We start from the raw sequence: 133,874 nt of genomic DNA on the forward strand, positions 1-133,874 counted from the left end.
ATTTGCAACATCTCTTATTTATACCCATCCAAGCTTCAGCCACCTTAGAACAGACATATTTGAAAATCATAGTACAGAACCAAAGGTATTTGTGAAATGAGAGCAAAGCCATCTCTTCTGGGGAAATCACAGGATATAGACAACCTCCCCTTCAAAAAAACCGAGTGCAGAGCACAAGACTAATAACGCCTAGCATACAGACAGGGGAGAACAAACCTCCAGGGGTAGGATAAAGAAAGTGACCTTAAGGCAGGGAAATAAATGAAAAAAGCACAGGCTCCTTGGGTTTTACTGTATTTACGCCCCCAGAGACAGGTGTTTTGGCAGCTCTTGGAGAAGATCTGCATGAGCTGGGTCCACGAGCTCACAGGTCACAGCAGCATTTCTCAGCCTCACTCACAGAATAAGGACAGCTCTATTCCTCCCACCACACACACCTTAAAGATCTGGCACCAAAGTAGCCTCCTTGCTTTTTCTGTCACAACTCAGAAGTTTAGAGTTCCCTGCACAGAGCTAACCTTCTCCATGATCTCCTGTGCCACTTTTGGAAGTAAATCCATGTGACAGAGCACGGAAGCACAGACACAGAAAGGCAAGTCTTTACTTCCCCTGTCCTCTGTCTTTCGGTCTGCCCTTCCCTCCATTTCCCATCCCTCCCGCCTTCTCTCCCTCTTTCCTTTCCTGTTTCTTTCCTTCCCTCCTTCCCTCCTTCCCTCTTTCTCTCCTTCCCTTTTTCCCTTCTTCCTCCCTCCCGTCCTTCCAATTTTCCTTCCTCCTACCTTTCCACCTTCCTTCCTTCTCTCCTTCCTTCAACAAATTACTTATGGAGAGCCTCACATGTGGCCAGGGACAATTTCTTTAATTTAGAAAATGAGACTTTACTACATTCAACTTAAAAGTAAAGAGCACCTGTCCCCAGGTAGATTGCTACAAATACATGGAAAGAGACAGAATCCAGTTTCAGTTGGATACTCTGCCCACCTACCTAAGGAAAAAGAAGAAAAATCCGGGGTCTTTTTTGTTGCCAGACAATCCTGGGTAAGACTCTGGGCATGAAGACAGCATGAGGGAAGCACATAAACAGCATCCTACTTCCAAGATGGGCAGCGCACCTGGAGTAGAGTTTTAAAAGTCCATTCCTATTTAGAGTCTAGAGAAAGATGAATTCTGCTTAAGGCCTTGCCCCCTTCCCGTCTCTCCCCATGTCAGTCTTGAGTGTGGTTCCTCCCTCTGGACCTGCAGCTCTTTTCAGGGGTGGGCCCTCTTCTCCTGCGTTATAGCTCCCCAAGGTCCTATACTGCCATGGAAGACACAAAGTACCCATTTGCATTATTGCGTTACCTTCATTACCTGCTCCACTTTATCTTGACTAGTCCACTCCACTCAGACACATCAGTGACTCTTTTCCTGCACAAAACACACATCCAGGGGCACCTGGGTGGCTCAGTCGGTTAAGCGTCCCACTCTTGGTTTCGGCTCAGGTCATGATCTCAGGGTCTTGAGATCGAGCCCTGCATCAGGCTCCGTGCCGAGTGTGGAGCCTGCTTGAGATTCGTTCTCTCTCCCTCTGTCCCTCTCCCAACTCACGTGTGGACCCTCATGCACGCTCTCTCTGTCTAAAATAAATAAACAAATCTTAAAACACACACACACACACATCCATTTTTGGTGCTCCATAATCTCCCCCCCAAAATTTTTCTTCACCCCCTTGACAGAGTATATTTGTTATTTTTGTATTCTTTAACTGGTCATTATAATTATACATAAATAAACCATATATAATACAAAACTAGAGGTAATTTTGGTTTTAGACTGATTGCCACTCAAAGTTTTGAATCTTTGTGTGTGGCCTCCTCTGCTTTGTTTCGTGTCCCAGGAGAGAAGCAAGCAGGCTCATCCAGCCATGAGGGGAGAAACCTGGGTTTGGATATCTAATTGGTGTCCTCAAGAAACCCATGAAAGTTTTCCAGTTATAGTTTTAGGGTTCAGGCAGGCCTTACACTGACACGCTGGGAAGCACTTTTAAGTCTGACTCAGAGCATGGAGCTACAAGCTGCATCCCTCTCCATGCGAGGGCCATATGCCCCAGCTTCTCCTGCCAGCACAGATTTGAAACACTGTCTGCTTGCTCTTACCCACATGAACGTTGGTAGTTATCAGCCCAGGTCTGTCTACCTTTTTCGCATTCTTTTCTCTCCTTCCTCTACCTCTCTCCTCAAATTTCTAGGCAAGAGCAAGATCATCCAACGCTCCCAGGAGAATCATGGCTTCCCTGAGGCCCCTCCACCTCTTGGCCTCTGGGTGCAGACACATTCAAACTCTGCCCCCTTCCCCTCTCTGAGAAGAGCTTCTTCCCAATCATGGGGTGATGCGATAGAATTTTGAAATCCTCTCTCCCCCAAAACCCGCTTGCACCAGGTTTATTCAGTGAGCTGGATTCTATGAGGGACTGTGAGCAGTGACTTTTTCTCTCCGCATCACTGCCTTCAGTTTTACTGATTAACGGCCTCTTTTCTAGCCATGCGTAACCTTCCAGGTAGAGCTTGTGGCTTTCCAGACAAGTGGGGAATTAAAATAGCATAATTTTCCATTAAAATAAAAGTTCCCTCCCACAGTAATCAAAACCATTATCTCCCAAATGATTTCGAGGTCTCTCTCCAGCTAGACCTGAGCACACCTCCGCACTCGGTTCCAGCGATGGGGAGGGATAGGGTGAGATCTCTTTTTCTCACCCTCTTTTCCCACTTGCTCGGCAGCTTCCAGCTTCTGGGAGGAGGCAGGAGGAGAAGGAAGTAGAAAGCACAGGGTCTTACTTAACTTGTGCTGGTACACCTGGCCAGTGTCCTCTGGTTGGCGTAATACTGACTGTGGTACGCAGAATGCCCTCCCCAAAGATGTCCACATCCTAATCTGTGAAACCTGTGAATATGTTACCTTCCATGGTAAAAAGGGACTTGGCAGATGTGATAAAGTTTAGAACTTCCAGATGGGAAGATGAAGCTGGACTATCCAGGCGAGCCCAGTGTAATCAAAGGGTCTTTATCAGAGGAAGGCAGGAGGGTCAGAGTCAGAGAAGATGTGCTGCCATTGCTGGCTGGGAGCGGGGAGCCAGGAACGAGGGCGGCATTGAAAAGCTGGCAAGGAAAGGAATTCTCCACCAGAGCTCCCAGAAGGAATGCAGGCCTGCCGACACCCTGATATTAGCCCAGTAAGACCCAGGTTGCACTTCTGACCCCCGGAACTGTGAGATCAGAAATGTGTTGTTTTAAACTATTAAGTATTTGGTAATCTATTACAGCAGCAATAGGACACTAATAGGCTGATGTGTGGGACTCTTTGTGGGATTTCTTTGTGGGGTTACTTCTCAACCAGGGTCAGTTTTTGACAGGCCCCTCCCACGGGACATTTGATAATGTCTGGAGATATTTTAGACATCACACCTGGGGGGCATGCCAATAGCATCTGGGGAGTAGAGGCCAGAGATGTCAAGTGTCCTACAATGCGCAGGACAGGCTCTTACAACAAAAAAGTATCAGGTCCAAAATGTCAGTAGTGTCAAGGATGAAAACCCTGATCTAAAGCAAGCAATGAACTCTTTGGCCTCTTGTCATCTCTCTCCTGTCCAACAGACAGCATCTCTCCCACTTCCAAGAGGGTCCTTTCAATATAGCTCGAGCCTGATTCACTTCTAGGGGAAAGCATTACCCTTCTTTGCTCCACCAAACCCTGGCAGTCAGGCAGCACTTACACTGCCCACCAGTTCTCTCTGCTCTGCCATTAGCAGCAACAGTAGGCAGCCTTTTCCCTTCTGGTTTCACCAGGCAGGAGTCAAGCATCAATCTCTAGATTGCTATTGCCTTCTAAAACTGGGGCAGTGGTTCTCTACCAGGGGTAATTTGCCCCCCCCCCCACCCCGGGAGCGTCTAGCCCTATCTGGAGATATTTTTGGTTGCCACAATTGTGGGAGGTGGGGAGATGCTACTAGCATCTAGTGGGTGGAGGCCAGGAATGATGCTGAACATCCTACAATGTACAGAATAGCCTTCCACAGCAAAGATTTATCCCCGCAACAGGTCAAGAGCACTGAGGTTGAAAAGTCCAGCTCCAGGAAGTCCAGGGAAGGCTCTCTGAAGAATGCTCTTGCTGTCTGCTCTGATGAGCAACAAGGGCAGGTGGATGAGTAAGATGTTGGTCTCCCTTTCTGCCAAGTGTCTTGATTCTACCAATAATGCCCTGGGACCTCCCAACTCCACTTATCTTTGTTGGGGAAGGGGAGGACAGCATTCTAGAGAGACAGAGAGGAAAGAAGCATGATCTCCTCTTACACAAATTCCTTTTGAAGGATTCTCTTTTATGTAAGCCAGAGACAGAAGATGATTAAAGATTCTGTCTCTAGATTACATGCTCACTTATCACCAACTGTATTCCACTTGGAGGGTTTAGCCAACACTTTAAGGCCCTCATTTAATATCCCATTACGCACCATCGGAAAGATGTTTAGGCATGTTAGGGCTTCGAGATTTCCCTGGCAATTCTTCAGGGAAGCATTGCAGGCAAGCATTTTCATTAAATAATGAAATAATGCCTTTCATTTTCTGAATGTGTCTTTCACACAAATTTGAGGCACTGGAGTAGAGACACTCTAATATCATCTGTATAAGAGCAAGGGTATATACAAACAAAAGAAGAGTGAACAGGGAGTTCAGTGGGGTCTGTGAGCTTCATCCATTCATTCATTCAAATATTCTGCTCAAATGTTGATTTCCTGTTGAAAGCTTCTCTCGACAAAGTGTTTAAATAACGCACCACCTCCCTTTGCCCATTTTCTCCGTCTGATCACCCTACTTTCTTTTTATTGTGAGGTAATTCCATGCCATAGAATTCATCCTTTTAAGTATAAAATTCATTGGGCTTTAGTATATTTACAAGAGTTATGCAACAATCACCACTGTCTAATTCTGGAACACTTTCACCACCCCAAAAGGAAATCCTGTTTCTTTCACTTATTCCCAATTTCTCCCTCCCTAATTCCTGTCAACCACAAGTCTATTTTCTGTTTCTATGATTTGGCCTATCCTGGAAATTTTGTATAAGTGGAATCATGCCATATGTGGCCTTTTATGTCTGGTTTCTTTCACTTAGCATAAATATTTTCAAGGTTTATCCCAGCTGTAGTATATATCAGTGCTTCATTCCTTTTCATGGCTAAATAGTATTCCATTAAAAGGATAAACCACATTTTTAATCCATTTGTCAGATATTTGGGTGTTTCCCCTTTTTGGCTCTCATGAATAATGCTGCTGTGAACATTCATGTTTAAGTTATTGCATGGACATATGCTTTCAATTGTCTTCTCCTACCTAGCAGTAGAACTGCCGAATCATATAGTACCTCTGTTTAACTTTTTGAGGAACAGCTGAACTGTTTTTTACAGTGGCTACAAAATTTTACCTTCACACCAACAACGTATAAGCGTTCCAATTTATCCAAACCTTGTCAATAATTTTAATTGTCTTTAGTTTTGTCATCCTAGTGAGTATGACGTGGTATCTCATTGTATTTTGATTTGCATTTCCCTAATGACTAATGGTGCTGAGTGCTTTTTTCATGAGCTTATTGGCCACTTGTGTATCTTCTTTAGAAAAAACCGTCTATTCAAATCCTTTGCCCGCTTTTTAAATTGGGTTGTGTTTTTATTGTTGAGTTGTAACATTTCTTTCTGGATACTTAACTCTTATCAGATATAGGATTTGCAAATATTTTCTCCCGTTATGTGACTTGTCTATTCACTTTCTTGACAGTACCTGTTGAAGCACAAGAGTTTTTTTAATTTTGACAAAGTCTAATTTCTCCAGTTTTCATTGTTTATGCTTTAAGTGTCATATCTGGGAGCCACTGCAGATCCAAGGGCACAAAGATTTATACTTCTGTTTACTTCTATGAGTTTAATAGCTTCAAGTCTTAAATTTCAGTCTTTGATCCATTTTGAGTTCATCTTTGTATATGGTATGAGGTAGAAGTCTAACTTTATTCTTTGGCATGTAGATATTCAGCTGTAGGTGTTCGGTTTTGAAAGGACTATTCTTCCCCCATTAAATAGTCTTGGCACCCTTGAAAATCAATTCTTTACTTTTTTATGGTAGTTATCATCTGAAATATCATGTTTACTTGTTTATTTTCTGGCCTTCCCAAACTCTCTCAATCCCCTTCCCCTCTTCTCCTTCTCCTTGCCCCCCAAGCAAAACTAAACTATAAGATTCATGAAGACAGAAATTTGTCTGTTTACTATTTATCTCCAGTGTCCCGGACATAGTAGGTACTTACGTATTTGTCCAATGAATAGGATTACAGTTTTGTTTAGAAACAATGGTCACTGTATGTATCTCTACCTCCTAAGGGCAGGAACTCATTTAAGTTGGGAAAAAAAGGTGAGCACTGGGCCTAAGTGAGCTTTCATCACCATTTCCTGGATTGGGTAAGAAGAGCCTAATTAGGCGGGTAACTACCCATTAGTAAAGAGAGAGCCTGCAGAGAAGTTAATAGAAATCCAAAGGCAAGAGTAAAGGGACCACCCAAGATGCATTATCTGGTATTCCACATTACCTGGTATTCTGGTAATGAGCTCAACAGGTGAGTGGCCTTAGGCAATTCTCTTCCCTGCTTAAGGCCTGCATTCTCTCATCCCCAACACCAGCTCCTGAGTCACCTGTAGTATTGGTATTCTAGTATTCTCATGTTCCAGAGTCTTTAAAAACAGGCTCTGTGCTCTGTGGTCAACTAAAGTTAGTCTATTTAAGGAATGTAGTTTTTATTTACAACTTATCTTTCAAAAATAAATATTAACAAAGAAGATGCTTTATTAATAGACAATATGAGTTTCCTCAAGAAAACTGTCTGGCCATGACCATAACTTTGACCCTGAGTATAAAGATTCAGAGGTCTCTCTAAAAGTGGGTGGGTAAAACTCAGCCAACTGCCCAAAATAGAAAAGGGTTTCAAAGGTTTTCTAGAGGTTTTTTTAAATAAAAAAGAAAGACCATGCCTGCCCACTAGTGGAAAAAATAAGTAATTGCCCTATTTTCCAAGAAGGATTGCCAGGTTCCACCTTATGGTGAAAACTCAGCTAAGCTTTAGAGCCACCACATAACTGCCCACACATGACACGCATTGAAGAGGTCCCTGAAAACTCCAGGGTCTAAAGAAGCCAGGGACGTGAAAATCTATGGGTGAACATAGAAGAGGTAAGAAAAACAAACCAAGTGCCAGGAGCATAATCAAACTTTATTTTTCGGAACTATGATGATGACCATACCACACAATGCATGCACATATGATATTGACTAGTGTAACTTAAATTCAAAATTGGGGAAAAAAAACAGATAAAATAGAAATATTTTACTTTTAACCTTTCCTTTCACAACTTGTTAACTTCTGTTTTGGAACAAGAAATCTGCAACTTTTTCTTTAGCCTGTCATTGTTAAATCTTGTACCAAGTTCAGTGTGAACGCAGAATTCATCCTTGACCGGTAGTCTTGACTAGGAGTGATACTTAGTCTTACTTTAATAACTGAAAAGAGCTATTCACAAACATAGGCATTTCCAAAGATTTTTAACAATCTTTGCCCAATTGTGCAGATTGTTGCAGGAGTTTGGTGTTCTGGTGTCCCTGTGCTAAATGTCCAGTCCTGTATCTCACTGCGGATCACCTTCCACACTGTAGGTATGAAGAGATAAAAGAGCACTGGGCAGGGGGAGGTCGTCTTCACAGAGCTGGAATCAATAAGCTACTTGGCATGCCGTCAGCTTTCAGTCTAACAGAATTTCTATCACGGGGTTCAGACCATCAGTTACAGTTCTAGAACTAATTCTAGCACAGAAAAGAGGACCAAATAACACTATGCCAGATAACTTTCTCCATAATGTTTTATAACTACAAGTGGATGCTTTGCAGGGCATTCAGAGTGCTTGCCAATTATGGGATAACAATCTTTGCTGCTTACCATAAGCAGAGATTTTTTTTTCTCCCTCAGTGATGAGGCATGAGCTCATTTCAACAGTTCAACACCTCTCCTTAGCTTTGGCGTTGGTTGAGCCTCCCAACCTATGTGCAGTGAGAAGACCGCTGTGTTAGGTGTCCAAATCACTCAACAGTGCCTGTGACACTCCATGGCCCAAGCCCCAGGTGAGATCCAGCTTACAGGTAGTGAGGTCTGTGTCCGTGATGGGTTCCATTGATAACTTCTAGCAGAAAGCAATTCCTGCTGAATAACACAAATGAGTAGAGGTAAAGTTGTGTCCTTGCATGACTTGCCACACGGAACTTAAGTTTTACTGCAAGTCCAATATTAGCACCATCTATCCCAGGAACATCATCTATATTAAATTGTTTGAAAGTTTCCTCTGTTACAAAAATGAATTTCTTAATTACTTCCCAGTGTTATGCCTGTCATGGGCACACTGTCTAAAATATTTTCAGTCGTATAAAAATTCTCAAACCCAGTGAATAGAGCTAATTATTACATCTAAGTATTACTAAATATGTACCCTCATCAGCTGCAAAAGCAAATGTCACAATGTTTAAGACTTTTTTCACACAACTTTTCTTTTTAATTTCCTAACCATATTTCTAGTACATTAAACAACAGTGTTTCTGATTACACTTACATTCGCACATACTTATATCTTTTCAGGACCCATGATTTCCATCACATTCAGTAGACACTCTTTTACAACTTGCTATCTGTGAAGAATGTCATGTCCTGGGCAGATTTTTCACTTAAATATATAAATACTTATTTTATTAATAACCAAAACAAATCTTGACTCTTCTGTTCTCTTTGCAGCTCATTGGATTTGATCACATCTTTTCCACATCCCTGGTCTTTGTACTTATGGTGGTTTGCTTCATAATGGCATCATAATGGCTGTTCTCGTACATTTCATCCTTTGCCAAATAAGCACATAGGAATGGTCTTCAGTTTACAAAGCGTAAACCTATGACTCTCTACATCTATGTTCTTCTTCCTCCTTTTCATAGAGATATGAGAAATATTTGCTTTTCTAACACTATACAGTAGAAGTGACTCTCACAAGGCAAAAACTGTTCTTGCAAAATATTGTAAGTGTTCTCTGTAATTCAACCTTTGGATCTGATCTCCCTCTACCTGATGGAAGGACATGTTCTCAGTCTTGTCTAGGAAGTCATTCAGTCACTTCCACAGCCATGGTGAGTGGCAGGGTTCCTGTTGTCCCAGAATTGGCCTTAGAGCCCACACCATAAACCATGCGGGTAAGTACCCCTCGCCCACAGTGGTTCTCAACCCTCCCCTGCTCCCACTGGCATTGCAATGGGGAGCTTTGGAGATGCCAATGCTTAGCTTTTCTCCAGAACAATTACTTGGAATCTCTGAGGAGGGGACATGGGTATGGATGTTTTTTAAAGCCCCGCAGTGTTAATTCAGGCAATTCTGGTATATACACAAGGTTGAGAAGCACAGATCTAAAGCAGGCAGCCAAGAATGGGGCTAGATACTGACCTGCAAAGCTTAGCAAGAGGTGGCAATACCAGCCCTACTGTAACCAGTGGCAGCCCGCCATCTACGCCTAGACTTATCAAACTAGGAGGGAGGAGTGACTGGTGCTGCCACAGAGCCCTCTAGAACTCCCACGTGCTCCTCACGCAACAGCCAGTACATGATGCCTGGCCCCCCAGAGGCACACATGGCCAGATGGTGTCAGGACAGCAGTAGCAGCCACAAGAGGATGCATTTCCCTCAGCAGCCAGTAAATTAAAAGAGATAAAATAAACCTGCCACCTCTCCCACAGCAGCATCCTGGAAGAAGAAGAGAAAGAGACAGGTGTCCCAGACCCATCTGGTCCCCCTCCAATCCAAGCAGATGGGGTCTCAGCTCAAACTGTGCTTGGGTCAAAGGGAGATGGTAAAGGTTTAACCCACACATGAAGCCAAACTGGATCGAATATTAATAACCAAAAAAGACTAGAAAAGATGAAACATGCCCAAGATGTCACTGTGGGATGGGAAAGGGAGAGTGGGCAGCACAGAGCTGGACACTATGATTGAAGGAAAGAATCTTGGTCAAGTTCATCCTGCTCCATGAGTTCACACGGCTTTATAACCCAACTATATTTTAGTGAATGTCTCATTCATGCCAGGCTGAAACACTGTGAGTACAAGATTTTCTCAGGATTTCTCCTTCCTGTCCTCCAGGGGGTGACATCCATGTTCAGTGGGCACGGAGGGAGGTGGGGAGTGGGGAGCCTCTGTCCTTGCATTGGTTTCATCTGAACCCAAGCTTGCAAAGCCTCCTGGCTACGACCACCACACCCCTTTGGAATCCATTAACCCCCTCAGCAAATTTCCAAAGCCTTTGTGTGAACACAAGGAAGATGGAGCGGCTGTCTCAAGTGTGCCTGGTGAGACTCAGGAGCAATCCTGCAGCCCCACTCTGCCTTTGCCACCCCATGCAGCCCCGTGGTGTGCCCCATACGAGGCAGGATGTGGGGTCCTCTTCATGGAGATACTCACATACTCCAGCTCGTCCCTGCGCTTCTCATCCCTCCCCACCTGGGAAAGCATCCTAGTCTGCATGGCAGTGCTTGGGAGAGAAGTGAGAGGAAAAGCTTCCCCTAATCACATATTCTTCCAAATCTGATGTATCCTATACCTGCACCAAAGTTTTTGAACCCAATAGCCAAGAATGTGAAACCTTTGGTGTTTGGTTCCCCCATGAGAGTTTCCCTAGAATAAAGGAGACTCCATTCTAGGAGTCTAGAATGATCATGGATTAAAAAATGAATTGGCCCCACACCCCCATTAATATGGCACCTGCTCACCAGCCCCCCACTGCTCTTGCCTATTAAGACCAGAGAAAAATGTGAAAGAACACCAACAGAAGATGATACCAGAACAGCGGAAATCAATTATGTGCAAGAAATTCAGGGAGATATTATTTATCACAGACATATAAGTGGAAACAAAATACACAAAAAGATGAGTTTGCTGCATGGGAATTTGTGAAAGCTGCTGATAAATACTACTATTTTTTTAAAAGATTTATTTATTTTAGGGGCGCCTGGGTGGCTCAGTCATTAAGCGTCTGCCTTCGGCTCAGGTCATGCTCCCAGGGTCCTGGGATCGAGCCCCGCATCGGGCTCCCTGCTCAGCGGGAAGCCTGCTTCTCCCTCTGCCACTCCCCCTGCTTGTGTTCCCTCTCTAGCTGTGTCTCTCTGTGTCAAATAAATAAATAAATAAATAAATAAATAAATAAATAAATAAGTGTCTTTAAAGATTTTTTTATTTTAAAGCATGAGAGAGAGAGAGAGAGAGAGAGAGAGAATGAGTGGGGAAGGGGCAGAGGGAGAGGGAGAGAATCTCAAGCAGCCCCGATAAGCATGGAGGCCAACACAGGGCTCAATCTACAACCCTGAGATCATGACCTGAGCAGAAATCAAGAGTCCAACACTTAACCAACTGAGCCACCCAGGCGCCCCAATACTACTCTCTATCAGTAGAAGTAACAGAAGTTGATTCTTACTGGATATGTAGAACTTGTCAAGGAGTCTTTTTGTTTCCTGTTCCTGGTTATTGTGAGTAAAGCTGCTACAAACATTCTTATACAAGTCTTTGTGTTTACATGAGCTTTAATTTCTTTAAACAATGTCTTCATAATTTTGCAATATATTGCTTTTTCTGGTGCTATTTTTACACAAATATAATTTAATAATAAAAAGCAATTTTATAACAAAAATAAATCCCTGACTTTGATTTGAAACAAAATTAATTTGGGGGTGGAGAAACGTATTTTCACCATCTCTGTACTTTTATTATATAAGTTACAGCCGGGCAGGGGTGTCAGGGTGGCTAAGTCAGTTAAGTGCCCTACTCTTGACTTCTGCTCAGGTCCTGATCCTCAGGGTTGTGAGATCGAGCCCCGTGTTGGACTCTGCACTCAGTGGGGAATCTGCTTGTGATTCTCTGTCTCCCTCTCCCTCTGCCCCCCTCCCACCCCTGCTCATGTTCTCTCTCTCTCTCTCCCTCTCTCTAAAAGAAATGATTTTTTTTTTTTAAGTTATAACAGGGCCATCACACTGGCAGGAAGCCTCATGGTCAGGAAGACGCTAGGAGTTATTGGACACTGTGACAAACTGAAAAGTGCACACATACCTTGTTTTAAATGCGCAGCCACTATTCCACTTCAACCAATTCACCATGCAGCCCCCAAATTGCCCAATCTTCTAATTTTTCAAGGGCAGATTTTTTTTGTGCATATACACAATCTCCTAAATTTAAATGTTGACCAATAAGAAGTATTAAGCACTGGTGGGCTAATGCTATCCAGGATTAGGCTGTACAAGATAAAACACAACACAAGCCAGATTTGGCCTAAGACTCATTAGTCTCTAGCTCAGATTTTGGTTCTCAATCTGGCTATGAGCAATGAACTTTTAGCTTTTTAAAAATACAACTTGCCTGGGCCCTATCTCAGATCCGGAATGAGTCCTGGACATCTGCATATTGTTTGAAATGCTAGAGTTCATTGTGTTTCACAGTCAGTGTGAAGAAATAGGGAATTAAATTTCAAGTTAACAGTGTTTGGTCACATGTCCAACTTCAGCACTGTATTTAGAACACCCTGTGGCTTTCCCAGGCTAATTCTACCCGTTTCAGAGTTCAAACACTGATGTGCACATCAGTAAAGTATAATAATGAAACTGTCACCGGCAGTTTTTCTCATCTCTAATTAACCCAAATGGCATCAAGTTTTGGCTCTTCTGTGTTTGGGGGCAGTATAATAGCTGACCTTTGTGGAGGAAACTTGATTCTAAGTAAAAATGTTCATATACGAGTTGATAGGAATTTCTTATTCATAAACACGCTCACCATAGGATAAAAACATCTCCACAAATAAGGGAGAAAAGAAAAGAAGCAGGAGAAGGCAGATCAAAGGAGTTGTTGCATTTTTACAGACAATTTAGCAGGTAACAGGTCTTGTGAGATGAGTACGAAGTCATGGGGACAGTTAAGATTCCTAACCTGGGACTCTTGCCTGTCAGGTGAATATGGGCTTAAAGTAAATAAGGTAGAAAGATGCTGTGATAGGAACCTCTCTCAATTTTTTTCCAATGAGCTCCTGCAAGCCTGAGGCAAATGGGTGTTTATGAAAAATGGAGACAGCCAGTAACAAGACCCTTTCATCATTTGCATTTCAAGCCTCTGATTTTAGTCACGTGGCAAGCAAATGAAGAAAAGTTGGAAATAACCATTAACTAAGGGAAAAATTACAGTAACATTGAGTGAGGGTCTGAAGGTTGCAGGGCAGGTATCAGTTCTTGGCATGGAAACCTGAAAGTCAGGGCCAAAGAGAATGGCCACTGTGAGCACAGATGCCACGGATAGAGACACATCCAGGTTTAAAATCGTCCTCACCTTGGTGGCCTCCGGAATAGAGTGCATCACTGGCATTGTTGGGAATGGCTTCATCATGGCCATCCACGGGGCCGAGTGGGACAGAGGCAAAAGACTCCCTGTCAGTGACTGCATTCTGCTGATGCTCAGCTTTTCCAGGCTCTTGCTGCAGATCTGGATGATGCTGGAGAATACTTACAGTCTACTGTTCCGGGTCACTTATAACCAAAACACAGTGTTTATCCTCTTCAAAGTCGTCATCATGTTTCTGAACTATTTCAACCTCTGGCTTGCTGCCTGGCTCAACATCTTATATTGTCTTAGAGTTGCAAACTTTGCTCACCCTTTGTTCTTCTTGATGAAGAGGAAAATCACAGGGCTGCTGCCTTGGCTTCTGGGACTGTCACTGTTCATCTCCTTATGCTTCAGCTTTCCCTTCTCTACAAATATCCTCAATGTGTATGTAAATAATTCCATTCCCATCCCCTGCTCCAACACCACGGAGAAGTACTTCTCTGAGACCACCTGGTTCTTCTCTATAACCTGGGGATCTTCATTCCTCTGATCATGTTCATCCTTTCAGCCACCCTGCTGATCATCTCTCTCAAGAGACACACCCTCCACATGGAGAGCAATGCCCCTGGCTCCAGCATGGAGGCTCACATGGGGGCCATCAAAGTTACCAGCCGCTTTCTCGTTCTCTACATTTTCAATGCAGTTGCTCTATTTATTTCCATGTCCAACATCCTCGACGTCAACAGTTCCTGGAATATTGTGTGCAAAATCGTCATGGCTGCTTACCCGGCTGGCCACTCAGTGCTACTGATCTTGGGGAACCCTGGGCTGAGAAGAGCCTGGAAGAGGTTTCAGCACCCTGTTCATCTTCACCTGTAAGAGCAGACTCCGTGACTGGAACCCAGAGAACCACCGGACCTGGTTCAACCAGTTCTGCCTTTCCCCATCTAGACCTTTCTCCTCACCCATCTTTTCAGCCCTAATCTTGCTCTGATACTTCTCCTCAGGTAACTGGGCCCTTTCATGAATGGGATGCTGAATTTTTAATGTGAGTTCTAAGCAAAAGTAGTTAAGCAACTCTAAGATGGATCTGTGAAAGTTTCTCCATCTATGCTCATTCATCTCCTGCCCTGAGCCCTCCCTACGTCCTCCTCCCCTGAACCTGAAGGAGAGGATGGCCAGACATCTCTGTTTGCCTGGGATGATCTCAGTTTGTGCCTGTGGTCACTGAGCACCCTTTAATTCTCAAGGATATCTTGGTCTGGATGAAAAATTACATGGTCACCCTACTTAAGACACTCTCCTAACCCACAGGAGGGCTAGTGATGAGCATAGAGGGCAGTCCAAGAGGTAGAAGGGAACCTGGAATACCCACAGGGAAACAGGGATTCTGGAAAGAAAGGCTGGCCGGAAGTACCAAGTGCCACAGAGGTTTCAAGAATGGAGGCCGCATACACTATTAGTGGCGTGACAGGTGGCATTCAGAATGCAGAAGTTTCCAGAGAAGGTGAGGAAAACAGGAGTTTGTAAAGACCAATAATTTCAGGACATTGTCTGAAAAGAAACATGAAGTACAGGGTGGCAGGTGGGATGAGTGGGTGGTCAACTGAATGCTTCATTTTTCCAAATGGTGGGAGAATGAAGGGAAAAGAGAGGACGGAGGGCTAGAGCGGTGTGCGCGGCCACACAGAGAAAACAGGCGGAGTCCAGAGTAGAGGGGCAGCTATTTTGCTGTGCTCCTGAGTCTGTGGCAATGCAAATGTGTCTGCCTCTGGCGTTGTCAATTCTAGGTCTCCTTGAGGCGACCGGAGCTGCACAGGCAGGTGACCAGGGAGGGGCTGTTTGAAAAGAAGGAAAACGTCACACTCTACGGTCACTCTTCAGAATGACGGCATCCGCGCTGCCTCAAAGGGCTGTGCACAAAATAAGACACCCCACTCCTAGATATCTTGGAACCAGAAAGTTAGGAATTTAGGATTTTCTTGTATTTGGTGTTTTTAAAATCAGAATTACTGAGGAAAATGTGAAAAGAAGGCTTCTGATCATACCAAGGCTCCCAAATGAAAATGTAAGATCAGTAGCAAAGACTAAATGCCGAGCGTCTGGGCTCTCAAGCACATTTTTCCGAGACAGTCCCTTATATCTGTGAACAGTAAAAAAAATCACACACACACACACACACACACACACACACACACACACGTACATCTCTTTAAAATTCCAACAGCATGGGATTTATTCAACTAGAAGGGAAAAGATTCATGAAAATGCACATTTTTCATATTTTCCTAACTGACATTTATTTCTGTAACTATTTAATGCTGGTTTGGTTGTTATGATAAAACAAATCAGATTCTGAAGTGTCATTCCAGCTCCTAAAGAATAGAGAAATATACTTCTTTCCCAATAATACATGCATACCTATCCCTGAAAAACAGAGAAAAACAGAAAATTGATTTAGAGCCACCAGGTGATTAATATGAACAATGCCAAGATAACAAACTATATAATCCCTCCCCATGCTTATTATGAAGAACTATTGTGTCATTGGTTGCAAAAGACAAAAGCAGCAGAGAGCTAACAAGAGCTTCAAGGATGGTGGGGTCAGTACTGTAGTTGTCCTACCTTCAACCAGATAAAGCTCCCTCCAGTTCTCCCTCCCTCCCTCCCTCCCTGCTTGCTTGCTTGCTTGCTTCCTTCCTTCTTTTCTTTTTCTTTCTTTCTGTACAACCCACTAAATTTCCATAATGGGCCAAAACACCCTATCTTCAAATTGGTTGGCTTTAAACAGAAATCAGAAGTCCTGGGAAGCCTGGCTCAGTTGGTTAAGCATCTGCCTTCAGCTCAGGTCATGATCCCAGGGTGCTGGCACTGAGCCCCACATGGGGCTCCCTACTCAGCGGGGAGTCTGCTTCTCCCTCTCCCCCTGACCCTCCTCCCCCTGCTCATGCTCTCTGTCTCTCTCAGAGGGAGAAGCAGACTCCCCTCTGAGCAGGGAGCCCGATGCGGGACTCGATCCTGAGACTTCAGGATCATGACCTGAGCCAAAGGCAGTCGCTTAACCAACTGAGCCACCCAGGTGCCCCAATAAAATCTTTAAAAAGAAAAAGAAAAGAAATCAGAAGTCCTAAAGGATCTGCTTTGCAAGCTCTACATGACAGCCCTGTGCCCTGAGAGAGGTTTGAAAGCTATGGTGTAAAGAGTCCCTTTACCCACAAAGTTACTTTGGATATTCATCCGCCATGTGGAGCAGCAGGGAGACTTTGGTTGTCACGGGACTCCCATGTGGAAGGCCCAGTACCGGGTGGGGTGTCACAAACCTGGCAGAGTCCAGAAGGAAGACTAGAGTAGCAGCCAAAGCCAATCTAAGAGCTGAGATTTGAGAGGCACGGAATTGTCCCACAATCCTTCACGACCTTTGCCTTCTAAGGCCTCAGCGTCTGCTAATTCCACTGTGGTTCCTGCTTTTCTGGGAGTGGACTCCACAGGAATTCTCTTGTATTTTTCTCTCACACATTCTTTACTTTGGGCTGCTAGGGCAGAAACTTCTACTGAACAAGGAAAAAGGAACTACACATTCAATCAAGCAATGTCTTGAGTTGGGGGAGGACAGCAGAAACCAAGAGGAGAAATCTGGAGCAATCATGGCAGAACGGGAAGGGAGGGATGCTGAAAGTCCCATTCGACTCCTGTTTCCCTCTTCCCTCTGGACAGAGTGGACTCCTTAGAAGAGAGGCGGGAGGAATGGAAATTCCTTACACGCTCAGAAAGGTTGGTTTGTGGGAGAAGGAGGAAGGATAAACAAACTGGGGCGCCAGTCCTTAGTGCTGGAAGGCTGAGGGAGCTCTCAGGACCCCTTCGTTAGACTGGGGACAGGTTGCCTCAGATAGCAGAGATGACAGTCAGAGGAAAATGCTCATCTCCATGGCCTTTGAGGAGAGGTAACATGTTATGTGGTTAGAAACTTCTATTGGTAGAAGCAGGACAGAAGCATTTTAGAGCCTGGAACTTGGCCCAGGGCAGGCCGGGGCAGAAAAGAGCAGGGGGCAGCACAAGAGGTGTGGGGTGGACAGCCGGAGCAGAAGCATCGGGAAAGGGAAGGGGTGAAGGTGCTGAGTGCTTGGCCAGGCTCAGCTGGGAGAAGCACTCTCCTTACGGCTCCTGCCTGGCCCTTGGGGGTGATCCCTGCAAGAACAGAAGGTCTTCCAAGAGCTTTCCAGAGGGACATTTCTGGGCGGGGCCCTTCACTGTTCAGTGCACTGTACTGCGCAGGTGCTCTGTGTCTCTGAAGCTACCTATCAACCAGCCTCACTGAGGGGGAGATGGATTTTTTGTGAAGTTTCTTGCTTGTCTCTCATTTGGTTTTCCTTATTTTTTTTTTTAGCAAAGTGTCTTATAAATGTTCTGTCCTCGCTCAGTTGTGTCAGGAGAAAATAAGAGAAAGGTGATTTTGGAAACAGTTGAAAAGAAAAAGAATCAACAATTCCCTGGGTTGGGTTGGGTCGGGTTGGGTTCAGCTGTGGGAGCAGCCGTGAAGGCGATCCAAGGAAAGAATTCCAAGGTGGACCATTCCTGGGAAAATCTTGCCTTAGGACAGCTGCCCCCTCCCCTCCCGCCATGCAGTTCCTGGAGTCACAGTGACTTCAGTTTGGGTCTGGGCTCTGCTACTTTCTGGTGTTTGATGCAGGCATGTTATTGCACCTTTCTGAACCTCAGTGTCTATATCTGTCAAATGGGAATAATGATAATAATACCTCCCTCCTAGGGTTATCTATCTAACCCTAAGAAATGAGTGAGATAAAACACAGCATAAGCTTTCAACAAATAGTAGCTGTTACTATTCTAAAGGGAAGGAATGCAAGGCTGAGAGGCCAGGAGTCTAGAATGAGGATACTTAGAGCAGGCCAGATGTGAAAAGGCCCAGATTGGGCGGGAGGCGCACAGAGGGCTTAGGCTGTCCCACAGACTTCAGGGGCAAAACGTGGCGCAATCCACAGCAGCTCATCATCCCGAGCAGGGCGGACAGGGCGGTGCCCTGAAATATTTGGCTCCCGCACACCCTCCTGGCAACATCAGAAAGACATCTAGTATCCCAGGGTTTAACCCCCTGGCAATTTTGAACGTAGCAGGGCACTAGGTCAGGGCTCAGCAAACTTTCTGTCGAGGGCCCACACACAATAAATATTTTAAGCTCTTGGGCCACAGGCAGTCCTGGCCACAAGTCCTCAACCCTTCTGTTGTAGCACATGTAAACGAACAAGTGTGCCGCCCTCTAATAAAACTTTATTTACAGACACTGAAATGTCAATTTCATATTTTTCACACATCATGAAATATCTTTTGATTTTTTTTCAACCATGTAAACATGCAAAAAGCCTTCTTAGCATGTGGGCTCTACAAAAACAGGCGGTGAGTGTGATTTGACCCCCAAGCCACAGTTTGCCATCCCTGTACTTGGTACTTTCTCCAACACAAGGAGGCACCAAAACCCACCACAGATCCCCAGGTACCTTCACTGTAAACCAGACATTCATCACGGCAATTTTGCCATGTTTTGAATACAGCAACTTTCCGAATATTTCTGCCACTTTCAATTCCTCCAGCTTTGGTCCACCCTTGGTGATCCCTAAACCACAGTCTTTTAGTTCTTTGTGAGAAACAATGAGTGCTGTAGTCCCTCTCTCCTACCACTGCCATGCTGTTAAGGACAGACACAGGGCCTCAGAGGAGTTTCTATCTAAAGCTTTAAAAGATATCACCCTGAAGCTGTTCAGCTGGTAACAAGGAGTAAAAATCATTAAAGAGGTTCCTGTAGGGTCCTCGGGACCATTTCTAGCTCTAAAATGATCACACTCCTCCAGATGCCGGTGTGAGACCGGACACCAGGCTGTGGGGCCCAGTGTGGTTCTGACCCAGCAGGGCGATGCTGACATCTTTCTGTCCTTTTTGGCTGGTTTATTAGACGATGATGAGAAATGTCTAGAGTCAGTGTAGTGCCTTCTAGGGAAGAACCTAGACTTTGATGTCATAAATCTAGATTAGAGTCTCCACTCTAGGTGATCTTTGGAAAATCACCAACCCTGTTTTGGCCTCAGTTTCCCCACCTGGAAAACAAAAATGATCATAATATCCACTTCACAGGGTTGTTTTGAGGTTCAAAGGAAACAATATATACGTGCATAATAAACTACAAGCCACCATTAAGAAGGTGAGTGCTTTTATTCATTCAACGAGAGTGTATTGAGAGGGCTGCTCACTGAACGAGATACTGAGCATTCAAAGGTTAACACAACTAAACTGTCAATCTCCAAGGGCTCAGAGGCTGGGAAAGAACAACTCATTTAATGACAAGGTGGGAAATACTTAGGTCCATGTACTGTGGGGGTAGGGATGTACCTCAAACTGCAAATGTTCACAGTTCAAATTCCTCTCAAAAAAAAAAAAAAATTTAAACAGGAGCGCCTGGGTGGTTCAGTCAGTTGAGTGGTTGCCAACTCTTGATTTCAGTTCAGGTCTTGATCTCAGGGTCGTGAGCTCAATAAAATAAAACTGTTGAGGCCCCTGGGTGGTGCAGTCAGTTAAGCCTCCGACTCTTGGTTTTGGCTCAGGTCATGATCTCAGGGTCTTAAGACTGAGCCCTGTATCAGGCTCCACTCTTAGCTCAGAGTCTACTGGGGTTTCTCTCTCCCTCTCTCTCTGCCCCTCCCTGCTCTCTCTCTCTCAAATAAATAAATAAATCTTAAAAAAATTAAATCCTGATCTTCCTGCTTTATTTCCTTTTGGGATAGAAAAAGGGGAACTCAGGGCAGAATTCTTCTCTCTGAGTCTCACTGGACCAGTTAGGAAAGATCAGGGCCGAGAGAAGAATGTTTCACTGAGCATCATTAGAAATCCTTACCATGGCCAGAGGATGCAAAAGAGAAAAGGGTCCCAATACATCCAGTCCTCCCTAACGGAAGCTGCTGTTCGCATCTCCTGCCTAGAGCCCTCACAGACTGCAGATAAATCTGTGGTTTATTCAAACCAGATGCTGGATAATAAATTACGGCTAGTGGCCCTGAGGGCAGCTAGGACCAAGAGTGACAGAAATGCTTAGCAGGGAGGGGGTGGCAATTTGATTCTCCGAAGACCGGAGACCTCATAGGACCCTAGTCGGGTTTCCTGTTCATCTCACTTCTCGGTGGAATAGGACCTGACATTCACATTCTATTCATGAATGCACAAAGCAAAATGTGCTTGCCTTTGGATTCAGAGGCCCAGAAAACTGCCTCGAAAACCTCAGTCTAGCCACTTGGAGATTGTGGGTGTGTCTACACCAGCCCCCGTAGTCACCCTCCACTTCCTCCTAGCCTGGGAACAGTGGCAAATCTGCCTGGAGGACTCGCCAGGGACAGGGAAGAGGAGCTGGATTTGGTGTCCTTTGCTGAGGCTGGAAATAGGAGGAAACACTTCACTCCTCTCTCCACCCCCTCACTCCCCACCAGCTACCCCCCCAACTGCCTGCCCTCACAGTGCATGGATCCCAGATTCCCCACCCAACCTGAGCAGGTCGTGACAGGTGGTGGCATCCGGAAGTAGAAATGGGGGAAGCATGTATTTTCTCTGCACTCATGGAGTGTTGGAGATAGCAACAGGAGTAGATTATGTCAAAGGTAAGCTCTGGCCATAAAGTGATTGAGGTACAAGAAAGGAAAGGCCATATGACTTTTCGGGTCTCTGTGGCTGACATGTGTCTGAGCAGACAGGGCAATGCTCCAGTGAATCAGTGCCTACCCAATTTTGGTGAGTAAACCCCAGAGTCCCAACTGCAAACGCAAGAGACTATACAGCCTGGGATCTCTCCACTCGGCCGGATGCAGCCTCCTGGCAAAAACAAACAAACCAACAAACAAACAAAAAAAACCCATCCACAATCATACTGGATCTTTCTATTCCCCAAAACCCTTAGCCAAAGACTCCATTCACAGTGCAGCATAGCCAATGCCAAATGGACTCATTTGCAAGTAGGGTTAAGATTACTTGCTCTGGAGTATGTAAGTGTGCTATATGTTTATGTTTTATATTTATATTTTTGACTAATATTTGTTCAGCTTTATGTGAAATTTATTTTAATATAAGAAAATACATAATATTACAAAAATTAAATACTGCAAGGGATTGCTTTAGAACTAACCAAATTATTAAATGATAAAATGCCTTTGCCTTTGCAGTTTACCTTTTCATGAATTACTTATCTAATTAATTTCTGAATCTGTATTCTAACACCTAAAAGTACTAATGCGATTACATTGTTGGCACTGAATAATTGTACGTGATGTCGTTTTGGCTTTGGTTTTGTTTGGTTTGCAAAGGCTGGGTAACTGAAGAATATGTCTGGCAAGTTCTGATCTGAAGAGGTCATCCTAAAACATCCGACTCTATGGCCTGAGTCTCCATACTCTCGGGTCCTCCATGGCCTGGGGCAACAGCTGACTACCACCTGTTTAAAAACTCTCCACCCCTGGCTTCTGTATCTATTCAGCTGCCTGGTCTTCATCTTGCTTCCTTATCTATTGAGTACCCTTTAAACAAAGAACTCACGGTTTGTACACTCCATCTGTTGCCACTGCTAAGGTGACCAACCACTGAAGTTTTAAAACCCAAAATCCCACATCTCATAAAACCCACAGTCTTGGGCAAACCAGAGCAGTTGGTCACCCGAGCACCACCCAAAAGACTGAAGCTATATTCAGATTTCAAGTATTACCTTTCAAAGACGGCTATGATATGCGTTCCAGTCTCTTTCCTTTAGAAGCAGACATGCACAGACTTGAACTTCACACACAAACGTACACATGCATGCGCACATACTACCTGCTCAAAATCCTTCAATGGCTTCCATTACCTATAGACCTTCAGATGGGCATGCAAAGCCCTCCGTACTGCGTCTCAGACCTACCTTTCCTAACAGATTCTGATGCTCTACTATATTCACTGTACTGAATATAATCATTTAAAAAGTCCGATGGTTTGGATTTGGGTTTCTTTTTTTTTAATTATGAAAAATTTCAAACATACAGAAAAGTAGAGAAATAGAACAGTGATCCCTTATGTATCTTAACCTCAGCAACTATCAGCTTTCTGCCAGTATTGTCTATGGAAGGCTTTTGAGTAGGGTTATTATATGATTCAAATATTTCTAGGAGCTTTAGCCTAGATTTTTTGAGTTTTAAATTGGGAAGTTACAGCAACTTTGTGTCATTTCCCCTAAATTCCATGGCCATTCTGTGGTTTGAGTCCCTTCAAATTGGTATACATGTATTTGTTCTCTGAACTTTCTTTTTATTAAAAAAAAATTTTTTTTTAATTTATTTGTCAGAGAGAGAGAGAGCACAAGCAGGGGGGAAGAGCAGGCAGAGGGAGAAGCAGGCTTCTCGCCGAGCAGGGACCCTGATGTGGGGCTTGGTCACAGGACCCCAGGATCATGACCTGAGCCGAAGGCAGACACTTAACTGACTGAGCCACCCAGGTGTCACGTTCTCTGAACTTTCTAATTCTACTTTGCCCTTTCCACAGTGCTTAGGTAGGTCCCACTGTATTTAGCTTAAGTTCCTCTAGAAATGGTTCTGCTCACTCTTCCTGACTCATCTGTCTCTTTGGCCATTTTTTAAAGTAATCTCTATGCCCAATGTGGGGCTCAAACTCAGGACCCCGAGATGAAGAGTGGCACGCTCTACGCAACTGAGCCAGGTGCCCTTCTTTGGCCATGTGTAACATGTGATTTGCAACACAGACCATACAACTGTTTTGCCTTCTTTCCTGATAAAGCGGTTGAGCAACCCTACGTTACTCTTCAAAAAGTCTTCATTTTAAGGAGTTCTACGTTAATCATAAACTACCTGTTTCTGTTTTAATACCAAGAAAATCAAAAAGAAAAGTCCTAAGATCTCTTTATCCATTTTTCTCCCCCAAACCAGGTTTTAATCACTTTCCAAATCTCTTGCCCAACTTCCCTAAAGAAAGCCTAGGGCTGTCTCTGAAGTCTCAGTCCTCCTCACCCAGGGTGTGTCGGCAAACCAGTTCTCCGGGAAAGAGTGTGGGGGAGGGGGAGGGGGGAGGGGGAGAGAGAGAGAGGGCCTGATGTGTGGAGTGTTCTGATTTTCTTTTTTTTTTAAACACTGTATTTATTTATTTGACAGAGAGACACAGAGAGAGAGGGAACACAAGCAGGGGGAGCGGGAGAGGGAGAAGCAGGCTTCCCACTGAACAGGGAGCCCAATGCGGGGCTCGATCCCAGGACCCTGGGACCACGACCTGAGCTGAAGGCAGACGCTTAACAACTGAGCCACCCAGGCGCCCCCTGATTTTAATTGTATAAATACTCCCACCCTGATGGAATTTGAACTACCACCATGATGTCACTGAATGGGAAGTTGGGAAGAGATGCACACCATCCATGCTCTCTATCCGGTAGGAGCCGACTCTGGCACACCACTCCCTCTCCTCTCAGGCAAAATAACAAAAAGGCTGAACACATACCAATGCTATAGCCGCGCGGTCTAGATTTCAACATGGTACTAGCTCTGTGACCTTGGGCAAGTTGCTTAATTCCTCTGAGGCTCAATTTCCTCACTTTTACAATAGGGGTAATAAATACCTCTGTCTCGTGGGTTTTGCTGTAATGTGCACGACTCTTACAATGGTTCCTGACATCCTGTAGGCACTCTAGTATTTCCTGTTATTACCTGGGACTGACGATCAAATGGTGCCGTGTGGAGTTATTGCCACAAGATGGCATCCTCCTCACTGCTGTAGCGTGATCCCTTTTTACAGAAGTATTTGCAATTCAACATTCAACAAGTCACTGACTGGATCAGATGAATTAACTAACAAGACTTTTCCCCTCTCTTATCTCCTGGCTTAAGCTTCATATTTTCCTTTGAAAAGTCCATTAGGAACCCAGCTATTGACCCTTGTGTGCAGCCACCTCTAAAGCTCGATGCAGAAGCAATTTTCAGTCAAGAGTGTCTAATCTTATTTAGTAATTGCAGGAATCAAAACAAAAGCCACAGTTGTCCTTGTTACAGAAGGGGTCAACTCCCTGATCTTTGCTCTCCTCATCTCTCTCCTCTCACTCAAAGGAAGGCAATATGGCTTCAGATGTGACATCCATTATCATCACATTGTTTCCTGCCCAATCACTTTGAAAGTGGACATGAATCAGTCTAACAATAGTTCAGTTCTATAAATATTTACTGAGCTACTGGATATGTGAGATACTGTGCTAGGTAATAAGAATATAAAGGTAAATAAGAATCACAGAAGGAAAGAATTTGCCTATCGACAAATCTGGATCTTTCCAGAAATAAAATATTAATTTTTTATGAACTCAACAACTTAGTTTAAAACTTATATAGAAGAATAAAGGTCCTTGAATAACGAATCTCTGTCAGATATTAAGGCATACTGCTAAGTTATTGTTAAACTAATATAACAGAAAGATGAGCATAAAATATACTCATTTATACATGGGAACTTAAGATATGATAAAAAGTGAACCATATGTAAGTGGGATTATTTATTAAGAAGTACTGGTGGGGCGCCTGGCTGGCTCTAGTCAGTGGAGCGTGCATTCTTGATCTCGGGGTTGTGGGTTTGAGCCCTATGCTGGGTGTAGAGATCACTTAAAAAAATAAAATCTTTAAAAAAATAAAAATAAATATAATAAAAAGTACTGGGAATGAGGCTCACTGTTTGGAGAAAAATAAAGTTGGATCCCTTCCTCTTACTTTATACAAAGGAAAATCCAAATGGATAAAAGATCCAAATGTGAAAGGTAAGATTATAAAGTTAATAGAAGAAAATATGGAATAATTTTGTCACTACAGGATAGAGAATAGCTTATTAAACAAGATCCCAGAAGCTCAAAAATTGATTGGATTTCCCTTCAGCGAAAGGTAGGGATGACAGTCAGGCAGAAGGCATTTACAACATCCAAAAGCCACAGGAGACCACTAACGAGAGTGTACAAGGAAAACTGGCGTACACACCCGCACACACATAAATACAAACAGGCAGAGAGAACTCAAGTGGCCAACAGATAGAAGAGGAGTTCATTCCCACTTGTAGCCAGAAATATGTAAATTAAAACAACAATAAGAGGAGCGCCTGGGTGGCTCAGTCCATTAAGTGTTCAACTCTTAATTTCGGCTGATCTCAGAGTCATGAGATTGAGCCCCACGTCGGGCTCCACGCTGGACATGGAGTCTGCTTGAGGATTCTCTCTCTCCCTCTCCCCCTAGCCCTACCTTCCCCCACCCCTGCACACATGTGCTCCCCCCCAAAAAAAAAACCCATAAGATATGATTTCATTTTCATCAGAATAGCCAAAAATTGCCAAGTGTTGGCAAGGATGTGAAGAAAGGAAAACCCTGGTGTTGCTGGCAAGGGTGGGAAATTGTACTACCATTCTGGAGACCGTTCTGTCAGTATTGGTGAAATAAAATATGCATATACGCTTTGACTTAGAGATCCACTTGCTCCTGGGGACATCCCCAAGAGAAACTCTAGCACGGGTTCTTGAGGAGACATAGATAAGGTGTTCCTTGCAGCTCTGTTTGTAGAGGTAGCGAGTTGAAGGCAGCCCAAACAAGGAGAATGGGTCAGTAAGGCGTGGCGGATGCTCAAGGCTGAACAGCATGCAGCAGTCAGATGCAGTGCACTAGAAGTACAAACAGCACTGCGGGTATTTCCAAGAGAAAATAGAAGAAGCAGAACAACAACAACAACAAAAGAAGCAAAACAAGATCCATAGCCTGTATCTGGGAGGGTGCAGGACACAGTAGTTCAGAGCAAGGCTGCTGGAGCCACACCACTTGGGTTCAAATCCTGGTCCTGCTGCTTACTGGCTCTGTCGCCTCTGGCAAGTCCCTTAACCTCTCTGTTTAATCAGTGTCTTCATTTGAAAAACGGGAGATCATAATAGCAAGTACTCTATGTGCTTGTGAGGATTAGCTGAGTTAATACAAGCACTTAAACAATGCCTGTCAGCTCATGCTCCCTCAGTGTTACTGTTGCTATTATTATCCATAATAATATGAGAGAGGGATCAAGAGTGGAAAAGAAAAATAAAATTTAAAAAACTACAGCGAGGGGCTCCTGGGTGGTTCAGTCAGCTAAGTGGCGGCCTCTTGGTTTTAGCTCAGGTCATGATCTCACAGTCGTGGGATTGAGCCCCGCATTGGGCTCTGCACTCAGTGTGGAGTCTGCTTCAGATTCTCCCTCCCTCTTTCTCCCTCCAGTTCGTACTCTCACTCTCTCTCAAATAAATAAATAAAATCTTAAAAAAAAAAAAACTAGGGTAGAAACTTATGTGTATGATAATAGTGAGCTATGTATTGAAGGGAATGTTTAATTCAACTCTCTCTGTACCCGAGGTTAAAACACACACACACACACACACACACATCCCTCCCTCCCTGCACCGGCTTACAATACAGTGGAAGACACTGAAAATGTCAATCGACTATGATAAGGGCCACGGTAAGAGAATGCATGGGGCAGCAGAGGAACCCAGAAGAGAGACAGGTTAGCCTGCAGCTTCACAAAGGGATTCTGCAGGATAGGAGTGTTGGGAGGCAGGATGATTAAGAGTTTAAGATTTGGGACTTGATGGGATCCCTGGGTGGCTCAGTCGGTTAAGCATCTGCCTTCGGCTCAGGCCATGATCCCAGGGTCCTGGGATCCAGCGCTGCACCAGGCTCTCTGCTTAGCAAGGAGCCAGCTTCTACCTCTGTCTGCCCCTCCCCCTGCTTGTGCATTCTCTCTCTCTCTCTCTCCCTCTGAAAAAAAAATAAAAAAAATCATAAAATTAAACTTAAAAAAAAAAAAGATTTGGGACCTGAGGAGTGCCTGCGTGGCTCAGTCAATTAAGTGTCCGACTCTTGATTTCAGCTCAGGACATGACCCCAGGGACATGATCTCAGGATGATAATCTCGAAGTTGTGAGATTGAGCCCCTCATTGGGCTTCGTGCTCAGTGGGGACTCTGCTCAAGATTCTCTCTCTCCCCCTGCCCCCCCAGCTCCCCCCACGCTCTCTCTCTCTCTAACTCTCAAAATAAATAAATAAATAAATATTTTTTAAAAAAGAAAAAAGATTTGGGACCTGAGTTAGGATCACAGTTGTGCCTTTTACTATTCTGTGTGATTTTTGGCAAGTTACATTCCCAGAGTAATTATCCCTAGAAAACACCCAGGCCCTAAGAATATATTACTAGAACTCAAAGACCCCAGCAAAACCTCTCCATAATCTCAGCTATGACTAAACCTCTCTCAAGTAGTTCATATCTCTTTAAGAACAATTCCCAATCATGTCCATGCCAGTCATGTACAAGTTAATCTAAAGGCCTGAAAATGCATCGGCTCACTGATTTGTTTAGGGTACGTTGTAGAGCAAGCTGTCGTCTTTTTTGTAATTCTCAGCAAAGGAAGGGTGCTAAAGGGCGGGGGGGGGATCACCTCAGATCTTGGAAGCAGAAGGGGGTGATGACGAGGCTGGACTTTAAAATCAGGAGGAGGTAGGGATGCCTGGGTGGCTCAGCTGGTTAAGCCGTTAAGCTTCACACTGGGTTTTGGCTCAGGTCATTATCTCAGGGTCTGTGTTCAACCGGACGCCTACTTCTCTCATTCTCCCCCCTCACCCTCTTCCCCTCCCCCTGCTCGCTCTCTCTCTCAAATAAATAAATAAATAAATCTTTAAAAAAGTCGGGAGTTGGTAATTACCAGTCAGAGCCAGAGGGTCTTTTGAGCGGCCATCAGCCCACAAGCTATCATTGGCAAGTGCAGCGGCGGCATTGAAAGGAAATCCAGCAGGCATACACTGAATCAGTAGCTACAATGTCATTTTGCCCTGAGAAGGTGGTTCTTGGTCCAAGAAAGGGGCTTGGTCACTGGAGAGTTTACAAATCCCAATTGCAAAACACTTGCGAGGTTTGTTCATTTTTCTCACAGAAGAAACACAAAAATAAAAATACTTGAGTGGCCTGAAATTTGCTTGGGGAATGACCTTGGAAGCAAGAAGAAAAAGGACATCACAGACATTCCTTTAGGCACAACTCCCATGGACAGAGCTGAACAACATGTTCTCCAGCAGCTTGAAACCAAAATCAGGTAAGGGAGAACAGACACACCTCATTCTTTGAAACTGAGAACAATCCCCAGCCCAGGAAGTGGCCACCAAAGTTTAGCATCAAGGTCACAGAGGCGACTCCAGACCACACAAATTCACTTACCACCTCCACCACTTACCGGCCTTATGATCTTGTGCAAATTTCTGAATCGCTCCATGCCCCCAGTTTCCCCATCAATAGAATGGGAACAAACGTGACAATAGTATGTACCCGAACAGACACTAGGGAATGCAGGTTCCATTTCTTTTTTTTTTTTTTTAAGATTTTTATTTATTTGAGAGCGAGAGATGGAGAGAGAGCACAGAGGGAGAGTAAGAGGAAGATGCAGACTCCCCGCTGGGCAGAGAGCCCGACGTGGGGCTCAGTCCCAGGACCCAGGGATCATGACCTGAGCAGAAGGCAGACACTTAACCCATGAGCCACCCAGGCGCCCCAACAGGTTCAGTTTCTTAAAAAGTTAAACTTACCATTAGGCCCTGAAATTGCACCACAGCTATTTACTCAAGAGAAATGAAAACACATGCCCATACCAAGACTTGTCTGCAAATATTCATAGCAGTATCGGTCATAATGGCCAACAATTGGCAATACCCCAAACGCCCATCAACTGGTGAATGGATAAACAAAATGTGGTACTAGTACATCCATACATGAAATACTATCCAGTAATAAAAAGTAGAACGATATATGCTACAACATGGATGACCTCAAAAACATACAAAGTAAAAGCCAGATGCAAAAAAAAAACTATACATTATACGATTCCATTTACATGACATTTTCAGAAAAGGCAAATCTGTGTGGAGACAGAAAGCAGATCAGTGGTTTCCTGGGACTAGGGGTGGGAGTGGCATTAACTGCAAACTGGTCAAAGGGAACTGTTTGAGGTGATGGAAATATTCCAAGACAGTATCACCAAGACCGTATCATCACGGTGATGGTTGCACAACTCTATATATTTAATAAAAATCATTGAATGGTACACTTATAATGGGTGAATTTTATATACATAAATTATACCTCAACAAAGCTGCTAAAAAACAGCACCTACCTTGTAGGGTTGTTACAATGATAAAATGAGTTAATTTTTTTAAAAGATTTATTTATTTATTTTAGAAAGAGAGAGAGAGCATGAGCAAGAGGGGCCAAGGGAAAGGGAGAGAGAATTTCAAGCGGACTCTGGGCTGAGCGCGGAGTCTGAAGCAGGGCTTGATCTCATGACCCTGAGAACACAACCCTGAGATCGTGACCCTGAGATCATGACCTGAGCCAAAACCAAGAATCAAACACTTAACCAACTGTGCCATCCAGGTGCCCCTAAATGAGTTATTTTTCATAAAGCACAGTATCTGACATCTAGTAAGCAATGTGTGCTCTACATGTTTTAGCTAAATAATAAAAATCATTATTTGTGGCTATGTAATTCATCACATGAGTCAATTACTGACAGTTCTTACATGATTTCCTACAGCACAGGAGGCGCAACATCTGAGTACTTGAGCAATGGAATTACTGCTCTTCTATAAAACATGTTTTAAAAATCAGGGGGCACCTGGGTGGCTCAGTTGGTTAAGCATCTGCCTTTGGTTCAGGTCATGATCCCAGTATCCTGGGATTAAGCCCCGAGGGGTGCTCCCTGCTCAGCGGGGAATCTGCTTCTCCCTGGCCCTCTGCCCCTCCCCCCACTTGTTCTCACTCACTCTCTCCCTCAAATAAATAAATAATCTTTAAAAAAAATTAAAAGCATACTAAACTTGAGGTCACTCAAGTAGAGACTTTGAAACTTGTCACATGACCCGGCCTCTACCTGCCACCTTCCCAGGCCACTGCCTTCTTTGCCCAAAAGAACTTCTCTCAGTTCCTCGAGACTCTGAACCACAGCGCTGTCTTTCAAAGCTGCTGCTGGCTCTGCATACAAATCTACCTTCACTCCCTTTCCATGGTGTAACTCCTACCTAACCCCTACCTACCTTTCAAGTCTTCATTTAGGGTCACCTTTTCTAGGAAGCTTGTTGATTCTTTCTTGTTGCCCCAACGCCCCCCATCCCAACACACACACACACACACACACTTTATATTGAACCAACTTTATGCCTTTTGATTCCCACATCAAAAGATAAATGGTGCTTGTATCCATCCCCAGGCACTCAGAACAGTACGTGCGACATATGAAGCCTTCAAGAAACACTAGTGCAATGATTTTTAGCCAGGGCTGATTTTGATCCTGCAGACAACATCACCTCAAAAAGTCCTCTCATGCCAATTTTCAGTCACTCCCCACTCCCACTCCCAGCCTCTGGAGAAATCACTGATCCGCTTTCTGTTTTCTCTGAATATGTCATACAAATGGAATTGTATAATATGGAGTTCTTTGCATCTGTTTTCTTTCACTTAGCATATTTTATTGTCACAACTAGGGATGGGGGTACTCCTGGCAGCTAGTGGGTAGAGACCAGGGAGCTGCTAAACATCCTATAAGGTACAGGACAACCCCCACAAGAATGATCCACTCCAATGTGTCAACAGTGCTGAGGCTGACAGCTCCTATACCTGTGGAATGAAAAGTGTAAGGTAATGAACAAACGGATCATGTTCTTAGGCCTGAAATTAAGGATTGCTCCCACTGCCCTTTCAGATTCTCAAAAAAGTCACGAAAAATGCAATATCCCTTTCTCTCCATAATGTGAAGTTTGTTTCTCCAATATTATTTCAAAGAACTCCCCAGGATGAAGAACTATCAGAATCATTATTATACAGACCAGTGTGGTACTCTACACAGATCCCCCTTCAGACATGACTTGGAGTGTACCAAGCAGACAGCCCTCAGCTGAAGAGTCACCTCAGCCAAGCTCAGCCCACCTTCCCAGGACAGCCCACATCCTGCGACTGACTTGTGAGGGGCTGTAGAGGCCGGGCCAGCTCACCCAGGTTTGGCCGCTGTGTGAAGCCATCCCAGCTTCACAATTCCTCGTGGGGTTGGCTGAGAATCAAGCATGAAGCCCAATGCCTCCCTCCACCCCATGCAGTGTCCTTCCTTCCCTCCCCTTCTCGCCCCTCCCTTTCCACGGTGGCAGCCATAACATCAATCCCCAATAAATAAATAAGTAAATAAATCCTCCTCTCTGATCTCCAGGAGACTGCGTCCCAACTGTGACACCAAGAAAAATGGCTCTGGCTTCCAAAATGGATTTTGAAACATGAAGGTTTTTAATGTATAAAAAAATATACCAACTAATATATAGTGACAGAAAGATTAGTGCAGGCTCATCTCTAGTGACAGAAAGCCCCTCAGTGGTTGTTTGGGAACAGAGGGCAGGGATTGCCAAGGGTCTCAAGGTGATTTGCAGCTCTGTTTCCTATCTTGATCATGGTGATGGTTGTACGGGTGCATGTGTATGTCAAAACTTATTAAAAAAAACTTATTAAAGGGACACTTCAAATATGTGCAGTTTATTGTATGTCAGTTATAATTCAACAAAGCTCTTCCATAAAAAAGAGAAGAAAAAAGATATTGTCAAGGCCTTAAAGAGAGTCTAAGAAATTAGAAAAAAAAGTGTATAATCCCTAATAGAATTATTTTCATTTCCTTTAGTTTTCATCCATTTGCGTATGTGTTTTGGAAGGGTATAATGACAGCACATATTAGCTGTTCTCAGCTGTGACGTTGTCACACTGGTATGAACTGATGAACTGTGAACTGTGAGATGTTCCAACTAAATTTGTTATCACTTATATTTCAAGTATCCAGTTTGCCAAGGTTGATTTCTTCTAATAGAGCATAACGTTTCCAAGATTAGAACCATAATAATGTCAACCTCACTCTCTTGCATTTTGGCATGATTTATTCAGGGACAAAGCTAGCACACAGAATTTCACACACCCCTTGGTAAATCCTTAGGAAAATGTCAGGCCTTGAGAACCGAGATGTAAATACTCTGTTGCATCTTGGCAAATATTGTACCTTAAAACTGTGTCACACGTGCTGCTACGTGGCCTTCATAACTGACATTTTCCTTAAAGCAAAGTAAAATATACAAATGGCAATAAATCAGACACATAAGTCTCTTTGCAATCCCCTCCCTGTCCTGCCAATACAAGTTCCCAAAGGCATCTTCCCTCCTTCCTTCCTTTTTCTTCCCTCCTGCCTGCCTTTATCCTTTCTTCCTGCCTGTCTTTCTTTCTGGGTAGATAAGACACTCACACAGGTCGCAAATCAAAGGGTTAAATGTTACATCCAACAAAAATTTTGTCTTGCCCTGCCCCAGTCCCCCAGCTTCCCTCCTCAAAAGCAACCAGTTTTACCAGTATTTTTGTCTCTCCATCCAGGAATATCAACATGTACATATATGTATACGTACACCACACACTTAGAAAGCATCGCAACCCTTAAAAAAAAGACAGTGAATGATATACACTGTTTGGCATCTTGCTTTTCACTTATTAATACATAGGATATCATGCAATATTTAATATTTAAAGAGCTTCCAAATTCTTTTTAAAGTTGAAAAGTATTATAAATCGTGGTATATTGAATTAGTTCCACATTGATGAACATTTAGGTAGTTTCCAATCTTTTGCTATTATAAACAATGTCGTAATAAATAACCCTATAGGACATCATATTGCATGGAGGCAAACATGTTTATAATATAAATCCTTAAAAACAGAATTGCTAGGTCAAAGGGTGTGTGTATTTGCAAACAGAAAGATATTGCTAGACTGCCCTCCTTAGAGGTCGTACCGACAGTTTACACTCCCACCAGTTGCATAAGACAATGATTTTCCACAAATCCCTGCCAACACCCTGAGTCATCAAACTTTTTGATCTCTGCCAACTTGATAAATAAAAACATATCATAGTGTAATCCTGACTCACAATTTTTATAAGTATATACAAGCACAATCTTTTATGTCCCATATGTCCATTTCTGCGTATGTTCTGTTCATATCATTGGCCCATTTCTCCCCGGGGTTTCTGTTCTTTTACTTTATTTTGTAGCTCTTTCTACACTAGGATAATTAGCATTTTGACTGTGAAATGAACCCAAATATTTTTCCCAGTTATTTTTTGACCCACTGGAGTTTACCAAACAAATTTTTTAAATTTTGTGTAATTGAATGTATAAATCTTTTAAAGTTTCTGCATTTAGTACCACAGCTAACAAAGAGGTCTCTACGCCCAGATTCTTTTTAAAGATTTTATATTTTTAAGAGAGTGACAGAGAGAGCACAAGCAGGGTGAGGGGCAGAGGCAGAGGGAGAGGGACAAGAAAACTCCCCGCTGAGCAGGGTGCCTGATGCTGGGGCTCCATCCCAAGACCCAGAGATCATGACCTGCACTGGAATCAGATGCTTAATCGACTGAGCCACCGAGGCGCCCCATCTACTCCCAGATTTTTTTTTTAAAGGTTTTTCCATAAATTCCTCAGGTACTTTAGTGGTTTCTTTCTTTAACATAAAATATTCGATCAGGCTAGACATGTTCCTTGGGTAAGGTGTGATGTATGGGTCCAGCTACATTTTGTTTAAACCTCCCAGTTGTCCCAAAACCATTTATCGGACAGTCCATCTTTTACTTATTTGGAAAGGCAGTTTATTTGAAGCATTTGTGGTTTCAAATACTTAACTCCAAATTATATGACCAAAGCTCTAGCGACGTTTCAAATGTAGACAATATCACTGACCATGAAAGATAAGGATTTGGTTTACATATCCCACTCCTTCTCCACCCCCTCCTAAACTTGATAATCACATCATATTTAGTTCCTTTATTAGTTACTTTTGCTACTGTAAATAACTGGCTTACACCACGATTTCTTGTTCCAACAACTCTAGTCAGTACCTAGACTCCTCTCAGCATGTGTAAAGAAGTGTAAATATTTTTGGTTGTTCCCACTCAGTATTATCCACAGAGCCCAATATAAAAATAATAATAATAATAATAGTATATGGAGGTAGGATGTAGAGACTCAGATCAATGTTTTACCATTCTATGATTCTTAAAATAAATATCCATCAGTCCATATGTATAAATGAATGACTGAATGAATAGATACATACATAAATACATAAATGGAACAATTCTTTCAGAATTTCAATTAATAAATGTAGAAGAAACAAGGGAAATAGAAAATCACCATTAGAACAACACAGTAATAATTGCTGCAGGAAAATCTACCGATGAATGATAAAACTGGAAGGTGAAAGTTTAAGGAGGAACAAAAGATTTCATAGCTTCAAAGTATCTCCCCCAAAATATGGGTGGTTTTAACATACAGCCACAAATTCTTTGATGTCCTTCCCTCTAAGAGATGGGTTTAATCTACTCAACCAGTACCCCCACCTCCAAACTAGGCTGTACCTAATGACTCCCTTCCAAAGAATAGAGTACGGAAAGGGGGAAACAGTGATTTTTACAGTAGAGAAACCTGACAGTTTTCTCCACCTTACCCAAGTGGTCAAGGTTAACATCATGGGTAATAAGTGATGTTGGTATCAGGAACCCCCTGACACAATTCAAGGAGAAGGGCACTTCACCTCTGTGGTATACTTCCATAAAATCCGAATCCCAGCCTAGACACGAAAAAACATCAAACCCAAATTGAGGGGCATTCTACAAAATACATGACCAATACTTTTCAAAAGTGTCAAGGTCAAGAAACACAAGAAAAAGTCAAGAAACTTTCATAGATAGGAGGAGACTAAAGAGGATAACTAAATGCTAGGTGGTAGCCTGGAATGAATCCTGGAACAGAAAAAGGACAATCACGGAAAAACTGATGAAATCTGAATGAAGCCCATCTTCTAGATAATAGCAATGTACCAATGTTAATTTCTTAGTTTTGATCATTATGCCATGGTTATGTAAGGTGTCCACATTAGGGAAAGCTGGATGAGGGGTATGTAGAAACTCTCTACTATCTTTACAACTCTTCTGTAAATCTAAAATCATTCCTAAATATTAAAGTTTTTAAAAATAAGTGATGATTTACTTTTAAAATACAGTATTATTATGGGGCTAAATTTGCTCTTGGATACTTTTAAATTAACATTACTGGAGAAATGTGTAATTTTTCAGTTTCAGTAATTGCAAAGCAATTGGTTCTATTTGCAAGTGGGTTAAAATAGCATCCTTGTTTCATTTTCTATGTTCTACTCTATATAAATGTTTATAGTCTTTGTGTTCTGATGGCTTAAGGTTGTTTTTCTAATGAATACAAATGAGAAGTGGAATCTTTATTGTTATGTTTTCCAATTCACAAAATTAGTAACATTAAGAATAATTTTAATAAAATTAAATAGAACTTTAAAAAATTATTTCCTTGCAGTAAATATAATCCCAATGTAAGACAATATGACATATTCACAAATAGAAATAGGACACACCATTCCCCATTATCCCTGATTATCGTGGCAAGGAGGCCTCCTTCTCTCCTGCACTCACTCTCAGAATATGTGCTGATTGTCAAATATGTTCCAGCTAAGCTCTGAGAAGTACAAAAAATGTATAATTTGGGCACTTCTTACTCTGCCCCCATCTCAGAAAGTTCCTGCAATTGCCAAGTCACGCTAATAACTAACATGTATCAGTTACACATTCACACATTGCATTCTCACAAGGCTATACGAGGTCGGGGTTATCATCACGTATGTCCCCATTTTTAAGAGGGATGACTAAGAAACGGTGTTTCAGAGAGGTCGGGTGGCCTGCCAAAGGAGCACAGCCAAGTGAGAGGCACTGCACGCATCTCAACCACCCGCTTGGGCCCCAGACTCCCGCGCAGGGCAGGGCGGTGAGCAGGACAGGCGCGGGCGGGGGGAGCTGGGGGCGGAGCAGCCACGCCCTCCCCAGGGGGCCCCGCCCCAACCGCTCTTTGGCCAGACTTGGCCCCGGGCGGTTTTCCTCGCGCGGCTGCGCGGCGGAGGCGGGGGGCGGTCTTCCGGGGCAGGCCGGGAATCGGGGCGGGGTCGCCGAGTCCCGGGGCGGGGCAATGCGCGCTGCTGCAGCGTAGGACCCTCGCCGCGCAGCATGGGACCCCTGCCGCGCACCCTGGAGCTCTTCTACGATGTGCTGTCCCCCTACTCCTGGTTGGGCTTCGAGGTGACTCCGGGAGCTCCCTTGGCTGGGGCTTGGAGGGCAAGGGCAGAGGGAAGGGGGGAGCGGGACGCGGGGACCGTGGTCTCGTGAAATTCCTGGCGCCGCCCGATGGGGTTTAGCAAGCCAGGGGTGAAAGTCACTTTGTGTCTCTAAACGGGATACGGTCGCTGGCCAGGTCGAGCCTTTATATCCTAAGGCAGTGCTTTCCTACAACGGTTTGGAATAAGAGGGGTAACTCCTAAGAATCAAGGAGAAATCCACGGCACAGCCACCTCTTAGCCCTCCGATGTTAGTTTTTTTTTGGGGGGGGGGAGTGCAGAACAGGATGGAGGCTGTCCACTGAGCAAAGATCCTGGGATCTATTTCTTGGGATGGAGCAAGGTTCATGGGATCGATTTCTGGGAGTGCAGAGTTTTGCCATTTAAAACCAGATAGTTTAGGGTGTCCGCATAACCCCTACTCTTCTGCACTCAGAGCCTCTGGCTAGTCAGTTGCCAAAGAACACCCCTCCCTCTCCCTCAGCCATTTAAACTCTGTCCATCTTACACACAGGCTCCCCATCTCCACCTCTGCTCCTGCAGGTCCTGTGCCGGTATAAGAACATCTGGAACATCAACCTGCAGTTGCGCCCCAGCCTCATCGGGGGGATCATGAAAGACAGTGGTGTGAAGGCAGCAGCATTTGGGACAGGGATTTGAGGGAGGGTGGCTTTCAAAGGTCCACGGGGGGCTGCCCTCAAATGGGTCTTTACATTGGCACCAGCAGCTAGTAATTGGCACTCTGCTGAAAACCCGGGTAGGGGTTCCCACCCCAAGCCTCAGACCCTTAGGTAGTCTCTCTCTCACCAGTGTGCCCAAATTTGCACTTGCAGGAAACCAGCCACCAGCTCTGCTTCCCCGCAAAGCCCAATATATGAGAAATGATATTAGACTCCTGGGACAGCACGTCCAGATTCCCGTGCAGTTCCCCAAGGATTTCTTCTCTGTGATCCTTGAAAAAGGTAAAGAGTGAGATACAGATGGTGAATCCAGTGGAAGGCAGCAGAGTTGCAAATTGTAGTGCCAGGAAGTAGGGGCTGGCAACTACATGAAATGAAACAAAGCTTGGGGAAACACAGGTCAGCGTTAAATGAGCAGAAGCTTGCGGGGACCTAAGGGGAAGAAGAGCAGTGCAAACGGGCTATGAGAAATCTGGGTGGAAGGCTGAGGGCAGTCGAGTTCTGGGGATGTCAGAAGCAGGAAAGAGCCGGTCCTCCATGGGTAACAAGCTAGAAGAGCCCTGTCGCTGAGTATCTCTGCCCCACAGGAAGTTTATCAGCCATGAGATTCCTCACCGCTGTGAGCATGGAGCACCCAGAGATGCTGGAGAAAGTGTCCAGGGAACTATGGATGCGTGTCTGGTCACGGGTGAGGGCAGAGCTCTGGGAACCTACTTGGGAGACCCTGGACGATATGCTGACCCTCCCTTAGAACCTGGTTTCCAGAGGCCTGGTCCTGCCTTCCCCTGTTGTTCATGGGCCTACTGTCCCCCCATCTCACCCCTCACCGCCCCCTTCCTGCAGAATGTTCTTTTCTTCTCAGGATGAAGACATCTCGGAGCCCCAGAGCATCCTGGCCGTGAGTGTCCTGGCTCTGTCCCCACCCCTCTCATAGCAAAGCTGACAACAGCTGGCGTTTAGGGGCAAAGAGCACACAGTTTTCATATTGGGTGGAAGGGGCCATGGTTATTTGGGGAGAAAGGATATCTGTGTTTGAGGAGCCAAATTAATGAAAGTTTGGAACTCAGAGGACTCCCAAAAGAATATCTCATGGTTGAAAGGGGAAGTGCAAAATTCTACATGGGTAGGTTTTATTTCATGAAAGAAGTCAGTAGGAGAGAGATGTTACATGTTGGCACTCCCAGATGGGGAGGGATGAAGTATTGGCCCCAAACACTCCAATACCAGACCTCACCAATATATCCAGAGTAGAAAAGCAGGAGATTTTACAGACAGGCTTTAAAAAGAAAAATCCCACAGAAGCCTGAGTGGCAACACATGGAAATAGCTCAAAACATTGAAATGTGTGCCAGCCATACACGGGAGTATAAAAAGTAAGTTTTTCTTTGGGATTAAATCAGGAAATTAAAAATGATATTTTCCCTTCAGTTTACAAAAGATAGTTGAGGCATATTCAAATTTAATACATAAAACAGCAAATCACAAAGAACTCCTGCAAAGTATATGCACAGACTTGTCTTTCCACTTACTAACAATCATTTTCCATACCATTATAAACTCTTTGGAAGTATCATTCTTAGTTTCTACACAGCATTCCATTCAGTGGGCCTACTTTTGTTTACTTAACTGCTCCCCTGTTGTTGAACATTTGGTATGGGCACAATTCTCTCATGCAGCCAAGTCAAAGACCGTGTCACATCGGAATGCACCTCATAACTTCCTGTTTCCCCCTCCAGGTTGAGGAGGTCGGGTTGCAGTGGTTCTCAACCTTGGCTGTATATTTTAGTCACCTGGAGCACCTGGGCACTGCCTACCAAAAATTCTGATGTAATTGTTCTAGCGGATGACCTATGAGTGGTATTTTTTAAAAGCTCCCTCGGGATATTCTAGTATGCAGCCAAACTGAGAACCACTAATCCTAAATGATATCAACAAACCCCAAATTGAAACGTTTATTCTTGTTAAGCCCTGCAAGTGGCTATATCCCTGTGCCCTGCTCCAAAGTCCTCAGCAAATGCCATGAGAATTATAGCCCACCCTTTGCTTCAAAAGGAATTCTGAGAAGTAGAAAGGCAAGAGCCCAGACTTAATGTCAGGGGACTTGGATTCTAGCGTGGGCTCTGCCACTAACAAGTTCTTTAATGTCAACCAAGTCATGTACTGCCTCTGGACAGCAGTCCCCTCACTAGTTAATAAAGAGGCTGGGGAGCTGGTTTCTAAGATGCCCTCTGGCTTTCAATTTCTGCACCTTGTTCTTTCCACCAGTCACAAGATTTTAAAGGGGCAAAAAAGAAAAACAGCCCCTCATAGCAAAATAGACCTCTATTTGTGGGTGGGTAAAGGCCTTACCAGGAAAATGGGAGCAGAAAATAAAGACCAGAGTTACCTGAGATCCCTACCCCGCTAATGCAAACACAGTTGTGTTCCCTACCACATCCCCTCAGGCTGCAGAGAAAGCTGGCATGTCTACAGAACAAGCCCAGGGACTCCTGGAAAAGGTCTCAACACCAAACGTGAAGAACAAGCTCAAGGAGACCACCGAGGCAGCCTGCAAATATGGGGTGAGCAACTCTTGATGTGGGTCCCCAACCCCAGTGCTGAAGACTGAGGCTGGGCATCTGCTGGGTCCCCATGCTCCTGTTCTAAAAGTTGTTCCCAACATGAGTCCTCTCAAGCTGTCCCAGACAACCTTCATCCTCTCCCTTCCTGTCTCAGAGTCCAAGGAAAGGAAGGGAGGGAGGTAGATGGTAAGGGGAAAGTCAGAGCATCTGAGAATCAGAAACAGAAAACTCCTTGGAGCTGTGGAACCTCTCAGCTGCTTTGCTTGTATGACCTCAGACCAGTAATGACTCTTCCATCCCAGCCACAATGAACACCTCCTCCGTCGCCTTACTCCCTGCACTGTAACTGCTTACTCCAGGCTTTTGGGCTGCCGATCACCGTGGCCCATCTGGATGGCCAAACCCACATGCTGTTTGGCTCTGATCGGATGGAGTTGCTGGCACACCTGCTGGGTAAGTTCTGGTTCATGGTGAGCTGCCCTTGACCCCAGCCCTACCCCCATTTATCTGTTGACCAGAAGGACAGATCCAGAGCAAAAAAAAATATTCTATGCATTTCCAACAATGAAGCCTCATACACATTAGTTCTCAGGGCTGAATGGGGAGAGGCCACCTTCACCCCCATAGAAGAAAAGGAAGCCAAGCAGAGCTCTTCCTAGAAAACCCCTGGGGGTTTGTGGGGCCAGCCTCTGACTTTGATTTTCTCCATCTAGGAGAGAAGTGGATGGGCCCTGTGCCTCCAGCCATAAATGCCAGACTTTAAGGCTGGCCAGGGGAAGCAAAACTATTGGGATGAAAAAGGAGACCCTCTTTTTTTTTTTTATTGTTATGTTAATGAAAAAGCAGATCTTCTGCTTCCCCGTCTTCCACTGTGTGACACTAGGACTCTGATTTCTCTGATAGAGGTTCCTCTGTGGCCCTGGGGGATGCTGTGGAGGGGGCAGCGTGGTACCCCAAACTCTGCTTTCCCTCAGAATAAACTTAATGCCATCAGGCATGATATTTCTGGGTCTTTGTCCTCCCTGGTGTTGTGTGTTCTTCCTGCAGTCACCCCCTGTCCACTCGAGGTGTTTGCGAACAGCTCTTTCCATACTGCGAGCCCCACTGCCCACCTCAGGGCAGCTTATGTGGAAGGAGAGGAAACAGTCCCTCTTCAGGGATGGAAAACTAAGCCAGATGGATTTTGCAGCTAACCAGTTTGGCAGTTACTATCTTCTGACCAGCCACGGTGCCTGAAACGGGGCTGGGATCAGAGAGAGCCAGAACTTGGCTGAGCTTCTGCCCAGATATTTGAACCAGCTCCAGCTACACTGACTAGCAGAACCAGGGCAAGGTGGTAGCACAGGGCGACAGGCTGGGGTTGCCATGGCCTAGGAAATTGCTCACCCACAAAGCAGATCCTGAGAAAATCCTGGGGTCTCTCTCCCTGGCCTAGTATAACCCCTGTTCCTTCCCACACAGACCTACAGCTTTCCCACTCCCTCCACTATTTATCCAAAGGCCCTGCTCTGTATGTGCCACCTGTACGACAATCCGAACACCTTGTGTTTCAGTAGTCTTTGGACTTCTTTGAGAATACTTTTTATTCAGAAGCTGAAACCACACTTGGACATCTGCTGGGAAGCAGGTATGTGTCCTTCGATGGCTCAATGGCCCCAGAGGCATTAAGAGGGGATTCCTTGCCCCCGCCCTCTGGCTCTTTCTGATCTCAGAGCTCATTTTCCCGTTTTATCCCCCATCACTGGCTGTTTTCCTCTTCTCCCCTCTTCCGTTATTCCAGCATACTCCAGGATTTCCAGTCATCCTTACTAGGCTTATCTGCTAACTAACACCAGAAGTACATTTCCAAATACACACTCGCACTCCCTCTTTCAAAGATTTCATGACATGTACAGCTAATATAAATTTAAACTATGGGAAAATGTCCAGTAGTAAGAAACATAAGAGCAAATTAAAATGTTACTGCTCATATATTCAAGTTATATATTCAAGCATATAGAAGTTCTCATATACGCTGAGAGCATGGTGGTAGAGATAAAGCTTTATGAATAAACATGCTTGTCCCAGTACGATTTGTGATATCAAGTAACTTATAAATATCTAACAATAGGAGGATGTTTGAATAAGTTATGGTACATCCAGGATGTAATGTTTCATAGCCATCAAAAATTATATGTTTTTTTAAAGATGTATTTATTTGTGAGAGAGAGAGCACACCAGCACAAGTGGGAAGGGCAGAGGGAGAGGCAAAGAAAGAATCCCAAGCAGACTCCTCACAGAGTGGGGAGCCCACCAGGGGGCTCGATCTCATGACCCTGAGATCATGACCCAAGCCGAAAACCAAGGGTCAGGCACTCAACCGACTGCACCACCCAAAATTCTGTTTGTAAAGAATTTCAACATTGGGAATTTGTAGAATATAATATTAGTTGGAAAAAAGATGAAACTATATAGTATCTCAATTATGTCTTGATGTATAAAAACACATTACAGAGGACATTGATATATTAATCCTGGAATAAAATATGCCTAAGTGTTTCCATTTCACTTGTATACTTTTTGAAATGATCATTTATTCTGACAAACAAGAAATAGATAATTTTTAAATTAAAAAAAATAATTTGTAGATTCACATTTGGGCACAACTGTGCATCCTTCCCATTGTTTTGAAACGTTATCGGCTGCTTAACTTAATCCTAAATCTTACCTCAGGCTAATGTGGCATCTTTTATTGTAGATGCACATTTCCCAGCTCTGCCCAGTCTTCCTTCAAAGAATCGAGCATCCTGTTTTCCTAATCTGCTAGCAAGTTTAATCTCTGGAGGAATGAGACAATTTCTAGGCTAAACCTTACAAACATGATCTAGATTATAGTGTCTGAACTTCTGCCAAGTAGAATCCAATAGTCAGGGTTCTCCAAAGAAACAATAGGATATTTATAGGTATATATGAAAAGAGATCCATTATCAGGGATTGGCTCACATGGTTATGGAGGCTGAGAAGTCCCACAATCTGCCATCTGCAAGCTGGAGGCCCAGGAAAGTGGGCTGGTGGGGTAGTTCCAATCCAGAATCCAAAGGCCTGAGAACCAGGAGCACCTGTGTCTGAGGGCAGTAGAACATGGATGTCTCGGTTCAAGCAGAGAAAGCAAGTTTGCCCTTCCTTTGCTTTTTTGTTCCATTCAGGCCCTCGATAGATTGGTTGATACCTCCCGCACACACACACTAGTGAGGGCCACCTTCTCCTCCTCAGTCTCCCATTCAAATTATAGTCTCTTCTGGGAACACCCTCACAGACACACCCAGAAATGTTTTGTCAGCTCTCTGAGTGTCCTTTAGCTCAGTCAAGTTGACACATGAAATTAATGTGTCTCAATTAACAATGAGAAAGGGGGAAGCCCCCAAATGCAGCTGTATTTTTAAAATGAACACTTTTTTCCTAACCCAAAGAGTTTCATACTTATTAGTTTCTTCCCCCCTTCCCCTTCCACTCAACAGTTGGAGTGCAATATAAAATTTGCAGTTATGTCAGTACTCAGAATTCAACACTGACCCACTTTCTTGCATTGCAATTCAAATTCTAAGCTTACCAAATAAGATGCTTCTAAAACAAACTTCTTAGGTAAAATTTCTAGAATTATATTTTTTTACAGACAATAATTAACAACAAAAAGTATCACATGCATGTGGTAAAACAAGGGAAAAAACCAGCAGGGTATCAAGTGAAAAGTGAAGAGTCTCCCCTTTGTCATTCCCATTCCTACTCTCTGGGTTTTTTTTGTGTGCAACCAGAAATGTCCATATGTTTTAACACACGAATATCAGACATGATTCAGAGGGATTCAATCTACCCTTCATCCACTTTCCCCAGTGGTAACATCTTGTGCAGTTACAGCCCAATGACCCAACCAGGAAATTGACATTGATGCACTCCATCAAGCCTTGTTCAAATTCCACCACTTTTTCATGCACTCACTTGTGTGTCTGGTTTTAGTTCTGTATAGTTTTATGGTGTGTGTGACCACCACCACAGTCAAGATACAAAATACCCCTAGCATAAGAGGTCCTTATGTTCCTATTTCATAGCTTGGCCACCTTCTGTCCTCCCCACTTCCCTAAACCCTGGCAATGACTAATCAGTTCTTCATGTAGTTTTCTCATTTCAAGAGCGCCATATTAATGGCATCAGATTGGTTTATTTGACTCAGCAAATTCCCTTGAGATCCTTGCAAGGTACTGTGTGTCTCAGTGGTTTGTCCTTTTTATTGCTGAGTAGTAGTCCATGGTATGGATGTGCCAGAGTTTAACCTGTTGAAGGACATTTAGGTTGTTTCCAGTTTGGGGCTATTACAAATAAACCTGCTATGAATATTCTTTTTTTTTTTTCCCCCCCAGTAAGTACCTGTTAAACAGGCATTTATGTCAGGGATCATCTGAAGGAACACAGTACTTTAATGTGGACAGGGCCTTTGTGATCACATGTTAATAAGCATTCTTATTTCATAAATAGTAAAAAAAACTGCTAATCCAAGAAGATGAAGAACTGTCTCAAGGTCTCACAGCAATGTTGTTGAATTAAGTCTAAGCCCCAGAATGGTCTTCAAATACAAGAAAATGACATAGTATAATATTATAATAAAAACAAAACTACCAAAATACAATGGGCAGCAAAATACCTAAACAACATACATAAGAAGTGATTAAATGATTAAAAAAAGGAAAAGAGATACATAATTAATCCCTCAGAGAGACTTCTAGTTTTAGCTCTGACATGTAAAGAGCTTAGAGTTGTCATTCCCATCCTTAGGAAAACAAAAAACTGAACAAACCAAAATCATTGACTTTTCTTGAGCTCCTAGAATTCACAGGGCAAACTGTCACCCTGAAATCTGGAGAGACAAGACAAATACAGAGAATCTTAGCCAAATACACAGAATCACAACCAGCCATCTGCTATATGGAACAGAAGCCACTGGAGTCATAAACTGGTAAAAACACTCAAATGATAATTTCGACAAATTGCTGGAGGCTGAATATGGACTAGCTTGGGTAAGAAACACAGTCTTAGGAGGGGTTCCTAACACTTTTGTGGGTTTTCCCTCCAAGAATCCCACTAGGTTTTCTTGGTGAAAAACCAAAAAAAATCTCCTCATAGCTCTGAAAAGAAGAGGAGAAGATTAAGAATTGCAAAGTATGCCCAGAACGTTCTTTACAATAAAGGCCTACTCTTCAGGGAAAAAGATTTTACCAGAGCCTTTTCTGAAGTGGGGAAAGGGAACTTCCCTGACCCTAGCCACTTCTAGTCTTCCTATCTCGTCTATGGGGGGAAAAAGTTAAGAAAGACTTGGGAAGGTCACAGGCCCACTAAAGCACTGAGACTTAATCATCAGATTACAGGGGGCTTCTACTCCCCCGTACCTTACCACTACACCAACAAGGCTCTGGTGTAACAACAATGGAGTCTACTAAAAGATGCAGACTCTATCTAAGGAGTTTTTAGAAAAGCCCAAAGACAACAGGGGAGACAAGAAGAATACCAGAGCAAGTCTGAAGCTTCTGACACCCACAGCTAACATTAAACATAGCCCAACTCCTTGTTAAATGGACATAAGACCTTACATAAAGGGCCTATTCACCTCAGCTCCTACTACCCAATGCATCATACCTAACTTCCAACAAACAAATACAAGATGTGTTAAGAGGCAAGAAAAATCAGTCTGAAGTGATAAAGCAAGTATCAGAACCACCCAGATTTTGGAATTAACAAAGAATTTAAAGTAACTCTGATTAATATATTAGGTGCTCTCATGAAAAAAGTAAACAACATGTTAAGACAGATGGATAACATAAATAGATTTTTTTTGTTTAGAAGCTTTAAAAAAAATCCAGAGGAAATGCTATAAATCAAAAACACTGTAACAGAATGCCTTTCATGGGCTCATCAATAGATGGGACACAGCCAAGGCCAGAGTCCCTGAGCTTGAAGATAGGTTAACAGAAACTTCCCAAACTGAAAATCAAAGAGAAAAAAAAAAAAAAAAAAAGCACAGAACTGCAGGAGAATCTCAAAATGGACCAGAACATCTAAGAACTGTGGGAAATTGAGGCAGAGACAGATAAAAAGTAAAATAGGATACATTCATTTTGGAATACAGAAGGAAAAGAGAGGAAGAAACAAAAGAAATATCTGAAGCAATAATGGCCAAGAATTTTCCAAAATTAATGAGATTCCAAACCACAGATCTAGGAAGCTCAGAAAACACCAACCAAGAAACTATACCTAGGCATGTCATACTCAAACTGTAGAAAACCAAAGACAGAGATAATCTTGAATAAAGCTGGGGATGGGGAGTAAGTTGAGGGGATATGGGGAAAACCTTACCTAAACAGGAATAAGGATGGGAATTATAGCAGACTTCTTGTCATAAACAATGCAGGCAAGAAGACAGGAGGGTAAAATATCTAAAGTGTTATTGAAAGAAAAACCTCACCAACCCAGAATTCTATATCCCAGTGAAATTATCCTTCAAAAGTGAAGAAAAAATTAAGGGTTTCTCAGGCAATGAAAAATTGAGGGAATTCATCTCTAGCAGATCTGTCCTGAAAGAAATATTAAAAGAAGTTCTTTAGGAAGAGGGAAAATGATACAGATCAGAAACTTGGATCTACAGAAAGGAAGCATCAGAAAAGGAATATATGAAAGTAAAAGAGAATCTTTTGTTTTCTTATTCTTGGCATAAAAAGTAACTTCTTCAAATAATAACAATAGCAACGTACTGGGTGATTACAGCATATGACAGCAATGTTATAAAGATGGGAGGGAAGAATTGGGATGATTCTGTCAAAAGGTATCTGCACCATACATGAAGCAGAATAGTGTTTTTGAAGGTGGACTCAGTTAAAACATTTATTGCAAACTAAGGTAATCACCGGAAAAATTACATAGTCCCCTAGAAAATATAGTATTAAGAAATGACTTAGATAAAAGCTAATTACATAAAAACTCAAAGTAAAAATGCTACCATTGGAAAAATTTAACTAAAATCCTAAGACCATTAATGATAACACACAAATAATTATTGGTTGATGAATGTGGTCGGTATTGTTCTGAGCAATTTACATGTACTATTTCACCTATTTTTTTAAAAATCATCCTATTTTCAAATGAAGAAACTGAGGCATAGAGATCAAATTACTTGCTCAGTGATGCACAGTAAAGTGGCAGAGCTGAATTTATTCCCAGGCAGTGGACAGCAGTGGGTGAGGAAGAACCATACATCAGTAAATACTATCTTTATTAGCCAAAATTAATCAATGGTCTAATCATATGGATTAATCTTGAATGTAGTTTCTAATTCACATTAAAATTCACTAATAATACTATCATATGTTCCACAGACTTAAGTTCTATTATACCTAAAAAAACTCATATACCAATGATTAAACTGCAAACACATACTGCGGTTTAAAAAAAAAAAAGATGTGTTAATAGATGTGTCTATGAGGTACATGCAGTAAAATTTTACTACTGTTGTACTTCTTAAAAAATCAAAATAGAAATAGATTAGAATTTTACGATGTATACAGCAAAAGACAACATTTCAGTGTTTGTCTTTAGCAATGATGTATATTTAGCAATGAATGGTTATATGAAGCCACTACCTTTATCCAATTTTCTAGCTCTAGATAACTTTTCTTGAGATCTCCTTTTTAGTTCTTGGACTGGAATACAGGCCAGTGCTTTCTCCTGGAGAGCAAGGTTCTCATAGACCAGCACATGCTGAATGTTGGACCGGAGAACTTTTAGAATGACTGAATCAGTAGTAACCATTGGAGCAGATGGTTGATTTGATGACTGTCCTTCACTGTTCTCTGCATGCTGGATTAACCCACTAGGATTTGAAGACTGTGTTAGAGGAAGCTGGGTACTGGATGCAGGTTGCTGAGCTAATTCTACTCTGTAACTCTTATTTGATCCATACAATCTGCTACTTCTCTCTATGGCAATCAGGTCACGAATTTTTTGCAGCTGCTCCACTGAAGCTTTTTTAGGAAAGATAAGATGTGTTTCTCCCTCTTCAAAGTCCATTTCAAATAAACATTCAACGGCTCCCCTGACAGGTAAGAGTCTAGGAGAAAAAGCTGCGTTTCCAATCTGGAGAGACCTATATTTTTCATCATTAGGGTTTCTGAGGATGTTGTCCACATAGGTGAGCAACAGCTTGGAGGCCTCCAGAAAGGTCTCCGGGGTGTTCTGGCACAGCTCGGCCACGGCCGGGGACGCGGATCCCGACGCGCTGCCCAGCGCCGCTGCCGCCATGCTTGAGCTCCCGCGGCCGTCGCCGCCCCTAAGCGCGCCGCGTCCCGCACTCGCTATGAATATTCTCGTACAGGTCTTTGTGTGCACAGAGATTTTCATTTTGGGGGGTAAATGTCCAGGAATACAATTGCTGGGTCATATAGTAAGTGCATGTTTAGTTGTACAAGGAACTGCTACATTTTTCCTGAGTGGCCAAACCATCTTAACCTTCCCACCAGAAATGCTTGAGTGATCCAGTTTCTCTGCATCCTCACCAGCATTTGGTGTTATTACTCTTTTTTAATTTTAGCCATTCTGATAGGTGTGTAAGTGCTCTCTCGTTGTGATTTTAATTTGCATTTTCCTAAGGACTAATGAACATCTTTTTGTGTGCTTCTTTGCCATCTGTACATCCTCTTCAGTGAAATATCTGTTCACACCTTTTGACTGGATTTCCTAACTGGATTGTTTTTGAAATGTCCATATTGTCCTTAATAGTTTGTTTATAAGTAGGCTCCACACCCAGTGTGGAGCCCAACGCGGAGCTCAAATTCACGACCCTGAGATCAAGACTTGAGCCTGATCAAGAGTCAGATGCTTAACCAACTGAGCCATCCAGGCACCCCTTTTTAATTTTTTTTAAGTAGGCTCCATGCCCAATGTGGGGCCCAAACCCAATGACCCTGAGATCAAGAAACGTATGCTCTACTGACTGAGTCAGCCAGGCATCCCTTTAACAGCATATTTTAAAAGAATGTACAAACACATTTTGAGACAACGGGGGAAAATAACATGGACTGGATATTGGGTCATACTAAGGGTTTAGTATTAATTTCATTAAGTATGATAATGGCAGGGTGGCTGGGCACAGATAAGTTCTCGTCTGCCAGAACTGCATTCTGAAACATTTAGGATAGAAGTGACATGCTGCCTTTAAAAAGTAGGGGAGATGGAAAGAGTAGATGAAACATAATTGTTGAAGCTGAGTGATGGGTACACAGAGAGTTCATTATACTATCCTTTCCTCTTTCTTTTATGTGTGTTGGGATATTTCCATAATAAAACTGTCTTGAAAATATACGGACGGTGCAGTCAGTACAGCATACAGCTCTTGATCTCAGGGTCCTGAGTTTTAGCCCCGCGCTGGGCACAGAGTTTACTTTAAAAAAAAAAAAAAAAAAGAAAAGGAAAAGGAAATGTACTGAGATTTCAGTTCTGTGATGTTACACATTCTCACCATGTCCCCACAATACTGTGCACACAAGGTCAGCCTCAGCCTCAGGGACTTGCAACCTGTGTACTCACACAGGCCCTCATGACTGGTTTGATGCTCTGCCTGGTCTTGAAATTCTTAATTTCAATTAAGGGGCCCTGTATTTTCATTTTGCACCAGCAAACTATGTACCATAGCTGCTCCTGTAAGCACATAATACGTGCTGAGTAAATGCTTATCAAATAAATGGACCAAAAAAAAAGAGCAGAACGTGAGAGAGAGAAGGGAAAAAGAGATGGGGATGGCAAAGGAGAAGGAGATAACTAGGTCAAAGGGGAGATGCAGGAAGTCTCAAAGTAGAAAAGCTGAATGGGGATTGTAGGAAGGGATGCTGCTGGGGAGGTGTACAGAGAAAGTAGGAGTCCAGCTGGAAGATGAACCTGGGGCTCACTATTCATCATTCTCCTCAGAGGAATCACAGTCCCTTCATTTGACTACGATTCCCAGGTATAAGCAAAAGTGAAAGCAGAAAGAAGTAGCCACTTGGACCCCAGGGAAAGACGGGATTGGTCGCTAGGATGCCCACTGGGCCACTGTTCCTCACTCATCCCAGACCTTAACACCACAGAGTTCCTTCAATGTCTTCACAGGGGCTGGGGAAAACGGAAACCCTTGGCCTGGATCAGACCAACTCCCTCTTCTGCCAAGCCCATGTTCAAGGGTATGACTGGCTCTAGCTGATGCCAGGCCAAAAAAGACTGGAAAAGGTAGGGAGGCAATTGAGTGAGGATCAAGGGATCAAAAGATCATGAATCATTAAATCAGCAAATTCTTACTAATTACCAATCAATGACGTAAGTATTATCTACCCCATGCATAATGAGACAGATGTAGAAGGAGTGTAAACAAACCCCACCCATATCCATGATGCATTGCGGTCCCCACCCTTGTCCGCGCCGGGGAGCCCAGCAGCACTTTGTTCCTTGTCACTTTGTACCCTGTCTTACAAGTAGTTATGTACACATCTTTCCTCTTACTAACAGCTCTTTAAGAGTGAGATTCCTATTAGATCTACTGAATACACCGTGGAGCATCCTGTGTAGCAAGTGAAGAGTAAAAGTTTATTGAATCCAAGTCATAATTCACTGTTGATCAGGGTGTGGGCAAACAGATATTCCTGCAATGTGAGCAGGAGAGTGAATTTTTACACTCCTTTGAGAGCAAATGGCAATCTCTACAAAAACTTCACTTTCAGGAATTTTTCTGATTTATGCATATGAATAAAAACATGTATAGAAATGTAGGAATTGCAAAATCATGGGAACAAACGAAATGGTTTTTAGTTGGATAACCAAATGGTTATCAGTGGTTATCATTAAATAAATAAATTGTTGTTCCATAAAATAGAAACCATCCTCAAGAGTATAATAGATGGAAAGAAACCAAAACAATAGTTGCCTATGGGGTTGACAGGGAGGGGGCATGAGGGAACTTTCTGGATGATAGTAATGCTTCATATCTTGATTGGAGTTTGAGTTACACAAGTGTTAAGTCTTTATCAAAACTTATGGAGTGGTCCACTGAAAATCCGTGCATTTCACTGTAGACAATTTTTATTTTAAAAGAAAAAGTTAACTAATATTTAACTCCATTTACTTTCATGCATGCGGAAAGATGAAATAGGTTACAGAAGGTCACACAGCAAGTAAGTGGTAGGAAGGAGATTTGAAACCTGGTCTTCACATCTCTTAAAATATGTGCTTAACCACAACCACTCTGTTTTCTCTTATTTAGGGACATACTCATGTGGAACTCCTCTGCCGCTATCGGCAGACATCTCATAAACACAATGCTTTTTTTGGCCCTGGGCAACAACCACACTCAACTTCTCAAATTCCAGAATCACTTTTTGTGGCCTGGTGCTGAATAGCTGAGCTGGAGGGACAACCTATACCTCATATTCACTCGGTGCATTCCCAGTGAGCTTTGTGCAGTATTACAACTAGCTGATGAGAGTGAGAATGTGTATTTATTCTTATGTACTTGAGAATTCACCATTTATGGGAAGCATTTCCATCCCAGAAATATCAATGATGCTGATATACTTCATATTAAATCATTTATCCACCTTCCCTACACATGTGAAAGAGCTGTGGGTAAGGCAACGAACACAAAGAGAAACACTCTCAACTGAGTTCAAAGGGCAAGATTCTGAGTCTGATTCTAACTAAACAAATTGTGTACTTTCTCTGAGCTGGTTTCCTCCTCCGTAACATGAAAATGATAATCAGACTTAGCCACACGATTGTCAAGGATCAAAGGAGATTGGGCCAATTTGTTTCTACACACACACAAACATACACACATATTCTTACCTACATTCTTTTTTTAAAAAGTCACCTGCACATTGGGCTTAGTCTAGAGCTATTCAAGTAAAAGTCTTACCTTTTGTAATCAGTCTTAATTAGCTCATAAAAGATAAACATCCTGATACAGGGCCTGCAATCCTAATTTCCCATTCTTGCCTTACATAGTGATAATTTTATTTAATCTTCTGATAATCTCTTTTGCTGCCTTTGCTCTCTGATGGTCAGCATTTTAAGATGCCAAACAGTGGGGAAATAACATCTAACCACTCCTCCAGGAGAGACCCCAGAGTTATGATTTTAGAATGTCATAGGTGTTTTATTAAATTATCATTATTAAATCAGCCAAAAAGAGTGTTTAGAGTCAGATGACATAGTGTTTAAGAGCCAGGTTTCTTGACTGGAACTACAGGTTCAAATCTCAGCCCCACCCTTGATTAGCTATACATTTTCCTCAAGTTTCTGATCTCACCTGTAAAATGAACATAATAACAGCAACTACCTCTTATTACATTTTAAATTACTTAATTTGTATAAAGCATTTAGCACAGTGAGCAGTACACAAAACACTCCATACATGTTGGCTACAAGTATAAAGCAGACTCAGATTCAGAAACACAAAATCACAAGAATATGGAGGCGTAGAGAAGTGCACGGTGGTAGACATCAACTACCCTTCACAGGAAGTCTGCCGATTATCTCTGCTTCCCCCCCCCCCCCAACCTCCCACTTCCCTCCCTTCACTATCCCCTCCCAAAATGAGGTGGGCATAGTGGGCCCGCCTAGGGCAGTAATCCAACCCCTAACATGGTGGTTTGTAGAGGCAGGCAAGTAGAAAGCAGAATGACCAATAGTATCTTTAGCATCTATATTTTGCTAAGGATACTAAGTTGAAGAAAAAGGAAAGTAAAACCTTGGGGAAGAAGTTTGGCCATATGTATTCAAGGAAACAAAATCTTTCTTTCACGTTGCTTGTCTCGATGACATTTCTTGGAATTTAATGGGAGGAAATAATCCAAAAAGAAGGTAAAACTACACGTAAGAAGAGTTTCATTTAGCATCATTTTTAAAAAGGCTTTATGGAAGCATAATTCACCCTTATAAAGTGTAAAATTCAGTGGGTCTTTTATAGCATATTCAGAGTTGTGCAAGCATCACTACTATTTTTTTTTTAAGATTTATTTATTTTGGGGATGGGCAGAGAGAGGGAGAAAGAGAATCCCAAGCAGGCTACACACAGAGCCCCACAAGGGGCTCCATCCCATAACCCCAAGATCATGACCTGAGCTGAAACAAGAATCAGATGCTTCTGGGCGCCTGGGTGGCTCAGTTGGTTAAGCGACTGCCTTCGGCTCAGGTCATGATCCTGGAGTCACGGGATCGAGTCCCACATCGGGCTCCCTGCTCGGCAGGGAGTCTGCTTCTCCCTCTGACCCTCTTCCCTCTTGTGCTCTCTATCTCTCATTCTCTCTCTCTCAAATAAATAAATAAAATCTTAAAAAAAAAAAAAAGAATTGGATGCTTCACTGATTGAACTACCCAGATGCCCCACATCACTACTAATTTTTAAAAAAGAAATCCATTAGCAGTTACTCCCCATTTCTTCCCTCTCTCCAGCCTCTGGCAACCACTAATCTACTTTCCGTCTCTTGAAACATTTGAGGACAAAAAAAAAAAAAAAAAATTGAATAAAATAAACTCAATGCTACCAAGTAACATAACATAAAGGCATGTTAAATTATGGTAATCCATTCAATAAAATATTATGTGGCTATTAAAAATTACCACAACAAAGACTGTATCAAAAGATCAATTATATATGATACAATGTTTAAATTTTTTTAAAAATACAAAATGGTGAGTACTCCGATTTCTTTTTTTTTAAATGTAGATTTTTTTTTTTAAGATTTTTTATTTATTTACTTGACACACAGAGAGAGACAGCTAGAGAGGGAACACAAGCAGGGGGGTGGGAGAGGGAGAAGCAGGCTCCTGGCTGAGCAGGGAGCCCGATGTGGGGCTCGATCCCAGGACCCTGGGACCATGACCTGAGCCAAAGGCAGATGCTTAACGACTGAGCCACCCAGGCAACCCGTGAGTCCTCTGATTTCAACCAGAGATCATTTCAACCAGTGTGTGAACAGACTAGAGGAAATGTGTAGAAATTTTAAATGGCCATGTTAGGATAAGGAGATTGTGGATGATTTTTTTTCTTTGCAAGATTTTATATTTAACAAGTGGAATTTTTAGGGGCACCTGGGTGGCTCAGTGGGTTAAACAGCCAACTTTTGATTTCAGCTCAGGTCATGATCTCATGGTCTTAAGATTAAGTCCCTGCATCGGGCTCCATGCTCAGCAGGGAGTCTGCTTAAAGATTCTCGCTCCCTCTGCCTGCCCCCTCAAATAAAGAGTAAAAGTATAAAAATGGAATTTTTAGAAAATCTATTTAAAATTATCGTGATAGAGAATATATTAAAGGCACAGCCAGCCAGCAGTCCAACCTTCCTGACTTGGAACTGGTTCTTAACTAGCAAGTCTTTCTAGTGTAGGCTCCTTCTGGCAACCAAGAGCCTTTATGCTACAAAGATCTCATTCTCCAGGGGCGCCTGAGTGGCTCAGTTGTTAAGCATCAGCCGAGCAGGGAGCCCGTCGTGGGGCTCGATCCCAAGACCCTGAGATCAAGAGTTGCCTGCTCTATCAGCTGAACCAGCCAGGTGCCCCAGATGCAAATCCTTCTGACCCCAGTTATACTTTCCTTATATGCGATAAACAGTATGGAAATTCATGTAAACAAAACAACAACCAGCTCTCCCCCTACTCTCCATTCCCACTTCGTATAGAGACACAGCTCATTTGGACTACCACAGCCTTCCTGTTACATCTCCTCCCCCTCCTCTATCTGGTCAGAGAATCATCATTGACATTCCACCACTATACACACCTGCATTCCACTCCAGGCACCCCATCCTTCTTCCCCTCCCTCCCTTCCTCTCTCCTCTCCCACTCTGTCTCTCTCACACATACACACACACTCCACACATCCTCTGATGCAGCAGCCCTGGCTGTGCCCCACGACTGTCCTTGGGATTATATTTGTGCCCCATTATCTCCTACTCCCCTTGGTTTGTCCAATGGTAACACTCTGAAGGCCTGGAACCCAGCCTTGTAGCCTTCTCTGTGTCTCAAGAGTAAAGTATGCCTCCATCCTCTACACCTCCCAACACCTGCCTCACCTAGACTTATTACCAGGATTCCCCTTAAAGAAGTGGTCATAGGGGCGCCTGGGTGGCTGGGTTGGTTAAGCATCTGCCCTGGGCTCAGGTCATGATCCCAGGATCGAACCCCACATCCGGCTCAGTGGGGAATCTGCTTCTCCCTCTCCCTAGGCCTGCTGCTCCCCCTGCTTGTGCTCTCTCTGTGTCAAATAAATAAATAAACTCTTAAAGAAAAAAAAAAGAGTGGTCATAGGGGCACCTGGGTGGCTCAGTCAAGTGTCTGCCTTTGGCTCTGGTCATGATCCCAGGGTTCTGGGATCAAGCCCCATGTGGGGCTCCCTGCTCAGTAGGGAGCCTGCTTTTCCTGCCCCTCCCCCCTGCTCATGCTCTCTCTCAAATAAATAAATAAAAACTTAAAAAGAAAAAGAAAAATAAGAGCGGGTCCTGGATCTCCAGTGTGTGGTGAGGCCAGGCAAGATGGTAGCCTTCTAATGAGAGCATTCAGCTATGTTTAGTGAGCATCTACCTTGTGTCAGGAACCATGTCAACTGCAGGGATTCAGAATTTATTGAAACTAATCACTCACTTTGAAAAGCTCATGGTGGGGCGCCTGGGTGGCTCAGATGGTTAAGCGTCTGCCTTCCGCTCAGGTCATGATCCCGGGGTCCTGGGATCGAGTCCCGCATCGGGCTCCCTGCTCCTTGGGAGCCTGCTTCTCCCTCTGCTTCTCTCTCTCTCTCTCTCTCCCTGTCTCTCATGAATAAATAAAATCTTTAAAAAAATCAAATAAATGAAAAGCTCATGGTGGAAAAAAGGTATGTAAATAGAAAATTACTATAGAAACACCTAAAGTCTTGAACAGGGGTAGGAAGGAATGCTGTGGATACACTGTGGAGACAGCCTCCAGAGCAGGCATCACCTTGGACGTGACTTTGAAGAATAAGAGTTAACTGGGCCAAGAACCATACACCAAAACGTTTTACAGGTCTGCAAAAAACAAGTTCAAAGAAATGGTACTTTGGCAGCTGAAGCACGACCCGCCATTCCATGCCACAGCAAATCCTGCAAAGCACTATGTGATCTAGAGATTAAATAAACCGTGGCCTCTGCTCCAAGCATAAAATATATTACCTAAACAGAAGACAAACTACTCAGAAAACAGTACGCATTGAGAAGAGAAGAGGAAACTGAATATAACTCTGGTCCTAAGTACAAAGATCACTGGGGTGGGGCGGGGGCGCAGGAGCACTCTCATTAAGGCACTGTAGGGGGTGGGTGGTGTAAAAACCAAAAAAAATCAAGGTGGGGCAATAGCACCACTCGGTAAGCAGAAAGGGGAGGAGGAAGCCTGCGCAGGAACTGAGGGATTGGAACAGACAAGTGGGTGGAGCCACTGGGCTCCACCCGCCCACCTTCCGCTCCCCTACAACCTACTTTCTGCCGAGTCGGTCCAGACAGGTGAGAGAGGAATTCCTAACACCGGTGAGAAGGGCAGGAGGGCCATGGGATTGGGGTTAGGGTTCAAGCAGGGGGTCTGGTCCCTACCTAGAGTCTGTGGCTTCTTGCTATGCAGAGTTCAGGGAACAACTAATGGGCTGGTTTTGGGGCGCTGCTGCCTAGGCGTGGCAGCCGTGTTGGAGAGGGAAAAGAAGGCTTCCCCCCACCAGCTTCCTAGCCCTTGCGGTGACTACAGACAGAAAACTTGAAATCTGAGCTTACTGAGTTAAGGCCGGTAGAGGATGGGATACCCTGGCAGACAGGGAGAGATCAGGAGTTATCTGGGCCTCTGTCCATTGCCCTAGGCCTTGTAAGATTCTCACATAGTTGTGTCCCTTTGTTGCATGCATGGGCACTTTCTCCCCCCAACCAGAGCATGGGCTGAGTGGAGGAAATGGAAAGATGGGGTTTTCCTCCCCAGCTTCCCTCCCCAACAGGGCCTAACTGGGGAGATGGGGGCAGGTAGGGTGGAGGTCCAATGCAGAGCAATTATAGAGAAAAGCCAGGGCCTGCCTCATCACCTGGATTCCACAGATGCTGGTGAGCACGGAGGCCCCAGGAAGGGCCAGCCAAGACTGAGTCTTGGATGGTGTAGAAAGATAGAGCTGGAAGAGAGACTGCAGAAAAGAAGGAAGAAGGAGGGAAGGCAGGGCCATGACACAGTAAGTCGCATGAAGGCTCCTGGACTTTTATTTCCTGGCTACTCCACACATACTGATATCTTGGGACGGCACTGTGATCATAGAGAAAATTACAAAGCTGAATGGAACTCTGAAGATCATATATTTGAGCCATTTGATTCGAGACTGAAGAACCTAAAACCTAAAGGTGTCTAATATGGCTACTTTGGAATCTGACCCAGACGGGACGCCAATTGCTGGTTTAGACACACCTGTGTGTCTTTTTGCAGGAGCCTGGGGAGGGGCCATGGTGCCAACCCAGTTGTGGGGGAGACTGGAGAAGCCGCTTCTCTTCCTGTGCTGCACCTCCTTCCTCCTGGGGCTGGCTTTACTGGGCATACGGCCGGACATCGCCCCTGTTGCTTATTTCTTTCTCGCCTTGGGTGGCTTCTTTTTGTTTGTTTGCCTCCTGGCCTGTTCTCTGGAATGGGGGTTCCGATCAATGCAGACGGAGAGCCCAGGGGCCTCAGGCAATGCACGGTGAGTCAAGGGGTGGACAGAATTCTAGGAATATACGATGGACCCTTTTGCCCTGTGTCCCTCTAGTCTCTCAGACATACAGCTCTGCTTTCCTGTTACTGGTATCTTTGAGGTGGTGGGTGGGGTCAGGGGTGGGTGGGTCTTTTGCCAATAGATGACAGTAAAGGGAAAAAGGACTCCTTTCAGGAGGCCACCAGTAACCTTATTTCTTCTCCCTCAGTGACAATGAAGCCTTTGAGGTGCCAACCTACGAAGAGGCTGTGGTGTTGGAATCACAATGCCGCCCCCAGCTGTTGGATCAGCCACCCCCCTACAGCAGTGTTGTAATCCCCCCAGAACTTGAGGAAGGACAGCCTAGCAATCCAGACGGCCCCAATAGAGCCCGATTAGAAAGGCGAGTGGGCTCAGAGGGGTCTATGACCCCACAAAACTCCGGAAGAGATCCAGTCAGCCTTCGGCTTCGGGGATCCCGGGTCATGTCCACTGCTCCTGATCTGCAGAGCTTGGGGGTGCCCCCCAAATTGGAGCCTCTTACTCCACCTCCTGCCTATGATGTCAGCTTTGGTCAACCTGATGATGATGTTTTCTCTGAAAACAACGGGACGCCCCCCTAAAAGACTTTACCACGATATAGCATCTCTGCACCAGACCCATTCATGCATTTGACCAACAGTTCCCCGTGCCTGCTGTGTCAGGAACTGTGTTTCTGCATGGGGAACTGAACACAGAGGGGAGTCAGGCTATGGTAAGCCTTTTCCAGCTGAGATGTATGTGGCACAATTTGAGTCTTCAGGTAACATTCAGTAACCTACCCCATAGCCGGTATTTCCAGAGTTAGATGGAGGGTGAGAGGAGTGATCCAGAGAATCTGGAGAAGGAAGAAAAGAAACATCTGAGTGACAGCTATGTTGTTTCTGTTCTGGGTGTTTCTGTCTACCGGCTCAGTTAGGCTTCCCAGCCATGTGAGATGTTACTACCCTCCTTTGAAAAACGAGGATTCCAAGGGACAGTGAAGTTTGAGAATTTGCACAGGGGCACACTCCTAGTAAACAGCATAAAAATGATTTTAACTGTACTCTTCTGATCCCAAATCCTATTGTATTTTCAATTACAAGGTCCTCCACAAAATCTCTCAATCTCTATCTTGGACAACTGCTGGACAGAGGTGGGAGACTTCCTATAGACAGAATGGTGGAATGGTTGTGTCTGCAGACAGTGTGGGCTGAGTGTGCCCAAGAGTGTGCCCAGCCTCCTGGATAAGCAAAACTAATCAAAGCTGCGACAGCCCGTGCTCCAGGTAGGGAGCAGTTTCTGCCCAGGGGCTGAAGAGCAGTCTCTAGTGCTTCCTAGCGGGAAGTAGTGGAGTAAACTGCCCCAGGGGGAGGGGCTTCCGATTTTGAGACGGGTGGATGAGGGCCAAGAAAGGATAAAACAGGAGCTTGGCGAGGGGTGGCGGAGTAGCTAAGGCTCCCTCTTGAATCACCTATGAAGCGCTGGAGCCACCCGCACGGTGTCTAACCGTTAAGCCTCACCCCTGCGCTCTGACCACAGGGTTTTACCCCAGTCCCCTGGTCCGGCTTCCTCGGATCCCAACAGAACACCGGATTTTCTGGAATCGTGCTGTGGCTGTGACGCAGGTTTTAGCCACTGGGAGCGGCCCAACCATCGATGACCCACCCTCCTCAGGGGTGTGCCCCCCACTTAGGCATTCATCCACTGTGCGGTATCTAACGCCTCCCAGTGCTCTCCATCTCATCCTTACCCTGGCCCCAATAGTTCAATAAAGTCAAAAGTCCGGCCAAACCGGTCTTCGTAGAGTGCTTCCAATAGGCGGGTGAGGCAGGGTGGGAGGTGCCGGAGAGCGAGCCGTGATTTCCGCGGGAACCAACGACCAATCGGATTCCCGCGTAGGACGAAGCGGCTCCACGCTTCCCCCCGCCCCTTCCCTTTCCGCCAAGCGCGCTCTCTCACCCCATTGGACGGCACATCCAGCGCGAGGGCTCTGTGCCTGCGCGCGCACCGGGGACGGCAGGGGCGGGGCAGGCCTCGCGTAGGGGTGGAGCTAGGAGGAGTAGCGCGCAGGCGCGTCGTGCGCTGGCGGACGGGGTAGGGATGCAGAGGGCGGGAGGGCTTTCGGTTTGTTTGGATTGTGGGCGGTTCGCGCACAGCCCGGGAAAAGCGGTAAATGGCGGCGCCGAGCGCGGGCTCTCGGCCTGCCCTGCAGCGAAAGGCGCCAATGGCCGCTGACAGAGGGCGCAGGTAAGTGAAAGGGGGTCGCAGAGGTCCTTCGTGAGGCCCAGGGAGGGGAATGCGGGTCATGGCCCTGGCGTCCCCAGCCCTCGGAGTCCCTGGAAGCAGCCGTGACCGCCCTTGCAGCCAAGGGTGGGAGGCCGGGCTGAGCCCCCGAGGGGCGCGCGTGCGGCGGCCTCCTGTCGGCCTTGTTCCTCGCGAGCCGACCGCCCCAGTTTGCTTTGTCCAACCCAAGGGGGCTCTGAACAGAAGGAGCTCTCCAGTCCTGCCAGATCTCGGCTTCTCTTAAAGATTCTCCATCCTTTCCTTCCCCTTATTCTTTTATGAGGAACTTTACTTTGTCCCCTTAATAAAACGGACGAGACTTGCAAACCCCGAGATACTGCCTGATGTGCATTTGACTTGGATTGGCTATATCACGACACGCATTGCTTTGGGTGTAATGATCAGGTTTTCAAAGCAGTCGACACAGGCTTTGGGGTTTGAGTACTTTGAAAGGACAAGGTGGTTCCGAGACTCCGAGTGTGTCTCCGTCTCTGCCCCAGTTATATGACTTCATGGCAAGCATCACCCAGGGTAACATCTTAATGCCTCGTGGTCTAGACCCAGAAGGTCAATTTAGGACTTTGGAGCCAGAACCCGCAGAAAGACAGAATCAAGACTTAAGAATTCCCTTTGTGTCCTTTTCTCCTCTCCTTCCTCCCCTTCCAGCTGGTCCTGAAGTTCTAGGTGATCATGGTTATTTTGGGAAAAGTTCCTATTTGAGATTTTCACCCTAAAGTGGAATACAGGAAGGAGCAGGTGTGGAGAATGGATAATGCCTCAGATGAAACCTAATGAGTTACTGACTGAAAATTTAAGTCTAGAACTTGAAAGAGTCAAGAACCAGGAGTGAATTAGTAAATCGTGTGTATGGATGAGATTAAATAGGGAGAGGCTCTTTGAGGGGCTGCCTAATGGAATGTCAACGTTTTAGGGCAGGTTAAGGATCTTGTAAAGGAAAGGAACATTGTAGGCAGAGAGAGGAACTGGAGAGAATAGTAGGGAAACGAAGGGAGGAGAAAGTTTTAAGGAGAAAACGCTACTGATAAATTAAGAGAAGAAACTTGAGTAAACCTGCCCCACCAATGATACGTAGCCAGCATTCAGCTGTGATGTCTTGCTGTTGGTCTAATAACATTTTTACCAGTTTCCTGTATGCCATCATTGTTACTGCTTTGGTGTTTTCTAAGGTGATTCTTAAATGGGTTTTTTGATTTCTCTAGTTGTATTGTAGCAGGTTTCTACTGAAAGTTTGGGGTCACAGGAGTATTTCTAGAGAACAGAAACCTGAAGTTAAAATGGAGTTTCAGACATCACTGTCCCAAATCCCAAATTTAACCCTGGTTGGCTGCTTCAAGCCTTGGGAATGTTTTACAGCTTTCTTTGCCTCAGGGTCCCACATGCCATCTTCTTGGATCTCTTTCAGCAATTTCAGGACTCTGCCTTTCACTCCTCTATAAACCTGTAACCTAGAGTTAAGCCAAGTACATCCTATAAATGCATGGTATTAAGATGCCCATTACCCCCCTACACACACACACACATTTTAACATCTTTGAAATCAGTATGCATTTTTAAATAGTCTTTTTTTTTAAAAAAGATTTTATTTATTTATTTGACAGAGACACAGCAAGAGAGGGAACACAAGCAGGAGGAGCGGGAGAGGGAGAAGCAGGCTTCCCACTGAGCGGGGGAGCCTGATGCGGGGCTCGATCCCAGGACCCCCTGATCATGACCTGAGCCACCCAGGCACCCCTGTAGTTTTTAAGTTATAAACTGAAGCTGTTACCTCATCCCTTTCTCACTGCCATCAGGCCCTTATTGTTGTCATGTTTTTGGAAACTGACTAAGCTGTGGAGCTCTGCATTTATATAAACTAGGCACAGAGATGATATTTGCTGGACATGGGATTTTTAAAATTCATAAACAGAAGCTGATCTCTTTGCAAACCAATAACAAAACCAAAGAATCCTTGAAATAAAGACATGCCTAATAAATTACCAAAACAATTTAGCCTTTATGCTTTAACTCTTTCAAGTGATCTCAAGTTATGTTGATTGTGTTTGTCATTTATCTACTCTTTCTGTCATACTTGCTACTTACTCAGTTCTTAATTTTTACAGGATTCTGATTATTTCTAGTGTCATTTTGTCATAGGAACTAAAGTTTTGAAGACCACAGGTATAATTGGTAGAAGTGGGCTAGAGAGTAATGTGTGTGTGTCGGCCTGTCTCATTTTTTCCTATTAAAGCCAGCCATTGGCTTGAGCTTTTGCCATTGTATCAAATTATTTTCTTCCTCACCCAGGATCATCTTAACTCATATTATTTTTAGCAGCCTAGATAAATAATGTGAAAGGTTTTCTGGAATAATCTCTTAATTGAAATTGGTCTGTCAGAGGAGTATTCCTTCCTTCGTGTCTATTATTTTTGTCAAGGTAGGTACTTCCCTCCCCTGGACAGACTATTTGTCTCAGAAGATGGTCTCGGTGGAATGTACGCCATAAAAAATTATACATTATTTCCTTATGATTAGTGTGTTACTGCTTAATACTACTTTGATTTTAACCAGCTATGCCTAATATTGGTTCTTGTAAGTCCCATTCTTTTTGTTCTTCCTGCTCACACCTCTTCCACTCCACTCTTCTGTGCCAAATCTTGTACTTGACAGCTTTTCCCTCTCTGCCTTTTATCTGTAGGATATTGGGAATGTGTGGCATGCATCCCGACCATCAGGAAGCACTGAAAAAGAACCGAGTGGTGCTAGCCAAACAACTGTTGCTGAGTGAACTGTTAGAGCACCTCCTGGAGAAGGACATCATCACCTTGGAAATGAGAGAGCACATTCAGGTATTGGGAAGCAAAAGAGAAACGCCAAGTCAGTACATTGGTCATAGGAGTAGGAACAGAACATGATGAGGTTCTACATGTAGAACCTTACTAAGGAAATGAAAATGCCCTTCTACCCTAAAGCCCTTAACAGAAAACATACATAATTTAAGAATAATAGGAAAGACTTCCCCCAATCATATATTTTTCCTATAAAAGGATTCTTGAGATAACTAGAAGGTCATCTGGTGAAACAGAATTAGAGCTGAATAAGTAAATATGATTTCATGTTGTATTCTTTTATCTTAGGCCAAAGTGGGCAGTTTCAGCCAAAATGTGGAACTTCTCAACTTGCTGCCCAAGAGGGGTCCCCAGGCTTTTGATGCCTTCTGTGTGGCCCTGAGGGAAACCAAGCAGGGTCACCTGGAGGATCTGTTGCTCACAACCCTCTCTGGTCTTCCGCATGCACTCCCACCGGTATGGAGCCCTAGACATGTGGTGTGTTGAGAAGGGTTAGTTTGGTGGGAAAGGAATTTTTGAGATAGGGTGGGGGAGACTAGATTATGGTTTTGTTCACACTGGACCATCTCCCTAAGGCCTGGCGTGGTGGGTCCTGATTTCTTACAGTTGAGCTGTGACTACGACTTGAGTCTCCCCTTCCCGATGTGTGAGTCCTGTCCCCCTCACAAGCAGCTCCGCCTGTCTCCAGGTGAGAATTGATGGGATAACACATCCCACAGATTGACTTTTTCTTGATTGGCATCTGACTTTGCCCTAGCACAATACCTGTTTTCATTCATACTGGGAACAGTCTCCTTGGTGAATTTGTTAGGGACTAGCCGGAGAGTTTAGATGGGGTATTGATTGGGCCTGCTTCCCTTCCGTCACAGATGATTTTTTTATGGCAGTTAGTCCTTAGAGCAACTGGTACAGGTAGGAAATTCCTCCACATGACTGGCCTGGCTCCTTAAAGCTGTTATTTTAGGATGAGAAGAGACTACATTGTAGGCCACTAGCCTGCTGACTTGAGTAGCCTAGTGATTAGAACAAGGCTTTTATCAGATATCCCATCCAGTCATTCAGTGGGGTTAAGCACTACTCTGTGTGGGCTAAGTGCAGAGGATCCAGTGGTGAGCAAAAGCAGACAGGGTCTCTGGCCTCATGGATCTTCTAATATAGCGGAGTGAGCAAAACCATTAATTATTAAAACCGCAGTTCAGCAGGGTGCCTTAGGTTATAATGAAGTACTGGGATTGACACATAGATTGTACACTAGTTTTTGGGCTCTCTCTGCCATAGATATTGTGGAACACTCCCTAGACAACGGAGATGGTCCTCCATGCCTTCAGGTGAAGCCTTGCACTCCCGAGTTTTATCAAACACACCACCAGCTGGTGAGTCCTACAGAATGCAAGAGGAAAAGTTGGGAAATGAGACACCCTTCCTGGGCACCTGAATTTAGTTCACATATATATCTCCTTGTTTTGTTGGTCAGAAAGTCAGTACTGATTGGCTATCTTCTCTGGGCGTTTCTCTATATAGACGGTGGGGTGAGCAAGAATATGATGGCTTTGTTTTCTTTGATGTCTCGTTCAGTTGGGGAAACAGTTTCTGTCCATAAGAAGCTCTAATTGGCTCCCCCTCCCCGCCAGGCCTATCGGTTGCGGTCTCGGCCTCGTGGCTTGGCACTGGTGCTGAGCAATGTGCACTTCACTGGAGAGAAAGACCTGGAATTTCGCTCTGGAGGGGATGTGGACCACAGCACTCTGGTCACCCTCTTCAAGCTCTTGGGCTACAAAGTCCATGTTCTACTTGACCAGACTGCACAGGTACATCTAATGTGTACAGGGGAGAGCTGGGCAACACTGGGGCCAGGCACCTCCTCTGCTCTTCTGCCCACTGGATAGGTTACTTTCTCCTCCTTACCTTTTTACTCATCCTGTTCTATGTCTCACCTTGCAATCTAGTTAAAAAAAAAAAAAAGGGACAACCAGCTGCTTCACTGTTAACTTCTCAGGGTCAGTGTGCTCTCCTTGAGTAATACCAGTCCCAGGTCGGGTTGTTACTCTTAGATATTCAGAGACTTGATTCCCAGTCACTCAGGATGTGAGGAGCCTCTGAGATTCAGCCAGCCAATCAGGAAAGATATCTATAAGCCAGGGCGACCCAGGACATTTACGTCTTGATTTGATATTGTTGCTTACAAGTCCAGTTATTGTTCAAAAGATTACTTTGGCAGATGACATTCTTGCAAATGGAAGTTTGCTAGAACCGTCTGTGGCAGCTTAATGAGTTAACATGGGGAAATTCCTTCCTCTTACCAGCTCTGTGACCACAAGAAAGATCTTAGGGGCGATTACTTCTAGGCTAGATTCCTGCAACTCAGAAGCATTTTCATTATCTATTATTATTCCCTGTTAACCCCAATTACTGAGCTATACTGCTGACTTAGTTACCTTTAGGTATTTCTGTGTTGAAATTGATAATAGCCTATTGGTAAGTAGGTACTGATTCTTTTTTTTTTTCCCATTTCCATCCCTTTCCTCTTTTTTTTTAAAGTTTTAATTTTAATTCCAGTTAACAAACAGTGTTAAAACAGTTTCATGTATACAATATGGTAATTCAACACTTCTGTATGTTACTCTGTACTCACCTTGACAAGTGCACTCCTTAATCCCCATCACCTATTTCCCCCATCCCCGGGAATCATTTTGATTCCAGAATAATAGCACTTTCTTAAACTTGCCTTTGGGAATGTCAGTGGTAAAATCAAAGTTTCTAGGAAATTCCCTTTGATTTGTTAAGGTAGGGAATCTGTTTTGTCCTCAGCATTGTCTGTGGTCTTTATTTTTGTATCTTAGCTATCTTCTGTGAGAATGATTGTGTAAGAGCATGTGACTCTTGATCTTGGGGTTGTGAGTTCAAGCCCCACGCTGGACGGAGAGCTTACTTTAAAAATTAATTAATTTTGAGCACTTTATAATGGTGGGGGACTATGTTTTCTATATAAATTTTTTTTTAATGTGATTCTGAAATTCAAAGGACATCAGTTAGATGAGGAGTCTTGACATCAGCAAAAATGGGAGTACTTCCCCTTATATTCTGAAGGACCAAGCAGGAGTAGACAGTGTCTTCTACAGTAGTTAAAAGAAAGAAACAGGGGCGCCTGGGTGGCTCAGTTGGTTAAGCGGCTGCCTTCGGCTCAGGTCATGATCCCAGGGTCCTGGGATCGAGCCCCGCATCGGGCTCCCTGCTCGGTGGGGGGCCTGCTTCTCCCTCTCCCACTCCCCCTGCTTGTGTTCCCTCTCTCACTGTGTCTCTCTCTGTCAAATGAATAAATAAAATCTTTAAAAAAAGAAAGAAACAGTCCCCTGGGTAGATCTGGTCGGAAGGGTAAATGGACGGTGTGAGACTTGAGCTGGCCTTGAAAGAAGCCACTAAGCACAGAGGAGTGGTGAAGGGGTCCTAGACAGGGAGAGTAGCTGAGAGAGGGGAAATGTGTGTGTGATGTTACGGGCATTAGGGTAAACCAATTGCGTAGGGCAAAGGAGCGCCAAAAATAAGATTGGAGATAAAGGGATCAGAATGCCAGGGCCTTGAACTTCCTTGTTTTAGAAAACCATTAGTAATTTTTTTTTTAACAGAAAGGTGATAAATTCACAGTGATGATTCAAAGCACCATTGAAAAGAATGAAGTAAGAGACCAGTGGCAGGGAATCCAGTTTGGAGTTGATATAATGCCAATACCAGATATTGGGAGCCTGGACAGAATAGTGGACCAAGAGGGAAAGAATATTTGTAGAAAATAACATAATGGCATGATTGTACTATCGGGTGGTTGAATGACTGCAAATGGAAGAAGGTCGAAAAATTAAGTAAGGAATTGAGGGTCTCCGAGAAGTCAGGGCCAAAAATGTAAATTTGGGCATTACCTGTGTAGGAGAAATACTTTAAGGGATGAGAGTATGCAATCTTTGAGGAGAGTAGAGTAACAAAAGCAGAAGGCAAGGACTGGACCTTGGAATAGAACCCTCCCTGTGTAGCCTTGTCCTCAGCTCTGGACCTTGGAATAGAACCCTCCCTGTGTAGCCTTGTCCTCAGCTCTGGAGAGTCAGAAATGTGAGGAGGATGTTGCAAAGCCAGGTTTCCAGCTGTGGCCTATCGACTTCTCCAATACAGTTAAAACCAGAGTTCTAGAGGGGAGGGGGGTGGGGGATGGGTTAGCCTGGTGATGGGTATTAAGAAGGGCACGTTCTGCGTGGAGCACGGGGGTTATGCACAAACAATGAATCGTGGAACACTACCTGAAAAACTAATGATGTAATGTATGGTGATTAACATAACAATAAAAATTTTAAAAAAATCCCAAGTAGTTAGTTACAATGGGTATGATAATTTGGTTCTTTGGGCATCTGCACAGAGTACTTTCTTCCTGGTAGGACTTCTCCGGAGACTCAACTCTTTAATCATATGATTATTTGATGACCAAAGAGAACCAAAAAAATTAAGATCCTTTTTCCCCCCATTATACCTTTTGACTTTAGAAATAATTGCATTTAAAAATTTGAAGTAGTACAGTCTTAGATAACCCTCTTCACTTGACGGTGCTGGACAGTACACCAGTGGTATTCTCACTGCTTATGTAGGTTTTCAGTTTTTCTCTTTGTCATCAAAGTCTTCTGTCACTGTGCCTCCCTCCTGAGGTTATTAGTTCTAGAATTACAATTTATCATATATTAGGAAAGGAGATACATTTTAAAGTGGCAAATTTCCTTTTACCATGTGGTATTGATTTTTAACTTGCATCTGGGACACAGACTGCCTTGAAAATGTAAGGATGCTCTATGGGTCATCCCTGGAAAATGCAGCTAGCCATAAAATTTTGCATATCATCTCAGAGGGTTTATAGTTTATTCCCTTGTGTCCCCCAACCTCCAGCCAAAAACCCAGGCAAGAGTTAAAAACCGTGCTATTTTTAGAAGTACTGTAATTTTATCAGAAATAAATCTAGAGATCCTATTTGAAGCTATCTACTTTTGGAAAAATTTCCCCCAAATGAATTAACGCCCAGTTATCAGTTTAGTACTATTAAATTTGATTACTGAGTGTGTGTGTTCTTACTTTGGGCTTTGTTGTCCTCTATTTACTGACCTAAGAGTCTCACTTAAGTTCAAAATGCTCATGAGTAGATGCCAAATATACATTTTTATTGCCTTCTTCCAGCAAAATTAACATCAACTACTCTGGATTAAAATTCTATTAAAGGGGCGCCTGGGTGGCTCAGTTGGTTAAGCGTTTGCCTTCAGCTCAGGTCATGATCCCAGGGTTTTCAGGCTTCCCCCCATGATCCCTCAGGTCCATTGAGCTTCCTGCTCAGCAGCAAGTCTGCTTTTTCTCTCCCTCTGCTCCTCTGTGTCCCCACCCCCCCACTCCCCGCTCTTTCTCTCTCTCGAATAAATAAGTAAAATCTTAAAAAAAAATTCTATTATGGCCAACTCCAGAAGAACATTCATACTTCTGTATTCTTTTGAGATTATATATTCTTGAACTAAATGAGTTCTGGATATCTTTTTATTACCTTAAGATATCCAATATTATGATTGGCTTCTCTTTGCCCAGAAAGCGTACATACTTTTCAGTAAAGCCAGTTTCTTCATTTCCAGTTCAGTTACAGACTTTCAAGTCTTCTATATAATTTTCTCAGTTATCTGCAAACAGAAGTATTCCAAACAAATAAACCAGTAGTTCTCAAATTTAGCGTGTCGGAATCACCTGGAGAGCTTATTAAAACATAGTTTGCTGGGACCCAAAACTTTGCATTTCTTGCAAGTTTCCAGAACCGCTGCAGTGTATTACACAAGTGTGCTTTTTATTGGGAGCTGCACCTGGTAACTGTTAAGTAAAGCTCTGCTATAACTGTCCTGCCTGGTTTGCTATCGTTACACTCATTAGAGTTCACTAAAATTCATAGTAAAATGAACTTATTTTCTTTCTTCTGGTCTCAAATAGGAGAGACCACTCAGACTTCTTGGGTTGTAGAGGAAGACGTAGGTTTAATAGTTTGTATCAGATTATTTACTATTTTGTATAACCTTCCATTGGATGGGCCAAATGCTTAAGGTAGAGTGATACTCGTGTATGGCAACCTGGTGCACCATAGAGAAGATCCTTAAGTTGGATTACAAGATTGGCCAGTAGTAGGTTTCTTTGAAAAAATAACATTGCTACTCCTTGTTAGATATGCACATTATCATAATGGCAGAACTTTGCAGTATGTGCCAGACATCGTTATAAATCCTTTCTCTGTAGTATTTCATTTAATCTTTATGAAGTTGGAGAAAATTTACTCTTAATTATCTTCTTACAAAACGAGTATTAGAGCTTTGAAGGGCCTAATAACTGGTTCCAGTTTGTGAACCCAGGGGTCAAACCTAGGTCTGTCTGATCCTGTAGCCCATGTATGTAGCCATGGCCCTGTGCAGAGTTCTCCAGACAGTGTGCTCTTCCGTGAATGGAGCATTTTATGCAGATACCATCATGTCTCTGGGAACTTAAAATCTCAGACCGAAAACAGCATGAAAGTACTATTATTCTCTATTATCATGATTCCATTTGCCCTTTGTCAGAACGGTTTATTTCCTTATGGCTGGAAAGGTATTTTACTCATTCATAGCTCAGTTGGTGGTCCCCTTTGTGCCATTTATATGCTCTAGAAAAAAGGATCGGGTTGATGATTGAGGAGTGGATAAAGTTAACTAGCTCATGAACTAGCTTTATTAGTAACTTGGTTTAGTCCAGGTGTTCTTAACAGAGTGAGTCTGGATTTTGTGAAATTATATTCAGAATTCTGTGTCTGAAGTCATGCATTTTTCTGATGAGTCTGTAGCTTTTTTGGCCTCTCCTAGGGTCTCTGACTTCTCATTGACCACAGTAATATACAGAAAACATTTTTTCTTGTAATGGCTTAGGGTTTCAGACACCAAAGAAAGATTTATGTTGGTGCAGACTGCAGTGAACAACACTAAAAGGTGTTTTTTCTCTAGGAAATGCAAGAGAAACTTCAGAATTTTGCCCAGTTACCTGCCCACCGTGTCACTGACTCCTGTATCGTGGCGCTTCTCTCTCACGGTGTGGAGGGAGGCATCTATGGTGTGGATGGCAGACTGCTTCAGGTGTGTGTCGTCTTGTGGCTGACAGCTCTTCACGCTAGGCCCCCTCCCCTCCTGCTGGCCCGTCTCTCCAGTAACGGCTGCTGTGGTACATGTAGGCCTCACGAAGGCCTACGGTCTACTTAACCTCCCTCCTCTTTTCTTTCTTTCTGGCAGCTTCAAGAGGTTTTTCGGCTCTTTGACAACGCCAGCTGCCCAAACCTTCAGAACAAGCCGAAAATGTTCTTCATCCAGGCCTGCCGTGGAGGTGAGTGCCCTGGCCGATCAGCACCTGGGTGGTGGCTCCTGGGCAGCCTCCCACCAGCTCTCACTTTCCTGTTTGCTCCTCTCAGGTGCTATTGGATCCCTTGGGCACCTCCTTCTGTTCACTGCTGCCACGGCCTCTCTTGCTCTGTAAGTGTCTCCCGATGCATGGGGTGTGCTGGGGCTTGGGCAGCCCAAGGCTCTCAGGTTGGACAGCTCTGCACCACCACACCCTCCTCTCAGGACTCCTTACGGGTGCCTTCGCCTTCTCTCCCGAGAACTCTCACTTCTGTGCTCTTAACTCCGGTGTGCTTGTCTTTGTCACTCAGTGCAGTTAAGGAGCTTCTGTCTGTCTCTTCTTCCTCTCTCCCTTCGTACCCTTCCTCTTTTCCTTTCTCCATCCCTCTTCCCCTCTTCTCTTTTCATCTGCCCCCTTCTCGGCTTCTCCGTGTACCGTGCAGGCCAGCAGTGCAGAAGCCTCAAGCCAGGCTCTGGCTCTCACTCATCCTTGAGCTGCTTCCGCCTTCTTTCTCGAATGCAGTCTCTTACCCTCTAAGAGCCAGGATGCCAAGACTAGGCTCCAAGACATGCGGGCGCACTTCTTCTCCCAGAGGGAAGCAGTAATAATTAAAAGCTCTAACCACTGACTATTTATATCAAGTTAGAGAAGTTACTTGATGTCCCTCCACCTTAATTTCCTCCATATAAAATGTAGGTGGCGATCAGACGTACTTCATAAGGTGGTTGTGATAATTGAATGGAATAATACATACGAAGAGCTTGCTTATTAGCACCGTAGGCTCATAGTCAATCCACAGAAAAGGCCAGCCGTGACTGTTACACTATGGTCAGTGCCCTCAAGGGGCTTATAGTTTGGTTTAAAGTCACTTTGTCCTAACATTCAAATAATGTCTTTTCCTCTCGTGTGTTCAACAAATGTAAATGGTTAACATTGTTGATATCTTCCTAATATCACCAAAGGATATAATTTATTAAGGTCCTACAACATGACTAGGATACTATCACAAAAGCAAAAGAAAATGTGTGGTCTCTCAAACTGCTGCTATCTAAAAAAAAGGGGAAAAGAAAATGTCTCTTGAAAGAGCCTACCAATTACTAGAAAGGTAAAGCAAGTATACATGAAGTAGCTTGAGAATAATTCAGAGGCCTCAAGCAAGGGGGAAATTAATGAGATACAAGCCATACATATGAAGGAGTAAGCAGTAGGGAATAGATTGTTTTAAGCTGGCTTAGTTTGAAGACATGTAGTAAGTATTTTAATGTGGTAAGGCTTAATTTGGACCCAGAAGGATAAAATCTACATAGGTATGGAGTAGTAAATGTAGGGCCTTTCAGAGGAAATGGGTACAAGATGACACACACACCAGGACTAAAGGACACCCCCTTCCCTCCCCCAGAATGTTGTGCTGGGCCAGAAGTCCGCCGGGAGCCGACTTAAAGGCGTGGCATCTAGGTGTGTAGTAACATAAGGCTGGCTACAGGCAGTACATCCGTCCATCCAGCTAACCTTTAGTCAGACAGATTTTGGACTTCAGCAGATAATAGTGTGGAGCTGTTGGAGCTCAAAAAATTAATGTGATGGATTCTTTTCCAGGACGATGACCAGGCTGGGGAGCTGCAGCGAGGAAAGAGTATGTGAGGACAGGAGCTTAGTGTTTATTCACCAGCTGGATGTCCAGGCCCAGGGCACTGCCTGATACATGGTAGCACTTAATAAATATTGAATGAAGGGATGAAAATTAATCTCCTCAAAAACTGTAGCAGTCATACAGAAAACAGATGGGATATTGTGTTACTGGAAGAAGCAATAACACTTATTGATTAATAGATCTGAGACATGAAGGCAAGAAAGAAGTTTCCTTTTCCTTGAGGGACACATTTAGCTTGGCCTATTTCCTTCAGGAGGTATTACTGGCAAAATAAAATGAAATAAAGACATTTATGATCATTTTCTCTTCCTATGTTCAGAGATATATATACAGTATCAGATCTGGATAGGAGAAATTGCTCTTTTCTGGGGTAATCTGAATCTTCTCTCTTAAAATTAAATCCTTCCAGAGATGACCTTTGAAGATTTGAGCTCACCTGTCCTCTGTTGTACTTCGTTAATATAACTGATGTCTGTAAAATTACTCTCCCTTCCCCAGTTGCCTGGAGTGTGAGCTCCATAAGGGCAGGAATCTTTACATCCCTAAGGCTTAATGTGAAATAGTGCCTGGCACATGGCAGTTGCTCAGTAACTTTTTTGGGGATCAGTGAATTTTGGTCATTTCCCCATAGTTCTTCGAGCTTCACTTGCCTTTTGGGCTCTCTCGAGTGTTGCATGGAGCAGGAATACTGTAAAAGACTTTGCTCTCTTATCTGTGGTTTGTTGGGCTGTGTGCCCTCCCTGTCTCTTTTTCCTACTGACCGCATCCCCACCCACCTCCAAAATAAAACTGCAACATCCGGATAAAAATATATCTGGGCATAGGTAAGGCCTGGGTCAGGAGGTTGGACATGTAGTCAGGGTATGTTGAAAACTGCTAAAATTGATTAATGATGTTCTTTTTCAATCATATAGAAGAAAAGTCAAATTATCCCAATTTTTACATTTTTCCTTTTACAAATTTCTCTTAAAACTTCGATGGCTGCCACAATTTGGCTTATGAAATTAATAAGGAGTAAATAACTTAAAAATACCAGAGACTTAGAAACTGATCCCATTTAGGGTTTTTTAAATTTTTTTATTGATACATAGATTTGAGGTGATTTTTACATAGCATGCATGTAGTAATCATTGGGTTATTAACTTGGTTTTCTTATTTATATACAAAACTGAATTGTCAGTATTTAATTGTGTATTGTCATAAAAAGCACTGTGACTTCCAGGTCTATTGCTAATTGAACAAATAAATTATGGACATAGGATTTTTAGTTCTGTTTACAAGGAGTGTTTGATCAGCACTTTCCATCTTGCGCAGAGTGGATGAAGCTCAGACCTCATGTATGTGCAGATGACTGAGCATGGCGCCGGGCCTCTGGGTGTCTCCCTGATAATGGCTGCGTGCTGGGCAGGAATGGGAGTAATGATTTTTTTTTCCTTTAATTCGTCAGCCAGAGATTTGGAGGCAGCAGCTGGAAATGGCTCTTCCCAGTCAGGTGGCAGGGAACTCCGGCTTGCCTGTGGCAGGCCCAAGAGCCACGGGAGGAAATAACATCTCTGTCCATTCTGTCTGCCTTTGCTACAGATGAAACGGACCGTGGGGTGGACCAGCAAGATGGAAAGAACCACACCGGATCCTCTGAGTGTGAGGAGAGTGACGCCAGCAGGGAGGAGTTGCTGAAGACCCGACTGCCCACGCGCTCAGACATGATCTGTGGCTATGCCTGCCTCAGAGGTATTCGGAGCTCCCAGAGGGAAGTCAGACGTGGAGACGCGCACCTTCCCTCCCCCCCCCCCCCCCCCGGGGTCTCTGAAGGGGGAGGGTACAGGGTGCCGTAGAAGTCGAGTTTGGGTCGTCCAGCCGTGTGAGCTGTGCCGTGACCTTCACACTGTGGGAGACTCCGTCCTTCTTGCAGGCACTGCTGCCATGCGGAACACCAAACGGGGTTCCTGGTACATTGAGGCCCTCACCCAGGTGTTCTCTGAGAGGGCTTGTGACATGCACGTGGCTGACATGCTCGTGAAGGTCAGTCGCCTCCTTCGGGCTCCGTCTGCTTGGGTTCCGCCCTCCTCCACCCTGGCCCTGGCTGTCATCATCTCTCCAGCCTGCCTCTTGCGCCCAGAGGCTCAGCCTGGGGACCGTGGGTTTCTGTCTTTGCAGGTGAACGCGCTCATCAAGGAGCGTGAGGGCTACGCCCCTGGCACGGAGTTCCACCGCTGTAAGGAGATGTCTGAGTACTGCAGTACCCTGTGCCGCCACCTCTACCTGTTCCCGGGCCACCCTCCCACGTGACGCCGTCCCCGTGGCCCTGCCGCGTGGAGGCCTGATGGGGCCTCTCCTCTTCCGGCACACGGTTTCTCTTCCCCCTCCGGGATTGGGAACCTTGGGGCTTGTGGAGCACGCCTGTACCCTCCGCCTGGGCGTGCCGGGCCACAGGCCAGTCCCTCCTGTGGCGGCTCCCTCCCTGCAGAGCTGGCTCTGGCCAGACAGGCTGCGACAGCAGAGCAGCCTGGCCCATGATGTTGTGAACACAGCATCTTTATGGGGAGAGGGCATGCGGGTTTCCCTGCCGCTTGTGTTTGCTTCCTGGCCCGAGGGCTTTGGTAGACAGCACTTTGGTAATTGCTTTTATTATGTTAGCTAAGACATTTCAGAGACCATCTCCTGTCTTTTTTTTTCTTTCATATTCCAACCCCATTCATCCCAGACTGAGAGTTTGGAAGGTGTCCTGATTCAACGTAGACGTTTTCCATTTTGCCTCGAAAGGGCCAACAGGACTGGCGGCACACCGCTGCCGTGGGTGTGGTCGGGACCACAAGGCCACCCAGTGGAAGGCCAGGTTCTCCGCTCCGCAGTTGGCTCCTTTGGGCTCGAGGAAACCAGCCTCTCAGAGGTTACAGCTTGGATACCTTATCCCTGGAACTCGTTGATCCTTGCCCAGGGAAGTTCCAGAGTTTTCTTAATCAGTTACTCTCTCGCTCTTTGGTTACTGAGAGGAACCTCGGGAGAGAGTGTTAGCAGAGGCAGATAAGAGTGGTATGCTTCCTCATACGCTGTAACCTGTCACCTTATCTTTTGCTTCCTCTGAAATGTCCTTTTCCAAAAAAAAAAAAAAAACATCCTAGTAGTTATCTCCCTACTTCCTGTTTCTCCCCTTTCACCTTCATCTCATCCTGGTTACTGCTGCCACCAAATCTGTCTAAAATACTACTTAATTGGATCATTCGGCTGCTCACGGATATCAGGTAGTAGCTTGTTCCTGCTTTCTGTTTCAGTATTAAATCCCCTTTTGATTTTATATGGCCTGTTTTCCCTTCTCCCAGGTCTCCATCTGAGGCTGTCACTGTATGTGCTGTATCCCCCTGAAGCCTTCTGTGTCTGTGCCATACATTGTGCTTTTCCTGTTCTTCAGGGACTTCTCTTGTTCTTCCATTCTTGCCCCCGCCAATCTAATCTCTGTATGACAGATTTTGGTTTTGGGTTTTTAAATACAAATCTGATCATGTCACTCCCCTGCTAAGATTTCTGTTACACCTGAAGTGGTGTGCAAACTCCTAACTTACCTTCCCCTTGAACCTCATTAAAGACTGATCTCCCTCTAAGTGATTGCCCTGGTGCCATCCTCAGTTTCTCAAACATTCTGAGCTCTTTCCTGCCCTGGACCATCGCAGATACTCTCCTGGGGTCTACTGAGCTCCATTCCTCACAACTTTTAGCTTAAATGCCACCTTGTGGAGGCCTTCCTAGGCCATTCTATCTCTAAATAATCTTCCATGTTTCTTTATTACTACGTCCTGTTTGATTTCTTCATTGCACTTAGCATGATTTATAATCACGTATTTGCTGGCTTCACTTGTTCATTTCTGTTTCCCCTACTAGGGTGTAAGCTCCTTGAGGATAGAAACCTTGTCTCTGTCTCTTTTGTTCACCACTATATACCCAGTGCCTGGCACATGGTAGGTCTTCAGTAAATGTTTTTGGGTGAAGGAAGGAAGAAAGCAACCCTAGCTAGAATCCTACTTCTGGACAAAATTTCCCTTAAACAATATACGCAGTTTAGTATTTATACTCTAGGTTTTTCTGTGTGTTTTGTTCTATCCACTGATAACTACTAGCTCATGAAGACAGATGTCGTGTGTCAGACAACGTCGTCTGCATCTCCCATGGTCCCTGGCACAGTGCTTAGCCTGTAGTAGTTCAGGTGCTCAATAAATACTTTTTCTGTGAGCTGGGGGGTTTGGAGACTTGTTGCTGAGTCCTGCCCTTGGGTCAGTATCATATGGAAGTATTTAGGTGATAGAACCTTTCCATTTCCCACTGCCAGGATTTTATATTGCCTTCAGGTGCCAAATAAATGCTCATATTTATTGCTGATGTGTGCCTGACATCTCTTTTTCCACACACAATCTTGCGAAGCTCACATATTCTCACTTGCTTGGCCCCTTACAGCATTCCTCACCACCTCCCAAGGTGTACCCAGAGCTGAACACCCTTCCCTTGCTGCCATAATCTTTGTTACATATAAAGGTGGGGGCCCATCTCAGCTGTCATGGCCACAGGCAACTACCCAAAATAGAGCTGGCATACTGGGATTTCTCAAATCAGAGGAGATCTAAGAGTCATTAGCAAGCAGTGTTGGTTCTGGATTATGTAAATGAGGGGATGGAGGCTGGAGAAAGAGATTGGGCTGGAATTGGAGGATGGTGAGGATTATAGAATCTACATGGTCCCAAGTTGGTTTTAAGGTTTTCTAGAGTGGCCATGGACTGTAAGAGAACTCGGAGCAGCGTGAAAGAGGTCTAAGCAGTGGGCTCTGTAGGTTGAGAAATTCTTGGGGTGCAGCATATCCAAAGTGTGTGCCTGGAGAGGCAAGTGTGCAAGCGCACGTGGACCAAGGAGGCTTAACAAGAGATGGGAAATTCTGTAGGAACAACTTGGCAGGAAGCATCGGTGGGACCTGGGGGAAAGTGGTTGGGAGATACGGAGGAGGAGGAAGATCAAAAAGATTAAGTTGAGCTGAAGCATATCAGCAAGTGGAGGGAGGAGAATTGGCTGAAGAACACAGGGAAGGCATGAAAAGCCTGCTGATGCTGCTTGGCTACGCCGCAGGAGAAAGCAGGGACCGTCCTCAGGGGAGGAAGAGATGCAAAGTCTCGGAAGAGGTTAAGATATTACTGGAGCCATGGGAGTAAGCAAAGTGCCCATTTCCAGCATAGGCAAGCTTTCTGGAGGTGTGGTATGTTTGAGAATTACAGAGCGAGGCACTGGTTTCTGACCCGGATTGTGTGACCTTCCCACCCCGCCCTTGAATGAGAGTATCAGGTTGAATTTCATAGCTCTCTTCCCTTCCCCCCCGCTACCTCTGCCAGGGATTCTCTGCTAAAATTATCCCCCTCCCTGAGCTGGGGGCTGCCCTTCTCTGCTGCCCTCCTACCTCCTGCTTCCTGTAAGAGGGAAGAGGAAACATGGGCCAAGAGAGCAGAGCCGTGATTTGAGGGGCAGGCAGGGCAGGCGTCTGGTCTGGTCGGAGGAGGAACGCAGTAATGATGGCCACAGCCCAGGGAGCACTTGCACCTTCCCAGTCAGCCCTCCCTGTGCGCCCACGAGCTAGTCATTTTCCTCGTTTTTTTTTTTTTTTTTTTCAGAAGGGGGAAAAGAGGCTCAAAGACTTCAAATACACAAAAAGGGAAGAAATGTAGCTTTAAGGCCATGAACTCTAGAATTAAATACATTTTGAATGCTGGCTAAGCCTCTTGAGATACTGGAGACCTTGGCTAACGTACCTAACCTCATGGAACCTCAGTTTCCCTTAGCTAAGAAGGAGGAAAGTTGTTTCTCCCTTAAAGGGTCCCCATGAGGATTAAATATGCGTGGTAAACAGATGACGCAGTGTTAGCAGGTGTTAGCAGCTTACAAAAGCTTGAGAATCGTTAACTTGGGCACGATGAGCTTCAGTTCGGTACCAAGCATTCATACTCCGTGCTTAACACTGGTTAAGTGTTTTGCATGCATTCTTTTATTACCATAACCCCCTAAGTTACTGCCTTTCTGTAGAAACTGAGGTCAGGATGTGAAACAAAATGTTAGCTTGAGTGTGTGCTCTTCGCTGACAGTATTGCTTCTGGGACTTCCTAGCGTGAAATTTTTTTTTCCCTCGCTTTTTTGGGAAAAAAGGATTTTCCCACTGAACTGGGAGAATGAGCCTGAGACCAAAGGCTATTCCATCTTTGTGCCGGTTAGGTAGAGAATAGGCAAAAGTGTATCATCTTTGAAAAACCAGAAGGGAGAGAGACCTGTCCAGGTCTATCAGGAAGGCCTTCTGTAAGCCTTGGAAGGGACCAGGGGTTTGTCAAGACCTGGGGGGCAGGGTCCAATGGGGAGTAGAGGAGAAATGACTACCAGTGAGTACATCCAGAGAGAAAGTGTGGGGTGAAGGGGGTCACAGTTGCCTAGGTGAAACTAGAAAGTAGGTCGTCGTGGGATCGGTGCTAGGCTGGATGTGCAGAGGGAAAGTGACGGCCGGAAGCCCTTAAAAGAGAGTGTGATGGTGTGTCGTCCAGTGGGCTGGGGGGCCAGATTTGAAGAGGTCTGAAAACAAGGGTGTAACCCAGAAAGTTCATGCTTAAATTGATGGGATGCCAAGGGGCTGGCTTGTTCACACCCACCTATACTTCAACACACACTTTTCCCTGCACATGTGTGCTGTATGGTTGTTTTTGACAACCTTCCTTCAAATAGCAATTCCAGAAGCCTATAGGTTTTACTTTTTATTATCATGGACCTCAAGAAAATCTACTGAAAACCTCAGAAGAGTACCTACCTTACGCAGTATACATACCTTATAGAATGCATGCATGCTTACAAATTTGTTTCCAGATTTTGGAGCTTTTCACAGAACTCCCCAGAAACCCATCTTCCAAATAAGACCCTAAGCCCGGTACCTATGGGTTGTTGGGTGGGGGGGTAGTCATAGTTTACAGTTTATTTTCTTGTTCTCTTGAAGGATGGTAGCCCATGAGATTTTAACTATTTCTGATGTCAAACTCAGAATAATGCTTGCTCTCTAGCACTAGCGGCTGTATATTTCCTTGACCCTCGCAATTTTAGAATCTGGTTTTTAGAATTTCAACTGGCATTTCTACTTGGTTTGGTGGAATGAGGATTTTTTTCCCAGTCCCACTTATCTCTGTCTTCAAATCTTGGAATCCGTAACCAGGTCCTGATTTTCTAAGGAATAGTAAAGAAATAGTAACTGTGTTCTCGGGATTAGTGAGCCCCTGTAGAAACTAGCTACCTTCGGGAGAGCCATACTCCACAAACAGGTGACAGTCTTTCTGTTTCCAAAGCCCCCCAAAGAATCTACTTTCACTTTGGCACTGTACTCTCCTTATTAAGAAAATATTCCTTTCATCTTATACCTAATCCTTAGAGCCCTTATGTTCTGCCTACAGAGAAGGTGAATGTCACAGCCTTTGGTCTCTCAAACCATCATATATTTTTAATCATTGCTGGTGGATTATAGGCCTTCAAGCTATAGGATTTATGTTAGAAAACGTGCTTTTATTTAAAAAAAAAAAAGATTCATCTAATCTCTATACCCAATATGGGGCCCGAATTTATAACCCCGAGATCAGGAGTCAGATGCTCCATCAGATGAGCCAGCCTGGTGCCCCAGACAACCTGCTTTTAATGGCATCCATCTCACCTGCTTTGGACAGTTTCGATTAGCTGAGATCAAGATTAATTATAGACCAGATGATTGGTGTCCCTATTCTGCCGCCTCTGAACTTGGAATATCCTGGGGCAGACCCTACTTGGCGACAGATTCTAAACTACACATTGGCTCATGTTTGTCACTTTTCTTCTAAGGTGAAGAGTTCACAGAGGAAGGAATGTCCTAGGAAAATCAGTTAAAAACAACAACAAAAAAAAAACACTGACACCAGATAGAGTGGTTCAGCCTTGGCCAAAAGTTATTTATTGCTCTGAAAGGGAAGAATAGCGGAGGACTTCCCCGTCGTCTCATGTTTGTGGGGCTCAGGCTGAGATATATTTATTCCCTCCCCCCACCCCTGGCCTCCCCCGTACCCCTGGCCCACTTCCCCTTCTCCCCTGTTATCTAACCTGCCCTGATAGACCGAGGCCGGTGCTCCACAGCCTAAATAGAAGCTCAGTCCCTCCCCGAGAGTCCAGGATTCTGGTGTGATTGACATATCTGTCTGGGAAGTGGGAGAAAGGCCGGAACCCAAGGCTCTTACCCCTGCTTCCCACACCCAGTGGGTAATAAGGGTGGGGTCAAAGGGATGACACCTAAGCATTATCAGCAGCCTCTGGCAGATAAAAATAGCAGAGCTGGAGGAGAAAACTGAAAATCAGATGGGTCGGGAAAGCTGGTCCAACAGATGAGGACTCGATCTTGGGAAGATATCGAGCTGGGAGCAACCCAACAGGAAAAGATGGCAGAGAGGCACCAGTTACTCTCTCCGGTGAGTTACCCTCCGGTGTTCCCAGACCTTAGAGTCAGTCTGTCCAGCGCCCACCCTTCACCTCTCCACGTCTGATGAGGGGCCAGGACACTTGGGTGCAGGTCCGGCACTCCCTGGGAGCACACAGGTTGGAGAGCCTGCTGAGCCTCTTTCCATCCTGGTCTGAGCGATATTTATAGAAGGCCCAGTGGCTTGGGGCTGGAAGTCTTCTTATGACTATGGAGGGGGACGGTGCTGCTGGCCCTGCTGAGGGAATTCCCTGTGGGGCTGTCCCTCAGGTTCTTCTCTCAACCCCTCCCCCGCACTGCTCTCACACCTGCTTCGACCCCAAGCAGATCAGATGTGGCGGGGGGGGGGGGGGGGGTATCATGTGACAGAGAGATGGCTATAAATAGCTGGGGGTGGGCATGCTGCCCCAGACGCCTTGGGGACAGGCAAGAGGACAGACTTAAGGAGCTGTACTGGGGGGAGGACGGGGGCAAGCAGGCCAAGGCCTGGCCCAGGGAGGGGCATGGAGCCAGCTGGGTCCCTGCGGCGTGGGGGTGAACAAAGCTGGTGGGGTAGTGCTCCCCAGTACCAGTATATGCCCTTTGAACACTGCACCAGCTACGGACTGCCCTCTGAGAATGGGGCCCTTCAGCACAGGCTCCGGAGGGATGCAGGCCCCCGGGCCAACACCCGCCCCACGCAGGTAAAGTCCTAAGTTGGGGGGGGGATGGACTCAAGGAGATAGTTGTGTGATGGATTGGGGGAAGTTAGGAATTAGGTGAAAAGAGGAAGAAGTATTAACCTTTTAACCTAAAAAAGTACATGGTAATGTGTTCAAAATATGAAAATACTTCAAAGGGCTGAGCTCAGCTAAGCATGCACTTACAGAGAGACCCATGCAGTTTTATATAACCCTGACTAAGAGGACACCGAATCCTCGGGGGGCATGGTACAGCGACACATGCTTGACTAGCTCGTGCTTACATAACCTGCATGGAGTGATTTGTGTGGGAGCTCACACCTCTGTGTGTGCACGCTGTCTCTTACACCCTCACCCCTGCGCAGACCCCACCAGATCTCTCCCTCCTGACCCTCGGTGGAACACACAAAAAGAAACACTTGTGCAGAAAGCAGAAGAAAGGTGCTGGGATAAGTAGAGCAAACTAAATTGCCTATGAGTGATCAAAGATACACCGGGGTCCAAATGAGCAGAAGAAATGCAATCAGACTTTTAGGGGTGAAGGTTGATCAAGTAAGAACCTATTAAGTGGTGGGCCCCAGGGAAGGTAGAGGTGTACGCTCCCAGCAACAGGGGATTGGGAGCTCTTTGGGGGCGTCCAGGGATAACCCCCCTCAGGAGTGGGAAGTGGTGAGTTGCAGACATCTAGGAAGGGGAAATGGGGGGCACAACCAAGGGAAAACTGCTGAGGTTGTCATGGATAGACGTGGAGGTGAGGGTCAGTGAGGAAATGTGATTGAGGAGTGTCACAGGATGGATCCTGTCAGCACCGGGAAGCCAGACTTTAAAAAGTGTTTTAGCTAAAGACGGGTCCGGGAGTGATAGGGTGGGGGATCTAGACAGGGTGGGGGATCTAGACAGGGTGGGGGACTGAGGGGTGGCAGCATTGCGGGTCAAGAGTCTATAGGGTTCACACCTCAGTCCTAGTCGGTCCCCAACACGAGGCAAACCTGGGGATCCAGTAGGGGGTGGGGACAGTCGGCGGAGGCTGGGATGGTGAGCGGGAGGAGTCGGGGGGCGCTTCCTAGGGAAGCTGGAGCCTGCCCTGGCCTTGCAACAAGGGATGAGATTGGACAGAAAGACCCCTGCCCATGGCCCGGGACGAGGGGGCTCCTCTCACCCGTGTTCACCAACCTAGCCGGGTGGGGAGAGTGGAAACAAGTAAAAGGCACTTTCTGGTGAGACAGTGAGGAGACCAGGCCGACTAACACGGGGCTCTGTGTTGGAAAGGAATGGTAAGTTAACTTCAGAAGTAGAGTTGGCCTGAAAGCAAAGAAGAGGGGTTTGGACTTGTTTTTCTCTGTTTAATTTTTATTACGGAAAATGTCAAACTTAAAAATAGACCTGTGTAATGAATCCCCAAGCACCCCTTACCCACCTTCAACAATCATCAGTACTTTGTCGACATTGTTCCAGCTGTTCCTTCCCATGCCCAGCCTCCCCCCTCCATACACCGGTGTTTTTGTTCATGAATCCCAGACACAGCCTCCCCTTCAGGCTTGGGTTCCCCGCCCCCCCGCCCCCCGCCGCCCTATGCTGATGCCCGGCTTAGCCCTCTTTTGGCTCTTTTAGGGGTTTCCCAGCCAGGGGTTGGTTTGGAGTCCCCCCCTCCCTTACCTCCACCTGCCTGGGGCCAGAGGCAGCTGAGATGGCAGGTGGAGGGAGGTGCCCTAAGCTGCATGGGTAGTGTCTGCTCTCGGGGGCCAGGTGGGGCAGGGAGGGACACACTGTCTCCCTCAGTCACTAACCTCACCCCAGAAGATGAAACAACCGTGAGCCGGGCAGTTAGTGTGCGCCTATCCAGAACTGGGGCGTAAACTCTGCTGCTCGTATTGTGAAATCAGATCTGTCCTACCCAGGCTCTCCCAGAACCAGCAACACGGCCTGGCCTGACCCTGGCCCCGGACGACGGAGCCAGTGCAGTGGGGGGAGGGCAGATGGAAAGCAGTGAGAGCCCTTGTTCCCCCTGCCCCCTACACCCTCGAGTGCTCTGCACATCCTGAGGGCAGAGGGCTACCAGATGGGAGGGGTGCCGCTCTGCCCTCTCCACACTCTGTGAGCGCCTAGTGACCCTGCTCTGGGAATTCCCTTACCGGGACTGGCTCCTGTTTGTACACGGGCACAGGGAGACGAGGGGGATGGGCTTTCTCTGAGCTTGACAGAGCATCTGAGGGGCCTCAAGAAAGGCCAGACGCAGCAAGACGGAGAAACCAAGAGTCACCTGCTCGTCTGTCCTCACGGGTCCAACGTCAGGATTCCTAGGAAGGAGGCCAGTGCGGAGAAGGGGGCGGCTGGGGTAGTAGAGGCGGAAGCTGAAGCACCGTAAGCTGAGCCACATACAAAACGCCTATTTGACACTAATGTCCAGTCTTAGCAGAGTTCCTGTGTCTCTACTTCAGACTTTAAAAAGCTGTTTTCCATGTGGGTCTATGTGCTTCCCTCTTGTCTATTCCTTTTACCTCCAGCAGAACAAGACGTTTCCCATTCTCTCTGTGTCCAGATTTATGGCCATTACAAACAGCAGTTCTCAGACAAGGAGCAGGACCCAGGGATGCCCAAGAAGACGGGCTCCAGTGAGAGCGTGGACAGCAAGGCTGAGGAACACTATTCTAAATGTCAAGGTGATGGGGCCCCAGGGCTAAAGGCATCTGGAACGGAAGGAGGTGCATGGTCTAGGAGAATAACTGGGATGTGCCCGCCCTCACCCTCCCCACATCCACACGGAAGTCCTCCTCCAAGCAATAAGGAAAGGCATCTCTCCGTCTGCTCCCACTTTGCCTTGTTCCCGACTCTCCCCCCCCCCCCCCCCCCCAGGAAGCAAGAGTTTTAGAAGGCATTCAAGTATCCCATGGGGAATTGGACTGGGGCGCCTTCTGAAGGGGCGGGGCAGCAGCCAACAGAGAGGCGAAAAGAAGCTCCGTGAATGAGCCATAGAGCAAGACCCCCCCACCCCCCACCCCCCGCACGCCTCTGCTCCAGTCCTCAGTCGGAGCTCAGAGTAGTGACGGGATAGCTGTCCTTCTTTGCCCTTCCCTCTTCCCAGGCTGTGTGCACCGCCTGGGACATGTGGTGAGAAGAAAATTAGGAGAAGACTGGATCTTTCTGGTGCTCCTGGGACTGCTTATGGCTCTGGTTAGCTGGAGCATGGATTATGTCAGTGCCAAAAGCCTCCAGGGTAGGTTTACCGTGGCCCTTCACCCTCCGCCTCTCCCTGCACGGTGGCTGTTTCTCGAGTTCCTACCTAGGACAAGTTGGGTGTGTTTTGGGAGGGGGGTGTTGCCCAGAGGAGATCTGGCCCAGGACAAGACCAGACCTGGACCAGAGCCGTTTCTCCTGCCCCTTCACCTGCTACCAAGCCAAGCTGACGGTGCCCCTCTAATCGGGTGACCAACTCATCCCCCATTTTCCCAGGACTATTCTGGTTTGAGCACTGACCACCCTGAGTCCCAGGCACCCCTCAGTTCTGGGCAGACTGGCACAGCCTCTAACAATGTGCCTGCTCAAGTGGGCTTGGCAGCTTTGCCGCGGACCCCACCTCCTACAAGAGGTGGGAACTTGAACAGGTCACGTCACCGCTCACAACTCAGGGTCCCCCATGCGCAATGAGAACAGTACCATCTCATGAGGTCAAACGGGATTGCCAGAGCGTAAGGACGCTCATGGCACACCGGTGTGCTGCAGCCATGGTGGAGCGGTGACATCCTTGTCACCCTGGGACTGAGCCCAGGCCCATGTCTCTGCAGCCTACAAGTGGACCTATTACCAGATGCAGCCCAACCTGCCTTTGCAGTACCTGGTCTGGGTCACCTTCCCACTAACTCTCATCCTCTTCAGTGCCCTCTTCTGCCACCTCATCTCTCCCCAGGCTGTTGGTGAGAATTGCCCCCTCTCCTCCCCGTGTCATGTGGTCAGCACAATCTCACTGGCCTGCAGACCTTTCCAATCCACTTCCTCCCTCTCCCAGCCCTCCTGACGGCCCTTTCCCCTGCTCTGCCATCATCCCCCCACCACTGCCTCTCCCCCCACCCACCCCCATGGCCATGTCCACTGTCTGGACGTTCATCTCCCTTTGAACCTCTAGCTGGAAGTTGCACATGATCATTCTTTGACCGTTGTAGGCTCTGGAATCCCTGAAATGAAAACAATACTCCGTGGGGTCATCCTGAAGGAATATCTCACCCTCAAGGCCTTTGTGGCCAAGGTTGTGGCCCTGACTGCGGGGCTGGGCAGTGGCATTCCTGTAGGGAAGGAGGTAGGTCCACCGATCCTCCAGCAGAGGGCAGCACTGAGCCCAGAGGGAGCTCTCTGAGCAGACGTGGGCGCCGGCTCGCGGGGTGAGCCGGTGCCAGGGGGCAGGAGAGAGGGGAAATCAATACTCAGGAAGGTCCTAGTCCTGAGGCAGAATGACAGACGCATCTGAGCTGGTAGGGACTTAGAGCAGTCTCCTAGCCTGGGCACTGTGGACATTTTGGGCTGGATAATTCTTGGTTCCGAGGGGCTGTCCCTGTGCATTGTGGGAGGTTTAGCAGCACCCCTGACCTCTACTCCCTAGATGTCAGTAGTGCCCCCCCAGTTTTGATAATCAGAATATCTCCAGACACTGGCAAATGTCCCCGGCGCGGGGCGGCGTGGAGAATCTCCCCCAGTTGAGGACCACTACCATGGAGACACTCCAGACCAATTTCCTTATTTTAATATGCGGAAGCCAAGACCCAGAAAGAGGCTGTGCTGCTTCCAAGGTTCCGCTCCTGTGCGTTCTTGCGTCCCTGCAGTAGGGATCCACATGGCAGCCAGAGTCGGCTTTTCAAAATGCAGTCAGTACTGGCTGACATCTGCTTCGGAACTACTGATGGCTTCCCAGTCTTAAAATAAAATCCCAGCTTCTTCCCGGGGCCGGGGAGACCTGCTGATCTGGCTTCTCTCGGTCTGGTCTCCGGTCCTCCCAAGCTGCCCCTCGGGCACTGTGTTTGGGTGACAAGCTCTTCCCACCCCTCAACCACACAAGCTGTTCCTGTCCCAGGGCTCCTGCACTTGCTGTTCCCTCAGCCCGGAACATTCTTCCTTCTGACATGCACGTGGCTCACAACCTCATTTCGGTGGCGACACTAGTCAGTTGTGACGCCAGCGCGCCTCCTTTAGGCCCCCATCGCACCCTTGTCTGTCCTGCCCCCTCCCCCATCTTCTCCCCCCCCCCCCCCCCGGGGGGGGGGGGCGTCGCTGAACCGCTGGTCCACCCCCTCCCTTCCTCTCGGGCTGCAGTTCCTGAGGGCACACCCTCTGTGTTGCTCACTGCTGTATGTCGGGCCCTAGCTCAGTGCCCAGAGCCATCAGGCTTGTCCACGGAATGCCACACAGCCTCCCATCTGGGCCCCGGCCCCTGACCCGTCCCCTCCTTCTTTCTCCCAGGGCCCCTTTGTCCACATCGCCAGCATTTGTGCCGCTGTCCTCAGCAGGTTTATGTCGATGTTTTGTGGGGTCTATGAGGTAAGGTTGAGGAAGTAAGATGAGGGAGGGGCTGTGTGTGTTCAGGGCATCGGGAGGGCTGTCTTGGCGCTGGGCTGGCCGTGATGCTGACGTGGGGCACTGCGCTAACCCACGCTCCCTTATCCTCCACACACATCCCCGACCCGCCTACCCCAGCCACACACTGCCGCCACCGTCCAGGACGCCCCTCCCTCCTTGACCCGCGCCCCTGCTCCGGGCCTGCACCCTGGCCAGTTCCTCTGCTGCCCGCCTGCCTACCCCTGTCCCGTTGTCTTCCTAGCCCCGACCCCACCCCTCGTGAGCACTGCTGCCTGCCGCAGCCCTCTACCCTCCTCGTCCTGCGTGCTTCTCTGTTGCAGACCGTGTCTGGGCAGCTTGATCTCCTGGTGTCGGCCTGCGCGGTGGGCGTGGGATGCTGCTTTGCAGCCCCTGTCGGAGGCAAGTCCCACCTCCTCCCTACCCCGGTTCCCCGAGCACGACTTGGAAGGGGGTTGGAGTGGCTGCCTAGGCTTTGGGGTGGACAGGATGCTCGCCAAAGGGACTAGTGGGTGGGCATTGAAGGAGTGAGCCGGATCACAGCCCCTGGTTTGCAGGTGTGCATACTTTTCTACCAGAGGGCTGTGTGTTTCTTTGCGGCTGGTGGCTGTTTTATGCAGGCTTTATTGGTACTGTTTGTCTGAAGTCCTTTTGTTTCTCTTGCCACTGACACTTCTTGCCCGGGGCGTCCCCATCTCCAGCCCCTCTCTGATGATCACTTAGTGGCTGACATGCCTTCCACATATTTATCTTTTATTTCATTTTCTATGTTTGGCCTTGCGCTATGAGGTCACTTCCTGTTTGCAAACTAACTGAGTGTCTCGGCCTGGGAATCACTGGGGGAGAGGGGGCCACTCTGATTCCCTGTGACTTAAGCCTCTCCTTCTGCCTTATTCCCCACCCTTGCTTGTTCTCCGTTCCTCTCTGCCCCTGCCATCTGTCTGTCTGTCTGTCTGTCTGTCCCCTAGTAGCAGCCATACTATTACACTGACATGCTGACGGTGGGCTGCGCGGTAGGAGTCGGCTGCTGCTTTGGGACGCCACTTGGAGGCAAGTGATTGACCCCCTCCTACATCAGTCCACTGCCCAGGCTGGCTCCCCGGCCGGGTTTTGTCAGCATCCCCAAGTGCGATGTTACCTGTTAAAACGAAAGTATGACAAGAATAGCAAACTTTTACTGAGCATTTACTATGTGCAAGTGATGTTCTAAGCATCTCTCTACATTCATTCGGGCTAAAAGCCATATGAGACCCATGGTGCGGAGGAGAGGGAGGAGAGAACTGATTACAGAGAGGGCAAGGGACTCGAGCGAGTGGAAGAGCCAGGAATGAAAACGCAGGCAGCCTCCCCGTTCCCCTCCTTGTCTTAAAGAAAGCCTGTCGGTATTGTTGGACATGTTTGCCCTCCACTTACCACTACATCTTCTACCAGGAGACTCTCGGTAGTTTGTTCTCCAAGGGAAAACTTCCATTTGTGCATGTTACCAGGACACAGGGGTGTAGGTGGGCCTTACTTGGACTCATGGTCAGCCTTCACGAGGGCTGTGGATGGGAGTTAGAGCCCCGTAGCTTCCTGACAGTGACTTAAACCTGAGGTTAGCTCTTTCTGCACGTGGAAGGCAAAGGGTGGATTGTCAGACTGTTACCTTTGTCTTGGAACACTGACGAATGGGTCGGGGCGGAGAAAGCAGTTGTACCTGTTTATTTACAACTCAGTGTGAGCTGTAACGGGATTAACACGGCAGGGGGGTGGATTACATGGATCATTCACTGGTGATAAAAAGGACATCACGTTGACAGCTGGGGAAACAAAATTGCAGGTAATGCTTCTTAAACACACCTGCTGTGAGAGGTACCTTTTTGATTATGAGAATGTCATCAGTGCCTTCATAGGGTGTTCAGGTAACTAATATGACTTGGCTCAGGAATGACGTAGGGATAAGCGTTCAGAGTGAATGGAAGTGCATCCTGCTCACTTGTCCTGATGTGGCGTCAGCGCACACAGCTCAAGGAGATCCTATCAGCTAGCATCCCATCTGCACTTCTGGCCTCAGTTCTTGTCGTTGAAGTCACTAGTCCCCACAAGTGAGGGGTGTGTTTGAGTTTCCATACACGTTAGACGTTACACGCTTACATTTATACCCACTTTCACCTTTACTTACTCTTTTCACCTTACAAATCCAGAAGATTGAAAAAACATTTTTAGACAGGAAGACTTTTTAAATTTTTGTTTTTAATCAGCCAGATTCTTTTAAAATGAAGAGAATCTGTATTTTTTTTTGTATAAAATTGGAATTTCTAGGATGAACAAGGAAGGTTTCTCTTGGTCCAGTGTAGAACATAGAAAAGATAAGAGATTTATAGATAAAACATGCCTCTTGATGCAAGAAAAGGTTCAGGACTGAAAAATTGAGGTGTTATTTTCAGGATGTTTATATTGAGTGCAAGTAATAAATGTCCTGGCCGGTAGCTTTATGTGATTGTTTTTCTTTTTCTTTTTTTTTTTTTTATGATCATAGAATAATCCTGAAAGAAAAAAATTAGTAAGGCAATTTATTCACTATATAGCCAACTCTTAATTCCTTACACTGATAAAAGAAATCTGCTTCAACATTCTGCTAAAATGACAAACATCCTTTTGCTTCCATCACCTGCCCTCTGGATGCTATGCTGGATCTTGTGCTCCCCGGCACTCGCAGCCGAAAGGGTGGCCGGGCAGACAAACCCATCCTCACAGCCCGGCTCAAAGAAGTGTCTCCAGGGCATCTTGAGCAAAGTGCAAGGAAGACTGTGAGGACCGGGGGCTCTAATCGCAGCAGATGAGAGAATTGCTAGAGGATGCAGGGGAACTGGGATGAGTCTGCACAGGGAAGTGGGGCTGCATCGTGAAGGTCCTCAGCGGCCATGCACAAGAATGTAGATTCTGTTCTCCAGGCTAGACTTTGTCCAAACGTGTTTTGCAGAGCATAGTTCTCCATGGTGTTAATAGATGTAACATGTGAAAAGGGTCTCAAGGTCAAAAAGTCAGAAAGTGCTATGTAAAACAGATAGTTTTTTTAAACTGGAAAAGTTATCAGAATGTTGGATATGCTGGCAGGCATTGTGAATATGCAAACTGTGGCTCAAATACAGCCTTTCCCACAGAATCCCTTTTGCAAGGAACTTCTCACGAGACTCATAGTGTATCATAGATGGACTTTGGGAAATGCTGTCATGGGTGAAGGGGAGCCATGGAAGAATTCTGACCGAGAAAGTGGCGTGACAAGCTGTGCTCGCTCATCCAATCCCTTTGGCAAATGTGTGCGGAATAAAACTGGCCTGTGGATTAACAGGATTCATCTGAGATTAACAACAAGACTATTGTCGTAGCCCTGATGCTAGATGATGAGAGATGGAACTGGATGGAGGCAGAGGAGAGAGAGAGAGAAGAGGCAATAGGAAGTCCAACTGACAGGACCTGGAGGTTGATCTTATGCAAGGTTATAGAGGATGAGAGAGGACGAGGAATTGGGGTCAGCTCCCAAAGTTTATTTCAAAGAACACTGGATGGCCAGCTGTGCTAGTAAGCAAGACAAGGAATATAGGAAGTGACACAGGTCTGGAGGAGTTGATCAATTTTACTTTATTTTTTTAAAAAAAGATTTATTTATTTTGGAGAAAGAGAGAGTGGGAGAGTAAGAGAGAGAGAGGGTGAAGGGGAAGAGAGAGATTCTCTTCAAGCAGCACTCCCTGCTGAGTGCTGAGCTCCATCCCTCCACCCGTGAGATCATGACCCGAGCTGAAACCAAGAGTCAAGAGTCGGACGCTTAACCGACTGAGCCACCCAGGCACCCCCACTTTTACTTTAGATATGCTGAGTTTGAAGTTCCTGTGGCATGTCCAAGTGATACCGAATAGGTCGCTGGATCGGTGAGTCTGAAGTTCAGGAACTGAGCTGAAAACATCGCTTTGCTGCCCAGTAGCATGGAGGTGGCAGTTGAAGCCATGGGCATAAATGGAATTGAGAGAGTGTGTCTGGGTAGCGAGAGCAGGTCACCAAGGACAAGGCCCTGGCCTGGGCAGAGGCAAAGGAGCCCGAGCGGGGGAACAGAGAATATCCAGGGTGGCAGGAAAGAGCCATACTGCAGAACATCAGAGACCAGAGAGTTTCCAAAAGCTGTTTGTGTTTGTAAGGCTTTGTTTGCGTTTAGCAGCACATTTTCTGGTTGGCTCAGACTAATATTAAAATCAGTTCTCATTCCTGAGGATACAGTGACAGACCGCTAGGGAAAGCATCCCAGAACCACCTTGTAGGAAAGAAAACCTAGCCTAGGGTTTCAAAAATTGGTTGTAAAATATTCCTAAGTTGGATAGCTTACACCCCAACAAATCAGAGCTGACTTTGGTTTTGTTACTAGTCAGGAAAAGGGGAGAGACTTGCCTCCCCGATGCCCCCTGCGCCCCCTGCGTCCCCACTGTGTCAAATCGCCCTTTTAGCCCAAGGACGCAGCTGCCTCACCTGATGTGTTTTGAGGAGCAGGGGCAGAAGGGGCGGCTGGTAGCTCTCTCTGCCCCTTATTCGCCGGCCCTTGGTCCGTTTTCGGAAATTTCACCCGTTCTGTTCCCTTGTGTTCTCTTTCCTTCTCGTCCACCCCTCTCCCGTTCATCCACGGAACAGACACTGGGCCCCGATGAGGTGCCAGGCATGGTATTAGGTGGTGGGTTGAGGACCCCCCCCCCCCCCCCACCCCCCCCCCCGCCGCTCCTCTCTGTATCTCGTTGGACCACATCCCTAGCCTGCAAACAGTTGCCAGCATGAGCAACTGTATGGTTTGGAGCCGGAGGTTCCAGGACACCGTTACTTCCCACTACTGCGTCCCTCGTGATTCGGGTCTCAGCAAAAGCACCTCAGGCCCGCAGGGCGGGAGTGTGGGGCGGAGCCTCTGGCTTTTGCCTGCACCTGACCACCTCCGCGCCCCCGCAGGAGTGCTGTTCAGCATCGAGGTCACCTCTACCTACTTCGCTGTGCGGAACTACTGGCGAGGATTCTTCGCGGCCACGTTCAGCGCCTTTGTTTTCCGCGTGCTGGCCGTGTGGAACAAGGATGCGGGTAACGCGGCAGCGGGGGGTGGAGGCTGGAACGGGGGCGTGCAGGGAAGCTCCTTGGGGCAGTTTAGAAAAGGAATGGATGGCGTTATTTGGAAAGAGGGCCCAAGGCCCAAGGATATAGGGCAAAGATCTAGGTCATGGCGTAGGAGGGCAGTATTCAAGCATAAACACTGGGAACTCAGTGGAAGAAGAGCCAGCGGCCCAGGAGGGAGGAAGGAGCTGACCCGCGGCTGATGGCTTTGGCTTCCCCCCGGGTTTCTGTGGCGCTCCCACCATGATGCCTGGCCCTTCCACCCCACAGTCACCATCACTGCTCTCTTCAGAACCAATTTCCGAATGGATTTCCCCTTTGACCTGCAGGAGCTCCCAGCCTTCGCCATCATCGGGTCAGTGGGGTCGACTGCTCGGGGGCAGGGTGCGGCTTCGGCGGAAGGGGCCCCAGCTGGAAGAAGGTGGGGCCGACGTTGTTAAGTGTGAATCGCTGCAGGCAGGAGGGCGGAAAGGGAGGGCGGCCGCCTGCTGTTCGTCCCGCCGCGGGCAGGGCCGGGAGGAGGGTTCCATGGCTGTACAACTCCCGCCCTCAGGATTTGCTGTGGCTTCCTGGGAGCGGTATTTGTGTACCTGCATCGCCAAGTCATGCTCGGTGTCCGAAAGAACAAGGCCCTCAGCCGGTTTCTGGCGAAGCAGTGAGTCACTGCCCTTCTGTGTCCCACCCAGTTCCTTTCTGCTCTCTCCACGAGCCCCTCCCTTTTAATCTTTGTCAAAAGCGGTCCCTGCCTTTAGATGGCTTGCGGTGAAATACCCGGATACTCCGTAGGGAGCGAGCGGCGGGGTCCGCCGCTCAAAGGTTGCGCGTTGGTGGCAAGAACGTTCTGTGTTTAAAGAGCTGAGGCTGCAGCGCGCTGCCGGGGCCCGGCTCCCAGCTCAGTGTGGCGTCCACGGGGCTAACTTGCGGGCTTCCCGTCTGTTTCTTTTTCAGCCGCCTGCTGTATCCCGGAATAGTCACCTTTGTCATCGCCTCATTCACCTTTCCGCCAGGAATGGGTCAATTCATGGCTGGAGAGGTCAGCTCCAAGGAGTCTGGGGGGCGGTCGGGTCACTGAGCACATGACAGGGACTCAGCCAGGGCTGGGCCACAGCACAGACAGCCTTCAGGCGTCCGAGCGCTTTTGTCCGCGGGTAGAACCTCTCCCCGAGAGAAGAGCAGGAGAGCCCCTTGAACAATGAGACTGGTGGGGCAGTTCTGTACAAAGCCCTAGTACCCGACGTCCTTGGAGACGGGCGCCTTTTGCTTCGTCCTCTCACAGCTGATGCCTCGTGAAGCCATCAGTACCCTGTTTGACAACAACACGTGGGTAAAGCATGTGGGTGACCCTGAAAGCCTGGGCCAGTCGGCTGTGTGGATCCACCCACAGGTCAACGTGGTCATCATCATCTTCCTCTTCTTCATCATGAAGGTACTCCTCTTGCACTCCTGACCTCTTAAGCTTCTGTCCGTTTTCAACCTGGAACACACAGTTTGCATAGAGTAGGAGAGGGTACAACTCCATCGGGGCTTTGTCCAACCTAAAGAGAAATAGCTGTGAAACCATAGCCTAGGTAAGTTGCTCACCTACAGGAGTGAGCCAATATCTGGGTTAATTGCTTCCTTCATGTCAACTTAGCAGTGTTGCCATAATTACCATAAGCCTGCTAAAGGTTCCACTCACTAAATGATTAAGACATCACAGCAGCCTAGTAAACGAGGAGGAGATAGGGTTGAGCAATATAGATAACTGTGTAAATGCCTGACTTAAATTAATCAAATCTGCCCCACATATTAGATAATTAGGTACTTCATTCTCCTGTATCCAATTATCCATCTTTAGGTGATTTGCATATCCATTTTCCCCCCACCTAGTGGGTAATCTCTTTTCTAGAACTGCCAAAGAGATTAAATATTTAACTCAATTTTATTAGTGACTGTAATTTTTTAAGGCTTTATTTATTTAAAGAGAGAAAGCACATGTGCATGAGCTCAGGGAGGGGGAGAGGGAGAAGGAGAGAGAGAATCTTAAGCAGACTCCCTGCCGAGCATGGAGCCTGACATGGGGCTTGATGCCATGACCCTGAGATCATGACCTGAGGCAAAATCTAGAATCAGACGTTTAACCGCCTGAGCCACCCAGGCGCCCCGATAAGTAATTTTTTTTTTAAAGATTTTACTTATTTATTTGACAGAGAGAGATACAGCGAGAGAGGGAACACAAGCAGGGGGAGTGGGAGAGGGAGAAGCAGGCCTCCCGCCGAGCAAGGAGCCTGATGTGGGGCTTGATCCCAGGACCCCAGGATCATGACCTGAGCCGAAGGCAGACGCCTAACCACTGAGCCACCCAGGCGCCCCACCCTATAAATAATTTTTATACATGTTATTATTCCCTCTTTTGGTGGTGAGGCCATGAGGATTTTGCCACTCTCAAGTCATTTTCTCCTCATTTCAATTAGGAGGCCAAAGCTGGCCTCTTCCATGTCTGTCCATGGAGGACCACGTCTTCATCGGCTTCTCAGTCAGTGCTTTTATACAAAGACATTTTTGTTTCTACCACCCCCAGTTGGGACATCTATTACAATTGCTGCTTCCCCCCCTCCTTTTTTTTTCTTTTTCAGTGATTGCCTTGTTACGAATGGTATGCCTTGCCTGAATGATCCAACATTTTCCTCTGTATATTAGGGTTCTCATTCAAAAGTCTGTCCACACTGAACTTTCGTGCTTTTGAATACCTTGCTATTCACTCACTCATGATACATTTTGTGAATCTATATTTTCCCAGGATATGAGTCATTAAGTTATATTTACAATATGATAGCTGTTATGGGTTCATTTATTCCATAAATGTTATTACACACCTACCGCGTGCCAAATATATAATATTTGATTGTTGAACTTTGGCAAATTTCATGCTTATGGTTGAAAAAGATGTCTTTGTTTTTGGCTGTTCCTTTACTGTACTTGTCAAGGATCCTGTGATTAAAGACACCAGGTGCTTGACACACCAGGTTCCAACTCTGACTTTCCTTCTCAGGATTTGCTCTGGGTTTCTAGAAGCTGGATCTCTGCATGTTCTTTCCCATTCCACTCTGTGTGTGTTCAGTGGGTCGGCACCTTCCATATTTTGTATGCCTACTTTATTAATTAGGTCTTTTTTATGTCTTCCTTCAAAAGATTTGATATTTTCATCATAAATAAGTTCTCAGTACCTTGTTAGGGAATTGACTTTTGGACTTTCAATACAGAGTTCCTCTTCTCTAACTTATAAATCCCAGCTTCCTGTAAGTAACCAAGTCCAAGCTTTGATAGCATCTCAGAATTTATACTTTTAAAATGTCAAGCTCTTGCCAAGTTTTATAGAAACAAAATACCGTGTATTTTTCAACACTTCCCCTACACCTCACCTCACCTCACCTCCCCAGATTCCCAAGTATATAGCTGGATTTGACTTCACAGATTAAAGTTTACCCTGAGAAGCCTGCTTGGATTATATTAGCAGAACTCAACTGTATGTTGCTATTATTAATTTCTCACTGAATCACATCCTTGATAATGTTTACATCATAAGCATAACAGGGGAAGAAACTCACATATTTCCTGGGCTGTATTTCAAGCCCCACAGTTTGCATCAGGCCTATGCCATTCCATAATATTTATAAATGTAACACCACTCGTTGCTATAAATCCATGATATTGCCCGATTATCACTGCCTCCAGCATTTTCACTTTTCTGTTATTGGGCACATACGCATCCATCCCTTTATTTATTCTTAAGTGTAGGTAATAGGCTACATAGCCAAATTAGAATATGAAAGTGACTAGAACTATTTTTCCAAGTCTGGTTTGAAATTTAGCCTGTGTGGGCTTCTAGCGGTATCCACACAGGCAGATAAGGTTCTCAGCTATTATGAAGGGAACTTCCATCTTCCTCAATCTTAAGACATGGAAAGTATCATCATGTTGTAAATCAGCAGCTGCTCAATGGGTATGAATAAAATTACAACTTCTCAGTTTCGCTTTTTAATACTAATGTTATTATCTAGTATCACTGATCAGCATAGCCTGAAGGCTCTGTGGAATTCTCCATAACGCTCCTTCTGTCAAGGGTCTAAATGAAGTGGAATCTGTCATGATGGGTCTGTAGTTTCCCAGTTCTCTAGAATTGGGTGTTGAAATTCTTGGGAGTTATTTGTGTTCTACATTATTTACATTGCTTCTGGATATTTCCTTTTGTGTGCTAATAGCTCAAAAAGTTGGCTAACCTCGTATCATTCTTTGTCCTTAGGAGTTGATCACTTCAGTGCCCTCTGGTCCTCATCTGTTCTTCCACATATCTTGGGGGATAATCCAAAATTCATCCTCTGAAATCAGACCTATCAGCCACCTATAATCTGTATTACTGGAGCTTTCAGATTAACCCGAGCCTACAAAATCCATTATGGCTTTCATGTGCTTATTCCAAAGAGATGGTACAGAATAGTTCAAAGGGTCTCCAATTGTTATGTCACAATCATTCGCAAAAGTTAAGTAAGTTACAAGTGCCCAGAACTTCGTGTCCACGTAGACTGACGTGGTGTCTAGTTATCTGCAGTTTCAACAAATTACCCAACAAGCATTTCTGTTGGGTGTTTCAGCAAATAGTAGCTCTGAGAAACCTTTTCTCTGTTGTATGGACACTATTTGACCAGGCTCTCTTCTTTCTTTCCTCCTCCCTCCTTCCCTCCGCAGTGACCTACCTACATCCTACCTGCGTCGTTGAGCACCACTCCAGGGCTGAGAGCAGGCAGAGAAAACAAGACACACAGTTGCCCTATACTCAAGGCTTTCTCAGTCTATGTTCTCTTCATATGTACATTTGACTTTGCAGTTCTTAGCTGTTTTACATGGTCATATTCTGACATGAAGGAAGTATACATTTTGTCTCGTCTCAGAGCTTCTGGGATGAAGCCTTTGTCATGGCCTCTTGACATCAGCCCTGGCTCAAGGGAATCTTTCTAAGGTTCAGAATAGTAAAAAATGTATTTCTCATTTGCTTACAATGCACTTGGTACAGATTTTCAATTATAAATATTTTGATTTGTTCTGATTTAGCTGCTACCATCTTTCACCACATGAGTTTGAGATCCTTTTGTAAGATTGGCTTACTTATTTTGCAAGTGACACATAAACCTGTTTCTAAATTTACTTGTTGTGTCTCATATTTTCATTTCTTTTACAGATATTTCAAAAGTTCAACCAATAGTTTCTCCACTCTATTTCTCAGTTCTTCCACACTCTTTGCCATAGAATGTACATGTTGCTTTTGCTAAAATTGTCCTGGTTTCTGTTGGAATACTACCTGACACAGTTGGCCTTTGAGATCTTTTCTGTTACACTGGCTAGCTTTCTCAATGTGCCCTTCCAGTATGGCTAGGATAGATCTGATCTTTTGAACCTCTGTTTAATGTGATTTGATGCTAAAGGAAATGACTCAGGCAGGACAGTCTTCACTCCAGGTTCCCTTGTGAGGTTTCCATGTAAGTGGGTTTGTAAATGCCCGTATCATTAAATTACTCACATAGGAAGTCACTAAAACTCTAAGATGTCTGCCACTTAGAGCTGGGCTCTTTCTCAGAAACACAATCTGACCAGGAAAAGATATCCTCCAGCTTCAAGAGTTTCAGGCTGTTCTGCTGAGGTGACCTTTTTGGGCTAAGAGGGTATAGTATAGGCTAGGACCCTTCTGGAGGGTCATATTCCACGCCTTGTTCTAGATTGCCTGAAGGCAAATATAGTCATTTTCCACGCCTTGTTCTAGATTGCCTGAAGGCAAATATAGTCATTCCAAGTAGAAACGATCATCAGGAGGAACTTTCTTCTAGTACTGTCTTTGGTGGTCTTAGGCTGAGCGAGTACTCCACGTTTTTGGTTCTGGAGGAGGGGTGCAGACAAGATGACTCTGGAGGGATTAGCTATCCCAGGGCTTCTGTGACTCTTGAGGCGGGAGGGAGGGTTGGAAGTGGGGAGGGAGTAGAGTATGCGCATGTGTATTGGGCAGAGTTGAGAGAGGGTGTCCTGATGCCTCTTTTTACTCCAGTTCTGGATGTCCATCGTGGCCACCACTATGCCTATACCCTGCGGAGGCTTCATGCCTGTGTTTGTGCTAGGTAAGTTCTGATGGGAAGCCTGGGGTCTTGCTGATAGCCGCAATCTAGGGTACTGGGAAATTAAGGAAAGGCCTGGAATGCCAGGGGCTTGTATTTGGTCTTAATGCCCAAGGAGGGATTGGCTCTGAAATATAGAGGATAAGGAACTCGGATCTTTCAACACCTTCCTTTCTTTTGTCTTTCCTCTAGGAGCTGCATTTGGAAGGCTGGTAGGAGAGATCATGGCCATGCTATTCCCTGATGGTATCCTATTTGATGACATCATCTACAAGATCCTACCTGGGGGCTATGCAGTAATTGGTGAGACACATTCCAGCCTCGGGTAACCCCTAACAGGCGCACTCAAACTCTCCCATAACATCTTTATTCCAGACAAACTGCACATGTAATGTGGTTTTAATTTTATGCTATTGATTCAACTTTTATTCAAGTAATCAACCCTTGGCTCTGATTCTCATTAGCTCTCATTGAACGTCTTTGAGCCTTAGTTTCTTTACGTAGAAAAGGGATTATGGGGATTAAACGAGATAATAAGAATGAAAACACCTAAGATTGTGTCTGAATGTTTGGTAAGGGTTTCTTCTTTCCTTCCAAAGAATCATAGAACCAACAGTACAGGTGACTGGCTTGGATACTGTCAAACTGCAGGTGTGCTAATACTGACAGGACTTAAGAGTACATGACTAAGAGCTAAGAAACGAGGGCTCTGTACTCACCCCTGCCACTTGTCACCTGGATGGATGACTGTGGAGCAGGTTAGCTACCTTTCTGCACCTGAGTTTCTTTATTGTAAAATGACTTCTGAGATACCTTACAGCCCTAACATTCTGAGAATCTGTGATAATCTTTTTCTCATTAAATCCACAACCCCATCCAACCAAAACCCTGTCTAACAAATACAGTGGCCAGTGTAATCCTCAAAATTATTGTACCTCTGCCCTCCTTTTCTTCTTCACCAAAACCCCATAACATCTAAGACCATCCCTCCCTTAAATACAGAAGCATTAGGCAGCTTTCCGGTGCATATGGTGTCCTTACTCCCGCATCACAGACCTTTAAGAAAGCCTCTTTCATCAGTAGGAGTCACTTGCTCTTATTCCCCATCTTGACTCTCAGGTATCACGCCACCCTCCCTGGCGGACATTTCCCAGGATACGTATCTCCTGTGACAGTTTATGTTCTGAAGTATACCATGTGTGCCATCTTGGAGAATTATTCCTCCCAGTATTTCCCTTTTGTGACTTTTCTTTTTTTAAGTAAGCTCTACACCCAACGTGGGGCCTGAACTCATGACCCTGAGATCAAGAGTCAGATGCTCTATTGATTGTGCCCCTCTCTTTTGTGTCTTTTTCTTGTTCTCTTTTCATGTGTACCTTCTAGTGGCTATTTTTGTTGATGGGAGAACATAACTAAAAACAAATAAGATTCTGTTTTCAAAGAGTTCATAGAATCATAACGTTTTAGATCTGCAAGGGCCTTACAATTTATTTAATGACCTTTTTTACCTTAGAGATGTGAGTATGGGATTCCAGAAGAATCAAGTTCTACACATACAGTTGAGAAATTGAAGAATCAGGATCTTACGCAGGTGTCATTACTCCAAGTTCACAGCATGAGTCCCGGGTTTTGACTCTCTTCACTCATAAACTGTTGGCATCAAAATCTGAGGTCCAATGGAAAATGCCATCACTGGGTTTTAGAATGCTCAGTTAAGAATGATCCAAACTTTTGGGGTGCCTGGGTGGCTCAGTCAGTAGAACATGTGATTCCTGATCTCAGGGTTGTGAGTTTGGGCCCCACGTTGGATGTAGAGATTACTTTAAAAAAAAAAAAAAAAGATCCAAACTTTCAAAAGCAAGGAATAGATAGGACATCACTGTCTTCATTTTACAGATGAAAATTTGGGCACACACAATGATTTTGCAAATTGCCCAAGGACATAGAATGAAATCAAAATGATTTGCCAACAGTTTTCTAGCCCCCACTCTTGACAGATGGTTATGTCAGGGGTGTTGCACTGACCAGGATCCTCTCTGCCGTCACGTCCCCACCTGCCCTCCATGCCAAGAATGGCAGCCCTAACCCACCGGTACGTTCCTGTGTCGTTCTAGGGGCAGCGGCGCTGACTGGTGCAGTATCCCACACAGTCTCCACAGCTGTGATCTGCTTTGAATTAACGGGTCAGATTGCCCACATCCTACCCATGATGGTGGCTGTCATCTTGGCCAACATGGTGGCTCAGAGCCTGCAGCCCTCTCTCTATGACAGCATCATCCAGGTCAAGAAGCTACCCTACTTGCCTGACCTTGGTTGGAACCAGCTCAGGTCAGGGCACCAGCTGGAATTAGTTCAGACTGGATGGGGTGAGGGGTGGGAGCTTCTGAGGTTGAGACTGAGGTTAGGATCAACATTTGGAAACACTGCCTTTTACTTATTTTGATGTTCCCATGGACTTAACGAATATTACGAGTGATGGAATGCATGGCAAACCTCACGGGAGGAATGGAAGGAACAGCAGAGGAACAAGCATCTGGTGGGGCTAACCCCCTATGCCTTCTCCCCCCATAGCAAATTTACCATCTTTGTTGAGGACATCATGGTACGTGATGTGAAGTTTGTTTCAGCCACTTGCACGTACGGGGAATTGCGAACCCTGCTCCAGACCAGCACGGTCAAGACTTTACCACTGGTTGATTCAAAAGGTCAGTGGGAAGAAAGGAAGCAGACTCCTGAGCTGGTGACCTGAACAAGGGCTCCACAGAGGTGGAGGAGGCACTGTAGTATGGGCTTATCTTTAGGGACCACCCAGTCTGCTACAGGATACCCAGCCTGTGTTCCTTAGGGAACACAATCATCTTCAAGAAGGAACAATAGAGCCAGAACACAAGCAAAAGAAGATAGTTAAAAATCCAGTTAGAGAGGGGCACCTGGGTGGCTCAGTCAGTTGAGCGTCCGACTCTTGATTTCGGCCGGGGTCATACTTTCTGGATCATAATCTCTGGATCGTGAAATCAGGCCTAAATTGGGCTCCATGCTCAGCGGGGCATCTGCTTGGGATTCTTTCTCTCCTTCTGCCCCTCCCCCCGCTCTCTCTTTCTCTCTAAAATAAATGAATCTTTGGGATGCCTGGGTGGCTCACTCATTGAGCATCTGCCTTTGGCTCAGGTCATGATCCCAGGGTCCTGGGATCGAGCCCCACCTCGAGCACCCTGCTCAGCAGGAAGCCTGTTTCTCCCTCTGTTTGTGTTCCCTCTCTTGCTGTGTTTCTCTCTGTCAAATAAATAAAAATCTTTAAAAAAATAAAAAATAAAATAAATGAATCTTAAAAAAAAAAATCCAATTAGAGAACTACAGCCGATGCTCATTAGTCATTGAAGCTATGTTCTCTAAAGTCACCATTAACACTGAATTAGAGATACTATACTGACACATTGCCCTGGAGAAAATACAGGGTTATGTTCCTCTGGTCACATTTTCTTCAACCAGTGAATGCATAAACTTATTTTATGTGTGTCTCTCTTTAAAGACACCTTCTTTAGTATATACGGTTGATTCATTAACTAGAATTCATGGCCAACAGGGCTCCAACTCATGCCTGAACGAAGCTTACCTAGCATGCGTATTTTCTCCATCAGGCACATCACAGCCTTCCTGCTTGGGGTGGCAGGGAGGGGGGAGTAAAATCACCAACACAAAACCAACAAAAATGTGAAAATGTGGCATTAAGTGGACTATGAAGAAATGCTTGTTTATAATATGAGGTCTGAGACAAGAAGAGAATGTCATTTTTCTAACCTCAGCTGGGAAGATGTGCAGGGGGAGGCTCCAGTGGTTTGTGGCTCGCGCAGGTCTGTGAATGACAGTGAAGGCATCTGGAGCACTGATTTGGGGTTTACAAATACCTGTACTTTAGCCAGGAGGCAAATTCGCAAACAGGGCATTCATGAATAGTGAGGCTTAGCTGTAAATGTGGAGCCCCTCAGGTGGGTCTCTTGGCTACTTAGCTAAATGGTAGCTGTTCTTCAATGCCCAACTTGAGGGACAGATGAAACTGTTCTGTATGAAGGAGTGAATGGTATTCTTTCTTTTTAACTTTTTAAAAGATATATTTATTATTCTGAGAGAAACAGAGAGAAAGAGAGCAGGAGGGAGGGGTGGGGGCAGAGGGAGAGGAGATATCCAAGCAGACTCCACACTGAGCCCAGAGCCTGACCCGGACGTTGATCTCATGGCCCTGAGGTCACAACCCGGGCTGAAACCAAGAGTCAGACCCTTAACCAACTGCACCACCCAGGCGCCCCTTTTTAAAATTTATTTTTATTTATCTATTTATTTATGGAATGAATGGTCTTAAAGCAGTGTTTTCATGTCACTGCCTTCACCGTCCTTTCTGTCCCCCTTTAGCACTTAGTCCTGCTCTGTATCTTTCTTTTAAAAAGGTTTTATTCATTTATTTGACAGAGAGAGAGAGCATAAGCAAGGGGAGCAGCAGGCAGAGGGAGAGGGAGAAGCAGCTACCCACCCCCCCCCAGCAGGAAGCCAGACATGGGGCTCAATCCCAGGATCCCAGGATCATGACCTGAGCCAAAGGCAGATGCCTAACTGATTGAGCCACCCAGGCGTCCCTATATTATTTCTTACTGGAGTTTATATCTATGTCTCACTAGATTGGGAATTCTTTGAGGGCAGACACTATAACTTCTATCTCCTTCAGACTGCCTCCTTCTAGGTATTTACTAGATACTAAATGAATACTTGCCTAATGTTTGAATTCATGTAATTAAGAAGAATCATGTAGGGCCATTTGGAGCCATTAAATTTGTTAGTTCCCGATTTCCGATAATCAGAAAGTCCATGTTGTTCAAATTAGATTCGTTTTAATATTTTCCCCAAATCAGAAATACTTTGTAAGTGGTCTCTAAAGCAGTGGCTTTTCATTGGAGTGGGGGTATAGCCAATGAGGTGCAGGGTTATCATAATTACGACTGAGACCTAATGGTAAGATTTATCTTAATAACATTGCCCCGATTTTATGGGCTTAAAACAACAAAAATGTTCATTATGGTAGCAGAATTTCCATATATGAAAGACCTTCCCAGGAAAGGTAGTCATTCTGTTTATATCCTAGAAGGACCCAGTCTTTAAGTGCTTAAACATCAGATATCCTTGTAGACTTCTTTCAAAGTATATTCACATCTGTCTATATAAATGGTTTTTGAAGTGTTTTGTCTTTTTTTGGGGGGGGGGAGACAAGGTTTTAATACCAAGTTCACCTGTTTACAAACAACCTGCATAAGGAAGGGCTGCATCAAAATAAGTATAAATTAGCGCCAATTAGCATACTATCAGTTGGGTCTCTAAGTGCTAAATGAGTGAAATAAAAGGGGTTGAGTGAGGTCAATCCTGGAAGATGTTTGAAATGAGTTTTCAGGAAGAGAGGGTAAAAGCCGGAAAAAGAAGCAGGGGTGCTGGGCTTCTGTCCCCGGCTCAATCCTGCGGAGTGGGGTGGAGCGGGGAGGGGAATGGCGCAGGCCCTCAGGCTGAGCCGGGCTCCCCTCCAGAGTCAATGATCCTGCTGGGCTCCGTGGAGCGGTCAGAGCTGCAGGCCCTCCTTCAGCGCCACCTGTGCCCCGAGCGGAGGTTGCGGGCGGCCCAGGACATGGCCAGGAAGCTGTCTGAGCTGCCCTTTGACGGAAAGCCTCGGCCAGCGGGCAAGGGACACCAAGGCATCTCACCCGAGGGCCGGAGGGAGTCCTTTGCCTTTGTGGATGAGGATGAAGACGAGGACCTCTCTGGGAAGCCCCAGGTGACCAGGCAGGGACGGGCCGGCGGAGCAGGACAGACTGGGGCAAAGGGGAAGGAGGAGGCGGGAGACGGGAAGCTGGTCACCGAGAAAGTCAGAGACCAGTGCCCCGGGGGCCAGGAACTGAAGGAGATCCGGTTGCAGATGATGGTACCAATGAGAACTCAAAGGGATACAGGAATTCTGGACGGGTGAATGGATGTAGAGAGAATTCCCGGGACACCGGCTGATAAAAGGCAGGAAAGCGCTAGGCAGCCTCTTCCCCAGGACTGAGAATTTTTACTGTTCCTTACAGCTGCTTCCTCTCCCTCCTCCTCACCCCTTTCCTACTGCCCCCCTCTCCCCCGACGAGTCCAATGGGCCCCTGCCCAGCCACAAACAGCAGCTAGAAGCACCGCAGCCGGCAGGTGAAGATTCTCCCAGCATGCACCCTCACTCATGCCTTGTGGGTTCTCTCTGGGCTCTCCTTCACCCAAGGGCTGCTACTCTAAAGAGGGATGAGAGCACGGGTGGGCGGGAAGGGAGTCCTAATCACTGAGTCTCCATATTACTGCCCCAAAGGGGTGGGGACAAGGGCTGATTTGGGGGGGTAGGACAGAAGGTGTCTATGGAGGTGAGGCATATATGGGAAGAACACGCTGTGTGTGGCAAAGTGTCAGGGGCCCCTCCAGAGCCCCTGCACCCCGCCCTCCCCCCCGCCATTTCCTCCCAGGACAGATACGACTTTGTTTCCATTTCCATCCGCTCGCCACTCCTCTCAGGTCAAAGACCCTCTGTCTTTCGGTCCCTGCTGCGCTGCTTGCTGGGCAGACCTCGCCCCACGAAGAAGAAAACAACCCAGGTGAGAGCAGATGTGCTGTGGAGGGTGAACAGGGAGAGGGGCATGCATCTGAGGACTGAGAAACCCGTGGTGCTTAAGTCAGAGGGGAGGAGGTCCCAGCACGGAAAAGTTTCATCACAGGGTGGGAATGATGAGCAGGGGCATCCGTGGCCCTAGCCTGTGAGGTCTGCTAACGGCCGGGGAGACCACAGCTGCCGTGTGGACAAAAGGGAGAGAACTCAGACCTGTGGCTTTCTTCTCTAGGAGCCAGCGGATTTCGTGGACAACATGTCACCTGAAGAGGTAAGAGAAACAGCCACCCAGGGTGGATTTTTCTGTCTGATGAAGACATTGCTCATTTGCTTCATTGTGTTGTAAGAGTAAGATGCGAGTCCAGGCCAGGAAGCACTTCGAGACATTGGGAATAAGATGATTATGGAGAGAGGGACGGGCCCATTGCTCAGAGGTGGGGGAAACATGGTGGTGGTCTCAGAGGGGATCAGAAGAGAAAGGTTGTGAGCCTCCACATGTAGATGGGACCAGAGTGCTAAGATGAGCCTTAGCTCTTTTAGACATTAGGGGATGTCCTGGACCAGGCGGAGGCTGTGCAGGAAGGATGAGCTTCACCTGAAGTAAGATGGCACCAGGCAGCCAGCGGTTATGCGTACCAATGTGGAAGAGCAGCATGGAAACTAAGATGGTCAGTGCCTGCTGGAGGTTACGAAGTCTACTGGGCAGGGCCCCGAGACCGTGGACAACTAGGAAATGCCAGGAAGCGAGACTGGAAAGAACAGAAAACGGAGGGCAAATATTGACAGCGGTGTCTCATTGATTGGGACAAACACCTATTTCCTAAAAAAGGTAGTTACTGAGTCCGGGAGAGAGAAAATCCAGCCCCGAATGGACTTGGTTGTGAGGAGTGGACAGACGTGGAGCAGTGATTTGGAGGAGACCGCAGGGCGGTCCTGATCCTGATCTCAGTCCCGAAGGGAACAGACCCCGGGGGTTCCAGAGAAACAAGAGTCCATTAGCAGCCATTCCATTTGGTAAAAGAATGCAGGCCCCCTGTGGAGGCTGAAAAAGCAAAGCTTTAAAAGTATGTAGATGACAAAGAACCCAGGCCGGTATTATTTTAAAATAGACATCTCATTGGTTGTCCAGTCTAAATGGAGGAGGAGAGGGGAGTCGTAGGAGAGAAGGGAAGTGGTGGATCTTCTCCCCTTGTCACCCCTCAAAACACACTCCCTTCCGGTCACTGCTTAATGGAAAGATCGATGAGCACAGAGGACAAAGAACAGCTCTTGTTTCTGCCCCCAAGCAGGAATCAGATGGGTCATAACTATGGTTGAGGAGGGCCTTGCTCAATTACTAACCCAATAATTACACTCTTTAAAAAAGTGCACCAAAAATAAATAAATAAATAAATAAATAAATAAATAAAATAAAATAAATAAATAAAAATAAAAAAGTGCACCAGAGGGAGAGCCAGCTAGTTGACCAGTGAGGCTATTTCATGACCCCTGGAAATAAAGTGCAACCAGGGGTAAAAACAGAGCATACATTTTTTGCTTATGTCTTTCCAAAAGAAAATTTAGAGTATCTAAGCTCCCATGTCACCCACTGGGACATTCTAGAGGGATAAGATCCCATAGGAGTAAAAATTCAGGATGTTTTGAACGTGGTTTTCAGACGAGATCGAGGGGGCACCTTTGGCAAGATCCCGGTGACGCCCGCAGGAAGAGCTCAATTACACGTCACCAGAAGTCTTGTTTTCTTCTGCTCCTCTGTTAGGAGCACACACAGTCAGGGCTCCGGTTTGGTACTGGGGCTGAGCCTTTGCAAGTAGTCATGCCAGACCCAGAAGCAGACGTGCCCCACCCCTTGGACACAAGCTGGGGGTTCCTGGAACAGGATCGACAGCCAAGGTCGGAAGCCCAACTCCACCTCTGTGTCGTCTTGGGCAGACTAACTTACGCACTCTGTACCTCTGTCTCCTCGTCTGTAAGAGGGAGATAATGATAGGCTGTTGGAGATGATTCCCAGCACCCCGGCGTTGGCAAGGGTCCTACAAATAAATCATGTCTACAGCACACCTGCTGAGTGGTCATCCATCCTGGTCCTGTGAGGGCCAGCCAGACCCGGTGTGAACCTTCAGCCAGGGAGGGCGAGCTTTAGACAAGGTGGGACCAGGAAGGGGCAGATGGGGACTCCACACTGGGTACCAGAGCTAGGAGGCGCCCTTCAGAGAACGTCTCTGAAGCTTGAGACGTGCGGATTTGGACATTAGGAAAATAAAGTAGGACAGTATTCAGAGGCCACTGACTGAAAAGAGATTTCAAGGAATTTTAGATTCAGTTATGGAAAGTGAAAGCTCTCCTGGATTATTTGGAATCTTGGGGATTTCGGCATGGATCTCTAAAATCAAGAGGAGGTTAAGGCCTTCAGGCCTTCATGCTTCTGTCATGAACGAAACAAAAATGGTTTTGCTCAAGCCAGCTAAGTGCCACGTGATTCAGTACAGCTCTTCCAACCCAACCGATCATTGCTACGACCTGTAAGAGGCAAATGTGCTAGATTCTGCACAACATGCAGGGGTCAACCCCACATAACACTCTGAAGGGGTTACATCCTCACCTCTGTCCTGTAGGCAGAGGTAAGACAAACACCAATAAGAGATTGAGCAAAATCTATGTCATTTCTGAAAAGGAGAGACCAGCAGAGTACGGGAGGGATAGAAAAATTGTGCTGCTGGGAGCGTCGGGAGAACAGTGTGCGAGCGGGGTGGCGGCAATAAGGGCAATAAGGGGAATCCAGAAGAGCAAATGCAGATTTGGGAAGCCTGCCTGGTTTCACTGAGCAATGGGCATTGCGGGAGTGGTGGAAAATAAGACTGGGCAGATGGGTTGGAGATGACAAGTGTTCAGGGCCCCAGGGGGTGTTGGGGCTGGGGGACAGGAAGACAAGGGCGCTGCTCTAAGTGCCTGAGGGTGAAGGTGATGTGGGGCCTGGTGAGGCAGGAGAGGGTGCCAGGCCCTGGGAAGAAGGGAGGGTGTCTTGTGATCTGGAGGATCTGTGACAGTTCATTGCATATTTCAGGGTCTGGGCTGGGGCTAGGAGGGCTGTTTGGGGTCAAGCTGCAGGTCTGCGGTTGGCGGGGGCTCCGCAATATTGAGTGACTGCCCTACTCTGCCCGACAGATTGAGGCCTGGGAGCAGGAACAGCTGAGCCAGCCTGTCTGTTTTGACCACTGCTGCATTGACCAATCTCCCTTCCAGCTGGTGGAGCAGACGTCCCTGCACAAGGCAAGTCCCTGCCCCCTGACTGCTCAGGGCTGCCGAGGGCAGGGGGCATCTGGGGTGGACATGAGCTGATGTACTGCTCTTTCCCTGCAGACCCACACGCTGTTCTCGCTCCTTGGCCTCCACCTTGCTTATGTGACCAGCATGGGGAAGCTCAGGGGCGTGCTGGCATTGGAAGAGGTAAAGGTGACAGGTCCCATTTGAGCAGCAGGAGGAAGCGTGGACACAGGATAAGGGTGTGGGTGTGGGGAGGGGATGGTTTAACCTCTGGGAGGTCCCCCAGATTTCCTGCTCTATTTCTGAGGCGGAGATTGGAGAGGATGGGAGGATCAAGTGGCAGGTGGAGAGGAATGTCCCCAGGACCCTCCGTGGGCTGGGGGTTTGGATGAGGACCCCAGGCATGAGTCACAATTTCATGTGTGTGCTCTGGGAGAGACAGGAAGTGGCTGAAGGATGCCTGAGGGTCAGTGGGAAGGGGCCTTGTCAGAGGAGCTTGAGATCCCCAGGTCCACAGATGTGTCCCCCCCCCAGGCCCCTTTCTGTGCCGCTCCATGTCTTTCCCACTCCTCGTCCTTGTAGGAATCTGTCCTTCCCTTGCACCCGTTTGTCTCACCCTGTCCCATCCTCTGTCTCTTCCCAATTGTGTGCCCCTTTTCCCTCTCCCCGCCAGCTGCAGAAGGCCATTGAAGGGCACACCAAGTCTGGGGTGCAGCTCCGCCCGCCCCTCGCCAGCTTCCGGAACACGACTTCCACCCGGAAGAGCCCCGGCTGCCCGCCCCCTCCCACAGAGGCCTGGAGCCTTCCTGAGGACGGAGCTGGGGCTGCTGGGGCAGGTGACGGGGCTCCCGCCTCCCCAGAGACCCCCGTGCCCTCCGCCTCAGCAGAGCCCCGTCTCTCCGCCGTCCTGGACAAGGCAGAGGGCGAGCTGGAGGAGCTGGGGCTGGCAGAGAGCCCAGGGCTGGAAGAGGGGCTGGCCGACATCCTGCAGGGCCCCAGCCTGCGATCCACTGATGAGGAGGATGAGGACGAGCTGGCCCTTTGACCACCTCCAGGACCTCCTCTTAAAGACCGTCCAGAGGCCCAGGCCGGAGGCCGGATTTGTGTGGGGGCGGGAGGCGCGTCCTGAAGTTGGAGAGATCACACCAACATCCTGGCGCCTCCTGGGAATTTTAAAATGCGATAGTGATAGTCTTAGAAGAGGGTTGCAATTTGGGCAGAGAGAGTAGCCTCGGTCAGCTATTTAGGCTCTGTCCAGACGGGCAGGGGGTTCTAACCCCGGTGAAGGGCCTGATATTCCATGGGGCGTCCTGAGCCGTCCTGGTGCGTGGGTGGGAAATACCCTGCCTCTCTCGGCCTCCCCTCAGTCCCCTGCAGTCCCCTGGTGTCTTGTCCCAACACCTCCCCGGCTTTGCCCCTGTGTCTGCCAGGCTCCACAGGGGGAGGCCCACAATGGCTGTGACCTTCAGAGGAGAGGGCAGCACCTCGTGGCCTCGCAGAGTGACAGCCCGGAATACGCCGGCACATCATTCACACCGCTCTCTCACAGCCCCCCACCCCGCTCCCCTGCTTGCTCACATCCGCTGCCTGGAATTTGCCTCCCCACTCCATCCTGGCTCCCACTACCTGGGGGCAAGGGCCCTCACTAGAGCGGTGACCGGCCAGGCCCATCGCCGCCCCCTCCTCGCCCCGGATGTAAGCAGTGCGGTGTGGATAAAGGAGCAGCAGCTCTGTGCAGAGAGCAGGTGTCTTGCTGCCGACCGCGCAGGCCTCCTTCAGGCACAAACCCGTCCTGTCTCACACCAACCAGCTTCCTCACGCTCCAGTTTCCAGGTCACCCCCTGGGAACGACACCCCGCTGCCCCCTGTCCTCACTGACCTCTCCTGCCCGAGGGTCCACTGTGCCCTCCAGCTGCTGTGGTTGTGGCTTCTCCTGCCAAGAACCAAGGCTCAGGGCAGCCAGGTCCCTGGGGCACTCAGACACCAGCCCCTCTGAGACTAGTTCTTTGTGTCCCTCTTCTAGCGGTGGTGGGGAGACGGGGGTTCACTGTCAAGATGGCAGACCTCTTTGATGTTTGAAGTCAGAGCCTTATCCTCCCCACGTCAGCCACAGGGGGCCGTGCCGGCAGCCCGTCTTCCCTGTGAAGCGGTCCTGGGTGCCCGGAGCCTCCAGCAGCCCTGGCTTCCACGCCCAAGGCCTCTTCCCTCCCTCCCTTCTTTTGGTCCCTATCTAGTTCTGCAGCTGTACCCCCTTTCCGACATTCTCCTCCTTCCCCTCCCCTGTGCCCACTCTCCATCATCCCCCAAAGAAGACACTCATAGTCAGAGGTGCCACCACATTCTGTTTAGTGCCATTGAACACAGCCTGTAGCCCTCTCCAACAGGATGTCCCTTCCACCCCCCCCCCCAGGCCCAGAGAGGGTGCAGCCTGGGCAGGGGGGCTGGCAGTGGGCATTGGAGCCCGTGCCCATGTGTATATAATCTATAATATTTATATATATTTATATATAATTCTCTCTGTAATATATGTCATAGAATCTCTCTTGGGCCTGGGGTGGGAATGTCACATTAAGAAAACATGCTAAGACTGGCCATAAAAATGGGTATTTCCCAGACCTGGAAGACAGAGTAGGGGGTGTGGAGGCGGGGGCAAAGAGAAGGTCATACACTCATTCACCAAGAGCCCCCACCCGCTCAGCACAAGGGTAAGAAGGTAGGCGTGGGGGAAGGGGGGGCAGTGGAAGGGGAAGAATGGGAGATTTGGATTTTTCTTTAATAAAGTGATTTGAAAATGAAAGTACACCCCCCCCCCACCCACCCAACCAAAGGAAAATCATTTAGCAAGAGCAGTTTCATTCACAAGAATATAAAAACAGCCCTGTTCCGGGACTGTTGGAAAACGTGCTGCACAGCCTTTAACCCCAAAGGAAAAGCAACCCTCCCCTACCCCACCCCTGACAGCCTCTTCCTGCACATGCCCCTCCCCTCCCCCTAGAATAGGCTATAAGCAAACCCCATGCACCCCGCCCCCAGCACCAGAGAGGCAGCTGCTCCCTCCAGAAGAGTCCTAAGAGGGTCCCAGGCCAGCTCCTTGGCTCTTCTCCCTCTTCAGAGTGGAAAATGCAGGCCCCCACCTGACCTCTGGTCTGCGAGTCCCCTCCATGTATAAAGTCTCCTAGATGCCCTCACAGTTTCAGCCACTGTTGCGGGGACCGTTTGGCTTCCTCCGGGGAGGGAGGGAGGGAGGGAGGCAGGCAAGAATGCTGGCTGCTTTGGTCCACCTTTCCCAACTCCACAGGCCCTGAGCAAGAACGAACTGTAACGAATGAACCCGCTGGACTGTGTGTCCACCGTGGTCTGGGGGCAGAGCGCAGGCAAAAAGGTGGGGGGGGGGGACTAAGCAAAAAGATGGTGCATTGAGACAGCAGGTGGCACGAGGCGAGGAAACAGAACCGTGAACATGCAAAAGCCCAAGGTCCCATGGCAGGCGGGCAGGAGTCTCGAGCGAGGGCCAGCAGCCAGCGAGGGCATGCTGGGCCACCTCCCACAGCTGCTCGCTGCAAGGTCCTGCTGCCTCCTGAGTCAGGTCACGTCACCAAACACGACAGAGGTCCTCTGTTGAGATGGCTGTGGATAAGGTGACTTCGCCTACCCATGCTCACCATGCGCACTCCTGAGTCCTCCAAGGACCCACCCCGGGAAAGCCATTGTCCCCCTCCTCTGGAGGACACGGGACCCTGGCCTCAGCTGCAGTGCAGGAGCACATGTGAATGAAAGTGTGAACTCGGTTGGGGGGGGCGGTCATAGATGGACAGAAACACCCCAACTCTCAACCTCCTCATTCCAGAAAAATAGGTCTGGGGCGTGGGGTGGGGTGGACAATTCTGTCCAGGGTCTGGGAGAGGGTGACAGTGCTCCCTTCCCAGCAGAGGGTAAAGTGATAGGAGCCCTGAAGTGTGGGTAGGACACAAGGCCTTGGAGCTGGAGCCTTAGTCGGGCACGAGGAAGGAGGGAAGGCAACAATGAAGCTCTGAGATTCTCTCTTCTACCCCGTCTCCCTGTGCCCCGGCACTGGGAAGGGGCAGTGCGGCAGCCAGCTCTGCAGCGGTGGTGTCGCTCGCTCTCCCCCGTCCCCTCCTGTCAGGATCTGTCCCAGAAGTGCTACGCGGCAGTCCCCACCACAGCGGAAACGGGGCGTGAGAGGGCAGGCCGTTGCAGAGGCGTAGGCCTCAGCGTAACCTATGCTGGAAGGAAGAATGCGCTGATTCTCCTCTCTTCCTCCACAGGAGGCCCGGGGAGGGAGGGAGAACACCTGGGAGGCCCTCTTTGGAGTCTTGGGAGGAGCTGAAGAAGAGGCAAAGGAACCGAGTGCCCACACTGCCCCTCAGCAAACAGCCCACCCTGGCCGGGGCCTGACAGCACCGGACTCCTCCCTCCACCCCGCTCAACCCTGAGTCCCCAAGAAGTTATAAAAATGTAGAAAAGGCAAAGAGAAAAGTGTAAACAGCTCCAGAGAATTAGAGGGTGGATGGAGGGAGACACAGCCCTCATGCTTCCCCGTTTGGCCAGGACACCTACATTCTGTGTCACCCCCTCAGGGCCAGGGCTCCCAGAGCAGGAGACAGAAGAAGGCAGAAGAGGGAAGCAAGAGCTGGGGCAGCCAGCCCCAGCTGGGCCCTTTCCCAGATCCCTGGATCCTCCTTCCGGACAAGGGAATAGTCAAAATCTCGGAACAGGCGGCCATGTTTGTTCTGGGTCTCATCAGTGACTTTCTGATCTCTGAGCAGGCCCGGGTCTAAAGAATCACGTTTGTGTCCCTGTGCATCCCAGCTGCCACATCCACCTCCCCCATGACTCCTGATCTCAGAAGCCAATTTCTCGCTGAGCTCACATGACTTTAGGTGGCTTCCCCTGCGCCCGTCGAGCCATACCGATAGCCCCTGAGGTCTGTTCCTCATAGTGGGGATGAGTTGGGGCCACAGCCAGAGAAAACACAGAGTCGGGAAAAGCGGGAGTGACACGGAGAAAGGAGACATTCCCACAGCCACAGTCAAGGCGCCTGGAAGACGAATCAGAGAGTGAAGAACTAAGGTCCAGTCGACGGCCACACGCTGCTCTGTGCTCCTGCCCACAGGAGAAACACTGGAGCTTCAGACAGACCCGGAAGCCTGCAGCCAAGCAAAGTTCACAGCCACCCGGCTGTCTGGGCCTCAGTTCCCGGACCTGGGGTTTCTACAGTATAAACCTGGTTAAATTCCCATCCTGGCTCCCCATTTTCCTGGCGGGGACTGGCAACTCCTGGGTCCCTCATGGTCTTCTGCCCGGGTTTCAGCTGTACTGCTGGGGGGAGGGAGGGTATTGTTGCAGCCATGCCCCTCAGGTGGGAGTGGAAGGCTGGGCACGGAGTGGGAGGAAGCTAGTTGTTAGCCTCGCCCTCCTCCTCATCGAAGGATTGCACACCTGAGGATGTGACATCAGACACTTTCCGGCTGAGAGCAGTGGACATCTCAGGATCTTCTCGTGGGGAAAGTGACTCCAGGTCCCGGCATCCTGCATCGTCTTCCTCCTCGGGGGCCAGTGGCCTCTTCTCCTCCTCAGCAGGGCCCCTTGCCAGGTCCACTGCCCCCACCTCCGGAGCCCAGTCCGTGTCTGACCCCAGCAAAGGTGGGGGCTCCTGAGCAGAGCATCCGCAAGCAGGCTGGGACGGCCCCATTTCATGCAAGCTGGGCTGTGAGTCATCAAATGCAGGGCCAAGATAGGATCCTGTGGCCGGAGAGGCAATGAGGGACTGGTCGCTGGCTTCCCAGGCATCCGACGACCCCAGACAGTACATGCCCTGGGACACATAGGAGTGAGGCCATCCATCCATGGGGGCTTGAGCAAGGGCATCTGCCAAGAGAATCAGGGAAGTCAGCACGGTTACAGAACATCAAAGGCGGCAGCAACAGCCCGGAGAACTGGGGACGGAGGGCCACAGAGCAAGGAGGACAGTAAGAAAGCTGAGATGAAGAGAAACACACGGGGAATGGAGGTAGCCCGGTAAAGCTGGGGAGGCCTCAGAAGAACCGCCCCTCACCTTGACTCTCCATCAGCTCCTGGTAGTTGTCACTGTAGTCGCAGCCCGGTGGCTCCTGGGTGCAGTTGACACTCACGTCCTCCCCGTCCATGGAAGACCAAGCCATGAGTGTGGCCTCGGAGATGGCAAACTGCTCCATGACACCTGCAGGAGAAGACCTAGTTGGCACAGGACGCCTCCGGGGACCCTTAGACGCACGCACGGGGAAGGGCGACGTCGGGGCGGCACTGTCCAGCAGAAATACGATGCAAGCCATTTGTGCAATTTAAAATCTTCTCACAGTCATATTTAAAAAAATGTAAAAGAAACAGGTGAAACTAATTTTTATAATGTGTCTTACTTAGCCCAATATATACTTTGGTTTATCTTTCAACACGTAATCTATATAAAATTATTAATGAGATATTTTACGTTATCTTATTCATACAGGTCTTTGAAATCCTGTCGGTATTTTACACGGACGGTGCGTCTCCATTCAGAGGAGCCACATTTCAACTTCAAGTTCAAGCGGCTACTGTATGGGACAGCACAGACTAACCCCCACACAAGGCAAAACGGTGTGGGACTTCCCAGGTCAGGTTAAGAATTCTTGGCGGAGAGAGTTGAGGGGTCTTCTGGTGAGATAGCCAAAGGGATTAAAATGAGGAATTTCCAGAAGTTTCTCTTTGGACGGTTTTAAGAATGTTAGCTGGTACTAGGTCGTCAAAGACAGAGGAATCTAAATGAGAGGGCTGGATTTCAACAGAGAATCCCCAAGGGAGCACCATGGCCTTGTAGGTCCACAGTGGTATCAAGAGGAAAGTTCCAGTGTTTGGAAGGAGAAGGGAGGGACGGGACAGACCATGGAGGCTGGGTAGACCTGGGGGCCCCCATTGTGGTCAAAGCTGGTTGAAGCTTACATTGCCAATTGCCCTAAACTACCCCCTACCCACTACACGTTTGTCTCCCCTTCCCACTGATAGTTCTTCCACCATTCACATCACCACAACATAGACATACCTCCCTTCTCTTCCGGATCTAACATTCTTCCCAGGTGTCTTACTGGGACGTGCTACAGGGGTTTGGCCACTGCGGCAGGCATGCCATATGCCTGTCTCATAGAGATTCCACTGTTCTGGACCGAAACCCCTTCTGTAATACCACCGTCTCGCCACCCAGGTCCCTTGATCTTCTAGTGGTTGTCACAAGCAATGAGCCACGTAAGCGAATCCACTATTGCAACGTGCTGAGGGGCAAAGTGTAGAGGGGATTTCTCAAGAGACATGGGTAGAAGGGGTGCCTTTCAGAGTTCAAGGCCCCTGCCTTTATGTCCTGTACAGATAGTGCTGCCATGTAGGAGAGAAGGCATCTGGTAACAGGTGGACCCGCAGTTCCATGTAATTCTCTTTAATTTCTGAGATGATAATGAAAAGAAGTTTGAGGGCACTTACCCGAATCAATCAAAGTACTTGAAATCAGAGCTGATTGGGACATAATGCCTTATCGTCATCACAGGGATAGAGCCAATCCTGCCATTGCGGATCAGGCTGGAAGGTCAGTCTCTGGCCATCCCGAAAATGGGTCTCCTGAGGGTCCCCGGAATAAGTACCTGCTAGGAAACGTGCCTCCTTCTCGCCATCGCTGAGGTCCGAGTAGGCGTCGGTATCCCTGCGCACTGCCTCGTGGCTATGTTGCGGCTGAATGGCTGGCGCCTTCCCCCAGCCCTGCCACTCAATCATGTGGGCCACCCGGCCTTGCCCCATGGCTGTGGGCTTCGTCACATGGTCCTTCATGCTGCGAGAAATCCCTGAGGGGCCAGACATTCCCCACATCCTCCAGAATAGCACCCGCTACCGATACAAGATCCACCCCACGGCCCCACCCAAGTCCCACGGGACTCCATCCAATGGGGGAGCTCCATATGAGGGGCAGCCTGGACAGGAAGGCTTGACAGCAAGGGCAAACAGGTCAGGGGTAGGGGTCTTCTTTAGGCCTTGAGGAGCAAGGAGACTGAGACCAGGAGCGTGTAGGGCATCTCCTGTCTGGACGCATCCCCGGGTGGGGAGTCTCACCTGAGAAGGATGACTTTGCCAGGGCCCCAATGCCGTAGGCGTTAGAGTTTCGCTTAAGCTTCGGAAGAATGGAAGTGGTGTCCTCCATGGAGAGCTGGGGGAGGGAATGTGGGAGGAGGGGCAGAGATGAGTTCAGGGTTTCCAGGAGGAAGGGTCTGAGCTAGTGCAGGTGAAAGGGAACCATTATGCCCAGGAGTCCTGAGGTCACTTATGCCACAACTGCCCTTGAAAATATGGGGGATGGGTAGGGAATGTGAGGGCTCATGGTGCCTGCTGGCATCCGGGAGCCCTGTGTTCTGTGGCAGGTCAAAGGGAGAATAGAGGGAGAGGAGCTAGGGTGCGCCGGGGAGGGCAGGGGGAAGCTGCACTCACATTGATGCCGTCCCAGGAGAAGTCAGTCCGGGTTTGCTGTGAGGAGAGAGCAAAGGCAGCGGGGGGTCGCGGGCATGCCCGGGAATGCAAATAGCCCCCACCCCACCCCCAGCCCCGGGACTCCCGGGAGGGTGTGAAGTAGAGAGGTTTTTCCCCAGCTTAACTCAGGAGCTCAGGATTAGGAGCTCAGTGTGGAACATTTGGCCTGTGTTTTGAGGAAAGTAGGAGAAATGTTCTGTGAAAGTGTCAGTCGGAAGGAGCGTTTGGGCTGTTCTCTTGGAATTTAGGAAGATAATTCAAGGATCAGGCAGCTGGGAGGCTTTGTTCATGAGGGTTTCTGGGGTCTTTTAAAAGTCCTTCGGTTGGGGGCGCCTGGGGGGCTCAGTTGGTTAAGCGTCTGCCTTCCGCTCGGGTCATGATCTTGAGGTCCTGGGATGGAGACCCACATGGGGCGGGGGGGGGGGGGGGGGGCCCCCCCCGGTGGGGAGCCTGCTTCTCCCTCTGCCTCCGTCCCCCCCTTTGCTCACTCTCCCTCTCTCTCTCTCCCAAATAAATAAAATCTTAAAAAAAATAAAATAAAACTCCTTTGGCTGGGGGGCAGCGGGGCATGGGGCCTCACCTCGGTGGATGGCCGATGGAGGGTGCTCCCATGCAGCGAGCTGGTGCTGTCCATGTGGATCTGGTCGACATCCTTCAGGCCCTTCCAGTCCACTGCAATCACCTCATTCCCTGAAGTGGACACAGGCTCACTAGTTGCTCCACCTTCAACGCCCCCCCCGCCCCTCCGCCCCCCAAGGCCCCTCCAGGGTCGCAGAGTGCTGTGGTCACCCAGGGGCAGTCTCTCCAGACTCCTCCCTTCCCTCCAGCTCCCACTCCTTCTGATGGCACATTCCCTTTCCCATTCCTACTCTCCCCTAATTTTTGGTAGGACAAACCGTAATGCTGAGCCAAAATATTCCCTTTGAGTGCACCCAAGAATAGCACATTCAGAGAAAGTGTTATATGGCCTTATTTGTTGTTGTTGAAATGGAGGGGTCAGTGGTTGGGTTTTACCAGGAAAACAGTTCTGTTGTCTGTCCTGAGGAATCTTTGAGGGTTTCTGTATGGAAGTATACGGGAGCTATGCCTTTCATCCTTTCTGTTCCCACAAATAAGGGCAGAACTTCTTTAGGGCTAAGCTTCTCTATATGTGGGCTTTATGGTTTGTATCTTGGAGCTGGTGATCTGTCTGACGGGAAGGAGATTTGGCGGGGATAGAGGCAGGAGTTGGGGGCGTCACCCAGAAATGGGGAGAGCAGAGAAAGTAAAAACTGAGATGCGATCATTTCCCCTGACTGTTGGGAGACAAGTGATGGATGGAAGAGGAGCAAAGGGGCACAAGGGGAGAAGAGAAGGGGACTTTTAAAAATAGGAACTAAAAGAAAGGCATTCAAGTCATGGAGAAGGCAAAAGACAATGGATTGTCTTTTGGACAGGATTTGAGGGCTGACTGGGGGGCTGGAGGGCAGAGGAGGATGGGAATTGTTCAGGTGAGGCCAGAGCTTGGGGCCCTGGTAGATGCTGGCAAGCAGGCAGGGTGGTGCCTCTCCTGGGAGGTTGGGGAAGGAGCCCTTGGACCGTTGGAAAGGGACTCAAGCATCAGATGACTGTGGAACCATCTGACCTTAGAGATCTTCCTGCGCACGGAGTTTTGTGATTCTGAATTTAGGGTTACGGGTCCATGCTTCAGAAGGGGTGACGTGAATGGGGTCTTGAGCATGGGGAGGCATTCAGCACGCATCCACACAGCTAGTGCAGAAGGATGGTGATTAATGGGTGGGAAGGAGGTAGGACCCCTCCTAAATGAGCCCCTCTCCCTTGGGGCTACCGGGGAGTGATGTGCTGTGGCTGGCAGGGAAGAGGAAATATGGACCCCTGGGCGTAGAGAGCAGGGAGGGGGTAGACAGAGGAGAGGAGGGATGAGGAGGGCAGAGCAGGAGAGAGGGGAGGGGGAGGTGGCCTTTGTAGAGGAGGGAGAGCTGAGTCAGAGCCCTGGGGGGCAGGGAGGGGGAGAGAGAGAACCCTAGGAAGAGGTGAAAGCAGAGGAGAGGGGTATCCATGGAAATAAATCGGGTCTCAGAGAAATCAGGCTTCCGGAGAGTGAGTTTGTTTGTAATAATAATACGAATTATTCTCTCAGCCTGAGGTCACTGGATCGTGTAGGCGGGAGAAATTGCGAGTTGGAATGGGAAAAATTGGGGGGTTTGGGAGAGGGTTGGACTAATTCGTGGAGCTGTGAGCGTGGAGTCGGTGCGTGGGGCGGGGGGTACGGGGTGGAAGCAAGGCAAAGGCTGAGGGGAGAGACGACTTAGGAGGCGCCTGTGCCCGCTCCCAGTCCAAGGTAAATAAAGAGGCGGCCCCGCCCCGCCAGCCCCCGCCGACAGGTGCAGGTCCCGGTTCGCCGGGCCGGCCGGCCCCACCCTCCTGGGAGCGGGCTCCCGACCCCTGTCGGTCCCTCTAAACCCCCCGCCTCCTCCCCGCGCCCCGCGGCCCTTCCCTCCAGCGCAGCCCAGCCCGGCCCCATTTTCTCCCGGCGTGGACCCAGTTCCCCTCCCCGAGGCACCGAGCGCATCCCGCCCCCGCCCCGGAGGGAAGATGCACGTGAACAAAGCGAATCGGGGGAGGCAGGAACGACAGAAAAAGGCAACAAGAGAGAGGGAAAGAGGTGGGAGCAAAATACCCAACCCAGAAGGAGGCGGGGGGCGGGGGGCCGAGGCGGAGGCCGGGGGTCCTTGGAAGGGGGCTGCCCCAGAAATGGAGGAGGAGAGAGAGGCGCCGGGGAAGGCAGGGTCGAGGTGGATGGCCTGGAGGTGGAGGGCGCAGGGACGCGAGAGTAGGGAGAGGAGGCTGTTGGAGAGATGATGGAGAGGGACCGCGCCGGGGGGAGGGCGGCGGAAGGAGGCTGGAGGGAGGCGAGGCAGCGGAGGAGCCGGGAGGGCGTCCGGCCCCGCAGGCGCGAGGGGAGAGCGCGGAGGAGAGCCGAGCGCGGGGAAAGTGCGGGAGCCAGGCCGGGCGGGGCGGGGGGCGCCGGGGGGCGGGGGGGGAGGGGGCCGGGGAGCGGCGCGGGCCGAGACTGCCTCCGCCCGCCCCCGCCCCGCCGCGGTACCCACCCACGGTCCGGGAGCCGATGCAGCCCATGGCTCCGGCGCCTCCGGGGCCGGGCGCTCACCGCCGCGGGGCGGGCGCCGGGGGCACCACCGGGAGCCGCGCCGCCGCCCCAGCCGCTCTGCAGCGCCGCGGCTGTCTCCGCTCGGCTCCGCTCCCCCCTCCCCTCTCCATCCCTCCCCGCGGCAGCCTCCGTCGCCGCCGCCGCCGCCGCCGCCGCCGCCGCCGCCTGGCTCCCCCGCCCCGGCTCGGCTGGCGGCGGGCGGGGAGGGGGCGGCCTGGGGATTGGCTGCGCGCGGCGCCTCCCCGCCCCTGCCCCCGACCCCGCCGCCTAGCTCTCCTCGCGCACCTCGAGGCGCTCCACCTCCTCCAGCCCTGCCCCTGGCCCGCGCGGGGGCTCTTCGCCGGGCCCCGGCCGGGCTGGCGCCTGGGGGTGCTGGAGACCCGGAGAACGTCCCCCTTGGGTCCCCGAGCGGGGGAAAGAACCCAGCGCCCGCCCTCCGGTTCTGGTGGATGAATTTCGAGGGCCGGGGTTGGGGATGCTCAGGGAGAAAGGCGCGGGATTGGGGGTGGGTGGGGAGGGGGGTGGCGGGGGACGCGCAATAAAGCTGGGATGAAGGGCCTCGGCCGCCAAATTCCGCAAACACTTGTTTTCTTCCTGGGGCCGCATCTGGGACACAGACGCGAGCGTGATTGGATACAGCTTCGGTTGCTCCGCGTTTCCTGTGCGCTGTTTCGTCCACCCAAACATCGCGAAGTCTTTGCGAGGGGATCGTGTACTAAGCTTCCCTGTGCTGGGCGCTCGCTGGAAACTCGGGGATGGGTGTGGGGTTGGTGCAGATCACCTCCAGGACTGATTGGGGATGGGGGAGTAGAATGAGATTATTCAGTCCCAGCTAGAGTGGAATAAAAATCAGGACTCGAGGCTGGCTAGAAGGCACAGTTTTGAATTCAATTTAACTTTCTGAGTCTTGGTCTCCTCTGACAAATGACAGCATGGACGTCAGGAAGCAGTCGAGAGAGGGGAGAATTGACCCCTGGCTGGCCAGACGGGGTCAAGTAGGTACCAGGGGCCTGGTGAGTAAGAGATTGAGAGAGAGAGAGAGAGAGAGAGAGAGAAAGTGATCTACGTGGTAGGGGTCAAGTGGGCACTGTAGTACAGCAGGCAAGAAGTGAAGTCCAGAAAAGTCACACAAGAAAGGGCACGGAAACTTGTCTCAGCAGCACCTGCAAACCCAAAGTGTGAGAGAGCAGACCGGGTCAGTACCAATGACAGCAAATCCAGGGTCTGTTTGTTCCCCACCTGCTTTCTTTTCCCTCCTGAGGTTGGGCAGGGACGAGGACACCAGACCAGGCGTCCCAGTGTGGGTGTGGGTGTGTAATAGGACAAAGGACCAAGTCTCATAGATGCACCTTTTAACCGTTTAGAGTCTGAATGGGGAGCTAAACTTTACGGCGATATTTACCTTTCTTTACATTCTGTGGAATCCCAGATGAAAGATGGGAGAGAAGATGCTAATAATCTAATTGCAGATCTGGGAGATGGAATTATGGAGAGAGAACTGACCTTTGGTCTCTGTACATGACGAAAGAAATCCAATCTGCATCTATAAAACCGTGAGAGAGAAGAGGGAGTAGTCAGTAGGTCTGCTGAGATTTTAGTCATCCAGTATAATCTGTGGCAAGATCTGATACCTTATTTTGACAGTGAGAAGAATCAGCAAGTATCTTCCCCATATCTACTATTGTTGGTTATACAAAAGAAGCATCACGTGGTTTCTGCCCTCCTGGGATATATCGTCTCGCGAGAGAACGTGGAAAGATGCGGGGGAAAGAAGAAGAAGGAGAAGAAAGGGAAGGGTTAGGAGAAGAGGAAGAAGAAACGACTTCCAATACTACAGCAGTGCCGCTCAGCCCCTATTGCTTGTGGGGAGAAAGCACCGATGGACTAACCAGGTCAGGAAGTAACAGGCAAAGTGGCCAGCCCTGCTCTCCCTTTGGGGTGCTCTCTGATTCCAGTATTCCCACTACTAGGCTGGTCCAAATATGGATATAAACCCTGTCCCTTGTTCCCCTTAGCACAGCGGTACAAGACTGGGTTTATCCAAATGGTTGAAATCCAGTCAACACAAGGGACCCTGGGGGTCTTGAAGACTCAGTCCTGGTTCCCATTCTGTCTTAAAGGTATTTTCAGCACCAGAGAAAAGCAGAATGTCAGATCCTCTTACTTCTCACCATTTAGAGGCATTCTTTCCCAGTCTCTTTGCCATCTTCTGAGCCAAGGTCAAAGATTCTAGTTCTGATACGAACAGGAGCAACCTTTCTGGAGGACGATTTGACAGTACGGATCAAAAAATCTTTAAAATATGCATTGCTGTTGTTGCAACGTTACTAAATTGTGACACAGCTATTCCATTTATAGAAATATTCTAAGGAAATAAAAATAGAATATGGGCAAAGATTTAATCTACGGCACCCATCAGAGCACTATTTATATAATAATGAAAGATTGTACACAACCCATGGGCTCAAACCTGGGGATTAATTACATAAATTATGGCATATGCTTATAAGAGAATACTATGTAGCCACTGATAATATTTTATAATTGAATTTGTTGACAAATTATTCATGGTATATTCTGACATTATAAAGAAGCAGGCTGTAATATGAGAATTAGAGTATATCAATGTTTGTTTAAAAATCACATACACACATTCTCCTGCCTTTTGTCAGGCTTTCCATCCCAAGTAATTTATAGGATTCCCTGAGGAAAGCCTATGTTTTACAGATGTCCAGTCTCACTCCTCAGTTAAGTTTGGCCCTCAATGAAATCACAATATTAATGAGTCTATTTCTAAACTCTAAAATTAGAGGACTTTGGCCAAATGCCCCAGTATGGCCTTGGTACTTCCTAACTGGTCCCCTTTGGAAAACGACGGGGTGGAATGATGTTTCCCCCTTCTCTGTGGTTGCTGTTTCAGGCCCCTAGTCTCCTATGGATAGCTCTTAGACAGAAGGAACAGAACCAAGTTCAGAAACAGGACTGTCTAGGGATGCCTGGGTGGCCCAGCTGGTTAAGTGTCTGACTCTTCAGCCCAGGTCTTGATCCCAGGGTTGTGAGTTCAAGCCCCACATTGGGCTCCATGCTGGGCATGGAACCTACTCTAAAAAAAGAAAGAATGAAATAGTACCATCTAAAACAGGGACTCTTGGGGTGCCTGGATGGTGCAGTGGGTTAAGCGTTTGACTCTTGGTTTTGGCTCGGGTCTTGAAATCAAGGCCAGGGTCAAGCTCCACACTCAATGAGGAGTCTGGTCCAGATTCGCTCTCTCCCTCTCCCTCTGCCACTTCTCCGGCTTGCTTGCTCTTTCTCTCTCTCAAATAAATAAATAAATAAATCTCAAGTAAAATAAAACAGGAAGATTTTTTTAAAAGATTTTATTTATTTATTTGACAGAGAGAGAGAGCACAAGCAGGGGGAGAGGCAGAGGGAGAGGGAGAAAGAGGCTTCCGGCTGAGCAGAGAGCCCAACATGGTGCTCAGTCCCAGGACCCTGAGATCATGACCTGAGCCAAAGGCAGACGCTTAACGACTGAGCCACCCAGTTGCCCCTAAAACAGGAACTCTTGTCCCAGCATCCACGGGCAGAATCCAGAGTCCCTAACCTTGGTTGGGAGAACTTATATCTTTATGTTCACTGACTTGTAACTGAAATTCTCCATGTCCTTCAGGTGTACGTATAGGCAGCAAAGCATAGTGGTATTAGAGCGGTTTTCCCGTGTCTTTACTGCCTATAAAAATCGTAGATGTTTCTATTATACTACAGTTGCAGATTTCTTACACTATCCTTTATGTTCATCACTACTTTGAAATTATGGTGGTACTGAACCCACCTGTACATGTTCCTATTTAATGCTTTGATAAAGAAGCAGATATATTACTATATCACCATTTTATAATAACTGGTTTTTTCATATTAGTCGTTCCCTTTTTATATTATTGTTTAATATTTAGTATTTAGTATTATTCTGACAGGGAAGCCATGGATTTTCCAGATTGCCAAGGGATCCAGGGCAGAAAGACTTGTAAGAATCCCTGACCTCAGGTGCGCCTGGCTGGATCAGTCAGCGGAGCATGCGACTCTTGATCTTGGGGTTGTATGTTCAAGTCCCGCTTTGGGCGTAGAGATTGCTTAAAAATAATAAAAAAAAAATCTTAAAAAAAAAAGAATCCCTGGCTTCTAAATATATTTTTGGTGTTGGCGGTGGTGTTGGGTGGTCTTTGATTCTGCAGGAGCTTAATAATCCTGTTAATACTACCAACTTAAATGACCAAGCGAGACACTTGACATCCCATTTTGAAGCCTTGATCCCCAAGAAAAGATATGTCCCTTTTATCTGCAGGACTAAAAGAGTCAAACCCAAGCTTCATGCCCACCCCAACAAAGTCAGAGGAAACGCTAAAAAGACAGCAGCTTAATAAAGACTTTCTTTTGTTTTAATGGGAGACACTAGATCACAGTTAAGGGCAGATGAAAAGATCCAACTGAGAGGGGGAGGTTCAAAGTACAGGAGAGGAAGATTCGTGATGCAGAGGGTGAATTCCAAGGCAGCCACAGGGGATGCGCACAAGGCTGGGCGGGGGGGTGGGGGGGGGGGGGGGGTGGGGGGGTGGGGGGGTGGCTCAGAAGGAGGAGCCCAGCTAGTCTAGCAGATGGAAGGATGGAGCAGATGCCAGTAGGTTCCACATTTGGTGTTGGGAAGATGAGGGATTCCAATCTGATGGTGTCTGTTTTCTCTGAGAAGTAGGAATCGAGATCATCTACGAAGTCTGGGAATGGGGGAGATAGCATAAAATAATAAGTAATATGCAAATATCACTTAGCAGTTGACAAAGAGTGTTCAGGAGGGAAATCACGGTCTTTAGTGTTGCACTTGAGAAATCTGGGCTGAGAGGCCCATTAACCACCTTTTCCCCAAAATTACCCAGCCAGAAGGAGAAGGAGCTGGGGCATAAACTCAGCCCCTCACCTAGAAAATTCATCCTGGATGCTGTAGGAAAAAGCTATACTGTTTGTTCATTTGTTTTTTAAATAATTAGAGCTACTTGGTTCAAGGTTTTATTTGATACACGTTCTTTCACTCTTGTCTTTCTTTTATGAAGGCGGGGCTGAAGAGAGGAACAAATCTATCTGCACTCTTAAATTTTGAAATCAAAGGGAGACTTGCAGGCCCCACTATAGGTCTCTGGCACAGATGACCGGAGTGTTGGTTCCTACTTATCCATGTTGGTGTTTTGTATCAGAGTCCCTGTCTCAGGGAGACAAGCAGGTGGTTCAGGCAGCCCCCACGTTTAGTCAGCCTTGGGGCAGCTCTTCGTGGCTCATAGGAGGCCTTGTTCGCTGAAGGCACGAGAAGTAGGCACGAGGCTACTGGAGATCTCGGGGAAAGGGCTGCAGGAGGTTATCTGGTGGCGGCTACCTGGAATAGCATGGGCATCAGAAGAACAGCAGTGATGGAGGCCAGGATTCTTTTAAATGAGAGTCGTTTACTTAATCCTCTGGGAACAGGAAGACAAAGTAGGGAGCTTGGGGTTGAAGTTGCTGACACAGAGGAGCAGGCTCAGAGCTAAGTCATGGATGGGCAGGGTGTCAGTAGTGGGCAAATGGCATTCCCACGGAGGAGGAAGCAGCCACCCGATCTTCTATGGCCTGTGTAGTCCTCTTCCCCACCCCATCCCCGCCTTTAGCTGGATTCCCCGAGTAGTCAGTCGATGAGGTTCCTGGCTGTGGTGCTGGGACGGGGCGTTTCCTGGGCAGAGCAAGTTTGCTGAGGAAGACAGGACGACTCAAGGCGGCTGGTTATACAGGACGACACATTCCATCACAGAAGTTCTCTGGTTTCAGTGCTGCTGGTGGGGACAGAAAAGCCTCGCTTGACCAATCTCTGATCTGTTGGACGTTGAGGCAGTAAAACCTTTTAGACCGGCACAGGTCATTTCTGGTTTGACTTTTAGATAAAGTTTGGGAAACTTTACAGAACATTAGGGATCGAAGTAAGATGAGCTCGTGGCAATGGGTGCCGAGATAAGGGAGCTTGGTGGCGCAGGCCGTGGTGGCGAGCTCTCTCTCTGGAGACACACCTCCACATGTGAGGCAAAGTCTCCTGCCGGCACAGCTCACCATCACCGAATCCACATTTTACAGGATCCTGTGGTTTCATTCACCAAAAGAGAATACCCAAACCAATGTTTCCCTGGTGACTCTAATAGAGTCTATTCTTTAGCTTTTCAAGGGGACGCATTTGCCCTTTCTTCTCTTTGAGAAGCAGCCCTGTGGGAAAGGCTGAAAGAGAATCACTTAAGATTTGGGGTTTCCCTCCAAACATTCTGATGAGAAAGGCTAGCCATTCTAAGCCAATGGGATCCTCCCTCCCTCAGGGAAAGGGAAGTTTGGCCCAGAACAATGTCAATGCTTTACAACTGCTTCCATGGCAGGCCCCAAGTCTATTCGGGGTTTCGGGAGTGTCATCTTCATCATGTCCAGGTCACAGCCAGCAGCAGACCAGGCAGGGTGCCAAGACAAGGAAGCAGGCCTGAAGTTTGGGCAACCGTGAGCCAGAAGCCGGGTAAGCAATAAAAAAATGGAGTTCATCCATAGCAAGAAAGCTGGACCAGATGGGACCTTCAGAGGTTGAGCAAATTCTCAGCACTCACACATCCCAGAGCCACTGACAGAGAAAGGGAAGAAGAATCAAGTAGGTAACACCAGGCAGGTGCTTCTTGCAGCCTACCTGCCAATGTTGTACTCCTCCCTCTGGGAGAATCAGGGAGAACCAGGAATTGGAAGGCTGGGTCCTGAGCATCACTGACAGCTTCCTGGCTAGTATTTATTACCTCAGGGGAGGGGAGCAGCCACGCCACATCACGCCTCGGAAGCCCTCTCACCACCCTGCTGGCATGCGTCAGCCCCCACCTTTATGCCCAGCTCCCCCAAGAGAGACCCTGTCTGTGCTTACAACACGCCCTCCCCTGGTCTTGCCCCTGAATCACAGCCTGCTGGCTGGGGCTCCATGAGGACCTACCTGCCAGACTTCTCTGTCACCAGCTGACAATTGACAGCCCCACTTTCGGACTCCTGAACATACCCCCATTCTGGGTTCCCAACCCCTTGCCTTCCTTAACTTTTGGGATGTCCTGCAATCTTAGCATGGATCCCTCTTGCAAATGCTTTCTTGGATGAGGATCTGTTTTTGCTGCAAAGTCTGACTGCCTTGAACTTTTGCTTCTTTCCTGCGACTGCTCCTGATCCTCAGGGGTGGCTTTACTACACAATGGGTGGGTGTAACTCCAGGACGCTGCCCTTCTCAGTCTGCTGTCTTCTCTCATAAGTAAGCCGGCCAGGTCCAGAGAGGACAGCAGAGGCGTCTTCCTGAAAGTGGAAGAGCAGCAGATGTCCAGGGCATTCAGTACGGGTCCATGAGTGCTGGAACTGGACAAGACCTTAGACATCCAATCCGCTGCTAGCATTTCACAGACACGGAAGATTTGTCTAAATGGCTCAGCTGGGGGGGGGGGGGTGCCTGAGTGGCTCAGTTGGTTAAGTGACTGCCTTGGGCTCAGGTCAAGATCCCAGGGTCCTGGGATCGCCCCGCATGGGGCTCCCTGCTCGGCAGGGGGCCTGTTTCTCCCTCTCCCTCTGCCGCTCTCCTGCTCTATCTCTGCCAAATAAATAAATAAAATCTTAAAAAAAATAAATGGCTCAGCTGCGACCAAAATTCACGTTCTCCTGCTCTCTTCTAGCATTCTTCTCCCTATCCTATGATGCTACCTTAAATGTACGGTGGATTATTTTTCTGATTTTTATTATGTAAAATGTGTGTAACACTAAACCCCGTTGAAATATGCTCAGAACCCCTACTCCTTTGGCTTATGCAGATTGGTCAGCTCTTTCTGGGTAAAATGAGGTAAAAAGAACATTGTACTAAGAGGGTAGATTTCACGTTAAGGGTTCTGACCACAATAAAATTAAAAAAGAAAAGAAAAGAACATTGTTCTAACTTAGAAGTTCCAGAGGTTTGTTCTTTGTGCTTAAGAATGGGTGTTTAAGAGGGGCGCCTGGGTGGCTCAGTCCTTAGGCGTCTGCCTTCGGCTCAGGTCATGATCCCAGGGTCCTGGGATCAAGCCCCGCATCGGGCTCCCTGCTCGGTGGGAAGCCTGCTTCTCCCTCTCCCGCTCCCCCTGCTTGTGTTCCCTCTCTCGTTGTGTCTCTCTCTGTCAAATAAATAAATAAAATCTTAAAAAAAAAAAAAGAATGGGTGTGTAAGAAAAAAAAAGAATGGGTGTGTAATCTTTGTGTATATGTTCAGGTCATTGTTTGGTTTAGGTGTTTTCATGGTGATAAGCTGAAGGGGACGAGGCTTTTTTTTCCTGGATGGTGGGGAGGGTGGGTGTTCACTTGAGGGCTGTTCGCTCACCAAATCAATCATGATTGTCCTGCCAATGGGCAGTGGACGCACCCAGATGGGAAAGTCCTAAAGAGACTGGGAATTTTGAACTCTGGGTGGTGCGTACCTGTTTTTCTCAACTAATATGTACTCGTTTTTCGGGAAAAAAAAATTATTTACTTATTTATTTTTAAGTAGTTTCCCCACCCCACAGGGGGCTTGAACTCTGGGCCCTGAGATGAAGAGTCGCATGCCCTACTGACTGAGCCAGCCAGATGCCCCTAGGAAAAAGTTTAAATACACACAAGCGGAAAGAAGGAAACCAAAGCCATCACCTATTTCTTACACTCTTCGCATTTTACAGCATTTCCTTTCAAACAGACTCAGGCATCTATATGCACCGGGGTGGCTGGTGGCAGTGCGCGTTGGATTTCATTAGGGATGGTGGAAAAGTGTGTTGAGGGAGGAAACAGGAGCAATTTCTGCATTCTAAAGTGGGAGCTGCGATTTGCCACTTGACCTTTCTCTCCCTGTGTCTCGAGTTCCCTTCACAGCCCAAGTTCTTGGAAGAGCCGCCAACATTCATCCTCATTTCCTCACCTCCACTCCCTCCTCGCCCCACTCCAACCTGCCATCTTTACTTCACTGAAACAGCTCGCACGGCGGTCTCACGTATGCTCCATGTCAGTGGGTAGGGTTTGTTTCTAAAATTAACTTGACACATCAGGAGCCTTCCACAGTTGACCCCTCCCTTGTCCCTGAACATTCTTACCTGGTTTTCCTCCTGCCTTTCTGGCTGCTCCTTCTTTGTCTTCTTTCTTTGCTAATTCATTTCATTCATTCATTCATTCATTCATTCATTCCATATTACAAGTATTTCTTGAGCACCTCTATGGCAATACTATTCCAGGTGGTAGGGTCCAAAACTCGTGCCTTCACAGGGCTCACAGTCTAGTGAGAAGTAGTGGGGAGGCGATACCAATATAGAAATTAAATAAGTATTATAATTTTTTTTTTTTTGGTATTGAAGCTCAGGACCTCACTATAGAATGCATTTAAGGTGATAAATACTATGAAGAAAAATGAAGGAAAGGAGGATAATAAAGGGCATTAGTGTATGTAGTTTTACTTTTTCTTTTCTTTTCTTTTTTTTTTAGAGAGGGAGAGAGAGTACACACGCATGTGTGTTTTTGCGGGCACAGGGGGAGGGGCAGAGGGAGAGAGAGAATCTTCAGCAGGCTCCAAGCAGGCCTTGATTTCACCACTCTGAGATCACGACCTGAGCCAAAATCAAGAGTTGGATGCTTAACTGATTGAGCCACCCAGGAGCCCCATGTAGTTTTGTAGTACGTAGTTTTCAATGTATGTAGTTGGTTTTTTTTTTTTTAAGATTTTATTTATTGATTTGAGAAAGAGAGAGAGAGATAGGGCACAAGCAGAGGGGCAGGGCAGAGGCAGAAGGAGAGGGTGAAACAGACTCCCCACTGAGCAGGGAGCCCGATGTTGGACTCAATCCCAGGACCCTGGGATCATGGCCTGAGCCGAAGGCAGATGCTCAAAAGACTGAGCCACCCAGGTGTACCAAATGTACTTAGTTTTAACCAGGGTGGTCAGGGATGGCCTCACTGAGAAGGTGGCATTTGAGGAAGAGTATGAAGGGGATAATAGAATGACCCAGGCAGATGTCTGGGGAAAAGCCTTCCAAGCAGAGAGACAGCAGGTGCAAGGCTCTTGGGTGGGAATGTGACTTGCATGTTGGAGGGAATGCAAGGAGGCCAGCATGTTTAGAGCAGAATGAGTCATAGGAGATGAGCTCAGAGAGTTATGTGGGACTCGTTTAGATAGAGCCTTTTACTCTGGCTTTCATTCTGAGTGAAATGAGAAAGGAGAGTTTTGATCAGAGTAACATGATGTGAAATGAGATGAAAGGATAACATTGGCATCTATATTTTGAGTAGACTGTAGGGAGGCAAGATAGTGCAGTAAATCGGAGGAGATAATGGAGACTCTGACCAAGAGAGTAGTGGTAGAGATGGGGAGAAGTCGCCAGATTCTGGAAATGTTTGAAGACAGAGTCAGCAGGATTCCATGGATTTGTAGTGCCAAAGAAAGAGAGATGTCAGAGATGTCTCCAAAACTTCTGGCCTGAACCAAAGAATGGAGTTTCTCTCAGCTGAATGAGGAAGATTATGGGTAGGACAAGTTTTGGGGAGAAAGAGTCGGAGTTAAGTTTTGGACATACTTAGTTTGAAATGTCTATTAGATAACTAAGTGGGAAGGATGAGTAAGAGGTTGGATGTATGTGCTTTTGGGTCATAGAAAAGATCCAAGATAGAGGTACACAGTTGGGGATCATTAGTATAGAGATGGCACTTACCGGCTCAAGACGGGTATGGTCAGCAAGAAGAGCGCACACACGGAGGAGAAGAGATGCAAGGACTCAATCTCAGCACTTAGAGGCTGAACAGATAAGCTGGAGCCAGACAAGGAGAACAAGAAATATGAACCAGCGGGGTTGGAAGAAAATAAGAGAACATGATACACAGAGCGTGAAGCAACAGATGTTTACAGATGCTTCATAAAGAAGAGAGTAAACAACTGAATAAAATATCGCTTATATGTCAAGAAAAGTAGGAACCGAGAGTTGGTTCGTTAACTGGCAATGTGGAGATCTTGAGAAAAGTAATGTCGGTACAGTGCTGGGGGTAAAAGATGACTAGAGCAAGTTAAGAGGAAATGGGAGAAGAGGAATTAGACGTAACAAGTATACAGAACTCAGGAAATGAACAGAGAAATGGAGCGGTAGCTGGGCGGGGGGGGGGTAATTTTTAAGTTGGGGCAAACACTAGTATATATCTGTATACTGATGAGAAGGATCTAGTAGAGAAGGAAACACTGAAATTCAGGAGAGTGCATTAATTCCTGGAGCAATATCCTGGAGCAGATAAGAAGGTGTTGAATCTAGTGCAAGAGTGGTAGCAGATTTCTGGGTCATTTATTAGACCAAGAAGAAGGAGAGCAGAGGGCAGGAATGCAGACTCAGGTTGGGGGTGGACATCAGGGGAGCTTGGGCAAGGCCTTTTCCATTTCATCAATTTTCTCAGTGCAGGGTCACAGGAAGCAAGGTCATCGGTGGTGGGGGTGGATGGGGAAGAAGTTGAAGAGAGGAAAGAATTAGAAGTCTTTTGAAAGAGTAGGAAGTGAATGGGCAAGAGAAATTGGCATGGTTAGGGGGAAGTAGTTTTGCTGAGTGGTACCTGAAGGCTTGTTATGAATTTTAAAACGAGACTGGTCAGAAGGGCTGTGTGTTTGCCTCCTGCCCCACGGAGCTGCCTGGCTACACGTGTGGGTTTGGTAGAGTTGGGTTGAACCCGGGTTTGGGTTTTGCCCAGTGAGTACCACAAAGTGGGAAGCAGGAGGGATTTGAGGACAGGTGCAAGGCTGTAGCTCTCATGATTGCCCGAGGCATTTCAACTGGGTAGGGAGGGCATGATGCAGGGGGAGATAAAGAGAAAAGCTCACATAAATTGTAGGTCCCAGTGGGTCCAAGGATTGTTAGGGTGAAGCTAAAAGAAGGGAGTGAACTGGAAAGATATGAGGAGCTCGTTGGAGAGAGGGTTGCTTGAAATTGTGATTGGGAAGGGGTGGTACAAGGGCTTTTAGATCCTGGGTTGTCCATCACAGTAGTCACCAGTGACGGATGACCGCTGAGCACTGAAGTGGGCCTTGTCTGAATCGAGATGTGATGTAAGGGTAAAATGCATACCAAATCCCCAAGACTTAGTACCAAAAAAATATAAAATGCTTTATTAATAATTTTAAAATATTGATTACATGTTGAAATGATAATATTTTGGATATACTACATTAAACCTATTATTGAAGTTACTGTGACCTGTTTCTTTCTTTTTTTTTTAAGATTTTATTTATTTGACAGAGAGCGAGAGAGAGCACAAGCAGGGGGAGCAGCAGACAGAGGGAGAGGAAGAAGCAGGTTCCCCGCTGAGCAGAGAGCCTGACGGCTCCGCTTGATCCCAGGACCCGCATGACCTGAGCCGAAGGCAGACGCTTAACCCACTGAGCCACCCCTTTAGTTTCTTTTTAAATTAAATATATGGCTCACATTTCTTTTGGTCAATATTGGTTTAGGGTATTACCATAGGAATAGTGGTTGAGGCAGAGCAAAGACGTGGGACCAGAGAAGTGCAAGGAACAGAGATGCAGAGGGAAGGAAGGTATCGTCTTTGTGATGTTGAAATCACCAAGACTTAATAGCAACGTTATTTTGGAGAAAGTGCCCGTGAGTTAGGACATAACAATGAGAAACAAGGAGAAGTGGCCCAGGGCAATAGATGGCTGTGCCACAGACGGGCAGTAGGTGGTATAGTCTGATGACAAGATATTCAAAGCTGGGGATTTTAGGACGGAAGGAGAATAGTGTGGAAGCAGTAATGAGGATCAAAAGGGAGATCTGTTCCACATCAGGGGCTACTGGTAAGAAGTCTAGGGGAAAACTTTTACTGCCACCTGAGAGGGCTGCAGAGGGGGGTGTGTCCTCAGAGGTGATCCAGGTTAGAGCAAGTGGGGAGAGAATGCTGGAAGAACAGGTTAGCAGCGGCTATGAGATCCCAAGGGCCGCAGCACTGGTTTCAGGAGCTGAGCAGAGGAGCAAGTTGTGGGGTGAGCTGGGCATCTGGGGCTTCTTACCGTGACTGACATATGGGGTTAAGGGGCTTAACGCAATCGGAGCACATGGAGGCGAGGTGGGCAGGGAAGGAGGTGCAGGGGAGGAGGCCTCCTTTCTTCACCCCTGCTGGAGGGGAGGAGGGGGCCTAGGGAGCGGCTCTCCACCTGTCCCACAAATGCTGTAATCCATCAAAGCCCATCGTAGGTCCTCTCAACTACTCACTAGGCGATTTTTTTTTTTTTCAGCCAATAGCAGCCTCGCATTACTACTTGGAGGCAGATGACTCGTAAATGTGGCTATTCCGCAGAGCTCTCTCTGCTCTGCTCTGGACCGGGACAGTCCACTGCCTACCGTACACCGTCTCATTCCTGGCAAGTCCAAAGCAAAACACAGTCTTCCTCCCAGACCTGCACCTCTCAGTCCTGAGCTGCGCGCTCTAGGCAGGTACCAGCCAGAAGCTGGGCTGGGTCCACGATGCCCCTTTCTCCTCAGTCCCCCATCCTCTCCCCTCCCTGCCCAGGCATCAGATCCAAGCCGTCACCCGGTTCCGCCGATGATTTCTTCCCTAAACAGCCCTCAATCTATCCACTTCTGTCCATCTCCACAAACATCCTCCTGCCCCATGAGTCTGTCCACTTCTGTACCGGACCCTCCTGCTATTCTCCACATTGCCCCCACAGTGAGACTTCCAAAACTCCCGTCTTTTCATTCCATTCTTTTCAACCTGAAACTCTGCAGTGGCTCCCCACCGCTCGCGGGACAGCGCGTGCCCACAACCTGCAAGGGCTCTGCTCTTGCCCCTGCCTCTGGGTGGAATGCCTTTCCCCTCCCACTGTGCCTCCTTAACTCCTTATCTTTCCGATCTCAGCTTGGCCATCCCTTCCTTAAGCTCCCGCACCAGATCGCATCTCTCGTGAGACATCATATATCTTTCCCTCGAGGTCCTAGTAACAGCTGCAGTTTTGCATTTATGATGACTGGATTAATATTTATCTCCCCTAGTAGCCTCTCCAAGGGCGTGGCCCTTCATGAGGCCTTGAGCTCATGTCTGTTATTGCTCAATATTGTATCCCCAGCACCTAACAAAGTCCTGCACACAGTAGGTACTCAACAAATGCCAGTTAAATGGATAAATGAGGGACTCAAGATGATTTAAAAGCCCTTAAACACAGGCCTTTCTGATCTAGTATGAGATTTCCATGGTTCAGGAGCTCACTTTCAGTCTGCAAATGCACACATGCCCCCCCC

General features: G+C 47.1%; 6 protein-coding genes across 9 annotated transcripts; 5 read left to right on the plus strand and 1 right to left on the minus strand.

Annotated features, from left to right (window-relative positions):
• Positions 1–13,211: 13,211 nt before the first annotated feature.
• LOC112810931 (taste receptor type 2 member 40) lies at positions 13,212–14,481 on the plus strand. Its single transcript, XM_025854810.2, is given in 2 exon segments — positions 13,212–13,949; positions 13,952–14,481. Coding segments are annotated over 2 exon segments (933 nt in total). The 5' UTR covers positions 13,212–13,387; the 3' UTR covers positions 14,323–14,481.
• Positions 14,482–36,555: 22,074 nt separating this feature from the next.
• On the plus strand, positions 36,556–40,990 carry GSTK1 (glutathione S-transferase kappa 1). Its single transcript, XM_025854811.2, has 8 exons — positions 36,556–36,712; positions 37,291–37,372; positions 37,581–37,709; positions 38,015–38,115; positions 38,290–38,325; positions 39,872–39,988; positions 40,348–40,441; positions 40,702–40,990. Exons 1-8 carry the CDS (start codon positions 36,641–36,643, stop codon positions 40,749–40,751), a joined length of 681 nt encoding a protein of 226 aa, XP_025710596.1. The 5' UTR covers positions 36,556–36,640; the 3' UTR covers positions 40,752–40,990.
• Positions 40,991–57,379: 16,389 nt separating this feature from the next.
• On the plus strand, positions 57,380–58,351 carry TMEM139 (transmembrane protein 139). The gene is made up of 2 exons (XM_025854814.2): positions 57,380–57,737; positions 57,958–58,351. The coding sequence occupies exons 1-2, from the start codon at positions 57,415–57,417 to the stop codon at positions 58,349–58,351; spliced, it is 717 nt and encodes a 238-aa protein (XP_025710599.2). The 5' UTR covers positions 57,380–57,414.
• A 1,477-nt stretch (positions 58,352–59,828) lies between these two features.
• CASP2 (caspase 2) lies at positions 59,829–76,310 on the plus strand. Of its 2 annotated transcripts, XM_025854807.2 has the most exons (11): positions 59,830–59,996; positions 62,728–62,878; positions 63,167–63,334; positions 63,485–63,566; positions 64,157–64,251; positions 64,510–64,686; positions 69,901–70,029; positions 70,183–70,273; positions 73,521–73,670; positions 73,852–73,961; positions 74,097–76,310. In XM_025854807.2, exons 1-11 carry the CDS (start codon positions 59,923–59,925, stop codon positions 74,226–74,228), a joined length of 1,359 nt encoding a protein of 452 aa, XP_025710592.2. In that variant the 5' UTR covers positions 59,830–59,922; the 3' UTR covers positions 74,229–76,310. The 2 variants fall into 2 exon arrangements, with proteins under 2 accessions (XP_025710594.2, XP_025710592.2); XM_025854809.2 differs by lacking the exons at positions 73,521–73,670; positions 73,852–73,961; positions 74,097–76,310 and adding an exon at positions 70,359–70,423 and having other exon boundaries at positions 59,829–59,996.
• A 4,623-nt stretch (positions 76,311–80,933) lies between these two features.
• Positions 80,934–110,682, plus strand: CLCN1 (chloride voltage-gated channel 1). Its single transcript, XM_025854937.2, has 23 exons — positions 80,934–81,113; positions 83,650–83,770; positions 84,193–84,324; positions 84,893–85,021; positions 85,268–85,401; positions 86,556–86,633; positions 87,641–87,719; positions 91,632–91,757; positions 92,058–92,142; positions 92,341–92,442; positions 92,736–92,820; positions 93,064–93,213; positions 97,861–97,930; positions 98,120–98,230; positions 100,042–100,255; positions 100,499–100,632; positions 103,492–103,736; positions 104,029–104,140; positions 104,495–104,574; positions 104,818–104,856; positions 107,751–107,855; positions 107,946–108,032; positions 108,523–110,682. Exons 1-23 carry the CDS (start codon positions 80,934–80,936, stop codon positions 108,892–108,894), a joined length of 2,970 nt encoding a protein of 989 aa, XP_025710722.2. The 3' UTR covers positions 108,895–110,682.
• Positions 110,683–110,796: 114 nt separating this feature from the next.
• FAM131B (family with sequence similarity 131 member B) lies at positions 110,797–121,650 on the minus strand. Of its 3 annotated transcripts, XM_073899320.1 has the most exons (8): positions 121,188–121,650; positions 120,959–121,099; positions 116,968–117,077; positions 116,349–116,384; positions 115,977–116,070; positions 115,514–115,711; positions 113,926–114,069; positions 110,797–113,738 (listed from the first exon to the last, which is right to left on the minus strand). In XM_073899320.1, exons 3-8 carry the CDS (start codon positions 117,019–117,021, stop codon positions 113,266–113,268), a joined length of 999 nt encoding a protein of 332 aa, XP_073755421.1. In that variant the 5' UTR covers positions 117,022–117,077; positions 120,959–121,099; positions 121,188–121,650; the 3' UTR covers positions 110,797–113,265. The 3 variants fall into 3 exon arrangements, with proteins under 3 accessions (XP_073755421.1, XP_073755422.1, XP_025710786.1); XM_073899321.1 differs by lacking the exons at positions 120,959–121,099; positions 121,188–121,650 and adding an exon at positions 119,842–119,957; XM_025855001.2 differs by lacking the exons at positions 120,959–121,099; positions 121,188–121,650 and adding an exon at positions 119,498–119,658.
• Positions 121,651–133,874: the final 12,224 nt, after the last annotated feature.

The sequence above is a fragment of the Callorhinus ursinus genome, unplaced genomic scaffold (genome assembly GCF_003265705.2).
Source record: "Callorhinus ursinus isolate GAN/ISIS: 27379988/994484 unplaced genomic scaffold, GSC_fseal_2.0 scaffold12, whole genome shotgun sequence".
Classification (NCBI taxonomy): Eukaryota; Metazoa; Chordata; class Mammalia; order Carnivora; family Otariidae; genus Callorhinus; species Callorhinus ursinus.

What these genes read in the sequence shown, in the direction of transcription:
- GSTK1 (XM_025854811.2), top strand. Translation starts at nt 36,641, where the DNA reads ATGGGACCCCTGCCGCGCACCCTGGAGCTCTTCTACGATGTGCTGTCC. An exon ending in GGGGATCATGAAAGACAGTG is followed by an intron (nt 37,373 to 37,580) that starts GTGTGAAGGCAG and finishes TTGCACTTGCAG; the next exon opens with GAAACCAGCCACCAGCTCTG. An exon ending in AGCCCCAGAGCATCCTGGCC is followed by an intron (nt 38,326 to 39,871) that starts GTGAGTGTCCTG and finishes ACATCCCCTCAG; the next exon opens with GCTGCAGAGAAAGCTGGCAT.
- TMEM139 (XM_025854814.2), top strand. Translation starts at nt 57,415, where the DNA reads ATGGCTACTTTGGAATCTGACCCAGACGGGACGCCAATTGCTGGTTTA. An exon ending in GGGGCCTCAGGCAATGCACG is followed by an intron (nt 57,738 to 57,957) that starts GTGAGTCAAGGG and finishes CTTCTCCCTCAG; the next exon opens with TGACAATGAAGCCTTTGAGG.
- CASP2 (XM_025854807.2), top strand. Translation starts at nt 59,923, where the DNA reads ATGGCGGCGCCGAGCGCGGGCTCTCGGCCTGCCCTGCAGCGAAAGGCG. An exon ending in TTCCGCATGCACTCCCACCG is followed by an intron (nt 63,335 to 63,484) that starts GTATGGAGCCCT and finishes GATTTCTTACAG; the next exon opens with TTGAGCTGTGACTACGACTT. An exon ending in GCAGCTCCGCCTGTCTCCAG is followed by an intron (nt 63,567 to 64,156) that starts GTGAGAATTGAT and finishes TCTCTGCCATAG; the next exon opens with ATATTGTGGAACACTCCCTA.
- CLCN1 (XM_025854937.2), top strand. Translation starts at nt 80,934, where the DNA reads ATGGAGCCAGCTGGGTCCCTGCGGCGTGGGGGTGAACAAAGCTGGTGG. An exon ending in TGTTTTGTGGGGTCTATGAG is followed by an intron (nt 86,634 to 87,640) that starts GTAAGGTTGAGG and finishes GTCCCCTAGTAG; the next exon opens with CAGCCATACTATTACACTGA. An exon ending in ACAACATGTCACCTGAAGAG is followed by an intron (nt 104,857 to 107,750) that starts GTAAGAGAAACA and finishes TCTGCCCGACAG; the next exon opens with ATTGAGGCCTGGGAGCAGGA.
- FAM131B (XM_025855001.2), bottom strand. Translation starts at nt 119,525, where the DNA reads ATGGGCTGCATCGGCTCCCGGACCGTGG. An exon ending in TCTCCTGGGACGGCATCAAT is followed by an intron (nt 116,071 to 116,348) that starts GTGAGTGCAGCT and finishes TCCCTCCCCCAG; the next exon opens with CTCTCCATGGAGGACACCAC. An exon ending in GGAGGCACGTTTCCTAGCAG is followed by an intron (nt 114,070 to 115,513) that starts GTACTTATTCCG and finishes CTTCTCCTGCAG; the next exon opens with GTGTCATGGAGCAGTTTGCC.